Consider the following 120187-nt stretch of genomic DNA (forward strand, 5'->3'; position numbering starts at 1 on the left):
TAAAACCTCTTTCAGCCCAATGGCAGAATTCACTTTCAGAGACGCTCAGGGAGGGGGGAGCAACAAATGCCAGCATATTTTAGCTAAAAGCACTTACTACCAATAACTGAGCGGGGGGGGGGGGCATGGACCGCTGGACTGGGACCCCAGGCCTCCTGGATTTGGCCTGCGGGCCTGAGGTTCAAAACCCCTGCCTTGGCGTGTGATAATGCTCACCTGCTGATCTCTGCATGCCAAGCTGCCTTTAAAGGCACAAGAGCTAGCCAGGCTTCTTTTTCTGATCAGTTTGCGACCCTATTTGCATCTGTTTTTCTAGAAGAGTATATATGGAAATCGGGAAGAGACTGAGGCCTTGCTCTTCGGGTTGCCCCCTACCCAAACAGCAACAGGCTGGCCTGTTTTGACATGTAGGCAGATCAGCAGATAAAGCTCTGAATAGCACAAAGGTAAACGTTACCACCTGCTCATTGCTGCAAGGGAAACCTCCGTGGGGCAGCTACAGAGGCTAGTTCAAAAGTTGGCATGTCTGTCAGCTTGCCCCAGACGTACATGACAAGCCTATCTGTCTGACTGGCTGTCTCTTTTTTCCCTGTGTCCTATAAAGCCAATATTTCTACAGGGGCAGAAAGGGGCATTAATCCTCCCCAGTTTTCACATCGAGCTCCTCTCCCTTTCCTTCAAGTCAGAGGGGCCCTTCCACAGAAGATACTTGTGAGAGGAGCGCCATCATGTGGCCATCGGTATTTATTGCACAGGGGTGTGGACCGAACTCTGGCTGCGCTCATTCAGGTCAGGGATAGGGAACCTTTCTCTTTTTTCCCACCCCTTTTCTCTTGCTTTCTGCCACTTCCTGCTCTCATCCTCCCTGCACAGTGGGGAAGGGACAGTTCCAGTGGGGGCTGGGGGCTCCGATTTCAATGGGGCTGTGATTCCATTCTGGGTTTCAGTCAGAACCAGCCAGAACTCTAAAGGAACTATCCAAGGTTCTGAACGTATTTTGGGGGTGTGGTTCAGCACCTCGGATAGCTTCTTTAGAGTTCTGGCTGGCTCTGACTGAAACCCAGAATGGATTCACAGCCCCACCAACATTGGAGCCACCAGCCTCCACCTGGTCCAAAGGAAGCAAGGATGTTTGTTCCTGCATCCAATTCAGTGTGATGCAACTTAATTGCTTAGGATTGCTCTTGTTGGGTTTAGACTTGTTATCATGCAGTTGTTAAAGGTACAGAGCCTCAGATGCAAATAAAAAAATTAAAAAATAGTTGCAACTGAAGAGCTAGGCTTGTGCATCATTTCCTGCATCATTTCCTCTCGAATTTGTTGCCCCTGATCTCAAATGTATGAGAGCTGGCTGTGGTGGTTCATTAGAGAAGGTAAGACACTCCACAGATGCTCAGAGGCTCCCTCTTTTACTTTCTTTATTAATATTGTGTCCTGTTTTATATAGGATTATCAATATTTTTGTTCTGATAGAGCTCCTATCCCTATCATAACAGGCTGAATTTTAGTAAACGTGGCTTTAAAAAAAAAAATGGAGATGAAGGGAAGGCAACATTCTTCTTGTTATGCCACTGTTAAAGACACAAGAGCCTTGCTCAGGGGGGAAAGTTGGCAACTTCAGTTTTAAATAGCTTAGTCCTGGCACTGAAAAGGGGGAATGGAGCTAAACTGTGATAATCCAGGACATATGTTATGCCCCAGTACTGGCAAGGAAGGTGGCAGTTTGTGTCAGAGGGGAGTCAGATCTACCTCTGTATGTCTGTATGTGGCAGCAGTGGCTTCTGTTCTTCGGGTTCAGACCCAGGTGTTTTATCTGAATGAGGGAAACAGATGATCAAACCTCTTTTGCTTCGCAGATGGTTTGATAGGCACCACAGTGGTCCCTTACATCTATCAGACATTTCTACAAGATGAGTTGCTGGGACTCAGTGCCCCAGCCTTTCCCAACCTTGTGTCCTACCAGATGTGTTGGACTACAACTCCCATGATCCCCAGTTGACAGTGGGAGAGGCTGCTCATCCCACCATCATAATCTTTGGTCTAAAGGCCTGAAACCAAAAGGATCCCTGTAAATACGAGCCCTGCACCCACACCCTGTAGCTATGCCACAACCACAGAGAAAGGATCCTCTCTATTGTTTTAAAAGTTGCTCGAAAACAGAGGCAGATGCATCTCAAGATACTGTTCCACACAGTATCCCTGGTGTTGCCTTCCTGCAAGGAACTTTGGATAGATTGCTGTGATTTATATCTAACCAGCTATTTTTTTACTTCTGTTGACTTGTCCCTTGATGAGAAAAATAAAAGTCATTTTCAAAACATATGGTACAGTTCCAAGCCCTGGTGGTCAGTCTCTGCATAACACTCATCCCAGGCAGGCAGGCAGGAAACAAGCAAGCAATCTACTGTCATTTAAGGTATCCAATTTTTTCAAGTTTCTTAGTCCGCTGCATCTACTTTTGGTTTTGTTGAAGAACTGAGATCTAAACACTACATGGGGAATGTTTTCTTTCATGCTTTTCCACTACATAACCTCTAGGGGGCACTGTGGTATAGTGGAATAGCACAAATACACAGGAGGAAATTGCACTTTCTTTTGCCATCAGAAATAATACCCCATTTTCCCAGGCTTTTCTACACAAGGCATTTATTGTGCGCTTATCATTCCCTACTCATGGTTGATTACAGGTTCTCTAGATGACAATGTGACCCTTCAGTTTTGCTTCTGTGTCTAACCAGCACTTTCAGCGAGCGTTTTTAGAGCAGGGAAAATGCAGCATTTAATTATGAAAGCAAAAGAAGGCATGATTTCTTTTTGTGTATTTGCACTATTCCACTATACCACAATGTCACCTAGAGGTTATGTAGCAGAAATGCTCCTCGTGTAGTGTTCAGAACTCAATTCTGCACCAAAACTGAAAGCAGGTACAGCAGATAAGCAGCCAATTAAGAGCCTCATGTAGAAAAGCTCTCCTGCTCTAAAAAAAAAAATTGTGGAAAGTGCTGTTTACAAACAGAAGTGAAACTGGAGTGTCACCACATCATCTAAAGAACTGTAAACAGCTGAGAAGGGAATGTCGCGCGTAGGACAAATGCCTCATGTAGAAAAAACTCTTAACAGCAGCCAGGCACACGGGATTTTAACCCACTTAACTAAAGCAGTTTCAGTTTGTCAGGCTCCTGTTAAAGACACAGGGGCAGGGCCAGAAGAAAAAAGGTGGCAACTCTTAAGATACAACTGAGCCCAGATTGGGTGCTACCTGCATTATGGTTGGCTGCAATGCAACAGAAAGGTTACAAACTGACCTGGATGCCCCCCCCCCCCAAACACACACACACATCTTTAACAGCAGCTTGGTCTGCATAAATTGAGTGATTTTTTTAATGGCATGGAGATGAATACCTGCTAAGTCCAACATAGTAAGCTTCTGTTAAAAGCACAGCTACAGTGGCTGTTTAAAAGTTGGCAATCTTAGGCAAAAGCTACCTTAAATCCCTCCATGAGAGGGCCTCTTCAGTGGTGGCCCCATATCTCTGGAATGTCCTTCCTTGAGAGAAACATTTGGGCTCCTTCCTTGTTTTCTTTGAGGTTTTTAAAATCTCAGTCTGCCTTTGGGTTACAAGAGGGTGGGCTGGATTTTTAAATTGGTGGCATAGAACTCTTTTCAATAAATAAAAAATTGAATCAGTATAGCTGTCAGAGAGCCACAGCCTTTGTAACCTGGGCTAGTGATGGAGGCTGTTGGGAGCAGGACTTTTTCTGTCCGTTTGGAACTCCTCCCAAAGGAGGCCCACTGCTTTCCTGTTTATTTTTGGTTTTTAGACACAGGCCAAATATCTTTTTTTTATTATTCCAAAGTGCCTTTAGCAACCTTCCCCAACCTGGTGCCCTCCAGATGTGTTGGACTACAACTCCCATAATTACCAGCAAACATGGCCAGCGGAAGATACCAGGTTGGGAAAGTTTACTTGAGGTAATTAGCAGTGCCTGTTTTTTAGCGGTTCCTTGATGGTTGCTATCAGTTTTTCATTGTGGGCTTTAGATTGTGATCCTCTGTACCCAGGAGTAATCCCCATCAAACACAGTAGGCCTTCGTAAACAACATGTATAGGACTGGGAAAGGTAAAGGGCAGGCAAAGCCCACTGAGAAGAGGCTGATTTTGCTAGTTAAGCAAACTGATCTGCAAAAGATCAGAGGCAGGAGACTGAGTTAGTGCTCCTAGTTATGGGGCATTTGGGGGCTTGTGGAGCAGGCCAAAAGGTGGTATTGTTGTGAACTGCCCAGAGAGCTTAGGCTATTGGGCAGTATAGAAATGTAATAAATAAATAAACAAAATAAACAAGCAAATAAACAGCTCCTGGTAGTACCTGTGTCCTACCACCATGTGGATAATGTCATTATTATATAGGCGGCAGTACTGCAACTGAAACTCTCCACACGACCTGAGTTTGATCCCAGCGGAAGCCGGGTCTCGGGTAGCCAGCTCAGGTCGACTCAGCCTTCCATCCTTCCGAGGTCGGTAAAATGAGTACCCAGCTTGCTGGGGGAAAGGTAGTCACGACTGGGGAAGGCAATGGCAAACCACCCCGCTATAGTCTGCCATGAAAACGCCAATTTAAGCAGGCGTCCCTTTGGTGGTCAGTAATGACCCAGTGCTTGCACAGGAGGAACCTTTCCTTTTCCAGTAGGTGGGACAGGACTTGGATGTATCTGGGTGCAGTCCGGAGTTTCCTGTTGCTTTTCTGTCCTTGTTGGAGAGAGACAATGTTCTTGTCTAGCTTCCTAACTGGTGCGGCCTCCAAGCCTTCTGTGACATGTTGTCAGAAGTCAAGGTTTAAACACAGAGGTTCCTGACGAGCCAAAGAAAATGGCGCAGTTCTCTGCACCAGAAACCTTCAGCTTGAATAATGCTGCAGCATGGGATGGATGGAAAAGAAATATTTGCTTGCTTTCACCGGGCCACAAAGCTCCTCCAGGAGGAAGGAACAGTGCAAGGAAGCAGGGCTGGGGTCAAGGGTAGGCCAGGTTGGGCACGTGTCGATGGCTCACACACCAGAGGGGCCCACTGACAAGATCCCCCTGGCCTTGCTCCTCCTCTTCACCATTGCAACCTGCTTGTTCACCTGCCTCTCGCTCTGGCCCAAACACGTTTTGGGGTCCCTTGGGCAAGAAACTCTCCATGGGCCCCCTCCCTCAGTGAATCGACCTTCTCACTGCCATTGTCACCAGCTGCTCTTGCTCCTTCTCCTCTTTCTTCTCAGCGCCACTACTTGTTTCCTTGACAGAGAGCCAGTGAGCAAGCAGGCAGTGGCATCTAGTGTTCCTCCTCCTCCTCAACGTTGTCTGGGTCACAGCAGAAGTCACGTGAACGAGCAGGTTGCAATGGTAAAGAGGAGCAACTCCATGGGGCTGTTGTCAGTGGGCCCTGCTGGGGTGTGGGCCTTCAGCAAATGACCAACTATGCCTACCTTTGCCGCTGGCCCTGGCTGTGAGGGGCACAGGCTGCGCCTCAGAGCTACCTTTTCACCATCCTTCCCCAACCCAATGCTCTCCAAACATGTTGGACTATAAATCCCATCATCTCTAGCCAGCATGGCCATGGGGTGATGGGATTCATAGTCCGACATGTCTGGAGGGCCCAGGTTTGAGAAGGCTGTCTTAAGGTGTATAACACACACACACAAAACGGAGAAGGGGGCAACTGCAAAGAAACAATCCTGACCTCTTATTTTCTGCCCACGGGCCTCAAAGTAGAAAGTAGAAAGAAAGAAAGAGAGAGAGAGAGAGAGAGAAAGAAAGAAAGATCCTGACAAGGCTGCTTTTCTTTTGGTCAGCTGGCAGCCCAAGTAGAAATTTCTTTTTCATGGTTTAAGAAATCATATTTACTTGGCCCCTCATTGCTGGGAGGCATTGCTGTTCTTGCTCCCCCCGCCCTCCAAATGCTTCATTATTCTATATATGTTTTTCAGAGTTTCAGATAAAAATGCACTATAGAAGTTGGTTGTAAAACCAGCTGGGCCTGAGGCTTTTCTTTTTAACATGCTGTTTTCTTTGCAGCCTTGCTTATTTCATCTTCTAAAACTGGCTTCCCTCCTTCTTGTGCTCCATCTCAGGGAGATGTGTTCCTTGGAGTTATTTGCTAATGTCCTGCTTGGTGTGTTTCCCCCCCTCTTGCTGGAGTTTTAAAAGAGCACTTTTGTAGATGTGTATAAAATGGTTTCTAGTTACGTATAAGTTTTAAATTTGCGTCCTGACTTGATTTTAAAGGCTCCGAATGGGTAAAACAATATAACAAAGAAGAGAGTGCCATTGAGCATATGCAGAGTGCCTATCTCTCACCATCATTACCCACATAGTAGGAGGTATGGGTTACCACTCCCAGGATAGAGAATATGATCAAGGCTGTGTTCATCTCTTACTCATCATTGTTTGCTATAAACCACTTAACCAGTCAACCCGACCAAGCATTTAATTTGTTGAATATATTCTCTATTCGGGTCACTTCAATTCTCTCTTAGCTGTTCCTTGGAATTGTTTTATGTGTCCATTATCCCCTATCCAAGTCTAAACCCTCTCTTCTTCCTGGGTGTATGTCTGGGAGAGGAAGCAGCTGAATTCTCAGGCACTTCTCCAGCATAGCTCATGCTATGAGGTGGGTGCAAAGCAGGAAAAATCAAACTACATTTCCCAGGGGGCAGTACGGTTATAAAGAGGTGCGCAGCACGGCTGGTGGACGTGCGTCAATATTATAAGCTAGGAGAGAACTCTTGGGAAACAAGTGAGTTTGGGTTTTCCCTGGGAAATGCCTGAGAATGCTCATAACTACTGAGCTGATTCTGAACAGATCTGAGAGGACTTCACCTATTCTTCCTGGGGGCTGCGAGTCTAAACTCCTCGAGTCCGTTGTTGATGGGACATAGGGAATAGTGGTTAGAACAGGGAGAAAGATGTGCAGACATGGCCCTCTGGGTACTTTTCCAGAGAATAGTCAACAGGGTGGCCATGTGCTCTACTTGACAGAGGACAGTCCTCTATCTGAAGGCATTCTAAGAACATCAGAACATCAGAAGAGCCGTGCTAGATCAGACCAAGGGCCCCTCTAGGCCAGCATTCTGTTCACTCAGTAGCCAACCAGCTGCGCACAGGAAAGCCACAAGCAGGACATGAGTGCAACCGCACCCACCCACCGACGTTAGACAGAGAATATGGTGTACATAGGCATATTGTCTCTGATACTAGAGGTAGCATATAGCCATCAGGTCTAGTAGCTATTGATAGCCTTATCATCTGTTTGAAGGGCTGTTCAGTTCAAGTCTGGTGTAAAGATCAAGAACAGGAAGAAGCCGGAAGACCAGAGGCCTTGAATTTGCCCATCAGCACTTGGATAGCAGATTGAGCAGGCAGGCTCACCGTGTCACCTGAGGCGCTTCCAGACGAGGCTTTTATGGTGCAATCACTTTGCCTGGTTCATTGAATTGTATGGGGAGTCCAAATGTCATTGTCTTCCACTCGTAACCTCCCGTGTTTTCCCACCACCTCTTCCATCTTTTCTCTTACCGCAGAAAATCCCTTAAGGGTGCAATCTTATGCATGTTTAGACAGAGAAAAGGCCTGCAACTCCCAGCATGCCCCAGCCTGGCTGGGGCATGCTGGGAGTTGCAGGCCTTTTCTCTGTCTAAACATGCATAGGATTGCGCCCTAAGAAGAAAAAGATGGAGCCCTCCATCTGGAAGCACCCCTGGTCACAGTCATCCCTACTATGGTGAGATGCAATGTATTTCTATTTAAATGATAATTATTTCTAAATTTGCATGTATACATATAAATTAGCATAGACAAACTTGACGCAAATCAGTGCCCTCTGTTTTGGGCAATGCGTGAGTGGCCACCCTAAAAGTCGCCTAGTGGTGAGAGTGGGAGGCAGCTGGTTCAAGACTCCTGTATTTTCATGCCCGGTTCTATTCTATTGCCATTCCATCACCTCTGCATTCATTTATTCCCTTTAAAAGGGGTCTCTTGTTAAACAATCCAACTTCCCGAATGCCCATTCTATCGCCACTTCTGTTGCCTCTTCCTCCTGCGTTGCCACCTTTTTAAAAGGCCATGTTCCTGTTTTATTTTACAACAGCTCAATAACACGCAACATTTAAGCAGGCATCCCGTTTCTGGGCAAGGAGTTAAAAAGAATGGAAATGCTTTGCCAGCTACATTTCTGAGCGCCGAGCTGCCATTCAAGGCACAGGAGCAGGGCCAGTTGAAAAGCTGGCAACCCTCCTCTGGGCTTCCACCAGGACAGTCCATAGATGGAATCGCTGTACAGAGGAGGGCAAAATTTAGAACGACACCAGCAAGAAAAATGACCCGTTGTTCTTGGAGCAAGGGGTGGGGGCAGAGAAATGATCGAGTGGGGAACAAGGGCTGGGGACATCTGGTACATTACGGGATCTGCTTAAAGGCCCATCCGTTTCTCTGATCCTGGAGGGATTTGAGGGATGGATGGAGAATTGAAGGGGGAGCAAATAGCTAGCAATAAGCCATTGATCAGCTACAGGCGGGCTAGAGACAAGCTCTTAAAGGAAGAGGGAAAGGTGGGGAGAGAGACTCTGTCCAGGTAAAGGAGGGAGAGAGAGAAATCAAAAGGGTTTGTGGTTGGGGGAGAGGGAAGACAGAGTACAGTTAGTGTAGGCAAAATGGCTTGGGCTGTGGCAGGGGTGCAGAACTGCCTTCAGCCCGGGGTCAAATTCCATTTCAGAGAAGCTCTCGGGGGCCACATTCCAGTGTGGGCGAGGCGGATGGCAAACAGAGGTGGGCCAATGGCAAAAGAGAACAGGGCCCAAATACCAAAAACACCAGCGTATTTTAGTGTAAAGCTCTCCCTGCTGATAAAGTAAGCATAAGGAGAAGCATTTCAACCTTTTAGAATGGGGGGAAAAACTGCACAAAAGCCAGGAAATGATTGGTAGCTGGGGGAAAGGGGTGGGGCTAGTAGAAGTGGATGTGGTCATCTGAGGAACCCCAGAGGGCTGGACTGGGAAACCAGGTGGACTGGATTTGATCCCTGGGCCTGAGGTTGTACACCTCTGGACTACGGTAACCTTACCACCTGCAGCCTGACAGCCAGTGTGGTCTAGTGGTTAGAGAGCTGGAGACCCACTCAGCCATGAAGCTCATTGGGTGACTTTGGGGCAGTCACTGTCTCTCAGCCTAACCTACCTCATAGGGTTGTTATGAGGATAAAATAGCATGACGGAATCTTTGTACCCTGAGTTTCTAGGAGGAAAGCTGGGATAAAATGCAGTAATGGTATTATTTAGTATTCATATTCATATTAACAATCACCACCACTTTTTTAAGGCAGGGCTCAGCCCTAAAGCATAAGCCAAAGGTGACTGCTTATGCACAGATTTTCCCCTTGAGTAACCAAAACCAATGTACTTGGGTTATTTTTTTACTTACAGGGAGGCAGCCATCAGGGTGACCAGGTGGCGTACTTTACAGAGAACAGTCCCCTATTTGAATGTGTCCTCTATTTGAAGAGGAGTCCAACCCGTCAGGTTTAAAGCCAAAGAACCAGCATGGGCCTTGAAGTTGCCCATCCACAGTTATCACCTGGACAGCAGCATAGAATCATAGAATAGTAGGGTTGGAAGGGGTCTACAAGACCATCGAGTCCAACCCCCTGCTCATTGCAGGAATCCAAAGCAAAGCATCTCTGACAGATGGCTGTCCAGCCTCGTCTTGAATGCCTCCAGAGTGGGAGAGCCCACTACCTCCCTAGGTAAGGAGACTGAGCAGACACACAACTCACCTAGTTGGTCTTCACTGTGGTGAGATGTCTTGTATTTCTGTTTAAATTATAGTTATTATTGCCAAATGAGTACCTATATATAAACATATGCAAATGTTATGCAAGTGAGTGACTCCTTTTTGATAATGTGTAAGTGGCCATCCTAGCCAGGGGTTGTTATTGTTTATCTGGATGGGCCTTCAAACATGGCATCCAACATCTCCCAGTGGTATGGTACACTCTATTGCTTCAGGATTCTGCTGTCTTATTCTGCCACATATGTGCACCAAGACTCTAAGGCACATGCTTGGTTGACAGTGTGGCTAGGCCCAGTTGACCCCTGGAGAACCAAGATGGTGGCATCTCTTGAGGTGAGCCTCTCAATGTGTCTAGCAACTTCCCCGGTTCTACTCACCTTACTAGTGCTAAGCAAGAACAGACCTTCGGGTGGGTTGTACCTCTATAAATCATTGTCTTTTCAAAACAAAATGGGTTAGGCCAAGAGATTGCGATATTATATGGTGTTTTTATGCTGCTGTTCTGCAAAAAACAACGTGCAGTCAGCTTCATGACTGAGGATGAACATGAACCTGGACCAAACACTGCTCTGAAGTAAGTCATTCAACTTCACTCCCATCTTTTCTAGCACACACACACAACCTACAACCTACTTCTGATTTTCAATTTCTCTCTATCTGTCCATCCTTTGAGGCCTGCTGTGTTCAGCCTGTCTCTTGCCTTCCTACTTCCCCCTTCTTTCTCTTCTATTTTTAGCCACCATCTCTTTTTTATTATATATATATATATATATATATAAATATATATATAAATATATATGAATTTCCCTCTCTTCTCTTCTTTCTAAACACTTCCTCCCTCCTTTCGGGAGCGCCACACTCCCCCGAGCGTTATGACTTCATCCCGGCGCGGGCTGCAGGCAAGGAGAAATAAATCTTCATAAAGGCTGGGTTGTGATTAATCCGTGGGCCAAGGCTCGAGAGCGGGACCTTTCCCATTAGTGGATAATGGGAAGATGGAAAGCTCCTGTCGCCGCCACTAGCTGCCCGTCATTTGTTCCACTTTGCAGTCCATTTGGCGGGGAGAGTACAAGGCACTCCATCAAAAATATTTTCAGAGTTAATTTCCGTCCCTTAATCTGCTTGATTCTTATTTTGTATCGAATGGCAGAATCGATTTTCGTGGCGACTAAATTAAATAAGGGCTCTTTTCATGCATGGGGGAGCCCGGGAGCTAAGGGGAGAGGGGGAGACTGAGAGCGAGGAAGAATTAGAAAAGGGGAGAAGGGGGGGGATGTGCAGACACATGGAGGGATAAATAGGACTTGGGGTGGGGGGAGGGAAGAGAGCCTAATTTCAAACCCATAAACCACCCTTTCCCCCATCTGTCAGCATTCACACACAAAGGTGGGCCTAGACAAATGTGCATTCACACAACCACCCGAGCTCTTGTCTTTCTGGAGCACAGATTGGATTCTGCCCTTCCTCCTGCTGCCTGCACTATTGACATTTGAAATTTAACTTCATGAGGGATTGGGGAGAAGAAGAATGTTATAAACTGCAGGGTCTATATTATTATTATTATTATTATTATTATTATTATTATTATTATTCCCTCTTTGTTAGTAAGGTTGCTACCTTTTTGTATTGACCCTGCTGCTGTAACTTTAATAGCAGTCTAAACAAGCCAAGCAAGAGAGAAACTGCACAGTCCTGCACATGACTACTCAGAAGTAAGTCCCATTGAGTTCAATGGCCCTTACTCCCAGGTCATTTTGTATAAGGTTGCAGCCTAAGTGAAGCTTTTCCCACCCCTTTTCTCTGCGCTAGGGAAAGCTTCACCTGCTAAATATATGTGTGCCAGGTGGCTATTGAAGGAACAGGAGCAAAGGCAGCAAACAAACAAATAATGGCAACAAACTTTCTTGGTGGTAGGTAATCAACTGGGCTTATATTTCTGATTTGGGAATGTCCCAGGTGTACATTACACCGTGGTGGTGTAATCTGGCCAGAGCCTTTCTCTGCAGAGTTCTGAGCATATGGATTAATCCAGCCCTAATAAATGGCATGAAAACTAGATGAGGAGAGATCTCTCTCTTTCACTCTCCCAGGATGTGCACAGAGGAATAGAGGCTTGCTTGGGTCAGATAAAAGAAGAAGAAGGGAACAATGGTGGATGCCGTTGATAAATGCAAAAACAGACACACGCAAACACGCAGCCACTGCCTGCTGTGTAAGCATCAGGTTCAAGTGGCACTCACTGTCCCCTCTATCAGAGCCTTCCATGTTCATTTCATCCGCCATTCTTCTTCCCTTGTCAGACGGGCTCAGATCACCCCCCCGCTTTCTGCCCACTCTGTGTGGCCCCGTGGGGAGTGTGGAGCGGAGGGGGAAGTGTTGCTGTCCTCCTCTCTGGATCACATAACCCTTTTGCCCAGCAAAAAAAATAGGAGAGAGTTTATTTATTCATGCTAGAGCCCAGCAATTCATTTATCTCTTTTTGCATCTCTGACAGTTTGACATGCCTTTGATTCCCACCAATACCGCTCCCCGCCCCAAGCCTCATCCATCCTGCAAGCCTCTTCATCTGCCGTCCCATCCAACATCCCAGGACATCTAATAGGGAGCTCTTTAGAGTGTCATGGCCACAATCTATAACAGTCTTCCTCAACCTGGCACCCTCCAGATGTGTTGGACTACAACTCCCATAATTCCCCAGCCAGGGACATGACAAGCTGCTTGAATATTCAAAAACCACCCAGCACATTCTAGCATGTGCCACAGCTCACCGTAGCTTAAACAAGCCACAGTGGGCAACAGTTATCATACAAACTGTGTCTAACATTAGAGTTAGAACACCATTTGGTTCCTTTTACAGACATTTCTGACTATTGATCAAAAAATAGGGCTGGATCCAGATTTAATCATACCTGAACAAGTTGCCATCGGAGGTCCGCTGTGCTCTGTCATTGCAGGCTTTTAAAAAGGCCTTGAAAACATACTGTTTTACCATGACCTTCTCTTGATATGACTGCTGTTGTTGCTGGTTTTATTGTTGGCTTTTATTGTTGTTTTTATTGCAATTTTATTGTGTTTATGTTTTTATCACTTTTAGTATTTTAACTGTTTTTATGTATTTTATTGGTGTAAGCTGCCTTAGGAGGGCTTCTGCTCTGAAAGGCGGCCAAGAAATGTTTTAAAAATAAATAAGCAAACAAATTAATAAATAAAACCTAGAACAGACCTATTGAAATCAGTGGGACTTACGTTAGTCCCATTGGGGACTTAAATCCCATTGATTACAGTGAGTCTACTCTTAAGTTAGGAATGGGTGAAAAATTTGTTCAGTTTGCATTTCAATGAGAACTTAACAAATTTATACTTCTTGAAACTGAACACTAACCGGAATGCAGTTAGATGTCAAAATCCTTACTTTCCCAAAGTTTGTGATGCAGTTTGCAAACAAAATCTATAGAAAAAAATGTGTACCCTTGAAACAGTATGCACAGAAAATGTGTATATATGGGAAGCTGTGCACAAAAACCATGTTATTCAGTGGAAAAATCACTTGCAAAAATGTGTACATTTGAGAAAATGCCAACAAAAAAAGCATATATTTTGAAAAATGTGCATGAAAATCCATATTTTTGTGCAGACTAAAAAAAAAGCTATCCGATGTGGAAACAGGCCGGAAACAAACTTAGAAGTGGAAAAATGCGAACCTGAGTGAAATCAAGCTTGACATATTCTCCCATCCCTATTCTAAATAAGATTACCTCTAGATCCAACCCACACATAGCATAGAGAGCTGTTTTCCAGTTCAATGTAAATTCTGAAATGGCTCTTTAAATATACAAATCCCAAAGAAGCAAATACCTTTTATTTGCATCATTTGGGTAAATACCCTATGTCTGGCTCAGCCTCCTCAAGATCTGCATGAGTCAAGAGTCCAAAGTCCAAGGTGGTGTGTGTGGGTGGATGGGGGGGTATGTGGAGACAGACGTGCAAATATTGATATCTCCAAGAGAATGCAGGGCTTACTACAGCCTCCAGTAAGGGGGGTGTTCAGAAGAAATCCATAATACCCTCAGATAGCAATAAGCCGGTGGCTCTGGGATTGTGGCCCATCCCCCACCTTGGGAGGAGCAGAACATCTGGAAGAAGGAGGTGCAAACTTCCAAGGAGGGACAACATTTTGGGGCTGGTGGGTTTTTCCTCCTTTCCCTCTCATGAGCTGGATTTTATTTGTTATATTTCACTCTTCTCTTTTTTATACAGCAGCCTTCCCTAGCCTCGTGGCTTCTAGGGGTTTTGGACTCCAACCCCCATCATGCCCAGGCTGGGGATGCTGGGAGTTGTAGTCCAGCAAGTGTTTCTAACCCCAATACTTTTACAATAGCAAGAAAAATTACCAGTTTAGTTGTGGTTGTTTTTTAACCTCTGCCATGGCTGGGCCTTGTGCTAACTACTAACCTCTCAGCCCTCTTGATCCTCTCTTGTAAAATATGAGTATTAACTGGTTGCCTTTGAGCAGGTCTTTGTGCAGCTCTGTTGACTTCTTCTAGAATTTTGTGTTAGAATCCCTGATCTGTAGTCGCTCAGTTGTACAGCTGTACTACGTGCAAGTTATCAGTGACGCAAGCAACACGATAAATGAAATACAGAGCTGCTTTCCATGCGTCTGTTTTTTACTTGCCATGGGGGGTCCAAACAAGATCAAGACGTGGTTCGTGGCAATTAACTCCTCCCCCACCTCTCTGTACCTTGGCTCAAATAAAAATTGCACCCCTCAAAGAGGCTATTTCCCCAGCACCACCAGTGGAGGCTGGTGACTCCAATGTCAGCGGGATGGTAAATCTGCTCCCATTTCAGCCAGAACTCTAAAGGAGCTCTCCCAGGGGCAAAGCCACCAGCCTCCACTGCCCCCCACTTCTCTGGAGGAAAACTGTCATTGGCTTTTGCTGGACCTGTGACTCCTTAGGCTAGGGGTGGCTAAAACATGGCCCATGAACCACATGAGCCCCTGCCCCCTTTCCTCTGATTCCACTCCCACTGCTGTGCTGCCAAAATTTGGCAGCACAGGAGCAGCAGCAAAAAAAAAAAATACAGCCCCAGTGGTTTGCCACCAAATTTTGGTGGCAAGCCACTACGGAGACCTAAAAGAGACAAATTTGGCTTACGAACAAGCGGCGGCAGGAGTGTGGTCTGCAAGAGCAGGGAGTGGAAAGCGACCTCCAGAGCTGCCCACCCCTGCCCCTTAGCCAAAATCAAACATTTTAATGATTTCTCAGGAATATTCCCCTGCTTCAGCTAATGTGCATTACCATATGTGTAAAAAGACATGAACTAGGTGTCCATTGTATGTTCCCTCCTTTTATAATGAGTTACTGGAGCGTTTGAGATCAGGAACCTCATTCCAATTGTCTATCAACACAATTTTATGGGAACAAGGTCCAAAGTCATTACTGCTGTGAGCCTTGGGCTTGCTGGAAAATAGAGGCTTAATGGGCTGGAAGGAGTGCACAAGTTCGTCAAACCAGCTGGCCAGGCACAGCCTTCTGCTAGGTAAACTACAGGTGATATGGGAACTAAATAGATAGGCAATTGCTTCTTGATACAGGATTATTTGGGGAACCCATTAGAGAAGGGAGCAGACCCTTTTACCCGCCATGGGATCAGGTATTCCAGGTGTCTGTGCATGAAGAGAGATATCAAGGCAGCTGTGATAGTATGTTGTCAGCAGACTGAGCAGTAGTGTATTTCTATTTAAATTATAGTAACTATTCCTACATTTGCGCGTGTGTGTGTGTGGCTTGAGTTATTTTTGTGCAGTACTGTGTCCTCTTTTTTTCTACAATATGTAACTGGCCACCTGAGTGCCAGGTGGTTGCACATGGTTGCAGGAGTTGGGGTGGGCGGATTGTAAACAGTGCGTTGGAGGAAAATGAAATACAGAAAGTATAGGCCATGGCAATCATGTTACTAACACTGGCCAATCACAAAACAGTTGTTGCTGATAACACAAACCTCCTGGCATCGAGTAAGCCAATTGAACATATGTAGTGTTATTTACTTACTTACTTACCAGAAACACCTCCTTCCTGATGCAAGCTGCAGAAGACAAAACAACCTCTTGGTGAATTGCAACTCAGCGGTCCCTTTTGTTCTAATCTCCCTATGAGGTCTCATTGCTCCAGAACGGCCACTTTAAGGTCGGTGACTGGGTGTCCTCGGAGGCTGAAATGTTCTCCCACTGGTTTTTGAATGTTGCCATTTCTGATGTCAGATTTGTGGGCACTTTTCCATAGAGACCAGACTCTTTGTCCTTTTACATCAGTTTTTACTCCAAATCACGCTCACCCACTTTTTTTAAAAACTTAACTTTAGAATAAATAATAATGTCCAGCTCCTCTTGTCCACTCTAAATACGTTTACTCCCAGTGGAGTAAATACATTTTAAATACAGCAGTGAGGCAGTGAATCTGTTCTGGCTTCCACACCTTGGATGGCTCCTTTAGAGTTCTGACTGGCTCTGACTGAAACCTGAAGCAGATTTACTGCCCCACTGACATTAGAGCCACCAGCCCCCACTGGTTGCTCCTACCCAAGCTGCTCCTGTTTCCCCTACCTATTCCTTCCCCGCCCTTCCAACCAAGTGTACATAAGAGGCAGCAGCTCAACACTGTCCAACTGGTTTCTTTACTTAAAGACATCTGGTCAACACGAAATCTGAAGTTCCAGAGGGGAAAAACCAGGTAAGAGAGAGGGGGGCTTACATGGGAATATTAGCCAAATTTCCACTGGTGTTTGGGGCAGGGGTGTGTGTGCATAAATGGCAAAGGTGAGACTGTGAGGGTCTCCGTCAAACTGTTCTGTGGTACCCTCCAATCTGCCATGCTTACATGCACATGGCAAACGCATGCACATGTTTCTCCTACTCCAGTTGTTTCTAGAGTTTCTACTTAGGGAACCTGTTTCCACATCAAGTACCAGAACCGAATGGAGCTCACTGTTTTCCACCCAAAAATCCACTCCTGTTTACCTTAAGCTTTCTTTCATTTCAGCAGTATAATTTAGGGTGGAGGGCGAAATCAGTTTGCTGCTTTTGTTAAATAATTGAGAGTCAGAAATCCTTGATGAGCTACTGCAAATCACCCAGAGATCTACCAGTCGATTCAGATCTCCCTTCTGCCCACCCAGTTGTAGAGCAGAGATGAGCAGAAAGTAGATCTAAATCTACTGACTGATCTCCGGGTGATTTGCAAGATAACTCTCAGCTGTTCAACAGCAGCAGCGAAATGACTCTTCTCTTCTCCCCCCCCCCCCCCGTCCCTGGCAGCCTCCCTAAATTATACTGCTGAAATGAATTAAGCTTGGGGTAACCAGGAGTGTGTATTGGTGCAGAAGGTCTGTGAGTTCTCTTCAGTTCCGCTACTTAAAATAAACTCCTGAACTCTGAATTCTTTCATTCTACGTGTATGTCTTTTGCACCAAGTGCCAGTTGATCTCGGAGTTCTAGTAAAAAACCAAGTAGAGCTGCAAGCCTGTTGCGGAGGTTTCTGGGGTATGCTTAGGGCACATGCTTAGTTCATGGAGGCTGCTGATTTGGCATGGTGAGCTTCACAGCTGTGCTGCAGGAAGGTTGTAGACCATACCCTGTGCTCCTCTGGCTGCTACACATAGTAGGAGAAAGTTACAAGCTGTGAGCGAGCACTCTAAATCTGCCATTAGTGAAGAACCCGTGCCAAGGTTCCAGTGAGGAAGCCTTCATCCAAGGGTCCCTGGAGATTCAGGACACAGTTTGGAAACCACAGCCCTATCCTGCTTGCCTGTGGTATTCTTTGTGTGCTGTCTGAGGCTGCTTTCTCCATTTTGCCAGGGAAAAAATACCACAGGCAAGCAGAATGGGGCTGTGGTTTCTAAACTGTGCCCTGAATCTACCTAACAACTGCAATTTAAGCAATAGCAACCAAACTATCCCCCTCACACTCTTTTTTCCCCCTGCAAAACATCTGAGCCAAAGGGGCAAAGAAAAGCATCTGAGAGATGTGTGTGTCGGTGTTTGCCATTAAGCACAAAGATCCTGTTCAATTGAGAGCCACTGTGGTTAGAGCATTGGATTGGGGAGGCCTGGGTTCTAGTCTCCACTGGGCTATGAAGCTCACTGGGTGACTTTGGGCCACACCCTGACTCTCAGCTTAACCTACCTCACAGGGTTGTTGTGAGGATAAAATGGAGAGGAGAGGGACCACGTAAGCCACCTTGGGTTCCTTGCAAGAGGAAAAAAGGTAGGATAGATGTGTAATGAATGAATGAAGGCTAGCACTGATCACCTGCTTGCCTCACCTGAAGAAGGGAGCCTAAAGGGTATAATGAGAGGTGTCTGGTACAGGGTTGGCGTGTGAGTGTTTTGAAGCACTGGTAAAGCCACAGGTTAATACAGCCTTCTCCAACTTGGTGCCCTCTGGGTACATTGTGCTGGCATGACCAATGGCTAGCAGTGATGGGAGTTGCCTTTCAGATTGTTGGATTACATCAGGTTAGAGACAGCTGGATTCAGTGTCTGTTCCAGATTTTGGAGGGCCCTTGGGCAAGACATCCACAATCCTCTTTCAATGAGTCTGCCTTCTCACCGCCATGGTCAGCAGCAGCCTTTGCTCCTCCTCCTCTTTCTCATCAGTGCTGTCGCTTGCTTGACAGGCAGAGAGTGAGCAGGCCACTGCATCTCCTGCTCCTCCTTTTCACCACCGCCATTGTCTGGGCCACAGCAGGAGTCAGGTGAACAAGCAGGTTGCAACGATGAAGAGGGGCAACTCCATGGGGCTCTTCTCACTGGGCCCCGGCAGTGCTGTGGGCCCTGGGCAGGTGCTCAGCCATGCCTGCTCTTGACGCCGGCCTTTGTGGAATTAAACAGTGAGGCCAGGATTGGCTAGTAGGGAGGTGGCAGAAAGTCTTTGAATTCATTTGAAGGAGGTGAGATGGAGTGGGGTGTTAAACAAAGAAGGTGCTGCAGCAGCTAAACTGATGAACTAGAATTTGAAACCTGGGCTTTAATCCCAGCTTTTATCGGTGGATAGGGTCGCCATCTTTTTTCTGGCCTTGTTCCCGCACTTTCAATGGCAGCCTGGCACACAAACTATGCCAGTGAACTGTTTCCATGCATGCAAGGCATTGTTTTTTGTGTGTCCAACTGGCACTGAAGGCAGAAAAGCAGGGCCAGGAACAAAAGGTGGCAGCCCGTCCAATGAATCACTGGGTGTGCCTTGAACAAGTAACCTCAGTTTCACATACTCTAAAAGGAGAATGATGGTAGTCTATTTAACATTGTAGCAAAGAAGCATGAGAAGGTTTCTTAAGTGCTAGACATGCTAGAAGAGTGCAGTAAAAACATTTTTTAAAAAATCTGTCATGTGGACTAGTCTCTTAAAGGTAAATTCCAGAGGCATACGTTCATGTCAGTCTGTACTGTGCAGAAGTCTAGCTGCAATCCCAAGAAAACGAACCGTATTTAAAGCTGAAGCACATATACCCTGAAGTAAGCTGTATTGAAATCAATGGGATTTACTTTCAAGTAAATGTTTTTAGGATTGGACTTCTAAGCTCATTGATTTCAGTGGAACCTGAGCACAGTTAAGTGCTTAATTCCCATTGATTTCAACAGAGTTTTCTCTCCCATAAAGTCCTGCGGCACCTTGGAGGCTAATTCATTTATTGTGGCCTGAGGTTTTTCCTACTATAAGGAGATACATCTTCATGAATCCACATCTCCTAAAATGAGGTTACCAACTGAGCAATTAAAAAAAAAAAAGCCCTTACTGGGCACTCTGCTCTCTTGAACAGAGGCTTAATATGCAGAGATCAGCAGGTGGCATGGAGTGAAATGTGATCACCTGCTAATTGCAGCAGATGAAACCTCTCTGTCAAAGTGACAGCTAGGCCTGGTTCAAAAGTTGGCAACCCTACTTAAAATACACAACATGTGACACAATAGTTCCGTGCTGGGGGGGGGGGGGGGCATGCAAATGGTATTTGGCCAGTGGAGGCTGATGGCTCCAATGTCAGTGGGACAGTGAATCTGGTCTAGTTTTCGGTTAGAACTCTAAAGGAGCTATCCAAGGTGTGGAAGCGCCTTGGAGAGCTCATGTAGAGGTTTGACTGAAACCCAGAGTGGATTCACCGCCCCACTGACATTGGAGCCATCAACCTCCACTATAGTTGGCAACACTTGGGAGAAGTCAGTGGTGGGCTTGAAATTAACATCTGTTTGTCCCTGGTTGAGTACAGGCCTAGGCCAGGGGTGGGCAACTTGAGAACCTCCAGATGTTTTGGCCTACAACTCCCATTAGCTTTAATCGGCATAGCCCAATGGTGAGGATGAGGTCCACCCCTGCCCTAGGTCTTAGGGTGTTTCAGTTTGGGCACACTCCTCTTGTCTCCTGTAGTGAGTGGGTGCATTCCTATGCATATTTAGACCAAAAAAAAAAAAAAGCCCTATAACTCCCAGCATTCCCCAGCCTGCATGGGCAGTTTTGTAGGACTTTTTCTGTCTAAACATGCATAGGTTTGTGCCCTAAGTGAGTGATAGTTCAGAATTTAGCAACATTCCTTTATGTGAGACACTAGTCCAGCTTCCTCAACCTAGAAGTTTTCTACACGGGGCTGTTAATTGGCTGTTAATCCACTGCACCTTTTGGTTTCATCACAGAATTAGGGTCACGTCATCATCTAAAGAACTTGTAAGGAACTGTGAGCAGGGAATGATGACCGCACAATACATACCTCATATAGGAAAGCTCCTAGGCTCTCCACATGTGTTGGATTGCAAATCCATTGTGATGGGGTGATGGGGTTGTAATCTAACACATTTGGAGGGCATCATGTTGGTGAAGGCTGCAAGGTTTAATGGTGGCTTTTGAAGCAGAGGAAAACTTGAGACTGCTATAGAAACTGCTGACAGACTTTGCCGATTACAAATTGTGTCTTATGCCTGCCCTATGGTGTAAATTGATGGACTCAAAAATCATTAGCTCTGCAGTAACCATATGTCTTTCTTGTTCTGGGCCCGCAACCAACCCGGCGTCTCTGAAAAGGAAGTTCTTTTCACTTTATCAGCATTGCATGGACGAAACTCCTGATAAGGGCTAAAGTCACTCCATCCAGGTTCACACCCCGCCCTTCAGTTCTCCCCAGTGCTGGAGATCCCTCTTAATTCAGACGAGTACACAGTAACCGACAGTCCCTGTGTTATATGCTCCCATTTGCCCAAGAAAAGTTCCAGGGGCTTAAGTTCTTTTGGAGGCAAGACCATTGGAGACCCAGGATGTTTTTATAATATTTAGTTTATCTACAAATATACAAGTAGCAGATAAGTGGAGGCAATCAACACACACGCTTGTAGCATGTAGCCCATCTGCTGCCCTATATCATGGGGGTGCAGAACCTTAGGCCTGGTGGCCAAATCCAGCCAGCCTGGGGTCTCAATCCAGCCCCCTGGGGTTCCTCAAAGGGCTCCACCCCCTTCCCCCTGATGGTTTGGTGGTTTCCCGGGATTTGCACAGATTTTCTCCATTCTAAAATGAGGTGGTGAATTCATTCCAGGTTTCAATCAGAACCCTAAAGGAGCTAGCTTGGATTGCTCTATTAGAGTTCTGACTGGCTCCAATTGAAACTCAGAGGAAATCACCACCACCCTCACTGACATCGCAGCCACCAGCCTGCACTGGGAGTAAACATATTTAGGGCGAACAAGAGGAGCTGGATGTTATGATTTATTCTAAGTTTAGGTTTTAAAAAAGGGGGTGAGCGTGATTTGGAGTAAAAACTGTTGTAAAAGGACAAAGAATCTGGTCTCTACGGAAAAGTGCCCACAAATCTGACATCAGAAATGGCAACATTCAAAAACCAGTGGGAGAACATTTCAGCCTCCAAGGACACCCAGCCACTGACCTTAAAGTGGCCGTTCTGGAGCAATGAGACCACTTAGGGAGATTAGAATGAGAGGGACCGCTGAGTTGCAATTCATCAAGAGGTTCTGTTCTGTCTTCTGCAGCTTGCCTCAGGATCAAGGTGTTTTTGGTAAAAAAATAAAAAAAATAAAAATCACACTACATGTTTTCAGTTGGATTCACTGCCCACTGACATTGGAGCCACAAGCCTCCAATGGTGCTTGCCTACCACGTGCACTGAGACACGTGCCTACAACCTCCTTTTAGCTGGAAGGGATGTCAACTTCCCCAAACAGATCACTTTCTCCATTTGTTGTTGTTGTTGTTCAGTCGTTCAGTCGTGTCCGACTCTTCGTGACCCCATGGACCGTAGCACGCCAGGCCTTCCTGTCCTGCGCTCTGTCCCGGAGTGTGCTCAAGTTCATATTCATTGCATCGGTGATGCTATTTAGCCATCTCATCCTCTGCCGTCCCCTTCTCCTTTTGCCTTCAGTCTTTCCCAGCATCAGGGTCCTTTCCAGAGAGTTTTCTCTTTGCATTAGGTGGCCAAAATATTTGAGCTTCAGCTTCAGTATCTGTCCTTCCAATGAGCACTCAGGGTTGATTTCCTTTAGGATGGACTGATTTGACCTCCTTGCAGTCCAGGGCACTCGTAAGAGTCTTCTCCAGCACCACAGTTCGAAAGCATCGATTCTTCAGTGCTCAGCCTTCCTTATAGTCCAGCTCTCACAGCCATACATTACTACTGGGAAAACCATAGCTTTGATTAGACGGACCTTTGTCGGCAAGGTGATGTCTCTGCTTCTTGCTATGCTGTCTAGGTTTGCCATAGCTTTCCTCCCAAGGAGCAAGCGTCTTTTAATTTCATGGCTACAGTCACCGTCTGCGGTGATCTTGGAGCCCAAGAAAGTAAAATCTGTCACTGCTTCCATTTCTTCCCCTTCTATATGCCAGGAAGTGATGGGGCCAGATGCCATGATCTTCATTTTTTTAATGGTGAGTTTCAAACCAGCTTTTGCACTCTCCTCTTTCACCCTCAACAAGAGCCTCTTTAGATCCTCTTCGCTTTCTGCCATTAGGGTGGTATCGTCTGCATATCGGAGGTTGTTGATAATTCTCCCGGCAGTCTTAATTCCGGCCTGTGATTCATCCAACCCGGCGTTTCTCATGATGAACTCTGCATATAAGTTAAATAAGCAGGGTGACAATATGCAGCCTTGTCGTACTCCTTTCCCAATTTTGAACCACTCGGTTGTTCCATGTCTGGTTCTTACTGTTGCTTCTTGACCCTCATACAGATTTCTCAGGAGACAGGTAAGGTGGTCTGGTACTCCCATCACTTTAAGAATTTGCCACAGTTTGTTGTGATCCACACAATCAAAGGCTTTAGCATAGTCAATGAAGCAGAAATAGACATTTTTCTGGAATTCTCTTGCTTTCTCCATGATCCAGCGAATGTTGGCGATTTGATCTCTCGTTCCTCTGCCTCTTCGAAACCCAGCTTGTACTTCCAGTAGTTCTCGGTTCGCATACTGCTGAAGCCTAGCTTGTAGGATTTTGAGCATCACCTTGCTGGCATGTGAAATGAGCGCAATTGTGCGGTAGTTTGAACACTCTTTGGCGTTGCCCTTCTTTGGAATTGGAATGTAAACTGACCTTTTCCAGTCTTGTGGCCATTGTTGAGTGTTCCAAATTTGTTGGCATATTGAATGCAGCACTTTAACAGCATCATCTTTTAGGATTTTAAATAGCTCAGCTGGAATACTGTCATCTCCGCTAGCTTTGTTGTTACTAATGCTTCCTAAGGCCCACTTGACTTCACTCTCGAGGATGTCCGGCTCAAGTTCAGTGACCACACTATTGTGGCTATCAGGGACATTAAGATCTTTCCTGTATAGTTCTGTGTATTCTTTCCACCTCTTCTTAATCTCATCTGCTTCTGTTAGGTCCCTGCCTTCTTTGTCCTTTATCATGCCCAAATTTGCACAAAACGTTCCCTTGAGATCTCCAATTTTCTTGAAGAGATCTCTAGTCTTTCCCATTCTGTTGTTTTCCTCGATGTCTTTGCATTGTTCATTTAAGAAGGCCTTCTTGTCTCTCCTTGCTATTCTCTAGAACTCTGCATTCAGTTGGATATATCTTCCCCTTTCTCCCTTGCTTTTCACTTCCCTTCTTTCCTCAGCTACTTGTAAAGCCTCATCAGACAGCCACTTGGGTTTCTTGCATTTCTTTTTCTTTGGGATGGATTGAGTTGCTGCCTCCTGAACAATGTTACGGACCTCCGTCCATAGTTCCTCAGGCACTCTGTCTATCAGGTCTAATCCCTTACATCTATTCCTCACCTCCACTGTATATTCATAAGGGATATGATTTAGGTCATACCTGAATGGTTTAGTGGTTTTCCCGACGTTCTTCAATTTAAGCCGAAATTTTGCAACAAGAAGCTCATGATCTGAGCCACAGTCAGCTCCAGGTCTTGTTTTTACTGACTGTATAGAGCTTCTCCATCTTTGATTATGTCCTTTGCAGCCAATCTGATTTCCATATTGGCCATCTGGTGATGTCTATGTGTAGAGTCGTCTCTTGTGCTGTTGGAGAAGAGTGTTTGCTATGATCAGCGTGTTGTCTTGGCAAAACTCTATTAGCTTTTGTCCTGCTTCGTTTTGTACACCAAGGCCATGCTTGCCTGTTATCCCGGTGATTTCTTGACTTCCTACTTTAGCATTCCAATCCCCTATGATGAAGAAGACTTCTTTTTTTGGTGTTAGCTCTAGAAGGTGTTGTAGGTCTTCATAGAACCGATCAACCTCAGCTTCTTCGGCATCAGTGGTTGGGGCATAGACTTGAATTACTGTGATGAGGAATGGTTTGCCTTGGATTCGTACTGAGATCATTCTATCATTTTTAAGATTGTACCCCAGTACTGCTTTTCCCACCCTTTTGTTGACTATGAGTGCTACTCCATTTCTTCTAAGGGATTCTTGCCCACAATAGTAGATATGATGGTCACCTGAATTAAATTCGCCCATGCCTGTCCATTTTAGTTCGCTGATTCCCAAGATGTCAATGTTCAATCTTGCCATCTCATGTTTGACCACCTCCAGCTTACCTTGATTAATTGATCTTACATTCCAGGTTCCTAAACAATATTGTTCTTTACAGCATCGGATTTTCTTTTCACCACCAGACACATCCACAGCTGAGTGTCCTTTCGGCTTTGGCCCAGCCGCTTCACTCTTTCTGGCGCTACTTGGAAATACTCTCTGCTCTTCCCCAGTAGTATATTGGACACCTTCCGACCCTAGGGGCTCATCTTCCGGCATCATCTCTTTTAGCCTTGTGATACTTTCCATGGGGTTTTCTTGGCAAGAATACTGGAGTGGGTTGCCATTTCCTTCTCCAGTGGACCACATTTTGTCAGAACTCTCCGCCATGACCTGTCCATCTTGGGTGGCCCTGCACGGCATAGCTTATGGCTTCACTGAGTTACGCAAGCCCCTTCGCCACAACAAGGCAGTGATCCATGAAGGGGTTTCTCCATTTAGGGCATCCCAGAGAGAGTTCTCTTATCAAGAAACCATCTGCTAACAATTCGGTCCCATTAAGGAAACATTGGCCAGCCATCCTGAGCCATTAGCCCAGGGGTGAGGAACCTAGAGTCTCAAGATACTGTTGGACTACAACTCCCATTCTCCCCAACTATTGGCCCAGTTGGCCTGGGCTGATGGGATTTGGAGTCCAACATCACCTAGAGGGCAACAAGTTCCCCACCACAGCACTGGCTAGTAATCTCCTTAACAAATATCTTATTTTCTGGTTTTTGTTGTTCAGTCGTTAAGTCGTGTCCGATTCTTCGTGACCCCATGGACCATAGCATGCCAGGCCTTCCCGTCCTCTGCTCTTTCCCGGAGTGTGCTCAAATTCATATTCATTGCATCGGTGATGCTATCTAGCCATCTCATCCTCTGCCGTCCCCTTCTTCTTTTGCCTTCAATCTTTCCCAGCATCAGGATCTTTTCCAGTGAGTTTTCTCTTTGCATATTTTCTGGTAGCTGTCCCTGATAAAGTGCTGTCTCTATTTTTGCCTTTCAAACACAGATGCTTTGTTTAAAAAAAAAAATGTGAGGGTGAGTTGCTAGAACAGTCATTCCTCCAGGCTGAGCTCCCTCTGCCACATCTTGAAGTGACATCCCTGGAGATAGAGGAATCTTGTCTCTAGGGAACACATATGATGTAAATGCGCACGTGAGGACATTAAGATGCACAATCCCTCCAGAGTGGAGAGGCTTTTTTTGAACTACTGGTAACAGACCATAGGACAAAACACCCTCCCAGTTCTCAAAAAAGCACAGCAGCTGAAAAATAAGCAAATACAGTAGACAAGAAAAGAACATTCATCGATATGTAAGGGGAGGGCTGCATTTGGCAGTGGTTCCTGGCATGAGAATATCACTTTCCTGGTCAGATTAGTTTGCTATGAGGGTGTGGGAGGTTCTCTTTTGCACTATGGCATTTTGTCCTTTCGAGGCGTTTTCTTACAACATACAGCTCTAGGGCCTGCCCTGTGTTGTTTAGAGAAGGGAGTCACTTTTTATTTTGCCTTTCCCTAAAATTATTGCTTGGGTGGGTTGGATGCAAAGGGGATTTCTATCTAAAACATCTCTCTGCAACCCTCAAGAAGAAGAATTGGAGGGCTAATCCATGTTAGCATGGTCTCTGAAAAGAGCAAAGGGCAATAAGAGCTTGCATAAGCTAAAGTGGCTGTGGGAACACAGCCTGTGTAGCAGTGCAAAGTGTCCCACAGCAAATCAGCTGTGGGAGCAAGGAGTTCCACAATTGGCTATAGGAGCATGAGACTACTTTGTCGCCATGCCAACAGTGCAGGCCCACATCTACCTCCAACTTTAGCAAGATGCTATGAAGCAGTTTGGGTGTCATTAAAGATGAACTGTCCCACGAAGCACAACCCACAGGTACGGTGGCCACTTGTGAATTGCCAAAAAAGAGGATAAAAGAGGATGCTTGTTTGCATAAAATTTGCATATGCTAATTTATATGTAGAGATGCAAATATATAAATAATTATTATAATTTAAATAGAAATTAAAGCATGATGGACTATGACCAGGTGATATGTGTGCTCGCCTTTTCAGTCTGCTCCTCAGGTGTTAACCGTTAATGGGCAGCAGTTCTTATGGTCTTCTGTCTTTACGCTAGGTTTGGATAGGTCAGCCCTTCAAGTCAAGGACACCTTCAAATAGGGGACAATCCTCTGGCAGCTCTTCAAACAGAGGACTGACTTCGGTAAAAGAGGACACTTGGCCACTCTGTAAATGAACAGGAGCTGCACAAGAACGCAGTAGCTCATTTCAAATAGATTTGTGTTGTACAAGAACACCTCCCAGTGAATGGTGCTCGATTTTATTTGGCAGCAGTGGGGCTAATTAGGATTTCCCACCTAGGGCAATAATAGGGTTGCCAACCAACACATTGGGGTGGGAGGGGAGACACCTGGCCTTCCCCCTACTCTGCAGAAATTGGTAGGTGAAACTTTTGATGGCATGGAGACAAGTGTTATCACTTTCTAGTGTCGGCACATCACACTGATGTTAAAGACACAGGAGCAGGGGCTGGTAAAAAAAGTTAGCAACCCCAGGTCCCAAAATACTGGCTTGGCCACACTAGGGCAGAGGAAGACAATTGCATGGGCTTGCTGAAGTTCTGTCATCCAGGGCCCACGAAATACCGCACCTTGGGGACTGGATCTGATGGCGGCGATGAGTGCTGTTCCTCTTTCTCTCCTCTCCACTTCCCAGGAGCTGACATGGCCTATCAGACTGATGTGGTCGTCGATGCCCAGCCTCAACCCATGGGCACCAGCTACACTTTCAGAAGCCAGGGGAACTGGAATTCAGATCTGTGCGACTGCTGTTCTGACATGGGCATTTGTGAGTAAATGAGGGTCCCCTCCCATCACTCAAGGGGCTGGGCGTATGTGGGAAGAGGAAGGGCTGCTAGTGAGGTGTCTGTCAGGCCACCAGTGCTGAGTCTGTCGGAAGAGCCAGTCAGTTTAACATTTTGCCACACTCTTGCCTAAGAGCCACCTGATTCTTGCCGCGTCAGTCTCTGACCTTCAGAGGGGGCTGGCTTTTCTCTGCCTGCCTTGCCCAGAGAGGAGCAGTATTCTTAATTTTTTTAAAAAACAAACAAACTAGCAATCCTAGGAGAAGGGAGGGGAGGTATAGTCTAGGTATAGTCCCATCAGGGAGGTATAGTCCAGCAGAGATTATTGATTCATTTATTAATTTCTTTTTATTAATGAATGGCAGGAATATGCATATTACATATAAAAATTACATTTCTATTACTACGGCAGCCTTCCCCAATCTGGTACCCTCTAGTGGTGATGGACTACAACTTCCGTAGTCCCCAGCCAGTATTTTGGGAGTTGTAGTCCAATGCATCTGGAGGGCACCAGATTGAGGAAGTCTGTACTACTACTACTACAAGTTGCACCTGCAACCAAATATTGCAGTGTGCGGTACTTCTGTTCAGGGTTTCAGCCACTCATGAAGCTCCATTCCATTCCTCTCATTGCCATCCCTTTGGTTTCCCATCTCCCTGCCCCCGACAGTCAGTCAGCATTTTGTTCCACACTGAGTATGCTCAGTCCTCACTGGGCTATTCCCCCCCCCATTAGGTACTCTCCCACCCATCTATCTACCCTTTTGCAAATACTGGGGCTCTGCCAAACTTGCTGATGCCTCCCTCTTGTATGTGGAGGGTGCAGTTTTGGCTACATAAGGACTGACACTTGGGGAATGAATGTGCTATTAGTAAATAGGATGATTATTTACTTTGCTTGTCAAAAAAATGAGAAAGAACACAGGCCCTGCCATCAAGCATACCATCTGAAGGTAAAGACAAAATGCTTGAAGGGAGTTCTTTCTTCTTCTGCTGCTGCTTTCTTTCTTTTTTCCTCGTCCGTTGCTGATTTTATTTCCTCTTTCTTTTTTTGTTTTTGTTATATTTGCAAATATCTATACCTACCTGGCAGGGGAGACACCTTGATCATGAAGGCGGTTTTCCTAGGGTGAGGCTCATCCATTGCACTCCAGGTGTGCTGACCTCTGTGATTTCCCGAAATGAGGGAAACTCAACTGCATAATTTGTGGTAGTGGGGGGACTGTGTTCACGCTTTCCCCTGGAAAAAAATTAAAATAAAATAAAAATAAAGAAAAAAATTGCAAATATCTATATCTATAAAAGGAAATGAGAAAAGGAAAAGACAGTACAAGGGAAGGGGAATCAGTCAGGAAAAGTCAGGGTAAAGAGCTGTCAATAAACAGGCTAGGGAAGGGATTTCTGATTTATGCATTATAGGCAGAGGCAGAGTGGTTAAAATGGTGGACTAGGAAGAGCCAGCTTCAAATCCCAGCTTAGTCATGAAGCTCACTGGGAGACCTTGAACAAGACCCCACCCCACCCCACCCATCCCTCTCTCTCTCTCTCTCTCTCTCTCTCTCTCTCTTAACCTAAGCTACTTCACAGGGTTGTTGTGATGATCAAATTGGAAGACTGGGAGGGAAGCATGTATATTATTTTAGCTCTTTAGAGGAAGGCAGGATGTAAATGTTAATTATCATCACCATCAATAGCAATAATGGGAAATGATAGGTCACAAAGAGGACAGGTGGATGGGGAGGATGGGGGAAAGAAGACCTGACAGATTTTGTTTTAAGTTGCCTTGGATCTTTTTAAAGAGAGAGGGGTCTAATGAATTCTATTATTATTATTATTATTATTATTATTATTACTACTACTACTATTATTACTATTACTATTATTATTCAGCACACCTGGACAAAAGGGAATTGCATCTCAGACCCTGAATATGGGCCCTGTTCTCTCCCTCACAATGTAGCCTGGTTTGGAAGATCAAATGCTGTTTAATAAGCCAGGATTTGATATGCATAAGCTATCCATGCTAGCAAAATCTGGTCCCCTACTTCTAGAATCTGAATACACAGCAGAAAGACAACAATAGGGGTGGTGGAGGTGATGGGTTTGTAGTACATAGAAGGCTAATCACCAAGGTGGGTGGGTACCAGGGAATGTAGAAGATTGTGCGTCCCAAGTTCTTTTCCCTGGGGCACCAAATGGGGGCTGATTGTATGCCATGTTTTTTCTTCCCCCTCCTGCAGGTCTCTGTGCAACATTTGTGCCTTGTATCCTTGCCTGCCGTGTGGCAGAGCAGGCCAATGAGTGTTGCTGCCTCCCATTCCTGCCTGGCACTCTCATTGCCCTGCGCACTGGTGTCCGTGAGAAATACCATATTGAGGTATAAAACATGGGAAGTCAAATAAGATTGGATATAGAGAGAGGAGTTCTTTGCTGGGCCAAACAAAAGGCCCAGTCTGTGCTGATGGATACCTTTCTAGTGACTCAAAATATGTCGGCTGGCTAGCAAGCTTCTGAGCTACACAGGAATTCTCTCAGGAGGAATTGGATAAAGCCTTTCTTGGCAAGGAGAAACAAAAGAGTCTTGTGGCACTTAAAGACTAACAGGGTTTTCATGTGTCTGGCATACACTTTCAGGGACTATAGTGCATTTCATCAGGGGAGTCAGGTCTGTGAAAGCTTTTGCGATAATAAAGTGTTAGCCTTTAAGATGGCACAAGATTCTTTCTCATTTTTACTGTAACAGATTAACACAGCTATCCCTCTGACTATTATTAAAGGCATTAGAGTGGGCCAGGCCTTGTTCCTGGTCACTTGGCAATCTCTGAAGGCTGGGATGACTGGGGGGTCAATGCCTTCTCTGTGGTGGTGCCCCATTTTTGAACACCTTCCCCAGTGAGGTCTGCCTGACACTTAAATTTCTCTTCAAGTGAAGTTTCTTTTATTTTCCTAGGCTTTTCTTGACTGACGCTGGTTCTATACCAACTTGTATTGCTTCTGCCTTAATTTAGACAGAGGAGACTGGTGGCTTTGATGTCAGTGGAGCTATGAATCCTCTCTGGGTTTCAGTCAGAACCAGTCAGAACTCTAAATGAGCTATCCAAGGTGCTGAACCTATTTGGGGGGTTGAACACCTTGGATAGCTCCTTTGGAGATCTGACTGAAACCCAGAGAGGATTCAGAGCCCCACTGGCATCAGAGCCACCAGCCTCCACTGAATTTGGAAATAGATATAGATAGTTGATAGAGATTAATTTGTTACATAAGTATAAAATTTACATGAAGGGCATATAATCAAATGGTAAATCAACCGTTGTGCATAATGTCTGGAAACATTATTGCACACTCAGAAGGTATTTGTGCATTTTTATCAAAATTAGCAAAATGCTACAGTCAGCAGGCAATGAATGTACATTTGTGAACCAGATCTAAGGCTGTACACCACCCTTCCCCAGCCTGTTGCCTGCTAGGTGTGTGGAACTACAATCCCCATCATCCCATCAGTATGGTCCTGCTGGCTATGGATGATGGGAGTGTAAGCCAATATATCAGGAGGGTGCTCAGTTAGGCAAGGCTGCTATACCTTGATCTGCCCGAGTGTGGCCAATTAAACTGACAGATGGACAGGAATCATGTCAGTTGTGTTCAACCCCAGTCAAATATCATTTTTTCTGGGGGCTGAGCCATGCAACCAGCCTTACCCCGACCTCCCATTTTAATCCAGCTTTTGTTTCTACCCAGGGATCCATCCTTGAAGACTGGACAGTCATGGCCTGCTGTCCACTCTGTGGTCTTTGTCAACTTGCACGAGAACTGAACAGTAGGAACTGAGATGGAAGGAAAGGTGGCTGATTGTCGCTCCTGCAAAGGGGAAACAAAGCTAGGTGGAGAAATGGCCAGTTTCTGAACATGGGAGCACGTTACTGCAGGCAAGAGTGCTGTCATTCTTGCAGAAGGAAGCGTGGAAAGAGATGGACCGCTTTGCTTAGTCACTGTGGGCATCCCACCTCAAAATCTGTGTCCTAATAAAATAATCCTTGTCTAAAACTGTGTCAGTTTTTGGGGATTCTTTTTAGAGTTGGGGCAGGGAGAGCAAGACAAGTGAGAAGTGGTGTGATCCACTGGACTGAGTCAAAGCTAGGGTGGGCAGGGGGCCAGGACTCTGGCCTGTTCTTGTCAGTCTGGCAGGGGACTGAAGTGCAGAAATGCATAGGTGAAGCTTTTTATGGCACGGAGGCAAACATTTGGGAATGACCATTGCTCAGCTGTAGAGCACATGCTTTACATACCAAAGGTCTCAAGTTCAGTCACTGGCATCTCCACCTAAAAGGATCAGGTAGAAGATTATGGGAAAGAGCTCTGCTGGAGAGCCACTACCAATAAGAATAGACAACCATGTTGCGGTGGGGTGGGAATGCAGTGCAGCACAGCACTGGGAGCTTTTTTTTTTCAGAGCTGGAGCTGTGACATCTTCCAGAGTGCCAGAATAATTGATGGATCTTCCTTGCTCCAACAAGGGAATGAGATTGTCACAAGGCGTTGTATTTTACTATTTACTATAGCATAGAGGAAGTCAGAGAATGAGGAAAATAATAAAGCACAGACTGGATACATATGTCCTTTTATTTGATGGAGTTCCTACTGCATGCTTTTGGTTTAAATGGTAACACGTCTTGCAAGATTGTTTGCATTTCTAGTTAGCATCTAAATTTTGCACAATATGTTTTACAAGTTGAAGTTAGAAGTAAGCCCTACTGTGGTCAACAGACCTTACACCTAGGTAACTAACCCCAGGATTGCAGTCATGCTGTATAAACGTAGTGGTTTGTTTGTTTTGGATGTCTGTGTTTTTTGATGGAGTTTTTAACCAGAGTATTAGCACCTTTTAGTATACTAAACAGTAAAGCAGGATATAAATATGCTGGAAGAGTAACTACAGATTTTCCTGGTCCGTGTGGCAATGGGGGTTGTCATAACGACACTGCTTGTGTCCATATTGGGCTAAATGGACAACTAGTCTTAAGGCGCAATCCTATGCATGTTTAGCCAGAAAAAAGTCCTATAACTCCCAGCATTCTCCAGCCAGCCATGCTGGCTGGGAAATGCTGGAAGTTGTAAGACTTTTTTTCTGGCTAAACACATTTCACTTCATTTCATTTCTTACATTTCTATACCTCCCAATACCAGAAGCTCTCTGGGCAGTTACATATACATAGTACAATCCTATGCACGTTGAGAGAGAAAAATGTTCTATAACTCCCAGCATTCCCCAGCCAGTATGGCTGGCAGGGGAATGCTGGAAGTGGTAGGGCTTTTTTTCTGGCTAAATGTGCATAGGATTGCACCCTTGCCTGCTATTAGGTAGCTTCTACAGTCTGCAGTTCAAGCTGCTGTTAAAGGAACAATTACAAAGACTGGTTCAAAAATTGACAATCCTATTTAGGGCATGTCTACACTACAAACAGAAACAATTTAGATAGCATGCCCTCTGCCCCTTCATGGTAATTTGTATTTGCACAAGGAGTTTAAGGGTGCAATCCTATGCACGTTTAGACAGAAATAAGTCCTACAGCTCCCAGCATTCCCTAGCCAGCATAGCTGGCTGGGGGATGCTGGGAGCTGTAGGACTTATTTCTGTCTAGCTGGCTGGGAGATGCTGGGAGTTGTAGGACTTATTTCTAATTTCTAACGTGCATAGGATTGTGCTCTAAGCCAAGTTTATAATGTGCCCTTAGATTTGGCTGAAGAGGTATCATACCAGTTAAGTAGCTGTGCCTAGGAAACAGCAACTGGGAGAAGCCAATGGTCATTCTGGCCTGTGATGATGGCACCTATAGTCGTACACATCTGGAGGGCACCAGGTTGGGGAAGGCTTTAGGTACTGCCTAACAAGGAAGGAGCTATTACTGCACTCTGGGAGTTGTAGTCTAACACATGCTGGTTGGAGAATGCTGGGAATTGTAGTCCAACACATCTGGAGGACACGAGGTTCGGAGAGGCTGCTGTACCTAATAGCTGAATAACATGCTCGAGCATGGGATAGAAACTCCACGCAGACAGATATATATTCTGTATATTATTTATATTCAGGGAAGTGGGTATGCTTCCAAACTCCACGCTTTACGGCGCAATCCTATGCATGTTTGGACAGGAAAAAAAAGTCCTACAACTCCCAGCTTTCCCCAGTCAGCCGTGCTGGCTGGGAAATGCTGGGAGTTGTAGGACTTTTCCCCCTTTCTAAACACGCATAGGATTGTACCCTTACTCCGGGTTTCAGTCACAGCCAACCAAAACTCTAACGGAGCTATCCAAGGTGTTGAACCCTATCCTAAAATAGGTTGAGCACCTTGGATGGCTTCTTTAGCGTTCTGGCTGGCTGTGACTGAAACCCGGAATGGATGCATAGCCCCACCGAAATCGGAGCCACCAGCCTCCGCTGCCCTTAGTCGCTGCGGGAGCTGCGAGGGCGTAAAGACTACGTTTCCCAGCGCGCCCCGCCTCTGCGACAGTAAACATCCGGTTCCTCCCCGCCCCCCGGGTGCCACGCAAACAAATCGCTTCCGGCGGGGAGCTGGACCGGATTGAGAAGGAGGCAGGTGAGTGAGGTTCTGTTGCCAGGGGCAACCCTGGATGCAGGGGGAAAGCATCTTCTGGGCCTGTTGCGCTCCGGGCTGGAGCCGCCTGGAAGGAGGAAGGGAGGGGTCTCTTGTCAGGCTTTTGACTGAGCCCTTCGTGCTCTGCTTCCCCTCCCTGCGCAAGAGAGTTAAGAGCTGCTAAGAGACGGGAGATGCACCCGGTGCTCTCCGCGCTTTAGCTGGAGTCTAAGCTTGGGTCCCCCCTCGTGGTCTGTGTGGCATCCCTGGGCCAGTGGTAAGTGGCATTTCGTGCCGAAATGTACACCGTTTCTTAACACTCTGCTCCTCTTGACTTGTAAGAAGAGCCCTGGGCGGATCAGGCCGGGAGTCCATCTAGCCAAGTATCCTGTTTCCAACAATGGGCAGACAGATGCTTTTGGGATCTGTACAAGCGGGGCGTGATGTTAACAACCTTCCCGTATCCCCCACCCCCCCCACCCCGGTCATCGGTTATTTAGAGCAGGGATGGGGAATGTGTGCCTCTCCAGAAAGCCCACAAGCAGGAAAGTAAGGCAATAGCCCTCTTCCACTATTATTCCGCAGTGACTGGTGTTCAGACCAATGCTGGTTTTCAGAGGGTTTATACAGCTGTAATTGCTAATAGCTACTGGTAGACTTTTCCTCCTCCATGAATATTCTCTTTTAAAGCTGGCTGAGCCAGTGGCAGCAAATTCCAAGCGTTAATTATGCCTTGGGTGAAGAAGTGTTTTCTTTTGTCTGACCTGAAAATTCTGCCAATTAATTTCATTGAATGATCCCAAGTTCTAAGAATAAGAGAGATGGGTGGGCTTTATATCCACTTTCTTCACAACATGCATCACTGTATAAACCTCTATCATGTATGCCCCCCCCCCAGCTTTTACTCTCTAGAAACTAAAAAGCCATTAGCCTTTCCTCACAAGGAAAGTGTTCCAACCGCTTATCATTATAGTTGTCCTTTTCTGCATCTTTTCCAGCTCTACAATACCCTTTTTTTTGATGGGGCGACTATAACTGTACACAGTATTCCAAGTATGGCCATACTGTAGATACTGGCTTTCTTATTTTCAGTCCCTTCCCTAATAATCCCTAGCCTATCCACAAAGTGGTTACAAACACAGATCTCATCTTTCAACATTGTGGGTGTTCATGGGGAGATACATGGGAGACAGGTGACAAATTCATCAGCCACTCAAAGTGTAATTTGTTAATGCAAAGAAACTCTTCTTTTTCATTAAAAAAAAGTTGCTTGTCACCCATTGTCTGTATTTTTTTTTCATTACATTTGTATCTCTCCCTTCTGCTAAGAAGCTCAGAGTAGTTTAATGTAAACGAGCTCCAATTTATCTCCCACAACAGCCCTGTGAGGTTGGCTAGGCTGAGAGATTAGTCACTTGTCCAAGGCCACCTAGGAAGCTAGCATTTGAGACCAGGTGTTCCCCCTCCCCAACACCATACTCATCAGAGGCCATTAGGCATTGTGTACCATAAAAGCATAATTAGGTAAAGCAAGTTATGTTGTCAATAATATGATTGAAACCATACCCTCCTGTTATGAATTTCGTTTGATCTAGCCATAGACTGCTTGGTAACACCAGGAACTGGTCTGGTCCTGCTTGGCACTTCTTTGTGCAAACTAATTCCTCTGTACAGGATGTATTTGTTTGCACAGCTGTGGGTGGAAATACCTCTGCCAGGTTGGCAGTTGCTGGCTTGCATAAAGCCTGCATATTTCCCTCCTGTAAAGTAAAATTCCATGCTGTTAAATAAATTCATCGGGAATCTTTTTGGGTGGGAAAGTGAAGTGTTCAAAAGAAGATAAGATGTCAGGAACCATCCATCAGCTTGAGGCCTCAATTATTGTTGGTTTACCTACAGAAAATGGGATGCAAGGGATAACTGTGAGCCATAAAATTCTGCTAGCGCTTCCTGTTCTGGAGGGGGGTAGAGATACATGCAAACTACAGCCCTACAGGCAAGGATGGCTGTATACCGCAAATCCCCACAAGCACAGAAAAAGCTCATAATATCAGCTTTCATTTATTTATTTGTCAAGTTTCTAGTCCTTATGGATGTGTTTAGTGCAATGTCTGGTGAAATCACTGAGGAGCTGTGGATTAAGGTTTCTAGGAGGCAGTGGGCAGGACTTCAATGTCCTATGTAGCTTGCATTTAGCAGAATCAGAGGGTAGAATCCTTAGGAGCTAGAATGGACTGTATAATTTCAGACTACAGGTAGGGGAATCGCATTTTAGAATCCTCCCCTATATCTTGTGGTGGGGGGAATAAATACAAAATTCTCTGCAAGTAGAAAGCTAGCTTAGCAGGGAGTAGCATTGGTTAGAATCTTTAGCCCTGGTGTTCTAGATTTTTAAATATATTTTTAGGGAGTTTTTGTTTAGAGGAATACTAAAAAAAATGACATTCTTGACTTGCAGCTTGAAGTAGTATAGTTGCTGCTTCTGCTACTTCAGGATGTTACCTCATTTTGCTACATGTGAGGATGCATCCAATGAGAAATCCAGAAAAGCAGGGGAATGGTAAACATTCTCTTCACTTCTTGGCAGGGCAATACAGATGGCCAGCTTATCAGGTGTTTTCATGTACTCCCTGGTATGTCCCAACGTGGTAAATGGTTGTCTGTATTCACCCTGTGCCTATGGCAGAGAGAGAAATCATGGGAAGCAGTGGAGAGGGCCTACTTTGGTAATGTGTTGGTTCATGTAAACATCAGGAGTAGGGGTGCATACTCCTTTTTAAAGAGAAGTCTGCTCTCAACCTATCTTGGCAACTACAGTACATGGATGGTTTGGGAGCACCTGACCCTGTAGCAATATTGATGCTAAGTAGGTGTGACTCTCTTCATCACTGGGATATGAGCCCCTTGAGAACTCCATATAAACTGCTCTGAGTTTTCCAAGGGATAATGGGATATAAAAATAGTAATTAGAGCATATTCAGAGGGATGTTAACACTTCTGAAGTAATTCTTTGTGGGACCATGGGCTGTGTCACCCAACACGGGACATCTCAGCTCAGAGCTGTAGTAACTTCCAAGTCCTCTTGCTCAGAATCCAGGTAGTGCTGGGGCCTGAATCTAGAGCAACAGCCTTTCTCTGCATCACTGACAGTTCCACACAAGAGCATTGTGCCCTTAAAGCCCCTTGACAGATGACCTTTTTAGGCATAGACCTGCGTGTCTTCTTGTAAGTGTAGACCTAAAACTTTAAAAAATGAACATGACAAACACATATTTTGCACACAGGTGTTTCTTACAGATACATTTGTCAGGAAGCCTTCATTGGCTGCAGTTCCCTGTTGCACATACGCTCCATGGTAGGCTCTTGTTTGCCTCTGTGTAATGTGTGAAGTGCCCCTGCCTATCTCTGGACAGCACACTTTGGCATTCATGATGGTTTGCTCCACCTCCCCCCACCAACCCAGCCTCCCACGTTTTGTACTTAACTATCGCCTCTCCCATCTCTCTATAGGTCCTGGATCCTGCCTGAAGCGCAATGGCTGGCAAAACAGGGCCAGAGCATCTCTTCAACCCAGCCACTGAGATGGAGGCTGCCGGAACTGTGCTGGGCACCAAGTAAGAGGAGATCACTTTGCTCAAGGGAAAGGGGTTGGGGGCTCGGTGATGGAAGTGTCCTTTCAGAGGGTGCAGGGAGGGCTTTTGTGGCTTGCTCCTTTCCTAACTCACCCCCCTGCTCTTCCTACCTTGCCCGCTTCCAGGATCAACATCCCAGCTCTCTTGCCCCAAGGCCCTGCTAAGGAGTGGCTGGATCAGCGCCGGGCCACCATCCGGCCCTGGGCCAACTTCCTCGACCAGAGGCGTTTTGGGAAACCTCGGAACTTCGGGGAGCTGTGCAAGCGCCTTGTACGCAATGTGGAGTATTTTCAGAGCAACTACGTCTTTGTCTTCCTGGGACTCATTGTCTATTGCCTGTAAGTGGTTTTTGTTGTTGAGGGTGCGGGGAGGGAAGGATCTTCCGAACTCTGCACTGAGGACATCATTGAGCAGGCACAGAGCTGCATACAAACAAACAACAGACTCTGGTATCAGGTAGTGCTGCAACTTTGAAACAGGTTACAAGATTGAAAACCTCCTGGGAGTGACCAGTGAGGTGGCCAAGTTTGCTGATGACACCAAATTATTTAAGGTAGCTAGAACAAAAACAGATTGTGAGGAGCTCCAAAAGGATCTCTCCAAGCTGGGAGAATGAGCATCAAGATGGCAAATGTGGTTTAAAGGAAATGTAAAGTGATGCACATTGGGGCAAAAAAATCCCAGTTTCACATAAACGCTGATGGGAACTGAGTTAGTGGTGACTGACCAAGAAAGGGATCTTGGGGTTGTAGTGGACAGATGGACAAAAATGTCAACCCAGTATGCGGCTGCTGTGAAAAAAGCCAAATTCCATGTTAGAAAGGGAATTGAAAATAAAACTGCCAATATCATACTGCCCTTATTCAAACCTATAGTGCAGCCACACTTGGAATAGTGTGTACAGTTCTGGTCACCACACCTAAAAGGGCAACTAAAATGATCAAGGGGCTGGAGCAACTTCCCTATGGCGAAAGGTTACAACACCTGGGGCTGTTTAGCTTAGAGAAAAGGCAAGAGAGAGGAGATGTGATAGAGGTGTACAAAATTGTGCATGGTGCAGAAAAAGTAGATAGGGAGACATTCTTCTCCCTCTCTCATTATGCTAGAACCTGGGGTCATCCCATGAACCTGATTGGTGGGAGATTTAGGACAGATAAAAGGAAAGACTTCACACAGCACATATGGAATTCACTACCAGACGATGTAGTAGTGATGGCTTCACTTCAGATGGCTTTAAAAGGGGATTAGACAAATTCATGGAGGATAAGGCTATCAGTGGCTACTAGTCCTGATGGCTATATGCTACCTCCAGTGTCAGAGGCAGTATGCCTATGTACACCAGTTGCTGGGGAACATGACTGGGAAATTCTATTGCACTCATGTCCTACTTGCAGTTTTCCCACAAGGATCTGTTTGGCCACTGGGTAAACCGAATCCTGGACTGGATGGACCTTTGATCTGATCCTGCATGGCTCTTTTTATATTCTTATGTTCTAACCTTTTAAACCTGACTTTAAAAAGCATCCCTGACTCATTGGTCAGCACTGAGTTAATTATCCTTTATAGAAATATTTATTTATTTACTCCATTTTTATCCAGCCCTTCCTCCATAGAGCTCACAGCTCAGAGTACAAGATTCCCCCTCCCATTTTTATCCTCACAGCAACCCTGTGAGGTAGGTTAGGCTAAGAGATAGTGACTGGCCCAAGGTCACACAGTGAGCTTTGTGGCTGTGAGGGCATTTAAACCTGGGTATCTCTGGCCATAGCCCAACACACTTAACACCAAACTGGCTTATAAAAAAACTGCCAGTGGGTAGACACCATCTTAGAAAAGAGGGAAGGGGGAACATTTCTTCTAAAATGACTCCTGCTGTGACCTGTTCATGCACCATCTAAAAATAAAGGGTTTTGTTTTGTTTTGCTTCAAAACAATTGTTTTAGTTACATGCACATTTGTGGAGATGTAATGAAAGAATTACTTCACTGACTAAGGTTTCTTTATTTGGTTGACAGCTGATCAGGTAGAGAATTTAGCATCCTGAGATACATTACTTTCAAAAGAAAACCAAGTTTCTAGCCCTCCTGGCTGACTGGTTTTTTGTGTGTTCTCAATTCTTTTATATAGAGTTGTCATTAGGACGAAAAATTGAGAATGGCATTTATACTAGAGGCTTAAAAAATTGTTTGCCCTGATACATTAGATCAGCCTTCTGCAATCTGGTGCCCTCCAGATGTGTTGGTTGGACTACAACTCCCATCATTCCCAGCCATGGGAGTTGTAGTCCAACATATTCTGGAGGATGCCAAGTTAGAGAAAGCTGCACTGGGTTGTATGCAAATCTTCATTTTTTACTTACTGTGCATTTTGGTGTCCTGAGATCTGCGACCCCTTTATTATTTCAGCCTTGATTACTATTATTGGGAAGAGGGCTGATGTTCTATGTTGGTTCTTGATGCATCTGACCTCCTGGTGTTATTTCTCTCCTGTTAGCATCACATCTCCTCTGCTTCTGATTGCACTTGCTGTCTTCTTTGGGGCCTGCTACATCATCTACCTGAAGACCCAGCAGTCACAACTTGTTGTCTTTGGTAAGTGAGGGGAGGCTGCAATTCATATGGTGTGTGTTTGATAAACATAGTCTTTGCCAATACATAATCTCCATATGGATTAAATAACACCACAACTAGTGAAGCAATAATAATAAACACACCAAAACTGAAGCTCAGAATCATCTTAGACAGCTACACACGATATAGCCCTCCTAGGACATGTACCACTTCGCATAGTCCACCCTTCCGCATAACCCTCCTCAGGTTCTTGCATGTAAAAAACTAGCACAAAAGGGAAAGACTAGGTTAGAACCCTGATATGCTAGCTTTCCATATTGTTTCATTGCTATGAAGGAGCATTCGATCATGCAGTTCCGCACCTCATCCTGAAGTGATACAGTCACAGCTGGGCTGTACTCTATGCCTTTTTTGAATATACAGATCAGAACTCGGACTGCTGGGTTGTGAGCTAAAATAGCAATGTAGAATATCCTGAGCTGAAGAGATCACAGTCAGCAGCACTTTGGATTGCTAGAGATCTGTGCACAGAGCTATGTTGTTAAGTTTACCAATCAACAGCAAAATGTGCCAAACTAAAGCAGAGATTCATCAAATACAGAGTGAGTGACAACCAAATGGCTGGTGATCTTCAAAGGCTCAAAGCCTAAGGCTTAGCTCCAATGGGAGTTGTTTTTAAGCGTAATTGATATGTGAGGGAGGGGGAGTGATTTTCAGAGGGTTACAGTGCACGGTGAAAGGGACTCTTTTTTTCCTAAGCCCAGTTGCCTGGGGGGGTGGGGCAAAGACTGTTGTGGGGAGGCTGCAGGCTGGATCCAAAGGTGCCACGGGCTGCATCCAACCCATGGTCAAGAGGTTACCCACCCTTGGCCTAAGAGGAGGCATGCAAAAATTACTGATAATTGTCAGTGACAGCACATGGTTTCTCACTGAAAAGTAATGAGGAGCAACTGGGCTGGATCCTGGGAGAGTGATGGCAAAGATGGCACCTCAATAACTAGATGAGGCACAGAATGTTATGTGCCATGAAATCTCTCGGCCATGTTGTCTAGACTCCTTTCTGCCTTAAATCTGTCCATTGCATGGCTTTGGATAACACCCAAAAAACTCTTGTCTGTGTTATTGAAAGTTGCAGTTCTCCACAGTAGCCACCAGATGGTGATGCACCAACGAGAACGGTGCAGATCTTTGGCAATTATCCACATCTCGCTAGGTTCCGACCCTGACCTGTGGCTTTCAGACCGCAGAAGGCTGGGTGGCTTGCATTTATTTGAAGTAACGGGGCAAAACTTTGGCCTCTGGCCTGTGATCGCTTCATGCAGCTAGCTGAGGTTTCCACCTTTGCCTCAAGAGCCCCAAAAGCTACAGCATAGGCCCTGTGTGCTGACCCTCTGTTTTCTCACCCCATCTCTTTTTCTCTAGGGCGGGAGCTCAGCACAGCCCATCAATACGGCCTGGCTGGGGGTGTCTCCTTTCCTTTTTTCTGGCTGGCGGGAGCTGGCTCAGCCGTCTTTTGGGTGCTGGGTGAGTAACTAGGACACCCAATTTCCAGTTGTCAGGCACATACCTTCTTGCTTGGTTCCTGGATAATAATAACACATGTCTTCCATTCCTTGGGACACCGACCACAGCTCTTTGGGCATGTTCACAAAAGCAAGAACCAAGGCTGTTAAGTGCTCCCGGGGGACTTCTTCAAAAGCAGCTCTGTCCCTTCTGCACTGCTCAGATTTGCATGTGCGTTGACAAATAGAATGGTAATCCACTTCACTGGATACTTGAATTTCGACCAATACAAGCCACATAGCATTGTATGTATGTATCAGCGCAGGCGATATCCGTGGGGCGGTGAATCCACTCTGGGTTTCAGTCAGAACTCTAAAGGAGCTATCCAGGGTGCTTCGCACTGACTGGTTCTGACTGAAACCCAGAGCGGATTCAGCACCACATGGACATCAGAGCCACCAGCCTCCACTGGTATGTATGCATTTGTGTGTGCATACGTGTATATATGTATGTGTAGAGGCTGGTGTAAATCAGCACAAAAGCAAAGCACTAAAGAGGCTTTGGACCCACTATGGATGCAGTCAGCTTTAAAATATATAAGAAAGATAGACTAACAACAGAAAAATTATAAAATCATTTTAGAGCTAAACATTTCAGCTTCCACCCTCAACAGTAGCTATGATGTGAACATCACAGCTACTGATGAGGGTGGAAGCTGAAATGTTTAGCTCTAAATAAATTTTGAAATTACTCTGTTTGTCTGTCTTTCTTATATATGTATGTGCACATATATTCTGCACCAAGAAAAGCAACATTCTGTGATATGCATAAATCATGCAAATTTGATAAGCTCACACATTTTATTTTATTTTTGCACAATTTATTCTACTTTCGTAACAAGTCCTGTAGAATTTCTAAGCCCCTTAAATCTATCATCTCTGGGTGGACATGCAGTAAAAAGCTTAAGGCGATAGGTTACATTGGGTAAAGAATCCCATAAGAGTATAAAGCCTCTCCATGGGAAAATAGATAAAGTAGTCTGAGTTGGTTGGAGAATTAGATTGCTATTCTGGTCAGTTTTCCCTGATGGAAGTAAGTTACTTTCTTCTGGGAACACTAGACTGTATAATTCTTTTACTCTCAGTTGGCTGGACTTCACCACTGTTAGCTTTTTTCATGGTACACACTTCAGACCTAGAATGATTAACTTGTAGTTAAGCCCATTATCAGAACTGAAAATTGAGGTCGCTCTACTTTCTTCCTCATCTCTCTTAGGGCACAATCCTATGCATGTTAAGACAGAGGAAAAGGCCTACAACTCCCAGCATTCCCCAGCCAGTCTTGCTGCCTGGGGAATGCTGGGAGTTGTAGGCCTTTTCTCTGTCTAAACATGCATTGGATTGTGCTTCGTTGCTTATAGATAGAACTAAACTGTTCTAGTAATCAAGAGAGTCTGTTCCCTCTCATAGTTATCACATGACTCAAGGGGCAATATTGCTGATTTCACCTTGGGAGGGAAGAAGACTTAGATATGTTTCCAATAGTTCTATGAGAATCCAAACCACCAGTGTCTAAAACTGCAAATCTATTTGCGGCTGGGATGCCAAATTTGATCAGCTTATTATTTCCAATAAATTGATCAATTTTGCTCTGTATACACATTGCTTTATCAGTTGGGCTATTTGTTGGGTTATCTGTAACAATACAAATAAATATTCAAAAATGCGGGGGCGGCGGAGGACATGCAGTGCATGAAAAAGTTATCACAAATTATCTTAATCCCAGAAAATACAGAGTTCCCTAAAAAGGAAAGAAAAAAGAAATTTAAATATTTATTAATGCATTAACCTGTAATGATTAATCAGTTACAACCACTCATATATTAAAATTTAAATTACTAAGGGTGCAATCCTATGCATGTTTAGACAGAAAAAAGGCCTACAACTCCCAGCATGCCCCACCCAGTTTTTTCTGTCTAAACATGCATAGGATTGCATCCCAAAAATACTAGTCCCTAATCAACATTGCACCTCCAAATTACACCGCAGAAAGCGCTTAAACCAGGCGGGGTTGAGCCACAATAATGGGAGACTAATTAAGGGCAGAAAAAAGGCTACAACTCCCAGTATGCCCCAGCCAACATGGCTGGCTAGGGCATGCTAGGAGTTTTAGACCTTTATTCTGGCTAAACATGCATAGGATTGCGCCTTAGAAGGGCCAAATGTGATGTTTTATGGTATCGGGGCAGTTGTTCCAAACAGTCCCCAGCAGAGCGCAGTTTTATGGAATCAGGGGGCAGTTGTTCCTTACCAGAACACTAATTGTGCCCCAAATCCCACATGCAACAACATGTTTTTCTTTGCATGTCCAAGTACTTTGACGATAACAGTGCCTAAATATATAACAGGAAGGAATCTGGCAGTGCCGCAGGCACAGGGGTGCAGAACTGGATTGGGGTGGGTGTCCAAATTGCCCCCTGCCAGGCTCTCCATCAGCCAGCAGGCATCAGTGTGCAAGTCCATGCCCACTAACATGATTGCCCCCCTTCCTGCCCATTTTGTCTTTGCTGAGACAGGCACAGAATTCTGTGCCTCTTACCACAGGTAAAGGGATTTGGCCAGTGCTGGCTCCCAACACTGGCTAAGTTCCTGGTTTTGTGCAGCACACAGCATCCCCACGAGAGCACCGCACGCTATGCAAAGCCACTCAGCCAGCCCTTGCATCCCCACTGTTATCTCCAAACAGAGATAACAGCAGGAATCCCTTGCACTGCTCCTCCTCCTGATTGGAAGGGGGGAGTGGCGTTGTTATCTCCAATCTCAGATCAGAGATAACAGCAGGCATTCCTTGGTGGGGGAGAATTCCTCCAGGGGGTGGGGCTTGGAGGTCAAGCAGCATCCCCTGGAGGAACCAAGGAGACTACACAGGTTGGATGCCAGAACCTCTGTGGGCCAGATATGGCTTGTGGGCTTGGAGGTTCCTCATCCCTGCCTTAGCAAGTGATACAGATCGCTTTTTCCTTTGTGCAGAATGTGGGATGGGATTGAAAGACAAACAGGATTCTGTACTTTCTTCTCTGAGAAAGAGGGTATACCACACCTTACTTCCTCCTATGATGGGAACTGAAACATAGTTAAAGCACTTCCTGGTCTTCCGTTCCATCCCACTTCTTGTGAACCTATCCTTTTTGGCTCCCTTCTCTCCCTCCCTCAATTCTAAGATGTCCCTAAGAGCTGAAGAGGAAAGAGACTCCCAGCACTGTGGACAGGGAAGGGGCTAACCATACTTCTTTCTGTCTCCCTATTCCCTCTGTCCCCCCCGTCCCCATCCCTCCCCCCGCCCTGCAGGTGCCACTTTGGTAGTTATTGGTACACATGCGGCCTTCCATGAACTGGAATCTGGGGAGACCGATGAGCTGCAGATGGAGCCTGTGTGAAGAGCTTGGAGAACTTCAGCTGTCCTCCTTATCCCCAGTGGGTCACCATGTTTTCTCTGCCCCTGCGTCACTGTTACACTATCCATTGTATATACCACTTCTATTTCATTCCATTTCTCATGCCATTACCTTCTCTAGGGGCTCCCTCCAAGGTGTTTAAAATGCTCAGTGCCTTCTCCAAGTCTCTCCTTTTCAGGCTGCCCTCCAGTCTCCCCATTCTTAGCAGACTTTCTCTTCTCTGAATTCCTAGCTACCTTAACCTTGGGTTTCCCCATCTGAGGCACGCTATAATGCTGTGCTCAGGGCTTTTTCCGGGAGGTTTAGATCCTCCCTTCACCCAGCAACCAAGCCTCTGAGAATTCTTGCAGACATCTTGAGTTGAGCCTCCTTTTTCTCTTATCAGTAACATTAAAGAAACCAAAGTGTTAACTGGAACATTCTTTGAGCATTTAATTTGTACTGCCCAAGAGGTCATAGTGACACATGAGGATGCAGTAACTGAAACACTTGAGTATGTACACACAGCAACTCTGGTCTTTACTTGTGTCCAGAGTCACTGGCTTGCTCTACAGCAACCAGCAGCAATCTGTCAGAAATAAAACGTCACAGGCCTGGTGCATTGCTGCTGCGTTTGCCTGCTGAAGATGGAGAACAGTTTTATCAGAAATCAAAACCCACCAAAGTCCATGATTGGAAAAAGTTACAGTAAATTAACCCGATTCTAAATATTTTGAATTGTTTTTGATCTAGTGAATTGGTCAAAATAATTTGGTTTGTTTGATTGCGGACATAGCTAGCCTAAGATATTTTGGTACCTGAGATGACAAATTGAAATGGTTAATCTACATGGCGCTCAATATAGAATTCTTTTTCTAGTATGTTTTTCCCCAGCTGTTAACACAATATACAACATTATTGCCAAGACTTCGGCTTCTGTGTATGTTTATATTCATATTCTATCTCATTCTCTAATAACTACCAAATAGCAACCATAACTTTACAAAGCACTATTGATTGCCTTCTCTTAACCTTACATGTTCTGTAGGTTTTTACCATTTTCCAGCTATTATTCATCTACTTGGAAACTGTTAGGACTCTTAACACTATGCCGTTTACAAGTGACTAATGTTCTGGCAGCAGTTAATAAAGTCCAGATTAAGTCATGCTGTTCTTCCGTTCATTTCAAAAGGCTTTAGAACTTCCCAGTGGATCATGTCCCATGGGTCTCATGTGCATTGATTTAATTTTGCACCTTGTGTAGAAAGTGAGCAGAGATAAATTGCGTGCTCTCTCTCGCTCCTCTTTGTGTCACATGATGATGGAGCAAGCTTGTTTTCTTTTGCTCCAGCAGGTAGGGAGCCTAAACCAACGGGTTCAAATTACAAGAATGCTGTAAACATTAGGATGGTACAAGCTCTGCGGTAGAGCAGACTGCTTCGGAAGTTGGTGGACTATCTTTTGTTGGATGCTTTTGAAACAGGGGTTGGTGGGCCACCTCTCTGGTTTGCTATAGCAGCAGATTTCCTGCATTAGCAGTGGATTAGACTAGATGATGTTTGGAGTCCCTTCCAACTCTGTGATTCCCTCATGCAGCTTGAACAGTACATGCTGGAGGCATACAGTGGGGAAGGACTGTTGCCTTCATGCCCTGCTTGTGGGATTCTTGGAAACATCTAGTTAGTCACAGTTGGAAACGGGATGTGAGGCTGGATAGACCAGCCATCCCAAACCAGGTGCTGGCAGTTTCTAGTCCAGCACATCTGGAGGGCACCAGCTTAGGGAAAGCTGGGATTGACCTTTGACTTTACCTGGCAGGGCTGTTCTTGTTACTTGAGTCCCACTCTGTTCCTCTGAATGTTGCCAGAGGCCTGCAGTCAGAGGGGTCTGCCTCCTGTAGCCAATTCTTAAAACACGTGTGCACCAAGTCTTTGTTTGAGATAAGTACTGGGGTTGAGAATCCTGCCCTAAATGCACAAGAACACAAAAAAGCCAGCACTTTGGTTTTAAAAGGAGAAGAGCTTAGTATGGTCAGATGCAAAATAGGGTTAATGACAGCCAGTAGGGTGTATTGGTTAAACTATTGGGCTGGGACTCGGGAGGCCCAGTTTCATGTCCCCACTCAGCCATGAAGCTCAGTGGGTGATTTGGAGCCAGTAACTGACTCTCAGCTTAACCTACCTCACAGGGTGGTTGTTGTGAGGATAAAAGGGGGAGGAGGGGACTATGTAAGCTACTTAGAACGCAGTCTTGTGGGTTGCGCCCTGGGTATGCCTAAACCCCCGAACTCCGAGGCTTATGAGTATCCTGTGCAGAGAGGGAGGCACCTCACACCCTCCATGCTGCATTTTAATTAGATGGGCAGTTTTACCTGTCTACTGGAGGCTTCAGGGTGGGGAAGAAAAGGAGGCTGGGGTGGCGATGGGAAAAGGCATAAGCCAGCCGCCCTGACCTCTCCCCCCACCCCCCAGGAATGCCTCCTTTCCCCCATCTGCATGCTCCATTTACTGAATGCGGAGAGGCAGTGGGCCTCTCCACACTGGCTGGGAGGGGGCGGGTACAGCGGTTTCCTGGCTCCAAGCGCAGAGCCCTGTCTTCGAGTGTGGAGCCAGGAATCCCAAAATCCTATATCCTGCAGATGCTGTCTGGGGGACATAGGAATTGCTCCCTTAGGGTTCCTTGCAAGAGGAAAAAAAGGTGGGATATAAACGTAATAATAAATGGTCCTGTGTTTATTACATTTATATGCCTCCTTTCCCCTAAGGAGCTCAGGTTGGCATATATGGTTCTCTCCCCACACCTGTTATTTTATCCTTACAACCACCCTGTGTGGTAGGTTCGAGTGAGGTAGTGACTGGCACATAGTCGCCTAGTGAGTTTCATGGCCCAGTGGGCATTTGAAGCCTGGTCCTAGTCCGACATTCTGACCTGGCTGTGAATCCCAAGGTGCCAGACATCAAGGTTTCATCTTCAAGTCCTTTGCATGCAAGACTCTTAACATATCATTCCCTCTTGGTAAGTCTGCCTTTATCTGATCGGCTTCTTTGTGGAGCAACTGAACAGCAGCTTGCGCTTGTCAGATTGTCTGATGGGATTGAGAGGGCCTGTGGATACTCATTGCTGTGAGGATGTTTACATGCGGCCATGCAAATAGTGGTGTCTAAGTGGAATTTTTGGCACAGGGCAGCTTATCACACAGGGCAGTGAAAAACTGCAGCTGCCCAATTCCTTCTCTCCCCCAAAGGAGATCTGCCCTCTCTCGTAACTGTCCACCTTAGGTCTGTCGCCAATCCCGGGGGACTGTCTGTAGTTAACTTTGGCTTGAATAGGGTTCCCGGTCCTGCCTCTGTGCCTTTTAACGCTGAAACCGAGCAAGTAACTTTTGTCCTGGCCTTGAGATGAGGGGTGGGCAAAACTTCACTGGGTGAATTTATTCATTCCATTTCTGTACCGCCCAATAGCCGAAGCTCTCTGAATTCCTGCTAGTCAAAAAAAAAACCAAGTTCCCTCAGGAGAAAAGGGGTGGGCAAGTGCGGAAGCGGCTGAAGCACCCTCTGTACGTACACCTGGGATCAGTTCTGCTTAAATTCTCCCTAAATCACAGCTGTCTGAATGTAGCACTGTGGTTTTGTGCACAGTACTAAAGCAAACGGCAAGTGGGGGTGGTGGGGAAGGAAAAGTAGCCATCAGAATGTTATCATCTGATCCACCCGATATGCCTGGAGGCAGGTTTTTGAACACCAGTAATTCCCAGACTGAGTACTATGATTAATTACTTGCTCCTCCGAGCATCAGTACCCACCCACCCACCCACAAGAGACTCCACGCTATATGCCCACGAAGTTCACTGTTCCAGCTTTTTCCTCCTTCCAGTCAGCCACCACTGGGAGTTGCCGTTCCTTGCATCAGGCGTGATTGGGTCATTCAGTCATGGCAGCATTATCCACCCTTTGGAGGAGGCTTCCTGTTCTTGTCATTGACTCGCTTTGTGGGTGTTAAGAGTGAAGTATTCCCATTTTAATTCAGAGGGGAAAAGGCCTGGGGTGCATCAGAAGTTTGGGGAACCTGCAGCTGTGTGTACAAGTCTGGATGTTCCTCACACGTGGTCTTCATCAGGCACAGGAGCATGGGCCAGGACAAAAGTTAGTGACTCTAAAATTGCGGGGGGCAGGATCTGAAAGCCCTCTCTAGATAGGAAAAAGAGCACCTGCTGGGAGTGCCCCTCATGTTCTCTGAGAGATGACGGCCTCCCTCAGCACCTTTCCACCTGTCAGCAACTTCAGCTGCTTTGTCACTATGGCAATATCCTCTTGCTCTGTCTCCATCCTTTAGTTGCCTTGGCAATGATCTCCTTGCCCCCCCTCCCCATGGGAGCCAAATGGAAAAAGCAATCCGATTAAATTAGCTGCATCAAGCGGCATCTTCTGAGGTAAAGACAGCGCCAGACCAGAGGTGGGGGCACGAGAGGTGAGCACAGAGCCGGAGATTCAAAGCTGGGACCTGAGGAGTACAAGCATCCCAGGGCAAGGCTCTTTTATTATGCCTCTCCCCCCTGACACCCCCCCCAAACCACCGCTTCCTACCTTGCCCAGTGTTGTGAGGTGCTGCTTGACCTCAGAACAACAAATCCAAGCTGGACTATCTTTAGCCAAATTCAAACTGATATCCCACTGCTGTTTCACACACTTTGGCCAATGGAGCTACTGTTGCTGTTTCTGCCACTGAGTCGCGCGCGCGCGCGCGTGTGTGTGTGTGTGTGTGTGTGTGTGACAGAGAGAGAGAGAGACATTCCTTATTGTGTATGTCACGTAGTCAAATTTAAAAATAAGCACAACTCCCAACAGTGTTTTTGTTTTGCTGGCAGCTTAGTTCCACCACTGGAGACAAGGGAAGCAGCCGTGCCAGATCAGATACATATAATAATGCCACTTACAGAGAATTTTTCCACATCATGACAGGTCCTTCATGTCTCTTGTCTCAGCTATAAGTTCTGTCAGTTGTGGCTGAGGTGGGCTATGAACCACATTGGTCTCTCCTGCCTACTGGGTCTGGGTGAGACACACAGGCTGGTCATCTTTTCAGAGCTAATTGACACATTATGCAGAAGAATGCAAAAGAGGTGTAGAAGAATTCAGAACTGTACCACTTCAGACTGCAAGTGTGTGTGTGTGTGTGTGTGTGTGTGTGTGTGTGTGTGTGTTTTAAAAGTGTCTCCCATTGTAAAAAAAAAAAACAAGAAACAAAACCTCCAGGTAGTGAATTAGCACACTGTAGGGGAAGCTACTCTAAACCTTTCTTCTTGATACGTTAATTTAGTGCATACAGGGCTATGTTTTGTTTTAATATTGGAGTACATTAAAAAATATGAGACACAAACATACAGTCTTCATTCTGAATCCGTACAACCCAGAATTTTGTCTCCTCGGTGTAGCACCTCATTCTGTGTACTGGGTAGATGGGTTCTCATGCAGCGTTTCTCACAGTATAAACACATGCATGCACAGACGAAATGAGACTGCCAGATCTCTCATATTAAATATTCCACTTCTGTTTTTTTAATTTGTTAAATTGTTTTTTTTCCCCTTGTTTTGGTTAGTTCACATGACAACACGATCCCGAAATGGGAAGGGGAGATGGGACAGGACAGAATACACCTCCCCTACATGGCCCCTTCATGTCCCCCCTCCCCAAACACAAAGAAAAAATGGGCCGATGTGGGGGGGGAAACAGGTGGAGCCACCTCACCCAGTCAGGCCCAGAGAGCCCCTTCTTCTCCCTCACCAGGATAGATGAGGAAGGGAACATTTTCTCCTGGAGAGGGGTTATGGCTGAGGTCTCCTCTGCTCTATATGAGGTGGTGGGCCAGACACAGGAAAATGGCTGACCAAGGGGAGAGGGTGGTGTTAAGCACCAGTGGGAACACAGCCAGGAAGGTCCCCCTTTCCCCTCAATGGGTTCTTTTGGAATAGGAGGGTAACAATGACCCAACCCGCCCCCCAATACACACAGACAGATGGATGGGGGGTGGGGGTAAGCTGCTGTCTTGGTCCTATGAGAGCAAATCTACATGCAGCAGAGGGAGACTCTGAACTCCTGGGTTTCATTTACACATCTAGCAGGAGTCAGAGTCAAGGGGGGGAAGGGGTGGGAGGCCAGGGGAAAGGGGGATGAGAAATCCTGGTGCTTTTTGTTCTTGCTGAATTCTTTCCCCTTTGTGCTCAAACACTCACCACCCCACACATATCAAAAAGGCCAAGGAAGCAGAGCTGGGCAGTGGGGCTAACCCATGGCTGACCTTTGTTCCCCTCTCCTGCGCACACACGCGCACACACACACACACACACACATACTCTCACTCACCACAGGAGGGGGGGAGAAAAGGGGGAATGATTAGGGAAAAGGAGCAGAAGGGGTTCACCTCCCCAAATCAGGACAAAAGTCTTACTACTGCTAACCGGATAACAGAAACCCCCCTCCCCCCAAATTCTGACCTGCTTGGCTCACATATCCGAGGCATGTTGTTCGGGGGTGCTGCTGGTCCCCGGGTTCAATCCCAGCTATGAAAAGGAATTTGACTGCGGGGCGGGGAGGTGTGTTTTGCAGAGGTAAATAAATATTGCCCCATTTCCCCGATTTGATCTCTCACAATGCCCCCTCATCCCCCAGGCTGCTCCTAAAAACAAAAGGAAGAATATGGCAGAGAGCAGAGGTTGTGGGGCATAGGTGAGGGGTTTCCTTCCCCCACCTCCAGCCTGGGACATACATGCAGGATGAGACAGGATGCATTTCCCATCTCAGCCACCCGGGTTGGGGAAATGGGGGGTAGGGGGCTTGGTTTGTTGTTTCTATGGCCGAGCTTATGATCCCAGTGACAGTCTCTCTCATAATCAGGGGGGAGAATAGGCAGAATTTTGGAGGGGGGAGCATCCCTCCCGGCAGGGGAAACAACCAGCAACAGACAAGGGAAGAGGCTCAGTAGTAGGTTTCTTTCTCCACCCATCCTGTAAGAAAAATGGACATGGGTGGGCATTAGCACCAAGTAACAACTTGCCCCCAATCTCCACACAGTGCTCTCCCATCAATTCCCTCCATTCTCCTTCTGTATAATCCCACCCAGATCATATGGTGATGGCAATGTTTCATCCATTGATGGCTTTTTGCATTAGTAGAAAGCACTCCTGCTTGCATAAGGCAGGGTGGCCAATTTTTGTCAATCCCCCTACCCACCCACCCTGAAAAGCTGCTTCTGAGAGTGAGGGGACCCTCCAGAACAGTGTGGGATATGGCCAGAGGACTGCTCTAGATAAGAACTTAAGAAGAGCCCTGCTAGATCAGTCCAAAGACCTATCAGTCTGTTCCCACTGTGGCCAGCCCACAAGCAAGACGTGCATGCAGTAGCACCCTCCTGCCCGTTTTCTCCAGCAACTGGAATTCAGAGGCACCCTGCCTCTGATACTGGAAGTAATATATAGCCATCATGATTAGTAGCCATTGATGGCCTTATTCTCCATGAATCTGTTTAATCCCTTTTAAAGCCATCCAAGTTGGTGACCATCACTACATCCTGTGATAAAGGGGGCTGGCAAAAAATTGAGTGCCCTTCCTTGCAGGAGAGGAAGCATTTTCTGCTAGTGCAAAACTACCCTTGGATACTATTATTACTGCTATTGTTATTATCATCCTCATCCTCATCATTATTTCCACCAATAAGCATGGTGCTTATTGAAGGAGAGAGATCTCTGCCCCAAGGAGTTTACAATAAAAACTTTCAAACATATGGCAGATAACTGAGGGAATGAAGGAAGGTCATAGAATCATAGAATAGTAGGGTTGGAGGGGGCCTACAAGGCCACCGAGTCCAACCCCCTGCTCAATGCAGGAATCCAAGATGGAGGGGAAAAGGGAAAAGAAGCTTCAAATGCGTAAGGGGCAGCAGGCAAGAAAGAGCAATTTAGATTGTAAACTCCTTAGAAATCTGTCTGGCTTATGCTACTCTGTTAAGCGTCATGTATAAATTAACAAATACAAATTAGACAATTAAAAGAGCCCTTATTTTAAAGTCCAGGGATTTCCCCAATTTTCTGCACACTTTACTGCCCCCTCCCGTGCCCCACTCACCTCCTGGATTACGGCGCAGTATGAGTTTACGGATCTCATCATACACAAAAATGAGGAAACTGTATGGGAAGGCGCAGAACCACCAGCTAGGCCTGATGAGAGAAGGGAATGGGAGAAGCTAAGCACAAGAGCTGGGAGAAGTGTGAGGGTCTGGGTCGGGTGGGTGACCGGGGGATAAAGGCTCCCTGTGATTGAAGCAGATGTCTTGAGTGTTCTCCAGCCCAACCCTCCAGAGTAAAACAGCATGCACCAGAGATGGAAATAATGCATCTTGCTTGACGAGGCCAGCGCCTGACCGTACTCACTTTAGGGGATACATTCTCAGTGCCACATCCATGCCAGGACAGTAGGATAGGAAGGCGGCCAAGGCAGTCTCCTCAAAGAGACCAAAAATAAGGATCTTGTTTCTAAAGGGAAAAAGAGTGTGTGTGAGCCCCACGGACTCAAAGAGTAACTCTCTCGGTTCCACAGCCACCTCCATTTTTGGAAACTATTCCAATACCCACACATGGCAAAGGAAAGACACACATCCCTAAACATCCCACCAATGACTCACAGCCGATCACAGCTCACCTGGCCCATATCACCTGTATATCGTAGAGGGATTTACAAAGTCCCATGGGAAATGCTAGTATAACCCACCTGCTCTATAAACTATGAAGTGGCTCTAATCAGGCCTACAAGAGCAGGGTTATCCCTGCTGTGGGTTGAAGGTTCACAGTGCCCTAGAACAGAAATGTTGGCTTGTGAATGACCCAAAACAGAGCCCCGTTACACATTACATCTTTAAAGAGGACCCCTAAAACTGTAATATGTGAACAAGATGAACAGGTGATTAGAAATACATCTATTATACAGGTACAGCCATCAAAGAGCCGGGTTGGCTACACCTGCCTGTCAAGGTCACACTCGATGGCATTCTCCAGTTTTCTGCCATGTAATAACGTGTGGAGGCACCAAAAGGATGTGGAATCCCAGGCAATGGAGGCTGGTGGCTCTGATGTCAGTGGGATGGTGAATCCGCTCCAGATTTCAGTCAGAACTCTAAAGGAGCTATCCAAACCTTTAGAGTTCTGACCGAAACCCAGAGCGGATTCACCGTCCCACTGACATCGGAGCCACCAGCCTCTGCTGATTCTAGGGGACCCCTTGATCCTTGTACACAGGGGTTCCTGCCTGGAGATCACAACTTCTGAATCCAAAATGTGTAAGCCAGCCTTCCCCAACCTGATGCCCTCCAGATGTGTTAGACTACAACCCCCAGCATTCTTGACCAATGGCCATGCTAGCTAGCGGCTGATGGGAGTTGGTTCCAAACATCTAGAGGGCCCCAGGTTGGGGAAGGCTGGTGCAAGCAAACCCTGAGCCCGATCCTTCATGATTCACCTCTGGCCTCAATCCTTCCCTCTGTGCACATTGTGCCCACGAAGATTTGGAACACGCTGGCCTCTCTTCTGTAATCCATTTTTGGTTGCAGCAGGCTGGCTCTGCTGTTTCCTTCAGCAAACTGATGATACAGTCGCCTTACCTCATGCCCTGCTGGAAGACTGAATTCCTCCTGGTTTTGCAGATGATCAAGTCGGCCCACTGCACCACCACAATGCTGACAAAGAAGGCTGTGTGGCAAGTGAATTCCACCACTTTGCGTTGCTCGTAGGTCTAGGAGAGCAAAGGAGGATGGAAGCGGTAGGGTGGAAGCTGTAGCCCAGGCACAGCCAGAAATACAGCACCCTATCTCCTCTCTCTCTCTCTCTCTCTCTCATGTTTAAATACATATCTACATGCACATTTTCATGCAGATTTCTTCTTAAAGCACAGATTGTTGTGGAAATGGGAAAGAAAATACTTATCAGTGAACATAAATAAACTGGCTTGGCCATCCCTAATGCCCTCTACACTGGCCCTAAGGCTGCTGGGACTTCAACATCTTGTGGCCATGGAGATATGACTCAGTTTCCATACAGGCCATCTCCACCTCCCTACTAAATTTGTTAGATCCAGATCCAGAAAGCGCTCCTATTAAGAGCTGCACCAGAGGGAGAATTTCACCAGCAGCTGCTCCCTACCAGCCCCACCCAGCTCCTCCCTGCATCACCATACAACGAGGGCCAGCCCAAGACATTTTGCTGCCTGAGGCAAAGGGCAAGATGGCGCCCTCCGTTTCATGTACAGAAGCTGGCACTTACATTTTATTTTGGCACTGGTGATGGCACATCCTCCTCCTCAGGGTAACCGGCTAGTGTGGGAAGTGCAGGCAGACCACAGGGGTCTCCAACACCTTGCTTCCATTCCCCCACCCACCAACATCTACCCTCTGCCTCACTCTGCCTAGTGGTAGGGCTGGCCATGCATGCAACAGTGATGGAAGATGCCCCTCTAGATCCTAACTCAAGCTCCTGGAGGTTTCAGCCTCTCTCTCCTGCAGCGCTGCTCACAGTGACAACCAATTCCCAAATCTCAGCTTTCATATTTTCTTTAGTTCCATGCTTAGATTGGCATGTGGTTATCTCTCAACCCCCACCCTGCTTTTTTAATACTGTGCATATGTGTTCATGTGCAGTCTCATAAGGAAATATGGATGCCAGTGTTGTGTCTCAATGTTCTGGAGGAAGTAAGAGTTTGATGTTTAAGAACCCAACTAGACAAGATGTCGGAGGTCCATGATCAGATCACCCATGCTGGATCTCCCATCCCTTAAAAAAATAAAAATAAAAGCAGCTCTGCAAAAGTGTTTGTGAATTGGGCTGGGGGAGTGACAGGTTAATCCTCCCCCCCTGCCCCCTGCTGTTTTCACAATATAAATTCTTAGTGAAAATTTACAGACACCTTTACATTTTCCATAATGGGGTAAATATTATCTTCACAGGAGGATTTTAAACAAGGGGGGGGGGGTTAAAACCATTATCTCCCAGCACCATAGTCCTGAACCAATTCCCTCCTCCACACAGCTGCTTTAAACAATAAAATTAAAGAGATGGGTGGTTGGATCTCCAGCATTTCATCTAATTTGGCCAAAGAAAGCAAACAAGCTGTTCCATGTTCCATACATGCCTGTAGCAAAACACCCCCTGGTTATGCTTGTTCCAAAGTGCCTTCTGTCCTTCCATTCCGGTACAGAGAATTCACTGTAAGAATTAACTCAGAACATTCTGTAATACTGGCTGCGGTCATGGAATGGGACAAGAATACAGGCAGCCACAGAAAGCAGCCAAGGAATAAGAGCTTCTGTGACTCTGTGTAGGCAAGTAGGGGTTTCCTTTTGAGTTACGAGTGAAATAATAACAATTCTAATCATTAATTATTCCTACAGAATTGTTTAACAATGCTTGCCAATCCTTATCATTAGTGTCTTAATCTTCTCAATATTCTGCTAAGTAGGTATCTGTTATTTATCCCCGTTTCACAGAAATGGAATACCAGTTGGAAGAGAGGATTTTTTAATTACTTATTCATTACGTTTTTATACTGCCCAATAGCCGAGGCTCTCTGGGCAGTTCACAGTTAAAACCATAAAATACAACTTGAAAAAACATAATATAAAACTTTTAAACTTATAAAAATACCAGATACAACCAAGGTAAACCAGAAGCAGTTACAGCCCAGGGAAAGCCTGCATGAAAAGATGTGTTTTCAGGAAGCGATTAAAAGATGTTATAATTTCTCCCTCCTGAACTGCATGGGAGAGGGTTTTCCACATGGCAGCTGCTGCTACAGAGAAGGCCCAAAGGCCTCCCAGTCGCCATCACTGAACTGGAGATTGAACCCAGTTCTCTTGGATATAAACCTATCACTCCACTAGATCACACTAGCTCTCAGCCCCATTAATCCCAGACCCAACCTCAAGCATCATGATGCCCTCGGGGGAATATTAAAAATGTGCTCTCTTGCTTGAAAATGTCATTTTCACTGTCAAACTCAGATCAGGCGCTATTCAACAACAACAACAAATCACAATATTGAAAATGAATTATTTGAAACATGTTTAGTTCTATTATATTAGAGTTGTTCCAGAACGTAATACATTTTGACCAATTATCATTACAATTCCGAGTCTCAACACATCCATCCCTGCCCCAGTCCAAAGTTGACCATCTCCCCCCTTTCCTTTATATACCAGAACTAATTCAGCTACACCTTACATCAGTGTTCCCTGACCTGGCACCCTCTAGATGTGTTGGACTACAACTCCTATTGTCCCCATCCAGCTTGGCCAATGGGAGTTGAAGTCCAACAGATCTGGAAGTTGCCAGGTTGGGGAAGTCTGGCTTACACACTGGCACTCAATTTAATTCGGTCACTGGAAGTGTCAGTGGCCAAATATCAGAAATTAGGTCAAGTACCAATGGGTACAGTGTGGTCGAATTAGGTTTGGTATATAAAGAAAAGGGAAGAAATTGTCAGCTTTGGTCTGGGGCAGGACTCGATGTGTTGAGACTCAGGTTTTTAGCTACTAAAGTATTTCCAGCACAATCCTATGCATATGTACTCAGGAATAAGTTCCACTGTGTTCAGTGGTGCTTACTCCCAGATAAGCGGGTATAGGACTGCAGCCTTACCTTCTGTAATTACACCACATTGCCAAACTTACACTGCAACATCTATATAACAAAGATGGCTTCCTGCTACTTACCCACTGCTGCCCATATGAATCCTCCAGGTCATTGACTGTCCGATCATCCCAGTTAAGACGGATGCCCACAAGAACAGATGGAAGGAACCCATTCTCAGCCAAGATCACAAAGTAGGAGAAGAAACCACCCAGCGCTTGAATCATTCCTGCAAAATAATTTGGAAGCTGGTGGAATCCATCTTTCCTTGCCCTTCAGTCATGGCATTTGACTCCTCTCTCATTTCCGCCATTTTAACACTTCTAATCCTCCTTAGTCCCAGTCTAAGCCTATGCGTTCGCAATGCAGATAGGGCCATGTAAGTCCATCTGCATGAATCTTAGTCATCTATGGCATACAAGAACCGCAACTGTTGTAAAGCTTCCCTGTCTGGTTGGTTGGTGATATCCACTCACCACAGGCAACCAGGTGAGTGGCTCTGTGCAAGCTTGTTATTTGTTTTGGTAGTACAAGCATAGAATCTTGAATCTGCCACAGAATTGAGTATCCTGAGTAATTAGCTAGTGTTTGAGATATACATATATTACTGAAAAATGAATCCATCAAGGACAAATGAGTTTAGGTAAGTGTAAGCCAGAGGGATTTCTGTGAATTCAGTTCCAGTTTCTAACTTGTGTAGATAAACCAGATTGATATGTTTCATGGCTATCCAAATGGCATAAGGACATAGGAAACTACCTTATACCAGATAAGGTTGTATGTTCATCTAACCCAGTATTGACTACTCTGATTCAGGGCCAGCATCAAAGGTAGGCACAGTTGGGCACCTGACAAGGGCCCACTCCCAGCAGGGGCCCACTGACAAGAGACTTGCTCTTCCTCTTCACCATTGCAACCGGCTTGTTCACCTGCCTCTTGCTCTGGCCCAGATGAAGATGGTAGTGAGGAGGAGGAGCAGAAGGTGCCACGGCCTCCTTGCTCACTGGCTCTCTGCCCGTCAACCAAACAAGTGGTAGCAATTATGAGGAACAAGAGCAGGTGATGACAACAGACTCAATGTGGGAGGGGGCCCACTGAGGGTGATTTGCCCAGGGTCCCTCAAACACCTGGAGCCAGCGCTGCCTACAGCCCACCTTTCCCTCCTTCCTTCCCAACAGTTATAGGAACAAGTCTTTGAACATCTGGATCTTGAAAACAGAACAAATTACAGGCAATAAGTAGATATATGCATATCTCTTTTTCATTTACAAAATATTACTCCAGTTAGGGAATTCGGGTTAACGGTGGTGAATTGGGCAGTGGGGGAGGTGCATTGGTATGGTGTACAGTCAATCATTTTTGAAGCTATTCTTCACAATTTGGCCACTCCCCGTAGTCCTGCACCACCACCTTCCTCTGAACGAAGGTGAGATGGAGAGAAGGAGGGAAAGGAGTTAGGATTTGGTTGACTGAGTGCCAGTGTGTATATGGTGCTATCTGGTTGTATCTTATTGTTTGCATTATCGTGTTTGGTGGTTTTAAATTGTGGGAGGGTTTACCCTAAAAGGCGGTTGTAAAACTTTAAAATAAATAGATTGTAAATGAAAGAGTGAGATCACAAAGCCTGAAAACCTAAAAACACTTACCAAGCATTGTTCTCCATGGACATTGAGTAAAACATGTTTAGGATTGCACTGTAAGGCTTTACTCTTATGCACTCTTACTTGGGAGTCCCATTGGATTCAGTGGGACTTACTTCTGAGTAAACATGCACAGAACCTGGTTGCAATCCCTTGTTTGTATATTCAACGTCGAATGATGTAGTTGCCGGTGTCTCCCAGCAATATTTCCACCTCTGCCCCAAGGACTTGTCTTGCCACCTGCTCATACTTGGGTTCACGGATCCTGCTGCTGTCACTGGGACCAACAGCCAGATCCCAATAGCTAGAAGCTGACCTGACTCTCAAGACCTGCCTGATTCACCACCGCCCTGCTCCCATCTCCAACAGACGATGGGTCAGCCCTCCACGTTGGCCCACTCATCTTCACTCACCAATCTGCCCATAGGCCATGCTGATCAGACGCTCATTCACCAGCTTGTCAGTCCTGGGGTTTCGAGGTTGACGCTTCATGATGTCACTCTCTGCTGCTTCGTAAGCCAAGGAGATGGCTGGCACCTGGAGGGAGAGTTGAGAGGGTTGTCGTTGGAAGGGTTGCCAAGGGTGACAGGACTGGACCTGAAGTTTTAGGATACAGGCTTTCTTCTCCAGGGAAGGAGTGAAATAATCTCAGGGCTGAGGGACCGGAAGCAAGGGGGCAGGCTATTTTCTGCTGGCCTTGAAGGGTTTTGTGAATTTGCTTTGCTCCTTCCATGTCTACCAAACTCCACCTAGAGTGAACTGCCCAGAGAGTTTCAGCTATTGGGCGGTATAGAAATTAAATAAATAGAAAGATAGATAGATAGATAGATAGATAGATAGATAGATAGATAGATAGATAGAGCGAGCAGCCTTCACCAACCTGGTGCCCTCCAAATATTTTGGACTGCAATTCCCATCATCCCTAGCCAGTATGACCAATGGCCAGGGGTGATACGAGTTGCAGAGGCACCAGACATAGCCTGGCTCTCCTCCTGACTAGCCAAGTCCCATCCTTTGCCATGTCAGCTCCAGGTTTCGGGGGACCCTCTGGCGAAATGCCCTGAGTAGCCTGCTCCTTCTCACCTCCAGCACGCACTCACTCGCCCTTTCTCTGTTGCTCCAATCCCAACTACCCCCAGAAGGAGAGGGTAGGCAAGTGGCAGGGAGGAACAGCAGCAGGGCCAGGGCGCCATGGTGGTCAGCAGTAAGGCCCCTGCCAAGCATGGCCCTCAGCAGGTGCCTGATGATGCCAACCTCTGGCTCTGGCCCTGATCCTCTGTCCCACCAGGCATGATAAGGTCCTGCTTTTATCCTATCAGGTATCACCTCCTGATCAGCGAGTAGGGTGGCCATGTGTCCTTTACAGAGGAGAGTCCACTATTCAAAGGGCTGTCAGAGGAGGCTCTGGTGAGCTTCACACTCTGTTAGTTTCTGGATCGGAGAGTCTACCAGCTGAGCCTGAATTTTTAAAGCATATATATAGGAATGGGGATATTCAGTGACTGAACTTTTTAGATGTTCCAGAATGATTTTTCTGCATTCTTTGCTCAGAATGAGTTGGCTGCTCAGAGGTAGCCATTTTGTCAAATCGGCAATGTGAGGCGCTGACTGAGCCTCCATGCTCAAAATGTAAATAATATGCAAACCCAATGCTTAACATGCACAATAAGGGCAGGAATCCCCTAGATACTTCAACCAGTTTCACTGTCATGGTTTCTCCCTCGCATACAACCCTGGGAACTGTAGTTCTTCAATGTAACAAGAGAATTCTCAGCAGCACTCTTGTGAGAACTACAGTTCCCACAATTCCCTGAGGGGTAAAAGCCATGATGGGTTTAAAACTAGTTCCTGTATTATGTGTATGTGTGAGAGACAGAGAAGCGGGGAAATCTGTGTGTGTAGAAGTCTGTGAGGGAGAAGGTTTCTCTAGACTAGTGTTCTCTTTAAGATTTCTATATGCAGATTTTAAAAATCATTTTCATGAGGGAGCAAGCAATCATGCTTCTCCCCCCGCCCCCAGTGCAGTCTAAAGTGGTACAGTCAAGTAACAGCTTTACCATGTCATTTGCTGTTGGTGTAAACCTTAATTGAGAATTGAACCATGGCCTGGAAAGTCATGAGGTGGATTACAAAGAGAAAGCAATACATTACAGTTTGGGGAATATTTAGGCACTGGGATTGAACAGTCCCAGAAAGTGTGACTGACAGAAACAGAAAGTGTGTGTCTAGCGGGGTGGGGAGGACTCACCATGTCAGTGCCTAAGTCAATGCAGAGGATGGTGATGGTGCCCAAGGGAAGAGGGATGTTGGCCATAATGAAGAGCAAGAAGGGGGTGATCTCGGGGATGTTGCTGGTCAAGGTGTAGGCGATGGATTTCTTCAGATTGTCGAAGATCAGACGTCCTGGCGGGAGGGAGACACATGGGCATAAGGGGGAGAGGCAGGCAGCACAGCTGGAGGAAAGCAGGATTCCCAAAAGTCAGAGCCAGCACCCACTGGCTCCCTCCCTAAATTTGATTCTACCCTCCCCTTCCTCTCATGTCACCCCCCCGCCCCTCCTTTATAACACAGAGCACATAACTGCTTCCCTCATCTCTTTTAAAAAGATATTGGGAAGAAGTAGTCAGGGAACAATTCCACCATGGACAGCATAAGAAGCAACAGCTTTAGCTACAGAGGGGAACATAAGGTGCATTGAATATTAGGAAAAGCTCCCTAATGAAAAGTTTAGCAATGGAACAAGTTACTTAAAGAGGTTTATTTTGGGGTGTGGCCTCACCACTACATTCTTAAACTGGCTTAGCAGTTGTTTCCTCTTCTCAGGGAATCCTGGGTATTATAGTTCTGTGAGAACTGAGAATTCTTGGCACCCTAATCAAACTACAACTTCCCATGATTTTTTTTTGGTGGGGGGAACAATGGCAGTTGAACTGGAACAAAACTCGAACCAATGCATGAAAACAGCAGTGCATGACAACAGCAACAGCTAAACATTAGGAGAAACTTTCAAATGGTAAGAGTCATTGGACAGTGGAACTGCCTGTCATGGGAGGTGGTCAGCTTTCCTTTGCTGGAGGTCTTTAAGGAAAGGCTGCATCGCCATCTGCCAGGGATGCTGTCATTGCAGGTCCAGCTCTATGATTCGGTGAAAACTGATAAATGTTTGTAGTATACATATGCCCTAGGCTCCTCTTCCTTGGAGATATCCAAGAAAAATCTGGACAGACATCTCTTGGGGATGCTTTATGTAATGAATATCCTGTTCTATGGAAAGCAGTTGGATGTGATTGTCCCCAGGGCCCCTGTCAATGTTCTCACTCTAGGGTTTTTTCTGCAGAAGCAAGATTTTAACAGTGCCAACAACCAAGTTATGCCCTCACCCACAGTGGTCCTTGGCCTGGAACTACCCCCTTCCCTCCCCAAACAATCCCTGTTGCTTACCCTCCTCGACTCCGGTGACAATAGAAGCAAAGTTGTCATCTAAGAGAATCATGTCGGCAGCCTGCTTGGAGACGTCAGAGCCAGCGATGCCCATAGCTACCCCAATGTCGGCCTTTTTCAGGGCAGGTGAGTCGTTCACTCCGTCACCCGTTACTGCCACGATCGCACCCTGTCGAGGGGAACAAACAAACAGTTGGGGCCAAGGGGACGATGCTGTCGGTGTGGTACACAGGTGGGCAATCACACAGCCTGTCCATACAGGGTTGGTTTTGGTGGAGATGACAGCACTGAGGAGTGCTGCCTGTGAGCCTGCAATGGGGTTTATCAGCCTTACCTGTGAGCCTGCAATGGGGTATATCAGCCGTACCCAACCTGGTTCCATCCAGGTGTGTTGAACTGCAACTCAGTGGAGGCTGGTGGCTCCGATGACAGTGGGTCAGTAAATCCGCTCCGGGTGTCAGAACTCTAAAGGAGCTATCCAAGGTGCAAAGCAAAGCACCTTGGATAGCTCCTTTAGAGTTCTGCCTGAAACCTGGAGTGGATTCACTGTGCCACTGACATTGGAGCCACCAGCCTCCACAACTGCCACTCCATAATTCCCAGCCAGCATGGCAAATGGCCATGCTGACTCGTAATTCTGGGAATGGGAATCTGAAGAGCACCAGGCTGGAGAAGATGGGGATATATCAGATTTTTGTGTCTTCTTTTTTTTTACTAGTCCCCGTTCCTGTGCCTTTAACACCAGGTTGATCTTCAAACACAGGCCAATGATAACACTTACCTCTGTACTGTGGCAAGCGTCACCTGCTGATTTCTGCAAGTCAAGCTGCTGTGCAAGAGCAGGCTGGGAGAGGGTTGTTGCTGTTGGGGGGGCGGGGTTTCAGCTGGCAACGCAAGGTTCACGCAAGCAGCCGATGAGATGCTAAACTGCTCTTGGATTGTACTGCTTTAGATCCTATGGTCAAACTTTTTCACATGGGGAGAAAAACACTCCCTGCACATACCAAACATTTACTACCTCATCCCTGGTTGTGTGAACGAAGCCCTTAAAAGGCTGTCATGTGATTGTGTTGAAGGAGTTGCGTAGTTGTCAGTTGTAGGAAGCCGAGGCTCAGGGGAAGTTGCCTGGTGGGCTTTGAGCTCAGGCTAGCACCACCTACTCAACCTCTCCATTTGTAGATAAAGGGATTTTGTACAAAGGGAGCATAAGTCTGCATGGCTCTCTCCTCCACTGGAAACGAAACCTGCACTGGTTGCCTTGAACAGCACACTGCACAGAGAAGAGGAGCTTGACAGGATTTGGCAGGAGGCTGAGGAGCAGGCTAGACGATGAGGAGAGGGACGTGCTGGTTTGGGACACCGCCTGAGGTCCTACCTGTCTCTGGCAACCTTCCACAATGATGAGTTTCTGTTGCGGAGAGGTACGGGCAAAGACAATCTCCGTGTGGTTCTGTAGAATCTCATCAATTTGGTCCGTGGTCATGTCTTTCAAGTCCGTGCCATGGATCACACAGGCTTTGGCATCTCTGGGTGGATAAAAGATCATGGTGGGGATGTGGTGGTGGGTGGGCATCACCATCCACCATGGAGAGAGGCCTGTCCCTACCACTAGGTAACCCAAGGGCACTGCCCAAGATGGCACTTTGGAAGGGATGGCCCTTAGCACCAAACTGATATTCCTTCTCAGCACCACCTTGGAGCCCCTGCTTCACTGGCACTGCAGGGGGTGAAGGAAGAATGGAAGGTAAGGTCAGGCCAGGTAACGGGTAGGGGATCCCACCAGCAGTAGTGGAGGGAGAATGGAGTCCAGTGATCCTGGGGCATGACCTGATGTATGGGAAGCAAGAGTCAGCCACATTGGTGCATGGAGAAGTAGTGGGGAGTAAATCAGTTAATGTGAATACTTTATAGGAGCTCAACAAAGCAGGCAGGATAGGTGAGGTAAGGAGCGACAGTCTTCTGACCTCTTATGAGACAGCAGTTCAGGACTGTTTTGCTATATTTGTACTCCTCCCTCCTTCCAAGTAGCTCTGAGGACTTATCTACCCAACAGGCTCAAAGTGGTTGAATAGTCATACCCTCTCCCCTGGGAACAGCACTCGTGTGAGGGCCCTCACCAAATGACAATTCCCAGAATCTTCATACAGGCCACTGAGGGAGGGAGCCGTAACAGTTAAATAGATAATAAAGCCAATGTAAGTGTGTAGTGGATACTCTAATATGGGTTTCGAGAGTCTACTAGCCAAGCCCAGACTTTCTTAGCTTCATAGAGGAAACTATCTTCTAATATGGTGGCAAAACATCAGCCAAAGCCAGTTCCCCTCAGGTGTGTTTCTTCCTTGCCCCAGTCCATGTTGTTCCAAATGTCCTTCCTCTGTGCCTTCCACATTTTTTTTTCTCCCTTGGCCTTCTCTCAACCCCATGTGTTTTTATTCCTCCCTCTCCCACCCACCCCTTTACCCTGTCTGCTATCCCCTCACCTGGGGTTGACCTGGCTGACGGGGATGTTCAGTCGGGCGGCAATGTCTTCCACTGTCTCATTGCCTTCAGAGATAATTCCCACACCTTTGGCAATGGCCTTGGCTGTGATGGGATGGTCACCTGTTACCATGATCACCTGGTGGAGGAGAGTGTTGGTTACCAAAGGAGTCCCAGCAAGTGGACAGAAGACCAAGAAGATTGTTCAGCAAGCCAAGAAGACCTGTTTAGTCCAATCCAGTCCAGCCTTCCAAACTAACAGCTAGAGGTTTAGAGGGAGGTACAACAGGACTCTAGAGCAACCATTGCTAGGGTGGCCCACGTTGTTACCAAGATGATGCAGCTTCCTTCTTGATACCTCTCTCAATGTGTATGTTGGGTCTAATTCAAGTCTAAGGTGTCACAGCCCCTCAAGGTGCCATTGGCTTAGCTCCTCTGATGTCACTGAAGGCTTTGCAGACTTTGGGCCAATCAGTGGACTGCCCAGGGACAAAGACAGAACCTTTGATCCTGGATCCTAGGCTCTGGGCAAATTGATTAATCAAAGAGCCCTGGAGTACATTTATGCCACAGGCTTTTGAATGACCTTGGGGGTGTAAATCAATTCAGCCGTTTCTGATCCTTTCACCAGGAAGGGATATTATTAATAACAACAACAACAACAACAACAACAACAACGACAACAGCAATTTCATTTCTATACCACCCAGTAACTGAAGCTTTCTGGGCAGTTTACAACAATTCATAAGACAATAAAATACAGGTGCTGCTGCTAAGGCAGGGTTGCTGCTTCACAGAGACGGATGCACCCAAGCAGCGAGCAAGGCACCATCCCACAGTGGATTCCATCTCAGCACTGGGCAAAGTGTGTTTTCATAAAGCCACCAGGCAACTCAGTCAAGCGGTAACTGAATTTTTGCACCTGCAACTTAGCTTCTAGACAAGCAACGCTGCTTTACCTTGATGCCAGCACTTCGGCATTTGCCCACAGCATCAGGCACAGCGGCACGGGGCGGATCAATCATGGACATGAGCCCGACGAAGCAGAGGTTGTCAGTAGAAAAGTTGACGTCGTCACAGTCAAAGGCAAAACCTTTGGGGTACTGTTCCTCAGGCAGGTAGTAGTGGCAGAAACCTGGAGGGCGAGAAGGGGATTTTTAAAAAGCTTGGAACTTGCCCCATACAACTTGGGTTGCCAGAAGTGAACCCCAAAACTCTGCTCGTCTCTTTAGGATCTTGAAGCCCCAACATCCAAGAGCGCCTAGTAGCCACTTGCCCTTAAAAATCTGGGCCTGGAAACTGCAATGCCAGTGGCTGCACAAATCAGTAGGCTCCTCCTATCTGGCTTCTAGAAAACCTCACTCATACATTTTGCATGACTTTTGGCACCTCTGTCCATCTGCATCTCACATTCTTCAGCCGTCCTCCATCCTCCCCCAGGCAGACTGTTCCCTGCTCCTCTCCCCAGCCATACGTACCCAGCACCCGCTCGCCAAGTCCTCCCAGCTCCAGGTAGGCGTTTTGGAAAGCTTCTTTCAGCTCCTCGTCGAGGGTTTGTTCTTTGCCTTGGACCAGAATGGTGGAGCATCGGTCCAGGATGCGCTCAGGTGCACCCTTCATCACCAACAGGTAGCGGTTATCGTTGGGGTCTTCTGTCTCGTGAACGGAGAGCTGCAGGAGGGAGAGAGGAAAACACTCTCTGGAGACAAGTAGCACTCCTTAATCCACAAATGCAAGGTTGAAAAAAAAACTTCCCCATGATACAGACTAGGGCACAGGATGATCCCTGAATTCCCTACATCAGAGGGTGACTAAGAACCACTCTATACATTACTGAGAATCAGGTAGGAAAATTCTTGACTGTACCACTTCAAACTGCAGGTGGTGGTGGGCATCACATTTTTAAATGGGCCTCCATGTACAGACGTTCCCTGCAGGTAATAAACTAGTACTTCAGGGAGAGGGGTACACTAAATGTTTCTCCATAGTGTACTAGCTTTTTACATGCAGTGAGGCACTGTTTTTAATGTGGGAGAGCATTTAATGCCCTTTGCAGACTGAAGCCCAGAATTCTAGCACCTCATTCTTCCTTCTGCCATTTGAAGTGGGGAGATATGTGTTCTCCCCTTGCAGGGATAGAACACACCTCCCTGGGAGGTTTTCCGGCTTGATGCTATAGAAGTGGCTTCCTACGCTCCTTGGTTTTGTCCAGCCACTTTTATAGTACCAAGCCTTGGAAATCCTCCCACAATAGGCAGCCAGGCCAGTGTATTTCACATCTCCAAACCTGTGCAAGGAGGACTGAACATTCATTGATAGCAATGGAGACACAATGTCTGTTGTTTGAGCATACAGGAATCACCTCTCTTGATTGCTCCACAACTGTGCCAACAAGTTTAATCTGCCCAAAGAAGGATGCTCAAACTCAAGTTGTTGTTGTTAGTAATAATAATTTTAAAGTGCCTAAAATGTACCAAGGGCACAATCCTATGCATGTTTAGATAGAAAAAAGTTCTACAACTCCCAGCCCTCCCCAGGAGGCTGGCTGGGGAATGCTGGAAGTTGAAGGAACTTTTTCTGTCTAAACACACATAGGATTGTACTCTAGGTGCTATAATACAGATTAAAAACATGACAGCCTCTGCCTGCACATGTACAATCCAAAAGGCACAACACAAAAGGAGAAAGAGATGGTGAGGGAGACAAAAAGCCAACTCAGGCACCAATTCTTAAAATTACAAAGTTCTTAGAATATTTAGGTAAGCCGCCTTGGGAGGGCTTCTGCCCTGAAAGGCGGCCAAGGAATATTTTAAAGAAATACATAATAATAGAATGGCCACTTGAAAGGAAATGCCTCGGCAATGGGAGGGGCCAAATGGTCTCTCCTAGGTGAGCAGATGGAATGGGCCATACTTGGCCCATCTCCCTTTGCTGCAGGCAGGTGGCATGGCTGCTTCACTGCCTGGAACTCTAATCTAGCCGCTTTATTGTCCAACCCCAGACCTCTGAGGTCTAGCTGAGCTTACACAGTTCTGAGCAAAAGGCCGTCTGTATGTACTCAGAGGCACTCTTGTTTACTAATTCATATGTTCCGGGGTGGGGGTGGAGTTTCCAGAGCTGGCACTCATTTGCCTGGAAATATCTATTGTTGCTGAGCTATAATCTAGCCCTTCGTTTCAAAACCAGGCCTTTTATATTCATTGAAGGCTGCTGCACATATGTCTAGTTACATGGTGAGAACGTGTGGTTTTTCCAGGGGGGTTTTCTACTCCCACAGTAGAAGATATCTGACATTCTCTTTTAATATGCCTCTGTTGTCGACCAGCTAGCAGTGATTTCCTTATGCCAGTTTTAAATTGAATTGCAGACTGGGATTCTTTCATCTTCAAACATAAAGTAACTTTGACCAGGGAAAGCCAGCTTCTGCATTCCGGGGGGGGGGGGGGGGCATTGCTTTCTCCAGGCACTAGTCAGGGGCAACTAGAATAAACGGTGCCCTTTACAGAGCTGGTCAGCATCCACTGTAAAAGCTAGTATTACCTAGCAATTAGGCCTCATAGGACATGCGCTTGGATGGGATGAGGCAGTTTCCATGAACTGGCGCCCTCCAGATGGGTTGGGCTACTACTCTCATTATCCCCAGCATGCATGTGTGCTGGGAATTCTCGAAGTCATAGTCCACCCCACTTGGAGGGCACTTGGTTATGAGGTAATCTATGGGGGAGGGGCAAGCTACAGAACAGTGCGCTTCCAGAAAAATTCCCACAAGAGGCAGATTGCGGCAGTCTTGTTCCTTTCCTGGAATGCATGCGAGACAGCCGTACACCAACATATCTGAGAAATGCCCGAGTTTTGTTGGTTCCTTTCTTTACAAAGTGAAAATCTCTGCAACAAAGTGAAAATCTTTACAAAGTGAAAATGTCTGCGACATTTTGACCACACCTTGGTTAAAGGGACCACCCAGACAATTGTGCAAGGCCTGAGCCAGCCCACACACCCTCAGCTACCCTTTCCTGTTTTAGACTATTCTGATATTATAACAATACATTAAGGATGTCTGGCTTTGCTAGTTGCACTGCAGCTAGAATCCATTATAAATAGGAGCGGGAGAACTTGGTTAATGTGAAGTGGGAATCCTTCCGCATTTGATGATATCAGTTTGGTTGGTGAATATTTGGGGCAGTCTGTGATAAAAGACATACATTTTCATCATTCAGTTCTGTTGGGATATTGGGATGGCTTATGGCCAAACTGAACTGAAGTGGGTGAGCCAGGCTCAAATGAAGTCCTGTTGGCACCACAACCAATGTTATGTTGGGGATAAGATGCTGGCAGTGCATAGCTGGTACACTTTGGACCTGGGCAAAAACAATAGAGACAGGCATCAATTTGTACAGGGGCACTGCCCTTTCTGGCTCTGTGGGGAGTTGTTCACTGAGGCCAATCATTCCGGACTGTTGCCCATAGGGAATCCTGGCTAATCCCCCCCAGCTGTCGGTGAAGGAGACAGGATTAAGGCTGATGGGCCTGAGAATCCAGGAATGAAGATCTGTATTGGGATCACTGACTCAGTCCTCGCCATGGCAACTCCATGGAATAGAGAGAGACAGAGCTGGGCCCAGGCTGGGATCCCCCAGCATATGTGTCAGGTTTCCAGACAGGCCACCCCAGCTTTTTAAAATACTGGGCAAGCATTGAGGTCGGAATGAGTTTCTGTTCTGCAAAGCCGAAAGGAAGACACACATATGTGAGCCAGGCCTAACAAATCACTGCTTGAAAATAGTTTGGGGAACATCTGCTAAGGCCAGACAAAAACAGGTAAATTCTAAATACAGTGCTTCACACACTAGGATCTACAAGCTCCTCTCACGTGGTCTGTGGAATGGTTGTGGAACAGTCGAGAATACTGATACTTGGCCCTCCACTTGGATTTATTTTTTTCTGACAACAGAGGTCAAGGCTGTTTTGACCAGGGCCCTCAAGTCCAAATAAAGAAGCACGATGAATGCCAAACCTCACCTGAGGCTAAAGCTGACAAACGTGACACCCGACTTCACAAAACGTTGCTCGCAAACACAGGTGCACCCATTGGAAAGGCAAGGCTACAGTCATTAAAATACAAGCAACATATGTGCTTTGATTTGCAGAACCCCCAAAATTTGTTAAGTGGTCTCCCAAGACGCCTAGCCATTTTCAAGTGGTCTGCCGGGAAAACAGTTTGAGAACTACTGCTGTATGGAATTAGCTACTATTGGGTGTGGTGACAGCCGCTAACGTAGGTGGCTTTTTAAAAAGAACTAGACAATTCATGGAGACGAGCTCTATTTGTTGGCTAATAGTCATGATATCTAAATGCAGTCTCCATGAGTACTAGATGGTAGGGAGAAACAACAGGAAAAGGACCTGCTTAAAGATACCAGAAGCAGTGAGTAGTTTAGCAACTGGTTATCTGCTGGCAGAGATGAATGAGAAAAAATCAGTTAAAGGAGCTTTGTGATATGGGTTGCGGGAGAGCTGAAGGGAATTTTTTTCTTGGCTTAGATGAAGCAAATGTTGTCACGGAAGGTTCTGAAAGGTGAAGAGGCAACGCTCCTCAGCTTCAACAACTGTGTCATGTGGAGGGGGGCAGTATTTGTTGGTGAAAGTGAAGAATATGTTTGTGTACAAGGGAGAATGAGGCAGCTCCAGTTGCCATGGGTGTGGTCCATGTAAGAAAGTAGGCCACGAGGTGGCTACTGTTGTTTATAACCAGGACAGGGTTTTGAGACTAGGACTGATAATGGTTCTGGAGTGTCTTGTCCAGAAAATGGCCTGAGGCCATGTGATACTGTTACATTGTTAAAACTGACTGCTCGGGAGCTCCATGTAATCTACTTGTCAAGATGACCACGATCTTATAAGCCATTTGTCAAGACGGCTATGGCCTAGGGATGAGGCTGTGGGACTAAAACAAAGAGAAGCATAAAAGCTGGCTGTATATTCTTGAGGGAGGCTCAAAACAAGAAGGCTTCCAATATGGAGGAATGACCTGACCAAACACAAGGTTATGCTGGAGTAGTTGCTACCATATCCCCCTTAGGGATGGCTTAGCTTAGAGGTGACATCTGATAAGGCTAAGGCAGCGACCTTCCCAACAGGCATTCTCCTTTCAATTGAGGAGGTGCCCAAGTTATATTTGCTGACTAGGTACCACCCCTTTATGCAGCTAGCTATTCAGAGGCTGAAAGCTGAACAACCTTCTTAGGTGCTGTTGTCATAGCCTGCATTCATAAACTATAATGTGGGAAGGGCAAGTTACATGACCGTGGCCCTGCTACAGAGGAGAATGTTCTAGAAATTACACTGTTATTTCAAGAGGCCTTCCTTGAGTGATCAGCCGCGGTTTATTAAGTTCGGAATCTGTTACTTCTAAAATGTTTTAATTGCTTTAATATGGTGTTTTATTCTTTTACCTTGTTGTTCACTGCTCCGAAATCTTTGATGTGGAGCGGTATATAAATATTGCAAATAAATAGACAGACAGACAGACAGACAGACAGACAGACATACTGTGGCTGTGGGGGAGCTGAATTATACCTGCCATTTTGGATGAGGGGCAGTTATATGAAGGAAGATTCTGGAAGACTGGATGGAGAGATGAAACTGTACGGTGTAGGTAAATGGCATTTACAGGTGAATGTGAAGAGTATATCAGAATGTCTTTCAGACAAGGTTCTAGAGAACATGAACAAAGCCTGAAGAGGAGCTGCAGATAGGGTTTTTTCTAATGGGTTCTGCTCCCCACCCTGCAAATGGCGTTGGTTTCTTTAAGAACTCCGCTAAAAGGAGATATTTTGTTCAGGTGGAATGTCACCTTGCCCCAGTCCTCTTAAATAAGCTGACACTGTTTTGAGGAAAGACAGGGACAACCTGAGAGCCTATACCTGGTATTTGTTGGTGGAGTTGAAGGGGATCTCGGCCACTTTTTTGTTTTTCTCCCTCATCAGCTTGACAGATCCAGAGGAGAGCTCAATGCATTTCAACAGGGCTGACTCGGAAGCATCTCCTGCCACGTCACGCTGTGGGAAAAGGGAAGGGTGTTTAAATGTGGGTGGGGGAACTCTGAGCTTTCACAGTGTCCCGTTTGTCTACAACATTGCTTTGCTTGGCCGTTATCACTCACCACCCCTCCTCTCTGCCCCCCCCCCAATTTCACACACCTCAGTCTGTTACCCTCTATAGCATTTTCACTCAGAGGAAAACATAGAAATTAAGACACTTTACCACTCCAAGTGCATCTCAGCCTGCCATTTTCTTCAGCCAGGTCTCCAATACTACCCCAGTTCCCAACTTTCCACTTCTTGGCTGAGATACAACTCTGTGCCTCTCCCATTCCCTTGTTAGATGATTAGGTTGCTCTGCCTCACCTTGAGGATGGGCACATTCTCTTGACCTCCTTTGAAGACAGCACGGTTGCAAAGCCCTGCAACATGGGAAAGGGCCAACCAGGTGGGAGAGCTCTTATCAAAGGCTGTGCCTGCAAAGAAAAGAAAGGCAGAGGAAGGAGTCAAACTGTGAAGTTGTAGTCCAGCCATGGCTGGCTGGGGGATGCTGAGAGTTGTAGTCCAACACATCTGGAGAACACCAGGTTGGGTAAGGCTGTTCTAAGCTACAGGGAGTCATGAAACTGGTCTGTGAAACTGAGAGAAAGAGGAAAACAGGGTGAGAAGATGGAACCCAGAATGTCCCAAGGCTGAGACAAGAATCCCTTCTCCTCATATTGCCTTTCCCAAGAGGATGCATTATGTCAACTACCCACCAGATTTCTCACCCCAAGGCAGATGAAGGGTATATGATCACCACCCACCACCCCAGGCCTTTACCGGACTGGTCCTCGGTGGTATCAGCCTCGTGGATCTGGTTGTCGAACCACATATGGGCAACAGTCATCCGATTCTGAGTCAGGGTCCCTGTCTTGTCCGAGCAGATGGTCGAGGTAGAGCCCAGGGTCTCCACGGCCTCCAAGTTCTTCACCAAGCAGTTCTTACGAGCCATGCGCTTGGCTGTCAGCGTCAGGCACACCTAGCGAGAGGAACAGGGGGTCTGTGGTGGGCTATAGGGAAGGACTCCAGGAGTTGCCCCAGGGTTGCAAAAGTCTGCTGGTAGCTTCCTCACAATTCACAGCTTCCTGTTCTTCAAGTATTGACCCCAATGCCAGGCCCAAAGTACCTCAGGGATATTCCAGACCCCTCCCTTGAATGTCTAGATTTCTTTCTTCTTCTTTTTTAAAGGAAGTGTCAAGGGGAAATGTGCAGGCAGGATTCTATCCAGCTGCTATCCCTGACATTTACAGTCCTGATCGGTCTGGGTTACTTACAGTGACAGTAGCCAGAAGCCCCTCAGGGACGTTGGCCACAATGATGCCGATGAGGAAAATGACAGCTTCCAGCCAAGTATAGCCCAGAATTAGGGAGAGGACGAAGAAGGAGACACCCAGAAAGACAGCCACGCCAGTGATCAGCTGGATGAAGTGTTCAATTTCCACAGCAATGGGGGTCTTGCCAACCTCCAGGCCTGAAGCCAGTGTGGCAATTCGGCCCATCACAGTGCGGTCCCCGGTGGCAATGACGACTCCACGTGCTGTCCCTGGGGGGATGAGAAGTGACTCCATGGGCATATCTATGTTACAAATTTATACTGGATTTATACCAGTTTAGTTGGCATGACCACCTTAAAAGAATCCTGGGAACTGTAGTTTTGAAGAGTGAGAATTACCTATTAGAAATTCCAATTCCCCTTGAGAGAACTACAATTCTTAGGGTACCTTGGTGGAGAAGGAATTACGATTAAGCTAATTCAGGTCTGTGGTGTATGTAGGCCCCGTTATTACCCCTCCAATCTCCAGATACACACACACACACACGCTAGGGTGTCCATGTGCCCTACTTTACAGAGGACAGTCCTCTATTTGATAATCTGTCAGAGGACAGTCCTCTATTTGAAGGCATCCTCAATTTGAGGGGCTGTCTGGTCCAAGTTCAGCTTAAGGAAAACCATTAGAAAGGAGAGCAGGGTCCTTGAAGATGCCATCAACAGTTCACACCCAGACAGCAGACTGAGCAGGCCTACAGGTCCCATGGTCACAGTCTTCTCCATTATGGTCAGATGTATTGTGTTTCTATTTAATTCGTAGTCATTATTTCTAAATTTGGATCCATATATATTTATTAGCATATGCAAATTGTATGCAAACGTGTGCCATCTTTTGGGGGGAGATGCATTTCTTAATTCTCTTGGGGCGATGCGTAAGTGGCTCCTAACCCAATCTCTGGCCATACCCTCTACACAGTTGGTAGAGAAGAAAGTGATGTTCCTGGTTTCCAGAGGGTTGTCATGGGTACAATCAGGTGATCGGGTCTGTGGCTCTGATTCACCAGTCAAGGAGGAATTATCCACCTGGAGAAGAAAATGTCATCCATTTACTCAATTAAACTGGAACAAATGTAGTGAAAACTTCGCACTTAGATGGTCTCACGTTTAATTCAAATGTGCAAATTCACATTTCAGATTTTCACATTCTCAAAGTTGGCATGTAAGCAGCAACAAACCCGAGGATCTCACAGTGTGACTTCCAGAATTAATTTGAATGTTAGCTTCTAGACAACAGCTGCTTCACACCCTATAAAATTCCAAGGACGTTGGTGAGGCAGTGAGGTGATATGCAGTGGGAAAACGACATGGGGGAAGGGTTAGCCCCACACACATAAACACACACATGCACACACATACTGTGGTACTAATCCAGGTAGCTTCCCTCCCCCACAAGCAGAATCCCAACCACGGGATTCAGAGATATGGCCGCATGTCATTTAACCCTGCAATGGTAACATGAACTCTCCGTTGGGTTTGGATGAGAATGGGAGAGAACCTTTGGCAAATGATGCAGCGCTGGATGTTCCAGATGTTCCATGCCCCAGAGAAGGCTGCTGAAAGGAATACAAGTTCAAAGTTGGAAACAGTGTCAGGGCCTCACCTTGCAGCCATGGGCTGAGATGATCCTTAGGTCAGCTGGGACTCTGTCTCCTCCTTTCACCTCTACCAGATCACCAACCACCACATCTTCAGCATTCAGCTGCATCTTCTCGCCTTCCCGGATGACCAGGGCTTGCTACGGGATGAGAGAGGCAGGCTCAGGTAGATAGGCAGACATTCTGGGTTCTCAGCTACTGGCACACTTCCCCTAAAACACATCACCTTAGAGCATTGTCTCCAAGAGGGATGGAAGTAATAAGGTTATCATTCATATGGTTATTATTCATCATATATCATAGAATCATAGAATCAGAAGGGGCCTACAAGACCATCGAGTCCAACCCCCTGCTCAGTGCAGGAAGCCTGATTCCCAGGCAGTCTCCCATCCAAGTACTAACCAGGGCTGACCCTGCTTAGCTTCTGAGATCAGATGAGATCAGGCACATCCAGCCCTTTGCTCATATGTAGCACTTCTAACTTGCAAAGGCCCTGCCTCTAATCGTATCAGCAATTCTCAGTCTGTCCTCTGATCCACCTCACAAAACTCTCTGAGGTAGCTTGTTACTCTTGTTCCCATTTTACAGATAGGAGACCTGAGAGACAGTGACTTAGTCAAAACCAGCAGGGGTCAATTCATCAATGAGTTAGGATTTTAATCAGTATCTAAATCTAGAATTTGAACCCATGTCTAAATTCAAACACAGTGTGTAGCATCCAATGCGACACTACTGCTAATGTAAATTACATTGCACTAGCGTAAATTATCTATAGATTAACACCAATAGGGTTTGCTGGCACAAGGGATTTTCTGGGGAAACCTGTTGCTCCAGCAAGCGCTATCGGCAGTGCAACATAATTTGCATTAGTGGTAGCATTGCACTGGATACTGCCCTCCATATACCAGAAATTCTTAAACTTGTACTTCTGGATCATGGTTCTGCTGTACTTCTTTGCAGACTATCACCCCCTTTTTATTTTCATGGGAGAGTCTGCTTGAAAGATTTCTAAATTAAACCTCAATTCCTTCTACACTCCCATGTAGCCCTACTGGATGCATTGGAGGGGAATGCGAAGTATTACGCTCATGTTGACCAGGTTTGCATATCATGGCCAATTCCTGGGTTGTGTAACCTAGGAATTGGCAGAGCCATGCAGCAACGAGCATGTCACCTCCCACATGCTCGTCACTTCCACTTTCAATCGACTGTAATGAACAACCCAGGAACAACCCATTCCTGGGTTGTTATCATGACGTCTGAACCTGGAACTCTAGGTTGTTTAGGCAGGATCTGGAGTTTGCTCGTTTTTCAAACCCCCACTACTGGTTGGCTAGTAGAACACAGTTTTACTGGTTCAGCCATTAGAATACTGCAGCCTCCCCCAGTCTGATGACCTCCAGATGAGTTCGACTACAACTCCCACCATTCCCAACCAGGCTGGGAATGATGGGAGTTGTAATCCAGCACATCTGGGGGGGCAGGCTGAGGGAGGCTGCAATGCTGGCTGCTTAGCAACCCTATTCATACACTCTTTCCTCTTCATTTCATACCTGGGGCACCATGTTCTTGAAGGACTCCATGATCTTAGAGCTTTTGGCTTCTTGGTAGTAGGAGAAACATCCCGTGATGATGACCACAGCAGCCAAGACAATACCAAGGTAGAGCTGTATGAGGGCAGGAGCAGAAACAGGGTGTTGGAGCATCAGGAGCTGCATGGGATTGCCTTGCCTTGCCTACCTCCCCCCATCCCCAAACACATTGCAGAAGGCTGTTCTTCCAACACTCACATTGTCCCCTGAGGGATCGTCCTCCGTCCCTGCCTGGATGCCGTAGGCCAGGAAGCAGAGGATGGCACCGATCCACAAGAGGATGGAGAAACCCCCAAAAAGCTGGCGGCAAAACTTCACCCACTCGGGAGTGGTAGGTGGCGGGGTGAGTGCATTGGGGCCATCTCGGGCCAGGATCTCTTGGGCTTTGCTGTGGGTCAGACCCTGATGAGGAGACAGAGAAATAAGGAATGCATCCATGCCCCATGGCAGAACCAGCTGAGCCAGCCACACATCCCTCCATCCTTCCAACTCTTTACCCATACAGCCTAATCCTTCACTTCTTGCCTGTCATAGTCCCTGCAGCAAGGAACTCCTTAGGCTCTAAAGGCCTATTCTAAAGCATGGCTGGCTGGGGAATGCTGGGAGTTGTAGGACTTTTCTTCTGTCTAAACTTGCATAGGATTGTGCCCTGAAAGGCCACACACACACACACACACGACCAAAAGCCGTCCTAGCTTCAATTGCATTGCATTGTGAGGCTTAAAAAAGCACACTCAAATACCCTACAATGACCAGAATGCTCACTGGCATTACAAAGTCCTCTCCTCCATATTCTCTTCTCTGTAATATAAATAGTGCAAGGGGAGGGGGTTATTTAAGCCCTACGTATGAAGATGCTCTGAAATTCCCCACAAGCTCAGACATGATTGCACCTGATGCAAGAACTCCAGGGACATTGCTCACTTCCATTTTTTAAATAAAATCACAAAGAGATGGAGGTTGAAGGTAGGAAAATGGCACCCCTCTGGAATTTGCTGCCCATCTGCACGCACCTCCCAGCTTCTTTTTATTCAGATCATGATCCTGCACAGAAGGCTTTCCCAGGCTGCTTGTCAAGTCCTGTTCCAGAGGCTCAGGCACCCTATTATTGCAATTCAGGGTGGGGAACATCAGGCCTGGGAGCCAAATCCGGCCCAGGGTTCCCCAGAGGGCCATACCCCCTTCCTCTGGCCCATCTCCTTTCCCCCATCCACCGGTCAGTAATCTGGCATTTTCCCAGCTTTTGCGCAGTCCCCTGCCATTCTAAAAGGTGGAAATGCCGCTCTGAAGACCGAGTTCTTGGCAGTAAGAGCTTTAAGCTACAACATGCTGATATTTTCAACCCTATTCCTTTCGCCTTTGGCACCACCCCCTTTGCCTTAAGCTTCACCCACTACTGGAATTCCCCCCCCCCAGGTTCTCAAAATAGAATTGGGTCCTGAGGCTGAAAGAGGTTCCCCACCCCTGTTGTAATTGACTGACTGATAAATCACCGAATATTGCCATGTTTATCAGCCCCCACCCTACCCCCAACTCCATTTGTATGCAAAGGATAAAGCTCAACTACCATCCTCTGGCAGGGCAATCTATTCTGCTCAGTCAGCTGCTACTCTAGTCCCTTGCTGGCCATCTTTGCTAGCCAGCTGTTTGTTTGTTTGTTTATTACATTTATATTCTACCTTCTTTCCTCCTTAAGGAACCCAAGGTGGCTTACACAATCCTCCTCCTTCATTGTATCCTCACAACAACAACCCTGTGAGGTGGGTTGGGCTGAGAGCCTGTGACTGGCCCAAAGTCACCCAGTGAGCTTCCATGTCTGAGTGGGGACTAGAACCCGGATCTCCCAACTCCTAGGCCAGCACTCTAGCCACTACACCACACTGGCTCTCAACATCCAGGTACATGGATGTTTGCCCTATCCATGTACCTCCAGCCAGCTTCATGGTACTACAGAAGGACCAGGCAGCTGCAATGATCCCCAACTCATCTCCAGCCTGTGATGTGGGAAAATCTACCTCCCCATCCACCCCCCTGGATAGGAAAATAGCTCGGTTTGGGTTTGTTTACCTGCACACAGTCTGTGTTGTATTTTCGACACACCTCCTCAATGGACATTTTGTGCTCGGTCTGAAAGATCACAGAAAAAGAGTGAGAATTAGGGGTTCTCTCCACCATCTGCTCTGGCCCGCCCTCTCTTCCTCCCCACAAGGTCTGCTGCTGCAGAATTAGATGCCCCAACAGCCACTGCAGCACCCCCTACTGGCCAAAAGCAGCCAGATGGGCCAGCAGTCACTCACCATCGCCACCTCCTTCTTAAGATCATCCAGATCTCGGACCTTCTGCTGCGCTTTGCTCTTCTTGGGCGAGGAGTTCTCATCGTGTTTGTCTTGTGTGGTTGCCACGCGGTAACTGTCTGAGCGCCCGTACTGCAGAGCGGAGACAGAAAGAGAGGCGAGGGCATTAAATGCAGAGGAGTCATTTCCCTGTGCTAGCATTTCCCAACCCCAAACTGCCACCACCCCATCATTCCACATGGGCCATGTGTTGGAAATAACATCACATAAAACTTACTAAGCCATCCCAAACAGGAAACCCTAGTTCCCAAAGTTTTATTGGGTAGACATGCCTGGGGCAAAATATATACATCATAAGGTGTACCCCAATGCAGGCAAACCCCACCCCCTAACGATCTGGGCATGAAAGCGGCTCCCATTAAAACCCAAAGATTCAAGAGTCCTTCTCAGACAGATCTTTGACAACAGAAAGCAACAGAAGCCTTCTCCCCTGTGTACCAGCACAACCACTGAGATTGTAGCCATGGTGGCTAGGGATGATGGGAGTTGTCGTCCAACAAATCTGGAGAGCATCAAGTTGGGGAAGGCTCCCATACAAGGGGAGATAAAGAGAGAGGGTGCAGCCTTCTTGCTGGATGCCCCACAATTGTGCAACTCCATCCCTTTGGAGACTCGCCAAAGTCTCAGCCTGAACACACAGAGCACAATTCATTTATGGAATACAGCCCTGCAAGATGCAGTGATCTCCACTAGCTTTGATAATGTTTAAGAAGGATTGGACAAATTCATAGAGGAAAACGGCTGTTAGCCATGATAGATAAACATGGAACCTCCATGTTGAGAGGCAGTATACCTTTGATTACCAGATACTGGAGATGAACGACATGGAAAGGCTCTCACCTTCCTGCCTTACTTATGAGCTTCCACAAGTTTTGCTGGCCAGTGTTGGGTCAACATACTGGATTCGCTAGATCCTTCATTTGATCCAGCCAGATCGTTTTTATGGGCTTAAACAGGCATCAGACTAAAACATGAATACGATATTTTTATTTTCATGTTTCATTTCATTTACTTATTGGCTTTATTGGATTGTGGTTTTAGTGTTGTCATCCAAATAACTAAATACAGCCATTCCTCCTTCTTCTTCTTCTTTTAATTTGTGGCTTCCTTTTCCCCACTGGCAGAAGATGACAAGGCAAACCTCTGAGCGGTTTGATCGCCGTGGTTTAGCCCACCAGAAAGAGATGGCCTGCTAGATCTTGTGAGGGAAGAAGTTACCCCAGAGGAGATGGCATCATGACTGGGCCGTAGCTTAGTGGCACCTCCCTGACACCTCAGTTTGAAGGTCAAAGGGCTGTCTGAGGTCAAGGGTCGGGGAAAGATCTCTGCTAGAAACAATCCTGGGCTAGTCTGATCCAATATAGGGCAATGTTGTATGACTGTACCGCTATTACTACACCAGTAATGCTATTTGATGAGCGAAGGACATGCCCCTCCTCAATTTCCCCAATCCCTATTCACACACGCACTGCTGCGCATACAGAGGTGCACATGCATGCCTGCTCAACGGATAGGCTGTGCTTTCAGAGGGCGACCTGTTCAGCGGCATTCTGCATGCAGTTTCCAAGCCAGTATCAGAAACTGCCCTTCTCCTAGATGCAGAGAACGAGCCTCGGGAACCTTATGCACTTCCTATCTGGCATGCAAGAGGAGCACACTGGAGCACCGACGTCCCTCTTTTAGAGGCAGTCTATCCTTTCTATACCTTTTAGCAAAGTGAAATGATAGATCAGGATTGCCAGTGAGTTCCCCACACTAGAAGAGGCTATTGCCTCTTATATATATATAGTATCTAGTGCTACTGCGGAGAGCCAGTGTGGTGCAGTGGCGAAAGTGTTGGACTGGGAGCCGGGAGATCCGGGTTCTAGTCCCCACTCAGCCATGGAAGCTCACGGGGTGACTTTGGGCCCGTCACAGACTCTCAGCCCAACCCACCTCACAGGGTTGTTGTTGTGAGGATAAAATGGAGAGGAGGAGGATAACGTAAGCCGCCTTGGGTTCCTTGCAAGAGGGAAAAAGGCGGGGCATAAATTAAATAAATAAATAAATAAATTGGAGGCTGTGAACTGAGAGGTAGCCCATCCTGGCCTTTGCATTTCCATGCAGCTGTTTAGTCCTAGGTAAGTCTCCACCTGCCCAGGGAAAAGAAGATGACCTGAAGCCATGCACAGACAGTAATTGTTCAGAGGCTGTTTTGCCTGCCATTCATTTCTTCCTTTTCCACTATGGTTTCTGATCAAACAGATTTTGTAGGTTTCTAAGGCACTTAAAACCTGTTTATTATTTATTTATTTACAATATTTATATAGCCTGCGCAATATCCATATTCTCTGGGCAGCTCACAAAACATGTTGTTTTTCTACTCTGCACCACAGCAGGATAGGGGAAAAAATGAACGTACATATCACAAGCGATGATAGTTCTATCAAACCGCCTTACAAGTCTCTGAAAGCTACCATCTGTACACAGCCTCACACCACCAGGCCCCTAACTAGAAGAAGACTTACCCAGGATGAATAGGGTCAGAAAAGGGTAGATTCTTCTGAACAAGGGAGGGGATATGTTGGCTATACACAGCACAAAGGCATCTGAAGAGCTTTGATCTCTGAAGCTAATCACGATGGGGTCTGGCCACTAACTGCATGGGAGGGAAGGATGGAATATAAGTGTAATCAGTATGTTTGTGTCTAAAGGCCCTGAAAGGGTATTTTGGGACCTTGACTGACCTTGAGATGCCCTTCCCAGCACAACTGTGTTAGAAGGCCATTGTGACACCCTTGGGCCCTGATTCATGTCTGAAAGCTAGGATCACCCTCTTGGTGGTGATCAGTGGGGGGCCAAAAAGCCAACCCTATTCACTGTGTTCCTGTGGGAATGCATGGTGTGATATGAATCCTGGTCAAGAAGCTGAGATATTGGGAAAGAGCTGTACATAATCTGAAGAGCACAGTATACCAACTTCACCCATCCTTAGACATACAACTACAGGCACACATTAATTAGTACACACACACACACAGAGATGGTTACGTTTACAGATAATCACACTTAAGGTGAATATACCAAGACCCTGAAGTCATCACATGTAGACACACATGTGTCACTTAGAAGCCCTGATACAGTGACACAATTGTACATGCATCCATGCATGCAAATAACCACAGAGAAAGAAAGAGAGAGGAAGGGGGTGCACAATCCCAAATCCCCAAAAACTTTTCTAATGCATGCACAGGTATGTGCTTTGCTCCCCTGTATGCAGACTGCAGATATGCACAATCACATTCACATGCTCCTATCGACATCACACACACGCAACATAGTTGCACACACCAAATTATATCACACTATTCCAGGGTGGGGGAAACTGCAGACTCACAAAGATTTTTCTCCCCTTAAGAGAACTAGGATGAGCTCTGGGGTGATGTGTGTGTAATGCAATAACCCCCAAGTAAATTAAGTGTCCCAACCTCTTGGCAAGCACATCATGGCTTACTGTTTGAGAAAGGACAATTTATTAAGTCAATAGTTATACACCACGTTTGCCCCCTCCCAATCCCATGGGGGGGGGGGATGTGGTGTACTGCAGGACAGAGAAGAAGAAAAACCATTCTTTTCCATGACCTAGTTATACAAAAAAAGGGGATCAAGGAGGGTCCCCAAACACATAGTGCCCAATGTGGACAAAGCCCCTGGGGAGATGAATATAGGATATTGTCTGAGATATGGAGCTGCTGTGAAGGGATGTGCCTCGCTAAATGGATCTGGGGGGCACTGCACCCCACAAGGCGCTTGTTGGGCCTCCCCAGCAGTGTCAGGATTGACCGCCTCCCCCATATTCTGCAGTGATGCGACGGAAGGAAGGGAGAGATCCCTGGCGTGGTGCCAGCGCTGCAGCAGGGCTCACCAGCCGCAGAGCCCCATGCCAAATGGAGAAGCAGGGGGAGGAGGAGGAAGAAGGGCAAAGAACAACTCCCCCCACCCTGCTCACACACACACAACTGTTTCCTCTCCTAAGAGAGAGTCTACCTGCTTTCACAGGGCTCCAAAAGGAATTCATGGGGAGGGGCAGCTGGGTCAGGGTGACCCAGCTCCGATGAGGCAGATGGGCACAAACCTGGCCTAGGAAAGGAAAAGGGAGTGTGTCTCCCTTGTAAGGTCAGAACCTTAGAAATACGTTGATGATGGGGAATCCCTTTTCTCAGGGCCTGAAACTCCCATTAGGGAGATTAGGGGGAGTGGGGGGGGTGAAACTTGAACGTGAAGTCAGGGTTTTGGTTTTTTTACCTCTCTTTAAACTAGATTAGACAAGGCCCAGAATAAAATCCCTCCCCATCTCCCTCCCCCAGCCCCACTCTCCCTCATCCCGTCTTTCCTCTACCACCCCCACCCCCCTTTGCTGCAGAGACTTGCTGGCGATAGAGATTGCCTCTGCTTATCTGCAGACACCAAATATAGGAGGGAGGCAGAAAGGGGAGGGGAAGAGAGGGATCTAATGTGGGAGGGAAGAGTAAGAAGCAATGGAAGGAAGGAAGGAGTGGGGGGGCAGGCTAAGACGCCATCAATCCCTCCCCCTCACTTTCTCTTCTAAGGAAGCTTAAATAATGGGGGGAGGGAGAGGGGTGGCTTTAACTTCTCCCACACACACACTGAGAATCCAGATCCCCTGAATTGCCCCATGGCTGAGCATTCCCTTAAGCTTCCCCACCCCACATCCTCTCTGTCCCTCTCCTTCCTGCTGTTTGCAAGGTTACAGCTGCTGCAATGGTGCCCCTTCCCCCCCTCGCCCTCTTTCTCTCTCTGATGCACCCCTCCCTCCTTGCCAGAAAGAAAGGCGGATTAGCTGCTCCCTGGCCATCTGTTTCCTCTCCTCCTCTCCACCGCCCGCCCCTTCCCCCCTCCGCGCCCCGCCACACGCAAGCCAGGTGCTTGTCTTTTTGCAACCCGCCTCTTCCACCTTGCCTTCCTCTGGCCCCCTCCACCACATTCAGAAGCGCCCATAGCTGCTCCTACCTTTCTTCCCCGCCCCCCCTCACTCACTCACTCACTCACTCACTCACCAGCCCCGTCTCTCAGTCCAGAAAAAGACCTTTCATCCTACAACTTCTTTTTATCTTAGGAAAACGGGCAGGAATTTATTTGCCAGGAATGTATTGATCGTATCACAATGATCCTCCTTTATGCCTCCCATGCCTAGTGGTTAGAGAAGCCTTCCTCAACCTGGCGCTCTCCAGAGGTGTCGGACTACAGGGCCCACCATCCCCAACCCTCTGGAGAGCACCAGGTTGAGGAAGGTGGGGTTAGAGAGTATCATTGTCAATCAAACAGGATGTCTCTGGCACGCATCCCCCCTACCCTCTGTCTACCCCCTATGACCTCACCTTCCTAGCAGCATCCCTTGCTAGAGTCAGCATGGATGGGGTGAAGAAATGGCGGGGGGAGGTGACCTTTCTGTATTAATTCATCTGTCCCTGCACTTTGGTGTCCCAGGACTATATTGCTAAGAGGGGATGCAGCTGCCTTATGCTGCCGCAGCCTCCACTGGCGTCCCCTACCCCCAGAGGAGACAACAGCTCCTGAATATCAATGGGGGGGGGACTGCACCCCCCTCTCCTTTGCACTGTCTCTGGATGGCTTGCTATGCTTTCCTTTTCTCCATCCCCAGCACATTTTCCTGCCTCTCTATATACATTTCACTCCCTCTCCTGCTCTCTTCTCTTTTGCTTTGTTCATCACCCATCTCTCTCTCCCTCTCTCTCTCCTTTCCTTTCATGTTTTCTCTCCCTCCAACACAGTGACTCATCCTTTCTCCTCCATCTATCCATCCCTGGCTGACATTTTGTCACCCATGGGGATGGAGAGATTTTTTCCCCCCTGCCATTTTCCTGCCAGCTCTTTCCCTATGCAATATTTAAAAGCCCCTTCTCCCCACGCCCACCCCACAAAAGATACCTAAGCCCTAAACAAAAACCACGTTGTTGAGGCACCGCGATCTTCAGGCACCCCCCCCCCAAAAAAAAAACAAGAAAGGCATCCTTAGAGGAGAGTTCCGGTTCCTAAGACTGAATCTCACATCATCACCACCACCACCAAATAAGGCATCCCGCCATGAGTTCCCACATGCATGCACACATATGGCACTCCCAAGGGTTCATAGAACTGAAAAGAGGGATGATAAGCTTTTATCACCGTTGAGCTAAAAATATTTTCTGAGCTGCTTGAAGAAGGTCCAACACACCCAGGCAAGAAGGGAAGAGGGGATTAAAGGGCAAATTAAAGAGGTTTGGGATGCGTCTCCTGCCCTCCAAGGGCAGAAATGGGGATGTGCTGTGTGTGCATATGGAACAAGCAGAGGGGAAAAGAAGGTTACTGCCAGAGTTGGAGGGGGGGGGGGGTGTAGGGCGCTACATAACATACAGGTACCAGCTCCTCAGTTGCAGAGAGAGACACACACACACACACTCACACCATGCACAGGCACATAAAGATACATGCCACACACCACAGGTACACGATGTTGAAATGCACAGTCTGCAACATTATGTTAAGAGGGGCACCACGTCATACATGGGAGCATGGGCTATGCGGATATTGCCACCTGGACATAGAACTCCCTCCTCCCCCGTACATGAAGCACAAGCACACAAAACTCTAGGAGATAAGACACGATGTGGCAAATCTCATAGGGTGGGGAGAGAGATGCTCACGTAGCTAGTAGTGCAAAGGGATGGGGAGAAAGAACAGAATCTGCCGACAGATCTGCATTCTCCTGAGCATGCCGTCGCAAGCACACATGCAGTGCGGACATGGACCTGTGGCTAGAACAGCATACGCACCACGAGGGCACAGAGATGTCAGTGCAAAACGTGCTCATGGATGCAGGCATCCGCAATGCACATATGCCCAAATATATACGGATCAGGGCGTTTCCACACCAGTGTCGTTCAGTACGTGGAGAGACAGCAAGAGAGATAGGTACTTACCCCCATCTTGGCAGCTGTGGTGGCTCAGCCTGGATGATCCAGAATCTCCTGGGGATGTCTAGCTAGTAGCAGGCGGATGGATGGATGGATGGATGGGGAAAGAGAGCGCAAGAGAGAGGGAGAGAGAAGGAGGGCAGAGGAGGGAGCTGCCTGCGCCCCCAGCCAGGGATGCTGTGCCCACGGCTGCCGGCGGGGAAGGACGGAGCTGGGCGCGCTCCTGCCTCTGCTGTCTGAGCCAGGGCAGGCACGGCAGCCAATCAGCAGCAACTCCCCCACACACCGGCCCACCAGCAAGCCCCACCCCTTTTACTGCAGAATTCACCTTGCCCAAGGTGGGGAGAAAGGAGCAGGCAGGCAGGGGTTCCCCAAACCTCAGCAACAGCACCTGCCAAAGCACCCCCAAAGCAAGTCACTGACGGGCACCCTGAAACTCACCCCCCCGTATTATTGAGAAGCTCCACAGCATTGCAGCCCCCCCCCCCCCGACAAACCCGGATCCTCAAATCTATTGTCACTGCCTCACAGCTGAGTGCACCACAGGCCTCCTCCATAGGTGCACACTCCAAGCTCTGGATCCAGACATCCCAGAGACACAAAGCGGCACCCCGCCAGACACTCTGAAACCACAGTGCACCCTGCCGTCCGCCGGTTCTTCCCAGGCCAACCCCCACTGTATGTCAGCCAGCCCCCAAAGCTCACCAGAATCTAAAATTGACTGTCAAGCAGATTCACACACACACCAGAGATCCCCAGATTGGATCATTCCAACCCTCAAATCCCGACAGCCTGATCTTCCACAGCATTGCTCCACATCGGACTTCAAAACCACAACCCCCACCCACCCACAACCTACACAGGACACTCCTGTTCCACGCCAAAACAACTTAGTGTACACACTCAACATAATTCTAACCCAAACTAATTGGATTTCCCTCTCCCAAAGGTCACAGGCTCAGTCCCTGGCATCTCCAGTTAAAAGGATTGGGTAGCAAGTAATGAGAAAGGCCGTACCCTGGAGAGCTGCTGCCAGCCAGACTAGAGACAGTGTACTCAGGCTGGATGGACTAATGACCAGGCTCAGTATAAGGCAGCTCTACATGCAGAGTGGGAACGATCACACAAACTCTGGGTGGGTTCGCACAATCACGATGATCCATGATGATGCAAATCCAGTCATGGGAACCAGGTCCCTTGCTAAGGGTGAACACTTGGAGGGCCTGGGCCAAATCAGGCCTACCGGAAGCCAAAAGGGAGAAGTGTGAAGTTTTGTAGTAACAAGCCTCACCAGCATTCCACCTTGAGGGGTGTGGGGGAGGGCTTCTGCCCTCCTCCCTTTACTGCATTCTCAAACTGGCCCTCTGAGAAAAAATAGTTGCTGACTAGAGACTTAACATAAAACACAAGAACGTAAACATGCATATATGTCTGAGAGTGTTACAGGTTAGAGTCTTGGACTGGGACTCGGGAGGTCTAGTCCCACTTGGCCATGAAGCTCACTGGGTGGCTTTGGGCCAGTCACTGATTTTCAGCCTAACCTACCTCACAGAGTTGTTGTGAGGATAAAATGAAGAGAATGGAGACCATGTAAGTCACCCTGGGTTCCGTGCAAGAGGGGGGAAAGGCAGGATACAAATGTAATAATAAAATTAATAAATGCATACATTGGTTTGGATCCTGATTTAAGTGTGTGCAACTGGGCTGGCGGACATGGACTTCCCCACCCACTCCTTCATGTGGCAGCCCCTCCAGCCCCCTGAAAATGCTACACAGACAGTCAGGGGACCCTGCTGAATGGGGTTAGCTGTGGTGCAGGAAATTGGGATAAGGCCCTTCCATGAGCAGGAGCCCTTCCATCTATGGGAGGCAGATCCTGAATCCAACTCATTGTATATGTATATACAACAGCAACATAGCCCCATCTATGTACATGGCACATTACAAAGAATGAGAAGACAAATCCTTGCCATAAAGGGCTTGCAATCCAAAACAGACAAAAGGGAAACAGCAGAGGAAGGGGATGGACGTGGAGGCAGGAGTAGAAGAGTATGTTATTCCCCACCACCCCTAGTTACGCATGCTGAGACCAAGTTAAAGTAGGGCAGCCTTCCCTAATCTGCTGCCCTCCAGATTGTTGGACTACAACTCCCAACATCCTCAGCCAGCGTGCCCAATGACCATGGTGGGTGGAGTGGAGGGGTTTGTAGTCCAACACATCTGGGGAGCACCAGATTGGGGAAGGCTGCAGTAGGGAACTGGAGCAATAAATACATCCCCTCACGTATGCAGATATCCCAGTGCACACACTGGACCCAAACACATATGTCATGCATGCAAACAACACAATGCAAATGTTAACATTTGCCAAACAGAAACATTTAATGTGCAAAACTGCACTCACAGATTACACTATCTCTGTAGCATGGCGTGGAACAGCCTGAGCTATGAACCAGGAAGCCCCCAGTTCAAATCTCGCTTTTGCCATAACCTCAGGAGGTGGCCTTAGGTAAGCTGCAGTTCTCTTACCTTCAGCCCTTCATCTCTACAATTATAGGGATACTGATACTACTGGCCTACCTTATATGGTTGTTGCAAAGAGTACTGAGATCATGAAATAAGAAGTAATTTGGACACTTCAGCATTATATCAATTCGATGCATTGTTATTAAGTATTATATATTCGGGTATCCAAGCACATCCATCTACACAAGTGTGGCAGCCTTATCTTTCAACTCCTAGCATATTCAATGTATATGACTTAACTTTGTTTAAATATTCATTCTCTCTTCCCTGGAAACTGTAGTTCTGGCTGGGGTGCTAGAGATATGTAACAAAGAATGCTCAGAACCTTCACCACAGTGCAATTCCCAGAATTCAGGGGTGAGAGGGTCATGATTGTTAAACTGGCATAAAATCAATACGGGTTTGTAGTGTAGCTATACCCTCACAACACACAAAATGTCATCCTACAACATAAGCAGATCCCCCAATTAGCTCATGTGCTTAGCACAACAACCTGCAGACATCTCACCCCACTTATACTATTCCTAATTGCACATACTCTCACATATGTAGCCTTGCGTTCCCCACCACATATCACCCCATCAATCACAACCCCCCATATTGTACTAAGGCCTCCCTTTAAGCCAAAAATATCAAATGTGCATGTATAAGATGGGGGATACCTGGCACGGCAAGAGAACATGTGAAAAGGGTCTCGGAATTGCGGTCAATCACAAGCGCAATATGAGACAGCAACGTGATGCAGCTGCAAAAAAGGCGAATGTGATTTGGGGATGCATTAATTAAACCATAATTTCCAAGTCATAAGAAGTAATAGTCCCACACTAGTCAGACCTCGCCTGGAATACAGCATCCCATTTTGGGTGTTGCACTTGAAGAAGGATGTAGACAAATTGGAACAGGTTCAGAGGAGGGTAATGAAGATGCTGAGAGGCATAGAAAACAAGACCTATGAGGAAAGGTTGAAGGAAATGGGTATACTTGGGGTGCAATCCGATGTATGTTTAGACAGAAGGAAGTCCTACAACTTCCAGCATTCTCCAGCCAGCCATGCTGGCTGGAGAATGCTGGGAATCGTAGGACTTTTTTCTGACTAAACGTGCATAGGATTGTGCACTTAGCCTGGAGAAGAGAAGACTCAGGCTGACCAGGAGCGGGGGGGGGGGGGGAGGATGATAGCACTTGTCAAATACCTGAAGGACTATCACAAAGAAGAGGGCAAAACTTGTTTTCTGCTGCCCCAGAGGGCAGGACGTGATCTAACCAGTTTAAGTTACAGGATTGTAGATTTCAGTTGGACTCTAGAAGGAACATCTTGGCACAATTTTATTGAATATTTATTTCTTATATTTTTTAATCCATCCAATAACCAGTGGGCAGATTACAAACTGTTAAAAAACTAACATGCCATACAAACAGTTAAAAATATCAAATACAATGCAAATTTTAAAACAATAAAATACAAAACAACAGACAGCAAACGAATAGAAAGAAAACAGCCATAAAAATCTAGAACTGGGTCTCTAAAATGCCTGGGAGAAAAGAAAGGTGCCAAAAACATAATAACATAGGCGCCAAGCAAACCTCTTTGGGGAGCAAACTAAATTTGACATTGGAACCAATTACCTAGGGATGAGGGGGATTGTTCAGTGGAAGCTGGTGGCTCTGATGCCAGTGGGGCAGTGAATCTGCTCTGCACCTTGGATTGCTCCTTCAGAGTTCTGACTGGTTCTGACTGAAACCTGAAGCTGATTCACTGCCCCCTGACATCAGAGGCACCAGCCTCCACTGGGTTTCTTCCTTTGCTGGAGGTCTAGCTAGAGGCTGGACTGTCACCAGTTGGGAATTCTCTAGGTCTGGATTTCCTGCACCAAGCAGGAGATTCAACAAACTGTCCTAGGAGGGGCCATAGCTCAGTGTGATGGAGCACATGCTTGGCAGAAGGTCCCAGGTCAATTCCCAGCTTCTCCAAGTAGGGCAAGGAAAGAATCCTGCCTGAAACCCCAGAGAGCTGCTGCCAGTCAGTGTCGACAATACTGGGCTAGATGGACCGATGGTCTGGCTCAGGTTAAGGCAGCTTCCTACGTTCCTAAAAGGCCCCTCTGCAACTCTACGATCCTAACTTAACAAACACCCCCTAATATGAATTTGGCAACTCCACCCTTCGGTGCATTATAACTATACGTTTCACACTGGGTCCACCCACTCATACATGTTCATCATAGAATAGTAGGGTTGGAAGGGGCCTACAAGGCCATCGAGTCCAAAACCCTGCTCAGTGCAGTAATCCAAGTCACAGCATCCCTGACAGATGGCTGTCCAGCCTCGTCTTGAATGCCTCCAGTGTGGGAAAGCCCACTGCCTCTCTAGAGAATTGTTTCCATCACTGCACCCTCAAGCAATGTTTGCCAGTGTGAACAAGCAAATAACAGATTAACCTCCCAAGGCTAGAACTGTCATATCACCCAATGTCATCTCAAATCCATTGTTTTTCAGTGGAGACATATTGAGTTGAACATTTTATTTATTTATCGCATTTATATCCTGCCTTTTTTTCTCTTGCAAGGAACCCAAGGTGGCTTACATAATCCTCCTTCTCTCCATTTTATCCTCACAACAACAACCCTGTGAGGTAGGTTAGGCTGAGAGTCTGTGACTGGCTCAAACCCACTGAGCTTCCATAGCTGAGTGGGGACTAGAACCTGGATTTCCTGGCTCCCACTCCAACACTCTTACCACTATGCCACACTGGCTCATACAATGAATGTGCACTGTACATTCAAGCAATGCACAAACACGTGATGTGCAGCCATGAGTGAAGTGTCCCTCACCTGGGGTCTCACCTCATATGGCCTGAAATATGTCTCACCTCCACACATATATACGCAAGATCCTGCAGCACACATGAACAGCAACACTGAAATATAATTCATCATTTGTAATCTGTTCTAATCCAATACCCAGAAACCAAAAGTAACAGACCACTGAAACTCATACACACTATTTCAGCCCAGTTTTGTTTACTGCTGCATCATAACCTTTATTATTTATGGTTCATTTTTTGTCACACATTTGTAGTTTATGGTATGTTTTCTCTGATGGAGCACCTCCTCTGTATGCGTTATCCGTCCCCCTCCCCCCCTCTGCCACCACTGCCCCAACCTTTGTGAGCTGCTGGGGATATTCTGTTATGCAGTGTGCCTTCGAACATCTTGGGTTGTTCAGGTGCTCTTGGCAAATTATAGGAGGGCCTTCTCAGTGGTGGCAACCTTACTTTGGAACTCGCTTCCTAGGGAAACCCACGAGGCTGATTCCTTCCCAGTTTTAAAAAAGCTGATTAAAACCTATTTAGAAAGACTTAACTACCATCTTTCCAGCAGCAGTGTAACCATTCCTGCTGCTCTGCTGTTTGCTTTTCACTGTTTGTTCTTAGCTATTGATGCTTTAAGTTTTTATTGTTCTTTTTATATTTGCTTATAGATGTGTTTATGGGAGCTGTCTTTGGATCCTGCCATTGAACTAGCAAGTGGAATGTGAGTTTTAGAATTGACTGATGTATTTATAATAAGCAATCAAACATCTATCCTGCATTTCCTTTGAAAAGCTAAACTTGGCTTCAATGGGATCCTTGGTGGTCTCAGATCCAGGCTCCCACCCTTGCATAGCACCAGGCATTCCCAGACAATTCACTGGGGTCAGCAAATTCAAGGGGTAGGGATTACAAAAACAAAAAACCTCGAGGGCTTTGGGAAAGAGTTAAACATCAAGTTTGTTGCAGTGAAATCAAACTCTAGTGAGTCAGTTCACAATTCTCCCCTCAACCACCACCCCCATCAATGGAGTCCAGCATGAATATTGTCTGTAAAAGAACTGGAGAGAAGCAACCATATTAGCAAACCTGAATATCTCATTTGCTACTTCTTTGCAAAGTGAGGAAGGGTCTTCATTCCTAGGGGTGAATGTTAACTCCATCCTCATAGTCCCCTTGGGTCTCCACGTGATCCAGAAGTGGGAGCATCTAGGCCTCAGCATCACTGTTCAGCTGCCATCATCCCTCATCTGATCTCCATGGCAACTGGGCAAGGCCATGTGACCCAGAGTCACTGTGGCAACCAGAAGGAAGGGGTTTTCACGGCAGCAAGGGAAATAGGATGACAGGCCAAGAGGAGAGACTTGTCCTGGCTCACAACACCATGGGCTCAGTCCTCCTGACATGGGGGAGGATATCCTTAGGACCTTCATCATCTATGAAATCCTTGGGGATGACAGAGGTAGGAGGGATTTCTGAATCCTTCCTCCATCTCCTATCATGTCTAGTCTCACCTCCCTCTAAAGCGCAATGGATTCTAATCCATCACTGGGGCATACCGCTTAAGATCTATTTTGGGGTATACCAGCCTCCCCAAACCTGGCACCTTCCAGATGTTTGTTTTACATCTGGTCAATGGCTGGGGGTGATGGGGGTTGTAGTCCAACATGGACACCAGGTTGGGGAAGAGTACCTACATGGTCCTATCTCAGCTAGGGTGCAATTATATTTGCTCACATCAATCCCTTGTTATCTTTCATCCTTGCCTTTCCCCATCCCACTGTCCTCTCCCCACTGTCAATATTTGGTCTGTAAATTCTTTGGAGCAGGGGGATCCATCCCTAGCCCTATTATTATTATTATTATTATTATTATTATTATTATCATCATCATCATCATCCTAAACATAGGACCTTCTGGGTGCAGTGACATCCCCTTTCCTCTGCGCCTTAGCAGATTCCAGAACAGATCCGTCATGGCCCCAGACTTTTGGCAACCCTCGTGTGTCTTCGTCATGCCAATGCAATCACTTTTCATTTCAATTTCATTGACATTTGCTGCTTGCTCCCTCCCTCCCCAGCTCCGGCTCCTCAGTTCTGACCACAGGCCTCAACAATTTCATCCTTGCCAATGCTACTATTGATTCATTATAGACATTTTCATACCGCCCTTCCAGAGAAATGGCCAGGGCAGCTTCCCATGGCTCTCCTTCCCTCGCCTTTCAGCTCCTCAAAGGGACACTTTGCCAAGAACTTCCCAACACAGCTTCCTCTTCTGGAGTCTGATTGACTGCAAGCAGTATTCCGGGGGCCATCCAGCTCTTGCCCAGCCCAGCCAAGCCCAGGCCCTGGTGGCGGTGCTGAAATGGACAGCTCCTTGTATATATCCCCTCTTGTTCAAGGCAAGATGAGGTTTTTATCCTGCAATGGCCCTGCCTCATCCACACCATTTTACAGGGGTTCCAGATGCCATGGGCTGCTTCCAGATGGAGGCTCCTAGCATGGCCAGTCTGAAGGCCTTGTGCAGCAATTCCGTCTTTTTTTCCTTAACAGATTTCCTACAGTAAGGAAAAAGTCAGAAGTTGCAGTGGGAAAACAACGGGAAGCTTACAAGTGGAAGGCGATGATGTGTGGAACCCCTGTAAAACCCCAGAGTGATGGCATCATAAAAGCCTTATCTGGAAGCACCCATTGTCTTCCATTTGTAACCTCCCCTGTTTTCCAAGTCACAGCTTCTGACCTTTTTCTTTCTACAGAGGGTTCTTCTGGGCAGACAGGTCCTAGTGATGCCGGTCAGATGGCCTTGTGTTGCTGGTGCATCTTTTCCTCCTTAACAGATTGGTGGGGGGTGAAAAAAAGACAGAAGCAGCAGTGGGAAGACATGGGAGGATTGCACACAGAAGATGTCATTATCTGGATCTTCTGTAAAATCCCGTGAAAGGGGCAAGTTGATTGCACAGTAAAAGCCCCCATCTGGAAGCAGCCACAGAAAAACTGTTAATGGGAGAAAAAGATGCAATGGTAACATTAGGAACTGTTCCTCTGGAAACACCCCAGCTTGGTCCCCAGTCCCCACACACCTCTTCCTCATTTCTCAGAGCACACACACGCACACACACACACACACACGTTCTAACAGGCAAACCCCACTGCTTCCCTATACCTATGTGTAGCCTGGGGATCAAGCCCCATTTATATTTATTTATTATTCGTTCATTTATTTGTGGTATGAATATACCACTGAATATAATAAAATCTCTCTGTGGTTCACAATATTATGTATGGATGGACCAACCTATATTAACTCTGCTGCTGCTGCTGCCTGATTAATTCCTGTAAGGAAACTAGCAGAAATCATCTCACTCAGTGCTGCTTCACACAAGATTAAATTTCCTGTGTGGAAGATGCTTGTGCTTAGGTAATTGGATGAATCTTACACATAGTTTGCCATGTGAGATAGATGCACACCTGTTCCATTGTGGGCACACATGGGGGAAAGCAACAGCTGATGGCACCTTCTCAGCACATGCCACACACAGGCCAATATAGAGATATGTTCGCATTCATCCAAAGGACAGTTCAAGCTTGCATGTTGATGTGGTTGACATGCATGTGTATGAAACAGCCATTACAGCTTCAAGCTCTCAAAACCTTTACTGTCCAATAATGGCAGTTCCTAGACTCAGCGGTACGACATTGAGCAATATCAAGCAATGGACACTTCGGTGGGAATGTGTGACCCATGTCACTCTCTAGCCTAGCATTGCGTCTCCAGCAGTGGGAAGTCAGATACTTCCAAAAAGCCCACCAGGAGGGCATGAAGGCAAACAGCTCCTTCTCCCACTATTGCCCATAGTAAATGGCATTCATCCTGCCTCTAAATCTGGAGGGACCATTCTGCTATTATAGCTAATAGCAGCTGATAGAATAAGAACCACCCACACAGCATCTAGATCTCTCCCCAACCCCCAGCCTGATTTTGGGTGGACCAATGAGGAGGATCCTTTTGTGCATGTTCATTTTGCAGAGACTTCAGCACTGCTGATATTGCAGCGGCAGAATTTTGCATTGCTGTTAGGCGCAGGTGGTTTCAGAAGTCAAAGGTGTGAAGTGGGCATGGTGCCCACCAGCCCCCAAGGAGAAGGATGGGGAGGTGAATTCTTCATTAAGGGATGGAGAGGGTTCCCTAATGGGGAGGAGGAATAAAGCTGTGATGCAGTGACACAATCTTAGATGCTACAATTAATGTTCATGTGTGACCCACCGCTTTAGAAGGTCATGTGCCAGTCCTGTGCATTTGAGGACCCTCCTGCTCTTTCTACTGAGTGGGGCCCTAGACATGCCTGGATCTTGCCCTAATGGCACTACTGGAATGAAAAAGAACAGACTTCATACAAATATGTAGTCATGGGGGCCAGGAGTGCATTACTATTACCTATGGGGATTCCTGCATATGCCAGCCCATCATCGCTATTCCTGCTGTGCAACTCCTTCCCGTGCCTGTGGGTCTGGCTAGGTTGTTCATCCTCTTTTGTCTCCATCTGGGTGTTCCTTCACCTTGATTCGTCCTTCCCTCTCTCCTGCGGTTGCAAAGCAAAATCAGGTGGCCAGCCGGAATCCCAGCCCTTCTTGGCTGGAACAAGCAGAAATGAAAACCAAATCTCTCAGAGGCACTCAGCCCCCGTGCAAACCATCAGCCCTCCAAAACAGCACATTTGCAAGCTGCCAGTCAAACTGCACACACATGAGAAGAGTAATAAGGCTGCTGAAATGTACTCTGCGCAGAGAAGCCTCCTTGGTTCTTTCTGTGCTTTGGAAAGGAAAGGAAGGCAATGCTCATTCGAAATCCTCTCAATACTGGTTATTGAATGGGGGTGGGGCAAAGGAGGGGCAGACCTGAGAACTGATCCCAATTCGTGCATTGAAATGGGAGGATCTGTCAAGTTAGTGGAGATCTGGATCAGAGTCTCTAAGTTCAGAACAAGGTTTCAAAGGTGCAGTTCACTGGTGCACTGATGCACAAAGGTTCACTGGTGCAGTTAATTCATGTAAGGTCATGATTCTGGACCTAAGGAGTTGTAGGACTTTTTTTCTGTCTAAACATGCATAGGATTGTGCTCTTAATGGTTTTACAGGGACTTTTCCTTTATTTGGTAATGTATATTCCTCCACTGACTTAAAAATGCGGCAAGTAATCCTGCTGCATTTGCACGCATGCACACGCGCACACACACACCTGCTCATTGTGTTGTGGGGTTCCCTGGACTTCTGCTCCAATGTCTTGCCCCCTCCCCAGCTTTCTCTTAGCCTAACCTACTTCACAGGGGTGTTGTGGTGATGACTTGGGGGGTGGGGTGGGGGAAAAACTTCCATTGTGCCCTAAGCTCCTTGGAGGATAAAAATAAATAATAACACAGGATGTATTTAAAAAAGAAAAAAGACAAGAACACCCATTAGAAACTACAGGAGCTATCAGAAGGCCCTCAGGAAATAGTAGTAGTAGTAGTAGTGGTGGTGGTGGTAATAATAATAATAATAATAATAATAATAATAATAATAATAATAATAATACAGGAGCTGCAAATGTCAGTTGAGATGGCTGGGTTCCACTGAAATAGCATGCACACTACAAACTAAAAATAAAGCAAGGGATAGATCCTGACAAGGAATGGAGTAAGTAGATTCCACCTTCGAAATTTTCTCCAGCTGTTCACTCTTGACTTCTCCCCGATTCCACCCTGCCCCAATTATTTTATTACAATTTTATTCCACCCTTCCTGTAAGGGCATATCTAGTTCTCTCTACCCCACCCCGTTTAGCCTCACAACAACCCTGTAAGGTAGGCTAGACTGAGAGGCAATGACTGGTTTAGAGTCATGTAATGAATTTCTCATGGCTGAGTGTGGAATCTGAAGTTGATTTTCCTGATCCTAGTTCAATACTGAGAGCCTTCTTTGGCTAAAGAGTAGGCTCAAAATGTTTTAAATAAATAAAACAATTGAACTACTGTATCACACTGACTCTCAGTGCATGTGTGCGTGTGTGGGTGTGGGCACGTGGGCACTTGTGTATATATACTTTTCAAGGGGAGCATGTGTGTGTATCCATTTCAATGGGTCTAAGTCTGTCTGTCTGTCTGTCTACCTATGAATTTGGAGCAGAGAGCTGGAAACCACGACTCCTAAGTTTATATCCAACATTAGTCCTACTTAAGAGTAGACCCATTGAAATGAATGGGGCTTAAGTTAGCCATGACTAACACAAGTCCTATTCATTTCAATGGGTCTACTCTTAAGTGGGACTAACATTGGATACAACCCCAAGGTCTTTAACTCTCCTCCCCTGCCTCCCCAATATATTTGCATTGCTCTTTTTCTAGTGTTTAGTCCAGCTAGAGTGGCGAGAGTGTTGGACTGGGAGTCAGGAGATCCAGGTTCTAGTCCCCACTCAGCCATGGAAGCTCACTGGGTGACTTTGGGCCAGTCACAGACTTTCAGCTCAACCCACCTCACAGGGTTGTTGTTGTGAGGATAAAATGAAGGAGGAGGAGGATTATGTGTGCCGCCTTGGGTTCCTTAAGGAGGAAAAAAGGCAGGATATAAATGTAATAAATAAATAAATAAATGACTGCTAAGAGATGGAGAACCTCAGAGGCTGACACCCTCACCCAAGCAGAATGTGGGGTGTTCTGATGGGAGCCTGGGACCTAGGAAGCTGCTTTATACCAGGTCAGAGTATTTGTCCATCTAGCTCAGCCTTGTCTGCTCTCGCTCTGCCTAAGAGTAGGGCCAGCCCTGTCTGATGGGCAGCAGCTCTCAGGCAGAGGTCTTTCACATAACCTGCACTGCTACATGACCCCTTTTAAAACTGGAAGTCCTGGGGGCTCAACCTGGGACCCTTTACATCAGCCTTGAACAACCTGGTACCCTCCAGATGTCTCAGGACTACAATGCCCATAACCCCTGGCCATTGACCATGCTGGCTGGGGCTGATGGGGGTTGTAGTCTAAAACCTCTGGAGGGTGCCAGATTGGGATACGCGCAGCATGTTCTCTACCACTGAGCATGGTGTGCCTCCACACAGCCTGATGTGTGTGAGTGTGTGGATGTGGGGCGGGGAGGAAGAATTTCCATTGAAAAGGGGAGAGGCTCTCTGCAGCACCTTTCTCTCACCAAGAGGATGACACAGGACGCAGCTGAGGAAGCTTTCTTCTTTGCTAATACCCCAGGGGAAGCAGTAAGGAGAATTATAAATAGTCAGTGATCCTAGTTCTTCACCGCTGGGAGAGATGGTGTGGGACTGAGCTAAAAGCAGTGGCAGTAGCAACAACAGCTCCTTCCAAACAGGAGGGGTACTGCTGGGGCTGCTTGATCCTGACTGGCCTTGGAAGACCTGCCTCCTAAACCCAGATGTGTGGGAAGAAGCTGGTTTGCTCAGGGTTGAAAGACACTTTGTACATGCTCTATGACATCTTTATTATTTTTCATTCCAGGGGTTTCTGCAAGTGGGCCTTGGTGAGTCCTGCCTCACCTCAGGTTAAACCTGGGGTCTCCAGTGTGTGCCCATGGACATCTCCCTTGGTGCCCGCCAGGCTCCCTGCTCCGCCTGATTTTTATTTTGTTTCTTAAGACTTTTTGACTGGGAAGCTACTGTGAAGGAAATGGCAACCCACTCCAGTATTCCTGCCAAGAAAACCCCATGGAACGTATCACAAGGCTAAAAGATATGACGCCAGAAGATGAGCCCCTCAGGTCAGAAGGTGTCCAATATGCTACTGGGGAAGAGCAGAGGGAATTTCCAAGTAGCGCCAGAAAGAGTGAAGCGGCTGGGCCAAAGCCGAAAGGACACTCAGCTGTGGATGTGTCTGGTGGTGAAAAGAAAGTCCGATGCTGTAAAGAACAATATTGTTTAGGAACCTGGAATGTAAGATCAATGAATCAAGGTAAGCTGGAGGTGGTCAAACATGAGATGGCAAGATTGAACATCGACATCTTGGGAATCAGCGAACTAAAACGGACAGGCATGGGCGAATTTAATTCAGGTGACCATCATATTTACTACTGTGGGCAAGAATCCCTTAGAAGAAATGGAGTAGCACTCATAGTCAACAAAAGGGTGGGAAAAGCAGTACTGGGGTACAATCTCAAAAATGACAGAATGATCTCAGTAAGAATCCAAGGCAAACCATTCAACACCACAGTAATTCAAGTCCATGCCCCAACCACCGAGGCCGAAGAAGCTGAGGTTGATCAGTTCTATGAAATCCTACAACACCTTCTAGAACTAACACCAAAAAAAGATGTGCTCTTCATCATAGGGGATTGGAATGCTAAAGTAGGAATGCAAGAAATAACTGGGATAACAGGCAAGCATGGCCTTGGTGTACAAAAGGAAGCAGGACAAAGGCTAATAGAGTTTTGCCAAGACAACATGCTGATCATAGCAAACACTCTTTTCCAACAGCACAAGAGGCGACTCTACACATGGACATCACCAGATGGTCAATATCGAAATCAGATTGATTATGTACTTTGCAGCCAAAGGTAGAGAAGCTCTATACAGTCAGTAAAAACAAGACCTGGAGCTGACTGTGGCTCAGATCATGAGCTTCTTATTGCAAAATTTCGGCTTAAATTGAAGAACATAGGGAAAACCACTAAACCATTCAGGTATGACCAAAATCATATCCCTTATGAATATACAGTGGAGGTGAGGAATAGATGTAAGGGATTAGACCTGATAGACAGAGTGCCTGAGGAACTATGGACGGTGGTCCGTAACATTGTTCAGGAGGCAGCAACTCAGTCCATCCCAAAGAAGAAATTCAAGAAAGCAAGGTGGCTGTCTGATGAGGCTTTACAAGTAGCTGAGGAAAGAAGGGAAGCGAAAAGCAAGGGAGAAAGGGGAAGATATATCCAACTGAATGCAGAGTTCTAGAGAATAGAAAGGAGAGACAAGGAGGCCTTCTTAAATGAACAATGCAAAGAAATGAAGGAAAACAATAGAATGGGAAAGACTAGAGATCTTTTCAAGAAAATTGGAGATATCAAGGGAACGTTTTGTGCAAAGACGGACATGATAAAGGACAAAGAAGGTAGGGACCTAACAGAAGCAGATGAGATTAAGAAGAGGTGTAAAGAATACACAGAAGAACTATACAGGAAAGATCTTAATGTCCCTGATAGTCATGATAGTGCGGTCACTGAACTTGAGCCAGACATCCTAGAGAGTGAAGTCAAGTGGGCCTTAGGAAGCATTCCTAACAACAAAGCTAGTGGAGATGACAGTATTCCAGCTGAGCTATTTAAAATCCTAAAAGATGATGCTGTTAAAGTGCTGCACTCAATATGCCAACAAATCTGGAACACTCAACAGTGGCCACAAGACTGGAAAAGGTCAGTTTACATTCCAATCCCAAAGACGGGCAATGCCAAAGAGTGTTCAAACTACCGCACAATTGTGCTCATTTCACATGCCAGCAAGGTGATGCTCAAAATCCTACAAGCTAGGCTTCAGCAGTATGTGAACCGAGAACTACCGGAAGTACAAGCAGGGTTTTGAAGAGGTAGAGGTAGAGATCAAATCGCCAACATTCGCTGGATCATGGAGAAAGCAAGAGAATTCCAGAAAAACATCTATTTCTGCTTCATGGACTACGCTAAAGCCTTTGATTGTGTGGATCACAACAAACTCTGGCAAATTCTTAAAGAGATGGGAGTACCAGACCACCTTACCTGTCTCCTAAGAAACCTGTACGAGGGCCAAGAAGCAACAGTAAGAACCGGACATGGAACAACCGATTGGTTCAAAACTGGGAAAGGAGTACTACAAGGTTGTATACTGTCACCCTGCTTATTTAACTTACATGCAGAGTACATCATGAGAAATGCTGGGTTGGATGAATGAGGTCGGAATTAAGATTGCCAGGAGAATTATCAACAACCTCAGATATGCAGACGATACCACCCTAATGGCAGAAAGCGAAGAGGATCTAAACAGCCTCTTGTTGAGGGTGAAAGTGGGGAGTGCAAAAGCTGGTTTGAAACTCAACATTAAAAAACTAAGATCATGGCATCTGGCCCCATCACTTCCTGGCATATAGAAGAGGAAGAAATGGAAGCAATGACAGATTTTATTTTCTTGGGCTCCAAGATCACCACAGATGGTGACTGTAGCCATGAAATTAAAAGACGCTTGCTCCTTGGGAGGAAAGCAAGGCAAACCTAGACAGCATAGTAAGAAGCAGAGACATCACCTTGCCAACAAAAGTCCTTATAATCAAAGCTATGGTTTTCCCACTAGTAATGTATGGCTGTGAGAGCTGGACTATAAGGAAGGCTGAGCGCCAAAGAATTGATGCGTTCGAACTGTGGTGCTGGAGAAGACTCTTACGAGTCCCCTGGACTACAAGGAGGTCAAATCAGTCAATCCTAAAGGAAATCAACCTGACTGCTCATTGGAAGGACAGATGCTGGAGCTGAAGCTCAAATATTTAGGCCACCTAATGCAAAGAGGGGCCGCGGTGGCTTAGTGGTTAAGACGCTGAACTGCAGACTGGAAGGTTCGAGACCCGAGTGCTGCGTGACTGAGTGAGCTCCCGTCTTCAGTCCCAGCTTCTGCCAACCTAGCAGTTCGAAAGCAAGAAATTGCAAGTAGATAAATAGGTACCGCTTTGGTGGGAAAGGTAACAGCGTTCCGTGCACCTCGGTGTTCAGTCATGCCGGCCACATGACCACGGAAGCGTCTTCGGACAGTGCTGGCTCTTCGGCTTAGAAATGGAGATGAGCACCACACCCTAGAGTCGGACACGACTGGTTGGGGACACTTTTACCTTTTAATGCGAAAACTCCCTGGAAAAGACCCTGATGCTGGGAAAGATTGAAGGCAAAAGGAGAAGGGGACGGCAGAGGATGAGATGGCTAGATAGCATCACCGATGCAATGAATATGAACTTGAGCAAACTCCGGGAGAGAGCGCAGGACAGGAAGGCCTGGCGTGCTATGGTCCATGGGGTTACGAAGAGTCGGACACAACTTAACGACTGAACAACAACAGCAACTGCTGTGCTGCAAACGGAAGAGCTGCCCTCCAGCGCCATCTTTATTTAGGTTCAAAACAGTGGTGTTTTACAGCTCAGGTCTCACCTCTGCTTAGGTTCTTGTCTTTTCTTTTAGTCTCACAAGTTTGCCTTCTAGGAAAGGACCGTTTTGTGACCAGCCTTGCCTACCATGGCAGCAAAACTCATGTTTGGTTATTCATTAAGTTCTGAGAAACCAGAAGCTGCTGCAGTCAGTTCAAGAGGGGGAACAGCATTCACCCAAATGTCTACCGTCTGGGGGATGATATTACTATTATTATTGATGATGATAATCACCCTTCATCCAAAGATATCAGGCAGTTTACAAGGTAGTGTACATAATAACCTTAAAATACAATAAAGATGGACATAAAACAGTTTTTAAAACAATCCAATAAAAAAGCACAAACTAACCAGCCAAAATGTCCAGACAAAATGAAGTTTTAACCTTCTTGTTCACAAGATTCTAGTGCAGATGAGTTAACACATACACTTTAACCATCTATTTGTTCATATGATCAGGTGTGGTTAAGGGCACAGACTTATGCATGTTTAGACAGAAAGAAGTCCTACAACTCCCAGCATTCCCCAGCCAGCATGATTGGCTGGGGAATGATGGGAGTTGTAGGACTTTTTTTTGTCTGAACATGCATAGGATAGTTCCCTTAGAGAGCCTTTATAAAGAACGCAGTTGGGGTTCCTTTAATCTGCATTCAGCTTCATCATGACACTAGGTTAATTATATTGAACAAAACAACAACAATGAATCAACGTGCACAGTAAGAACACTCTTAAGAATTGAATGGGGAAAGAACTGCAGTTGGGGGAATCCATGGTTTGAAAATGGTTGATGTGTCATGATTTGATTCTAGGAATGACCAAGTTTAAGGCTGCAGTCCTACACCCACTTACCTGGGTAAACCCCACTGAACTCAATGGGCTTTACCTCTGAGTAGACATACATAAGATTGAGCTGTTTTAGCACAGTGGGGAGTAACCATTCTATGCTGTGGTCATGAGAATGAATCCTAAAGGGTGGATACGGCTGGAAAATGTTAAGGGAAAAGTCTGCTTCCTCTCTCTCTCATACACACACACACACACACACACACACACACACACACTTCTTTGTTTTACTCTCAATTAATTATTCTGGACTAACCATAACCTCCTTGTTCTGCACTTGTAGCCATTTACATGGCTCAGATTTTTCTTTCCACCCATCAATGTGGGAAAGATCAGCCCCTTTTTACTGGTCTCCAGTCACTCTGGGGCAGTTGAAGGGACTCAAGCAGTAACAAACTCCATTAAAGAATTACAAGGCTGAAGCTGGTAACTTATTAGTTCCCAGTTCCTTATTTGAGAGTTCGAAACAGAGCTACGTGAGCACCCTCAATAAAGAACTGAAGTTTATATGCCCATGCACCCTGCAAAAAGTGTGGGGCTACCCCTCCCCATATCATTTCTCTCGTGACCAGGGGACTGTCCCCTTCAAGATCCAGAAGAATTCTCTCAAAACCATTTTGTGAAATATGCCTTAAAACTTGACACCCCAAATCAAGTTTTTTGAGCCACCCTAAATCATACACTTATGTCCACAAGAGAGTCCTTGATGAGAGGCCATAGCATTGCATCCAGCCCAATGCTTCATTTGGGCACAAGACACTGTCAAGCACACAGGGCCTACCTACAACACTAATTGCTAGTATGTCTAGAAATGAATAAGAAACTGGAGGTGTGCATCCCAAAATAAGCTTTGGGCAACCCCAAATCATACACTGAAACAAGCGGGAGACTGTTGGCTTCAAGACAACCTAGCATGGCATCTGCCACAACACTTCATTTTGGCACAAGTCACTGTCAAGTGCACTGCCCCCATGTCAATTTCCCCCCTTCTGGATTACTTAGTCTGGAATAACTCTCTCTCTCTCCTTCCTGGTTCTGTACTTATAATCAGCAACACAAATCAGAACCTGCCCTTTTAAGGCCAGGTATTATTTCTGGTTTTTGTTTCCAGAAAGCTGAAAAAGCCCCCCCACACACACACACACACTGCAAAATCACATCTATGAAAGAAAGATTGCTGCTTGTGATGCTTACAGTCACAGCATTTTTGCCACTGGTAAACAGGTCTGGCAGGTTTAAGAATTGTTTCAAAAACCTACCAGACCTGTTGACCCAACAGTGACAGCAGAGCAAAGGATGGATGGGTGTACAGGGGAAGGGCCATATCCCTGTGGTAGAGGACATGCTTTGCATGCAGAAGGTCCCAGATTCAATTGCTGGCATATTAATTAAATGAATCAGGGAGCAGGTGATACAAAAGTATCTTTGCCTAGACCCCAGAATGCCTCTGGCAATTATGGCAGACAATGCTGGGCCAGATGGATAAACAGATCTCGTATAATGCAGCTTTGATGTTCCACTATGGGAAACCATGCCTCTTGCCTGCAGTTCTCTTAAAGCTATGATCTGTCTATGACCTCGAAGTAGATATGCACTGAAAGGAGAAAGGGAGGGCAAAATCCATTCTTTAACTACCCTAGACTAGTTAAGAGGTAACTAGCAAGACTCAAATGGTGAGTACATCATCCCTTTTGTGTCCAAATGATGCCTTTTGCCAGGGTTCCCCCTGCAACTAATCCCATCCTTTGTGTCCTTGTCCTGTTATTGTTAGCTGAAGGTCACTTGGTCTGTATCTGGTTTCTATGGCAACCATTGATTGGCAGGCAGATTTCAAGCCATTCAGGTTAGGGGTATTATATGCAACAGACTGCGCTGGCTGATGATGGATGAGGCTTTGGGGGAATCACAGGATTTCTTTCCCCAGGCAGGTCACAAAAAGGGAAAAGGCAGCGATGGTACTGGTGATCCAGACATACTCCTGGGTTTCCTTTATCATATTTTTGGTTCCCTCGGCTCTAGAATACCTGGGTCCCCTCCTTTCCAGAACATGAGATGTGGGCGAACAGAGAAAAGAGAGGAGGGGAACATGTACCATATATGCAACCCCTTCTCTCTCTCTCAGCCTGTTTTCTACTGTCCTAGATAGAAATCTGGGGGAACGTGGGGTGGGGGAGAAGAGGAGGGGGGAATCCCAGAGATTGGCTGCTTGCCTGGCTGCTTCAGTGGCCGGGGTGCACAGATGATGTGGGGATGTGAATGCATTTCTCCAGCAACCGTTCCCAGAAGAGGGGGGAGGGTAAAGCCCTGGGTGTTGGAGGAGGAGGACCTGCGTGGGGGGAGAAGGGGGACAGGTGGTGTGGGCAGTGGGCTATTTCTGGAGAGAGACAGAGACAGTTATTTAATGATGGAGGCGGCGGGGGGGGGGTAGGAAGTATGCACAAAATCCATACAGACCATCAACCAGACAGCTCGTGACAGATCCTGGCTAATGATCCCCACTCCTTTCTGAATTGTCCTTGTGCCCTTCAGCCTTGAGCCATATAGCTTCTGATCCCCCCAGTAACAACCCCTGGGCACTCCTCGACCCTTTAACTCCAAAATTCTCTCTCTCTCTCTCTCTCTCTCTCTCTCTTTTAACTTAGCAGTGACGTGTTCCTTGCTTTTGCTCCACAAACCATTACGAACTGCTATACAAATTCTCTCCATATCGGGGTGTGGAGAACCAGCAGTCTAGGAGGAAAAGAAATTGGCAAGGATTTGAGATTCCTGAGCGAGCTCAGGGGTGGAGGAGTGAGGGCTCCTGTCTCCAAGGTTGCCAACTGAACAGAAAACAAACCAGCCTGGCCTGCTCTTGTGCCTTTAACAGGAGCCTGATGCCAATACAGAAATCAGTAGGAGAAGGAAGTCTTCTGCAGGATGGAGGTAAAACATTCGCTTCTTTTGCTAATATGTTTCCATCAGCCTGCTACTAAAGGTGCAGCTACAATGGCTGGCTTGAAAAGCTGGAAACCATAACTAGTCCCCTTCACACACGCACACCCCAGGGGGGGGGGGGGGCTCTAATAGGTTAGGATATGCAGCCTTTTCTTCCTCCCATAAGGACCCTGCATTCTTGGTTATTTATGTATTATATTTATATCCCGCCTTTTCACCTCAGGCAAGGAATCCAAGGCAGCCCCTCTTCCTCTCCATTTTATCCTCACAACCACCCTGGGAGGTAGCTTGGGCCCAGTGACTGGCCTGACGTCACCCGGTGAGCTTCGTGGCCCAGTCCAACACCCGAATCCCTACACCACACTGGCTCGCCTTAGGCCCAGTGAGATGCCCTTTCGGAGGGAAGCTCAGGACTCCTGGGTCCCAAATGGGAGAGAGAGCAATGGGAGGGGGGTCTAGCGGTTAGAGCAGCCTCCCGCAACCTGGCGCCCTTCAGACGGATAGGACTACAACTCTGCTGGGAATGGTGGGAGTTGTAGTCCCACGCATCTGAAGGGCGCCAGGTTGCGGGAGGCTGAGTTAGAGCGTCCACCTCGAGTTCTCCTTCCTCGCCAGGCATCTGGCCTCTTCGACCGAGATGGCCTTTTACCTCCCCGCCCCGTCTCCTCCTCCCTCCCCTGCTGGACAGCAGCTGCCTCCTCCATCGCGTCGCCGCACGTGTCCCGACTTGTTCGGCCCGAACCGTGAAGGGGCTCCGGTTACGTAAGCTCGCGTTGGTTGCTTGGCATTTTCTATTTCACGCCAGGGCCTCAGGCGCGCGGTGGACGCAGGCAAGCTGGCTGGCAGCTGGTATATGGGGAGGGGGGCACAGGGCTCCCCCAACCTCCAGATCTCCTGCTGCATTCTGAGATATACCGCGCTGCATCCTTGGCCACGAAGAACCATGCGTTAAAAGGAAGGGGGGCAGCGTTTGTGCCGCAGGGTGTGGCTTTCGGGGGGCGGCAGCGACTGTGGTAGCTGCTGTGATTATGTCCCCCCCCCCCGGCCTCACGGAATCCTTGGACCTCCTCGGAGTGGAGCCTCCGCACAGGAAGGAGGGCAGCATATGCCTAGGGGGGCACCCCTTTATTCCTGGGGCGTTGATGCAAAGAAGGGGTAGGGGCGGGACCCCCTCTGGTGTTTGGGGGGGTCTCAGCCTGTGCTTCCAATCCCGACCCTCCCTTCTCCTTCCTTCCCAGGGGTAAGGCCCCTCCCTGAATAGGAAAATGAAACTCGCACGATTCAGCCACAAGGTATAAATGCTGACTCCGCCACTCACCGAAGAGGCGATATGCATGGACCTCCTCCCAGCAACAAGGTATCTCCGCCCTGGTCCCCTCCCCAATATTACCCATCCTCATCCTCTTCATCTCCAGCTGTTGCGGTCCCTAGACACACCCACCCACCTAATACTCCTAATTAGGATCGCCCCTCCAATTCATTATTTGCATCCTCCCCGTATCTCCCCCCCCCCCGGACAAAAAACCTCCTCCCTTTGCGAGGAGGGGGGAGGGGTCGGTATCTCGTCCCTTTCCTGCTCAACCAATTTCAGCCCCTTTTCGTTGAACTGGAATGGAAGCCCACCGAGTCGCTCGGAGAGCGGAGTATAGAGGGCGGAATTGCACTCGACGCTGCCCCTGTGCGCTCATAATGAAAACTGCCTCTGTTCCTTCAATTCTTCTGTTATGTTTTGTTCCCTCCTCTCCCCAGCCCACCGAAATGAAATGGGATGTCGGGGAAAGTGCATTTTTTAAATTAAAAAAGTGCATTAGTACTGTTAAGTTATGGGATTCTAGAACAATCCAGGAATTATTTGGACTCCAACCATTGCTGAAGGGGCAAGAAATCCAATTATCCCCCCCTCCGCCACCCTTTGAAAGCACTTGGCCAATCAAAAAGGCTGCACCTTACCAGCTGAGAGTGTACATCTGAGATCATGAGAACATGAGAATTCTCCTGGATCAGAAGGCCAAAAGGTCCATATCTAGACCAGCAACACGATTCGCACAGCAGCTAACCAGATGTCCCTGGAAAGTCCACAAACAGGACGTGAATGCAACAGTCCTGTCACAAGAACATAGCGCTGCTAGTCACAATGGCTATATATTCCCCCCAGAATCAGTGGCAATATGTCTCTAATATCAGTTGGTGGGGCCCATGAGTGGGAGGATGCTAGTGTATTCATGTTCTGCTTGTGGGCTTCCGATAAGCATCTGGTTGGCCACTGTAGGAACAGAGTGCTGACTTAAGAGAAACCTTTGGTCTGATCCAGCAAGGCTCTTCTTATGTTTTTAAGAGGAAGCCCACCAGAGGCATCCTCAGATCTTGAGCTGGCCCTGGACAGTTTTCTCCAAATCAAATTTACGAGTTACTCTGTATTTAAACAAACAGAAAACAAAACCCAGGTGGCTTGCTTTGCTTATGTGAGTCATCTCTGCAAAGACCTTATTGAATGCGCCTGATTTGTTTGTGTTGCATTCCATGGTGTGGGTTGATCTGTAAAAGGCTTGGGATGGATGCCTCACTCCTATGAGATGTGCATAACAATGGCAGGCCCACCCCATATCAGACCATCTCTTTTTAAAGCTAGGAAATAGAAGGCATTGAGCCCCCCTAAACTCTGAAAAGTGCTACAGCTGAGCTAGAAAGCTGGGGGGGGGGGCTCACCTTACAGTTACAAAACCTATATACTCAAAGAGTTGATCCTGCTATTGACCTGACTGGGTGTTGATTCAAGCCTTTCAGTGTTTGCGCTGCTGCTAATTCCCGACAGTCCATAACCAGGTTCAAGAAGAAGATGCCACCTGGTGTTAGAAAGTGGGGGCTGCAAAGTGCTCCTTTTTCCAGGGAGGAGTAAGTAGATACATGCCTGAGAGACCAAGTTCTAGCATGCAAACCTGTGAGCGATACAATTAAAACAAAGTTTCTTTACAATGTTTTAAGAATAAACATGTTTAAAAATTCATTCTACTTTTAAAAACAGTCAGCTCCTAATATACCGTCACACTCAAGTGCGGCCAAGAGACAGGAGTCCAGGATGGGTCTATACAGATTGGAACAGTCTCCGTTCCAGTTGAGACGGGTGGGACCAATGTCAGTAGGGGCAGTGAATCTATTCCAGGTTCCAGTCAAAACCAGTCAGAACTCTAAAAGAGCTATCTGAGCACCTTGGATAGCTCTTTTAGAGTTCTGACTGAAGCCTGGAACAGATTCACTGCCCCACTAACATCACAGCCACCAGCCTCCACTGCTTGATTCTAAATAGCTGGGGTCACCAGGGCAGGGGAGTGGGTTTTGACTGTATACCCCAGTGCTTGCCATTCACTCTTCGGAGTGTGGGTGGGAAACAGACAGTGTGGTGTAAGGAGTAATGCTTACAGCCCAGATGAGGGAGAAAGATCTGAGTTCAAATACCCACAAAGCCTAGTCAGTGACCAGCAGCTTTCAGCCTAGCCCAGTGATTTCTCAGGGTTGTTTTGAGGACAGGATGAAAACCATCTACAATTATCATGAGCTCCATGGAGGAAAGCTATAAATAAAAAGTAGACCACTTTACTTGAAGACACCATGGAGGGGAACACAAAACCTACTCTGCACCCTCTATCACTGGGTGGGCTGACCCTTAATGATAGGTGATCTGTTGTGCAGGGGTAACTCCCCATCCAGACACCTGCACTGCTGTTTATAATGACTGGCATTTTGGTAGCCTAGTCATTATCTTTAGCATTAAAAGCACCTCCCACGAACTATCAAAAATCCCTACAACAACCCTGCAAGATAAACCAGGATTATCAACCCCATTTTAGAGATTAACGAAGGTGCAGGGAGTGAAGGAAGTACAGCTAGGCTTTCCTAAGCTTAGCTAGGATTAAGATGAACTGAGATTTGAACCAAGGAACCTAGTGGCTCATAGCTCAAGTTCTTCACTACCACACCACCTGCCATGGTGAACAACACTGAATCCGCACATCTCTGTTTTGTGTGTGTGTAAAAGTGTCAAGCCCCACCTTTTGTGTACAGAAGACGAAATGGAAGGCATAAAAAGAAAATGGAAGCGCATATTTATGCCACATACCTTTCTTTAGGGGATCAAATCAAATTTAGTTACTACATGCCCTCCAAAGTATAGGGGGTGTGGGGATGTACTCTGTCTTGTGTAGAAGCATTATTTAATTGCAAATCAACATGATTTAATGGCTGTGTCAATCAATAATAAGTGTCAATCCATAAAAATGTCCCTCTCGGTAGTAAAGAACATAAATGGGAACTGGCAAGCTGACTAAAATCAATGATTTAAATGGAGGTTTTCTTCTTGTTGATTGAAATCTTCTTAGACAGGATGTCTTGTTTGAAAGACTTCAGAAAATGGTAAGATTTCCTTATAATCACATCTTGGATATTCTCCCATGAAACAAACCTGCACTACACAGACCATATCATCTGTGAGGATAGTGAGGATACTGCAGAAATGAGGGAAATTAGCCTTTCTACATGAGGCATTTATTGTGCGCTCATGTTTCCTCATTCATGGTAGTTTGTGGGTCCTTTACATGATGTAATCAGTCTCTGGGGCCTCTACCATTGTTTGTAGCCATTATAGTGGGGGCTTTTCTCTCTCTCTAATGAGGAAAGTCTGGTATTTCTGTGAATGGCGGCATGAAACCCTGGTGTATAGCACAATTCTGCTATACCACAGTGCCACCTAGTGGTTGTGTAATTGAACATATAGAAAGGCAGAGAAAGAAACCCTCCGGAAAAGAACAGCCAATCTTAATCCCACGAAGAATCCGGAAGTAGGAGCCTCAGTAAAGTGGCAGGTTAAAAGCCTGATGTAGAAAAGCCTTAAGGGGCAGAAAGTCCAGAAGCAAAATGGCTGAAGGAAAGAAGCAAAATCAGGCTGGGAAACAGGTTCTTGAGGGAAGGATATGTGAAGGAGGAGAAGGCTTGAGGGAAGGGGTAGATGAGACAAGAAACTGACAGAAGGAGATCATAAAAGGGCAATTTGAAGAAATCCCCCCTTGCTTAAGATCAGGAAGGGCTTGTGATACAGGAAAAGAGGGATATAGGAGTGTAAAGGAAGTTGACAAGTAGGCAGTGGGTTGTAGAACAAGGACTGGAGGGCATATTGAGCAGCACAGATGGGAGCCTAAGAAAGAAGAACCAAGGAGAAAGGAGAACTCTGGCAAAAACCTCACACAGGGCCTAGGGACAGGCAGTGCTGTGCAAAGGAAGTTTGCAGTGCTGAGGACTATGGGCCTGGGAGCGAAGAGAGCATAAGGTTGCTAGTGACAGGGCTGCTATACCTTTTATGAGCTGCAGAGAAGGGGGAATTCTGCTAGCTGTAGCTTCTCTTGTTGCTGCAATGTTGAGAAATGGTAATCCTAAGAGAGAAACGAGGGCCAAGGGGATGTTCTATACACACCAAAGATCATCTTCAGAGGCCTTCCTCCAGGTGTTCCAGCCAAATGAGGTGAGGCAGGTGGCTACTAAGGAGAAGGCCTTTTCAGTGGTGGCTGCCTGGCGGTGGAATGACCTCCCCAGAGAGGCTTGCTTGGTGCTTATGTTGTGGTCCTTTCGGCACCAGGTGAAAGTCTTTTTATTTCCTCAAGACTTTTTAGTCCTGGAGGGAGCAATCCTATGGCTGCTAGTCAGAAGCTAGACCGCCATAGGATATCTGGTTTTCTGGGAATCGACCTCGGAGCCCACGCTCCAAGGTCAGTTCCCGGAGAACTGACCTTCCCCCACTTCTGCGCTGCCTTGCAGGCAGCATGGGACAGCCCTGTACTCCACGCTCGCAAGAGGAGCACGGAGTGGCTAAAATGGGGCATTCTGGAGGGCGTTCAGGGGCGGGGAGGGCAGAAATGCCAGTACAACGCATCCTATGTGTCGTACAGCAGCCTCCTCCCCCGCTCAGCCCTTCCACGGTTAGACAGCCGAAATCGGCTGTCTAGCCACAAATGCAGGGCAGGAGAAGCATGGAGGGAATGATCCCCACCGTGCTTCTCCTGCCCTACATTGGATAGGTGGCTGCCTATCTGCATAGAATTGTGCCCTTAGTTAAAAAAAATGCATTGCATTAGTGCAGTTTTAGATCTTTGCACTGCTGCTGGCTTTTACTCTGATTTTTACTTTGGCTTTCTTCGGTTTTAAATGTAAGGTTTTATGTTTTACTGTGTCATTGTGTTTTATGGGTTGCTGTGTGAACTACCTAGAGAGCTTCAGTGAATAGGCAGTATAGAAATGTAATTAATGAATAAGAAGTGTGTGGGATTGGAGAGGTCAGCTGGGTTTCACGTTCTGAATAGCAGTCACCAGCTGATTCTTCAGTTGCAGGCTTCTCGCATTTTGAATTGAGAAAGGGGGGCAAGATTGGCTCCAGCCACCCCAACATGAGTCTCCAAAGACATTGTCAGTGCTCCCTCATCCATTTAAAAAAAATAAAAATAAACAATTATCATGACACTTTTGAGGAGTGCAATCCACTTATCAACATGGTGCTAATATCTTGCCCTGAAACCTGAGGCTATGGCAAGCGTCACACTCTGTTAGTTTCTGGATTGGAAATTCTGCCAGCTGAGCTACTGTGGGAACTTCTGCAGAACGCTCCCTGTGGGTAACAACACCCTGTGGGCATGAAATACTGATTTTCTGGGTGGTGGGAAACAGAATGCCAGGTGGAGGGGGAGTGGAGTGGAGTGGCTAGAAACTTAAACGGGAGCAACCCACACTGCAACCTTTGTTGTAGGCCTCCATCTGGGAGCTATGGGTGGTGCTCAGCATGGCTTGGTGGTAGAGCACATGCCCTCTTTGCATGGGCCCCAATTTCAGTCTTTGACGTCTCCTGTTGAAAGGCTCTCTGGTGGGGAAAGGTGTCCTTCTGAGCCGCTGGAGAGCCACGGACAGTCAGAGGAGGCCATTCTGGGCTACATGGACCTGATGCTCTGATTCAATATAGAACGGCTTCTTGCAGCTTGTCTGGGAAGTGGCTCTGGAAAGCCTACAAGCAGGGCGTGAAAGTAATAGAGCCAGTGTGGCGTAGTGGTGAGAGTGTTGGACTGAGACTCAAGAGAGCCAGGTTCTAGTCCCCACTCAGCCATGAAGCTCACTGGGTGACTTTGGGCCAGTCACTGACTCGCAGCCCAACCTACCTCACAGGGTTGTTGTGGGGATAAAATGGAGAGGAGGAGGCGGACTATGTAAGCCGCCTTGGGCTCCTTGCGAGAGGAAAAAAGGCGGGATATGAATGTAGTAATAACATAAATAAAAATAAATAATACCTCTATAATAAATAAATAATAAAAATAAATAATTACCAGCTGCTTGAGGGAAGCAACAGGGTAGAGGTATAAAACGGCTTCTTGCAGCTTGTCTGGGAAGTGGCTCTGGAAAGCCTACAAGCAGGGCGTGAAAGTAATAGAGCCAGTGTGGCGTAGTGGTGAGAGTGTTGGACTGAGACTCAAGAGAGCCAGGTTCTAGTCCCCACTCAGCCATGAAGCTCACTGGGTGACTTTGGGCCAGTCACTGACTCGCAGCCCAACCTGCCTCACAGGGTTGTTGTGGGGATAAAATGGAGAGGAGGAGGCAGACTGTGTAAGCCGCCTTGGGTTCCTTGCGAGAGGAAGAAAGGCGGGGTATGAATGTAGTAATAACATAAATAAAAATAAATAATACCTCTACCCTGTTGCTTCCCTCAAGCAGCTGGTAATTATTTATTTTTATTATTTATTTATTATAGAGGTATTATTTATTTTTATTTATGTTATTACTACATTCATATCCCGCCTTTTTTCCTCTCGCAAGGAACCCAAGGCGGCTTACATAGTTCGCCTCCTCCTCTCCATTTTATCCCCACAACAACCCTGTGAGGTAGGTTGGGCTGCGAGTCAGTGACTGGCCCAAAGTCACCCAGTGAGCTTCATGGCTGAGTGGGGACTAGAACCTGGCTCTCTTGAGTCTCAGTCCAACACTCTCACCACTACGCCACACTGGCTCTATTACTTTCACGCCCTGCTTGTAGGCTTTCCAGAGCCACTTCCCAGACAAGCTGCAAGAAGCCGTTCTATATTGAATCAGAGCATCAGGTCCATGTAGCCCAGAATGGCCTCCTCTGACTGTCCGTGGCTCTCCAGCGGCTCAGAAGGACACCTTTCCCCACCAGAGAGCCTTTCAACAGGAGACGTCAAAGACTGAACTTGGGGCCCATGCAAAGAGGGCATGTGCTCTACCACCAAGCCATGCTGAGCACCACCCCATAGCTCCCAGGCCCCCAACCCCAGTGTCTCAGGGTCTGAACCTGAGGAGACCTGGCAACACTCATAGATAGTTATGGAGATTCTACCCGGCTAACCTGTTTATTGGTTTGTTTTTTGGGACATTCTAGAAAATCCCTTATGATGTCATCTCTTCCAGAATGTGGGGTGGGGGGAGCCTGAATTTTTAAAGCATATATAGAAATGGGGATATTCAATGACCGAAATTTTGAGACACTCCAGAATGATTTTTCTGCCCTCTTTGCTCAGAATGAGTTGGCTGCTCAGAGGCGGCCATTTTGTCAGATTGAAACGTGAGGCACTGATGAGTCTCAAAGCATTTGTTCTACCACTGAGCCATGGATAGGGTAGCTGTGGGTCCTACTTTATAGGAAACAGTCCTCTATTTGAAGAGCAGTCAGTGGACAGTCCTCTATTTGAAGGTGTCCTATGTATGAAGGGCTGTCGAGTCCAAGTCCCAAGAAAAGAGAGCAGGCCTTGAAACTGCTTGTCAACGCTTAGCATCTCAACAGCAGCAGACTGAGCAACTGGCACACAGGTCACCATGTCACAGTCTTCCTCTCTATGGTGAGATGAACTGTATTTCTGTTCACCAAAGATGTCCAACCTCAGGCTCATGGGCCATATCTGGCCCTCCTAGGGTCCAAATCCAGCCCTCCAGGGTTCACCAGTGGCTTAGCTCCATCCCCTTTCCCAGACTGCCCATCGTTTGGTTGTTTCCTGGCCTTGCACATTTCCCCCCATTCTAAAAGGTAGAAATGCGTCTCCTAAGGCTTTACTTTGTTAAAGTAAGAGCTTTAAGCTGCAACATGTTATTTTTGGTATTTTCACTTGACCTCCTTTGCCTCTGCCCCTTTTGCTTTTGACCCCACTCAACAGTTCCCGAATGTTTCTCCGAAACTGAAGTTAGTCCTTGGGCTGAAAGAGGTTCAACGCCTCTGCTATACTGCATAAAAAATACAACCTAAGCTAGAGGGCCAGGGATGGTGAATGGTTGCCATCTAGAAGGAGCACCTCTCCAGGAGCCTACTTTGTTTGAATGCCTGTATCTGGTGTCAGGTCAGACAGACAGGTTAGGGATTCTGTTGGTGTACTGACCATCCAGCAGCTGAGCTGGTCTCAGGCGTAGTTATGGAAAAACCAAGGGTGCTTGTCCCGGAGGATTTCAATATCCACTTTGAAGCCCCTTTAGGAGGCCTGCTCAGGTCTTCATGGCTGCTATGACAACCATGGGGCTGTCGCAACTGTCAACGACCCAACACATTCTACAGTATGCACTCTTGACCTAGTATTTTGACTGTCTGGGAGGTTGGAGATGTGGAACTTGTGGCGGGGGTGCGGGACATGGTCTGTGATCCCATGGTCACAGTCAAGCCATTTCCTGTTGAAGTTCAGATTCACAGTTACTTCTTCCTCTGCTGGTACAGCAGACACATCAAGTTCTATCTACCCCCAAAGAAGTAGGGAATCCAATAGATTCTTGAAGGATTTGTTGTCTTGAAGGACAACAGTAGTGTCCTGTAGACATGGCTGGTGCTCCAGTTGAAGCCCTGGTCTCACTTAAGAATAGTGAGATGGAAAACGCTGTTGACACAATAGTTCCCAAGCACCTTCTCCTGTAGAGAAGGCTCTACACCTTCTCTTGTAGAGCCAGCCATCTCCCAGTGGTTTACTAGGCAGTTGGGCAGGGGGGATGGACAGACACAATGAAACAAGCAGAATAACAACTAGAACACACCTTTGGAACAAGTTGCCATTGGAGGTCCGCCATGCTCTATCATTGCAGGCTTTTAAGAAAGCCTTGAAAACGTATTATTTTACTGTGGCCTTCGCTTGATATGATTGCCGTTGTTGCTGTTTTGCTGTTGTTGGTTTATTGTTGGCTTTTATTTGTTTCTTTTATCACTGTTTTATTGTGTTTATTTTTTTATCACTTTTAATATTTTAAACATTTTTATTGCTGTGAGCTGCCTTGGGAGAGCTTCTGCCCTGAAAGGCGGCCAAGAATTTTTTGAAGGAAGGAAGGAAGGAAGCAAGGAAGGTCCAAGCCTCCCAGCAACTTCAGCCAGATACAAGTTAGAGCTTGAAGTGATGGCATAGTTGTTGTTTTTCTTGTTACAAAAAAGAAAAACCTTAGCCATCCTATCTTTAAAGGTAAACCTATCCCACCTGAAACTTCTTCCACCTTGTCCACCCCCAAAAGTTGCTGATATTCCCCCACACACACTTTCCTGGGAAGGAACTCTCCTACAAAATTGGAGTCGGGGGTAGTTAGGCCAGTTTGACTTAGAGCCACTTGGGTTTGCTCTGAAACCACAATTGCACCTGCACACATCCACAGGCCTGATATCCTTCTGATGGGCTCCAGTGTCCATGGGGCCTGCACCAGAAGCCCCACACCACCCACCTGCAATGTAAGCTACAAGGTCTCTGAGCAGCTGTTGTGTCACATCAGTGCCATAGTCCCCTAACACAACACTGACCCCAAACAAGATGTTTCTTGTTTTTCCAAGCCATTATGTGAAATGAAGATGGCACTCTCCCCAGATTTGGCATGCCGTGGTCACCGAGAGAAAATAATGTACTCTAATGCATGAATAGGCAATCAATGCAGCTGATTACCTCGGCCTGTTTGGACGGTGAGCACTCAGAACATCATGCCCACATGCAGGTTGGTAACAAAAGTGGCTTGCATTAGCCTAATCTGCAGTATGTTAGCAACACTGGAAAGGAATGGCCTGGGGTTTGGAGGGGGGGTTGTTGTTGTTTGAGGGAGCACCTCTCCCTATATACTGTATGCCTGAGAACTGAGATCTGTTGGAGGGGCCCTCCTCTGCGTCCCACCAGTACGAGACATACACTATGCTGGGATGTGGGAGAGGGCCTCCTCTGCAGTGGCACCCTGGTTGTGGAATGCTCTCCTCTTAGAGGCCCGATTGGTGCAGACATTGGTCTCGTTTCAGTGCCACATAAAAACATGGCTTTTTGCCAAAGCCTTTGAAGGCTACATGCATTCCCTAGCACATTGTTTTAACTGTTTTATTGTTCTAGATATTAACTGGTATTAGTTTGTTTAATAGTGTAATATGTTTTTAGGTGTTTAAATTATTTATTGTTTTATACTGTTTAAATTGATTTTATCCATACACCGCCCTGAGATCTTAATGGTATAGGGCAGGATAGAAATGTTTTAAATAAATAAAATAAATAAATAGGTGACTGGGCCAATATTGGCATGGATCAGCCTTATACACCTGTTCCTGCGTCCATGCAATACCTCTGGATCTGTACATTTGTAAACAGCACAGAGTCCACTAATGCTGACCCAATAAAGGTCTTTGTGGATTTCTCACCACTGAAGGAAGAGGCAGGGAGAAATAGCATTGCTGGAGCTTGGGAGCTCTGATACTGCTATGATTTGATGTAAAAACTGTCCATATTTAAACTGGTCCAATATCAGTCCTCTGCCAATGGTGGCCTGGGTGTAGAAGTAAACCAGGAGGTTACCAGTGTCCAAGCTTGCATCTTCATTTCTGGTGACAGCTCAGGGACAAATTAGATACTAATGTGTGATCCCAACCCCACATTTGCCAATAGCCAAACTAGAGAATAGCTTAAACACATCAATGCATTTAACATGTCATTTTTCTTTAAAAGTATCAGTGGTGTGGAACACCGCCCCCCCCCATACACACACACCATAGCCCTGATGAAAATACCCCCTGCCCCCAAAAGCTGGTAGTCGCCCTGAAAGGGAAGCTGCAAAACGTGGCACCAGAAGACACTTTTGAGCAAGGATTGCTGGGCAGGAGGGTAGTTAACATTTTTGCCCAGCCTGGCTTGCTTCCAGTTTTGGAGCCCAGCTCATGGTGGTATAACTTAAAAACTGCAGGGAGGAGGTTGCATTTTCAGGGGGGAAATGGCATGGGGAGGGAAGGGTTAGACAGCCCCTCCACCTGATTTTTCCCTGCAACCCCCACCCCTCAAACTCCCCTATTAACAAGAAAAAAAACAGGTTGGGAAATACACACACACATTTCCTGTGCAATGTCTCTCTATGCCCTCAGATTTAAGCAAGTAACCACTGCTGCAAAGGAAGACACAGAGGGGGTAACACCCCACAACTGTGGCTGGAGCCAGTCAAACATGGAGAGTGTTCAGTAGTGATTGTGTTGGGTGCTATGCTTAAGGAAATGCTAGGACTTTTGGCAGTGGGTCTAAAAGCAGCATAGCCATGAGAGTGGGGGATGATGGGAGTTGTAGACCAATACATCTGGAGGGCACCACATTGGAGAAGGCTTGCCTAAACAAACCCCTGCATCATTTCATACTGTGCACTATTGGTTTTGTGTATAGGTTATGTTGGGTATATCTTCTGGTGGTCAGATTTGCATGTAGAATAGAAGCTTTACCCCAAACCCCCACTGAATTTAAATCTGTTTCTCCTTAAGCATAAACACAGATTATATGGTCAATTGTTCCCAATGCATTTGGGATGAGTACTATTTTTAAAAGGAGTTCCCATCTATAGGTTGCATGTATAGATATGTAATTAGTCTCCTTTTGATTAACAGTGCAGCCCTTTACATGTCTACTCAAAGGAAAGCCCGACTGATAATCAGACTGCAGTCAAAGTGTAACTCAATACAACATTCTCATTTCTGAAATTCAACCACATATGAGGCCAGAGACAGAGCAGGGCAGAAAATCCAAATGGTCTCCCCCTCCCCACTGTAATGGTGGTGAAAATACAGTAATATATTAATTGAATGTTTGCTACCCTTTATTAGTACCTTAAAATCAGCTGTCTGAGGGTAGCCCCCATTATCCTCCCTGCCTAATAGTGCGACTGGCTCTGTTTGAAGTGCCCTCAATGAGTCCACTTCCATACCCCTTCATTTCTTTTCTTTTTAAATGTAAATGTATTTTGTTACAACTGCTCTGTGGATCAGAACAGAAGATACACTCTGTATTTTAATTCCTATGACCATGAATCAATTCAGATGTTTAATCATTGTGTGTTACTTTCAGTTTT

The 120187-nt window shown here is 46.7% G+C and overlaps 3 protein-coding genes and 1 non-coding gene across 5 annotated transcripts; 3 read left to right on the forward strand and 1 right to left on the reverse strand.

Moving 5' to 3' along the window:
- The first annotated feature begins 1307 nt into the window (after positions 1 to 1307).
- LOC146337670 (cornifelin homolog) lies at positions 1308 to 31760 on the forward strand. 2 transcript variants are annotated; one of them, XM_084815099.1, is made up of 4 exons: positions 1308 to 1373; positions 27566 to 27697; positions 29954 to 30090; positions 31452 to 31760. In XM_084815099.1, exons 1-4 carry the CDS (start codon positions 1337 to 1339, stop codon positions 31539 to 31541), a joined length of 396 nt encoding a protein of 131 aa, XP_084671225.1. In that variant the 5' UTR covers positions 1308 to 1336; the 3' UTR covers positions 31542 to 31760. The 2 variants fall into 2 exon arrangements, with proteins under 2 accessions (XP_084671225.1, XP_084671227.1); XM_084815101.1 differs by lacking the exon at positions 1308 to 1373 and adding an exon at positions 16497 to 16560.
- On the forward strand, positions 28792 to 28956 carry LOC146337671 (U1 spliceosomal RNA). Its single transcript, XR_014785229.1, has one exon. It is a non-coding gene; the product is annotated as a U1 spliceosomal RNA (small nuclear RNA).
- A 2509-nt stretch (positions 31761 to 34269) lies between the features above and the next one.
- On the forward strand, positions 34270 to 46608 carry RABAC1 (Rab acceptor 1). The gene is made up of 6 exons (XM_084815098.1): positions 34270 to 34306; positions 37814 to 37917; positions 38061 to 38273; positions 40429 to 40526; positions 41928 to 42029; positions 45356 to 46608. The coding sequence occupies exons 2-6, from the start codon at positions 37838 to 37840 to the stop codon at positions 45442 to 45444; spliced, it is 582 nt and encodes a 193-aa protein (XP_084671224.1). The 5' UTR covers positions 34270 to 34306; positions 37814 to 37837; the 3' UTR covers positions 45445 to 46608.
- A 4369-nt stretch (positions 46609 to 50977) lies between these two features.
- On the reverse strand, positions 50978 to 107547 carry ATP1A3 (ATPase Na+/K+ transporting subunit alpha 3). The gene is made up of 24 exons (XM_084816298.1): positions 107493 to 107547; positions 107201 to 107259; positions 79562 to 79690; positions 79332 to 79391; positions 77463 to 77666; positions 77226 to 77339; positions 75678 to 75812; positions 74983 to 75100; positions 74022 to 74290; positions 73528 to 73726; positions 73072 to 73181; positions 72589 to 72723; positions 67144 to 67336; positions 66625 to 66800; positions 65668 to 65804; positions 64563 to 64713; positions 63188 to 63356; positions 61995 to 62149; positions 60160 to 60283; positions 58190 to 58335; positions 55088 to 55218; positions 53865 to 53966; positions 53560 to 53651; positions 50978 to 52442 (listed from the first exon to the last, which is right to left on the reverse strand). The coding sequence occupies exons 1-24, from the start codon at positions 107545 to 107547 to the stop codon at positions 52414 to 52416; spliced, it is 3192 nt and encodes a 1063-aa protein (XP_084672424.1). The 3' UTR covers positions 50978 to 52413.
- Positions 107548 to 120187: the final 12640 nt, after the last annotated feature.

Source organism: Heloderma suspectum, chromosome 10 (genome assembly GCF_057233095.1).
Source record: "Heloderma suspectum isolate Gila_16-S chromosome 10, 16-S_ref, whole genome shotgun sequence".
Classification (NCBI taxonomy): Eukaryota; Metazoa; Chordata; class Lepidosauria; order Squamata; family Helodermatidae; genus Heloderma; species Heloderma suspectum.

What these genes read in the sequence shown, in the direction of transcription:
- ATP1A3 (XM_084816298.1), bottom strand. Translation starts at nt 107,547, where the DNA reads ATGGAGGAGGCAGCTGCTGTCCAGCAGGGGAGGGAGGAGGAGACGGGG. An exon ending in ACAACACAGACTGTGTGCAG is followed by an intron (nt 77,667 to 79,331) that starts GTAAACAAACCC and finishes TCTCCTCATCAG; the next exon opens with GGTCTGACCCACAGCAAAGC. An exon ending in GTCTTCCAGCAGGGCATGAG is followed by an intron (nt 53,967 to 55,087) that starts GTAAGGCGACTG and finishes TTTTCCCTTTAG; the next exon opens with AAACAAGATCCTTATTTTTG.
- LOC146337670 (XM_084815099.1), top strand. Translation starts at nt 1,337, where the DNA reads ATGTATGAGAGCTGGCTGTGGTGGTTCATTAGAGAAG. An exon ending in GTGGTGGTTCATTAGAGAAG is followed by an intron (nt 1,374 to 27,565) that starts GTAAGACACTCC and finishes TCCACTTCCCAG; the next exon opens with GAGCTGACATGGCCTATCAG. An exon ending in GTGAGAAATACCATATTGAG is followed by an intron (nt 30,091 to 31,451) that starts GTATAAAACATG and finishes GTTTCTACCCAG; the next exon opens with GGATCCATCCTTGAAGACTG.
- RABAC1 (XM_084815098.1), top strand. Translation starts at nt 37,838, where the DNA reads ATGGCTGGCAAAACAGGGCCAGAGCATCTCTTCAACCCAGCCACTGAG. An exon ending in GTCACAACTTGTTGTCTTTG is followed by an intron (nt 40,527 to 41,927) that starts GTAAGTGAGGGG and finishes CTTTTTCTCTAG; the next exon opens with GGCGGGAGCTCAGCACAGCC. An exon ending in AGCCGTCTTTTGGGTGCTGG is followed by an intron (nt 42,030 to 45,355) that starts GTGAGTAACTAG and finishes CCCGCCCTGCAG; the next exon opens with GTGCCACTTTGGTAGTTATT.